Source organism: Schistocerca nitens, chromosome 9, assembly GCF_023898315.1.
Source record: "Schistocerca nitens isolate TAMUIC-IGC-003100 chromosome 9, iqSchNite1.1, whole genome shotgun sequence".
In the NCBI taxonomy this organism is placed as follows: domain Eukaryota; kingdom Metazoa; phylum Arthropoda; class Insecta; order Orthoptera; family Acrididae; genus Schistocerca; species Schistocerca nitens.
Window position 1 is genome coordinate 91,023,703 of NC_064622.1, and position 126,103 is coordinate 91,149,805.

The following is a 126,103-nucleotide window of genomic DNA, read 5'->3' on the forward strand; positions in this document are numbered from 1 at the left end:
CCATCTGAGCTCAGATGGTAGAGCACTTGCCCGCGAAAGGCAAATGACTCGAGTTCGAGTCTCGGTCGGGCACACAGTTTTAATCTGCCAGGAAGTTTCATATCAGCGCACACTCCGCTGCAGAGCGAATATCTCATTCTGATGACGCGATCGTCTGCATAAGCAGTGCAGCTGAAGGCATGGTCACAGGTAGACATCCCAGAGAGGCGTTGACGGAGGCCGCAGAGCAACGATTCCGTGGCGAAAGCATACAAGAGTGCAGAGAGCCGGAAGCCTTGATGCACTAATCGACAGATCGAGATGGGAGGAATGAGATGGCCATTGTAGAGTACATGAGACATAGCTTCACCAAAGAGACGCATTACGACGTCGACGATAAAATCAGGGCATCCCATATTGCGACATCATAGCAGATTCCCGAAGAGTAGAATTCCTGAGTTCGTCGCTGCCCTTCCGCAATCAGTCAAGGCCTTTCGGAGGGCAGGCTTTTGCCCAGAGCACCCACCAAGACACGGCAGACTGATAGGCATCACGGTGTCGACGACAAGCAGTACAGGTGTTCTCGATGAAGCGCCGGTCGTCAGATGAAGTAATGTGTATCGTGCTCAGTTTCCATGGTCCATGGCCACGCCACACGTTTCGGCGGTAGAGACTGATGGCGCAGACACATGCGTCATGGTCAGAGAACGCAACGGTCCGGACTCCAGCAGCCTGTACCCCACTGACAGTATTGAGAGAGATGTAAACACGATCCAGGCTCCTGCAAAAATGGCTAGTGAAAAGCGCAAATACCGGACGATCTCCATGAATATGCTCCCAAGGATCGACAAGGCTCAGGTGCTGTTGTGGCTAGCGCCGCGCACGGAGAGTGACGTGGTAGTTGGTCTTTGGACACCTGGGTGCAGTTGAAATCGCCTCCTATGATCAAAGCACCTTTGGTGAACCAGGAACAAAGGGGCTACTGCCTCTGAGAAGACAGTGGAACATTCACGGCGGCCACCCGAACCACATGGCGCATAGACGTTGATGATGCTGACGCCACTAAACGTGAGAGCTATACGTCTGGCATCAGGTAGAGAGGCAATTGCATCAGCGTGGATACCGTCTCGTAAGAGGATCGATACCTCCTACCTGGAAATTAGAAATTAGTGGTAAGAAGCTAAGGGACCAAACTGAACAGGTCTTCGGTCCCCAAGCTTACACAATACTTAATCTAACTTAAACCAAGCTTTGACGTGAAGTCACTATTTACGTATGTGCCAGTAGATGACACTATTCACATTCTTCAGGAGTACGTCCTGCCAGACATATGCGACCTGGTTGAGTTGTATCTGGCTTCAACGAACTTCAAATGACAAGGAAAATACTACGAGCAGACAGACGGCGTACCATTGTTGTTTCCTCCATCTCCGCTGGCAGCAAACACCTTCGCCGGGTTTGGGTGCAGCCTGTCTTCTGCAGTGGTCGCAGGATCCAGGACTTGTTAGGCTCCACTAAAGCCATGGTGAATGCATTACACACTGCAGGCGTATACAAGGTGGAATAGGAATGTGGAGTGGCATACATCGGCGAGACTGGCAGGCCAATAGCAACGCGCATTTGGGCACACTAGCGCTATATTCGTCTAGGGCAACACAACAAATCCGCAGTGGCAGAGCATCAGCAAGATTGTGGAAAAGAAATAAAATTCAGCGAAGCCTGTGTGTTGGCCAAGCAGCCAGTTATGACGAAACGCAAAATCAGAGGGGCCATCGAAGTACTTAAACACCTTAAGAACATGAACAGAGAGGATGGACTTAGGCTTGCCCCGTCTTGGCTGCCAACAATCAGAGCCCAAAAGACTGCACTGTCAACACGAGATACGAGCACTGCCGGGGAGTAACTGCCGCCGCGCGGCCGACGTCCAGCCTTTGGTAAAGAGAAGCCAACTTCTCATTCGACGGTGACCACCTATCGTGGCACATAACACAAGAGCCAATAGACAACAGAGGTTACGCTCTCCCTCCACCGCAATAACCTTCCCTCTCCTTCTTCCTTAAGGCAGCTGCAACCGTGGCCGAAACGTTGGCTTTTCTCCAGCAGCAGCGGTTTTGTACATTATGACGAGATACCATACCCAGAAAACTTTTATGTCGACTAACTCTGGCCGCGGAAGCCTACCCAGTTATATCAACTGAATCTAACTTACGCTAAGGGCAACACACACACACCCATGCCCGAGGGAGGACTAGAACCCACGACAGGGAGAGCAGTGCAAACTGTGACAAGGCGCCTCAAACCGCGCGGTTACCCCGCACAGCTCCCTTACCTGTAGGGGAAGCATGAGAGACGTGTGCTGTAAAACCAAGGATAGCACGGAAAGTTGCAACGTGCAGCTCCTAAAGGAGAGCAACGTCAACGACCGCGGCATACAGCATGTCATGGAGTAAAGCCAGTTTGTGACTTACGCGAATGGTACTGACACTGACGGTGGCAATATAATGAGTTAGGAAAACTGCCATCACCAGGAGGATGGGCGATTCAAACACTGGGGATGCACAAGGAATTCCCTTTTAGGCACCTGTGGGGGGGGGGGGGGGGGGGCACATCACTGTGACAGGGAGGGAGCTGACCCCACCAAAGGGGGTTCATCGCTCTGCACACCTCCAGAATGTCGGTCAGCTTCGACGTCGTCTGCCCAGGAGACAGTGGAGTCACCGGGCCGGTTCAGTGGAAAACTGTAAGAAGAACGCCCACAGGCAGAGTCAGACACGGAGATAACAGCATTAGTCGCAGGCGGGAGAAGGTCGGTGTCCGGATGTGGACACTGTCTGGAGATGGAGGCGGGGAGAGACGTCCCATCTTCAGGTGTCAGGGCGTCAGATCACAACCCACCATTAGTAACAGGGTCGCTACCTAGTGCAGACAGCCCATGGAGGCAGTCATCAGAAGGGGTACGGCGTTGTCTCTTCCGTTTCGTCGGCGACCATTGCTCCCTAACATGCTGTTCCGTGTCGGATGGCGGGCGGCTGTAGAGGTAACACAGTGGACGCCGCAGGAAGAGCGCCTGAGCCAGTCTACGTCACAGGCATTCAGAAGGGACATGGCCTTCCCTCCCGTGGGGCGGCGAGTGGAACATTTTTCTGTTGATGCCGTTCTCAACACGGGCTCTCTAACTACAATGTTGGCAACCAGAAAGCGATCAGCAAAAACGTGATGCCTGTAATTAAAGTTCACTGTGCCCACTCTGATGGAGAAATAAAGTTATTGATCATTGAAGCTCATTAGGCTGAGGATCTAGGATGATGTATGGGATTCATAGAAAACGCAGTTTATTATAACAATTTTCACTATATGATTACGTAGGCTTTCCCGGCGTAATAAGTCTTGAAAGTCTCTTCGGGTTTGCTGCCGGATCCTAATATCAACTTGACTCGATATTTCGGCGATCCAACTGGTCGCCATCTTCAGGAAAGTCAATTTTCACTATATTCTGAAAACAGTGAAGCGTAAAGTTTCACACAAATATTTACCCAAGCAATGCTACTATCAGCTATTGTACTATCAGAGCTGTTCAGAGTCTATTGCACGGATCCTATTACCCCTAGATAACAAAAATGTTCAATAATCGTTATCGATGTTAATGTTCAAAGTGAATGCTCGCCAAAATTTGATGTTAATACTCATTAATTGCCATGCTAGTAATGGTAGAAGATCTGTCCCGCGGCGACACGTGAAAACACGACATACACAAACTGAGAATAAATCACTGAAATTGTTCCGCAATTAACACTTTACCACAATGCGAACTCTTTGTTACGTGCATACCGAGTTACATAATACGGCATCCAAGGCTGTTCCTTGCAAGTGCACAGACGCGACGCGGCTTCCGACATGGAGTGAGCGCTGATACGAATCTACACTCCTGGAAATTGAAATAAGATCACCGTGAATTCATAGTCCCAGGAAGGGGAAACTTTATTGACACATTCCTGGGGTCAGATACATCACATGATCACACTGACAGAACCACAGGCACATAGACACAGGCAACAGAGCATGCACAATGTCGGCACTAGTACAGTGTATATCCACCTTTCGCAGCAATGCAGGCTGCTATTCTCTCATGGAGACGATCGTAGAGATGCTGGATGTAGTCCTGTGGAACGGCTTGCCATGCCATTTCCACCTGGCGCCTCAGTTGGACCAGCGTTCGTGCTGGACGTGCAGACCGCGTGAGACGACGCTTCATCCAGTCCCAAACATGCTCAATGGGGGACAGATCCGGAGATCTTGCTGGCCAGGGTAGTTGACTTACACCTTCTAGAGCACGTTGGGTGGCACGGGATACATGCGGACGTGCATTGTCCTGTTGGAACAGCAAGTTCCCTTGCCGGTCTAGGAATGGTAGAACGATGGGTTCGATGACGGTTTGGATGTACCGTGCACTATTCAGTGTCCCCTCGACGATCACCAGTGGTGTACGGCCAGTGTAGGAGATCGCTCCCCACACCATGATGCCGGGTGTTGGCCCTGTGTGCCTCGGTCGTATGCAGTCCTGATTGTGGCGCTCACCTGCACGGCGCCAAACACGCATACGACCATCATTGGCACCAAGGCAGAAGCGACTCTCATCGCTGAAGACGACACGTCTCCATTCGTCCCTCCATTCACGCCTGTCGCGACACCACTGGAGGGGGGCTGCACGATGTTGGGGCGTGAGCGGAAGACGGCCTAACGGTGTGCGGGACCGTAGCCCAGCTTCATGGAGACGGTTGCGAATGGTCCTCGCCGATACCCCAGGAGCAACAGTGTCCCTAATATGCTGGGAAGTGGCGGTGCGGTCCCCTACGGCACTGCGTAGGATCCTACGGTCTTGGCGTGCATCCGTGCGTCGCTGCGGTCCGGTCCCAGGTCGACGGGCACGTGCACCTTCCGCCGACCACTGGCGACAACATCGATGTACTGTGGAGACCTCACGCCCCACGTGTTGAGCAATTCGGCGGTACGTCCACCCGGCCTCCCGCATGCCCACTATACGCCCTCGCTCAAAGTCCGTCAACTGCACATACGGTTCATGTCCACGCTGTCGCGGCATGCTACCAGTGTTAAAGACTGCGATGGAGCTCCGTATGCCACGGCAAACTGGCTGACACTGACGGCGGCGGTGCACAAATGCTGCGCAGCTAGCGCCATTCGACGGCCAACACCGCGGTTCCTGGTGTGTCCGCTGTGCCGTGCGTGTGATCATTGCTTGTACAGCCCTCTCGCAGTGTCCGGAGCAAGTATGGTGGGTCTGACACTCCGGTGTCAATGTGTTCTTTTTTCCATTTCCAGGAGTGTAGAAGAGAACTGGGGCCTGGCCTTAGCTCGCAGCGCTCTTATTTATACAGCCGCGGTGCGGACCGCCGAAGGCGCAGCCGACAACATTTGCCTTCCTGACTAGCCACTGGGCTAGCAGAACACCACTTGAAGTTACTAAATAATTAATTGCTTCATTTGCTTAAAGCCGATGAAGTTCTCAATTTAACTGTGCAATCAGCACACAGGTAAGTATCTGCAATAAAATTCTGGTACGGCCAGATTAAATACTTTTGACGAGAGAAATATTTTAGTTCCACTGCACGCAATAGATGATCTCTGATCTTGCCCTTTGGAGAGACGCTACAGCTATAGTTTTATAGCTACCTTTTGGAAACTTCTCACATCTTTGTTACCTAAATCTAAACATCCTAGCTTTATCTAATCACTTACTTAATCTATCTTTTAGGACACAAAAACAGAAAATCATCAATTTCTACCAAAATGTTACTTTGTGAGATCCAGCATACTGTTTCCATTGAATTACGATGAAAAAGGAATCCGAATATAAATTTTGAAGTTTCTAGCTCGTTTTTGTTGTGCTGATGATTTTTACGTAAAACGTCCAAATTTAGAAAACTGTTGAAGTTACTAGACTGAAACTTAACACATTGTCATTTTAGAATCACTCCTGACATGCTATTAACTTTTCAGATCATTTACTTTACTTTTAAGGTATTGCGCACCATTCGTGACGTCATAGCTAGTTAGAGCGGACTAGCCTGGCACACAATGGAAAGCATATGAATTCTATATGGCCTGAGTAGGCTGCTTCCCTACACGCCCACAATCTGAACAGGTGTACAGCTGGCCATCGTATATGACGACAGCCCTGGCGCTGACAATAACCAAGTAGGAAGGCGCGTGTTTCTGTGGATCTGTTTTTATCTGACGGACATCATTGAGGACACGATATACTTCGAACGTCTTCCACGTTTCAGCAACGTGACTGACGACGTTGCTGTAAGTTTTAAAGACGGTCACCACAGCGTCCGACGGTACCTCAAACTTGAGTTCGAAAACCCGCAACTTTCGGAGGCCAAAACCAGGGTGATCAAGTACGACAGTCCGGCAGAGTATCGGAACTTGAAATAGAGTGGTGCCGCACGACGTCGGCACCCACAGCTCGTTATTCGCCATCTTTATGTACACAGTAGTGTTGAGGATCGAAAAATGAATTTCGAGAATGTCTTGTGGGAGACGCATTTCATCCCGTATAAAACATTCTACCTCATTCGCCTCCAGTCGTTCGTGATCCAAAGGAAAAGTTAGTTTAATAGTGACTTGGCGGTAAGAAAACACCATGGTGGTCGATGAAGTCGGACTCTGATACAGCCCGCTACGCGGAAGCAAAGAAACGCGCGCTCACTCGCAAACAGCAAAACAGGCGACACGCGAAGAAGACATGCAGGCCTCGCCTCAGTCAGAGGCCGACTGCAGTCCAACACCGTGACCAATAATCCACGACGCCTTGGTCATGCTACTTCACTCATTGTTGCACTTGTTGAGCTTGGACCGTTCGGTGTTTCTATTTTCCTGTTTTCATACTTGATCTGTCCACTGGGCTGTCTTACCATTAAATCTGAGGGGGGGGTGCTGTGGGGAGGTTACCATTTTAGTCGAAGAGCAACTCATAACAGTGCTACAGTGCTAGTGGTGTTAATTCAAACCAGAGCAATGGCAACGATAAAAAAAGCAAACATTGCATTATATCTACAACAACAGTTGCCGAAGTTGGATTTCCGGCAGACAGGAACCCAAGGAATTTCGCAGAATGAGAAAGCAGTAGCAAATGAAATATTAGCGTCAGTGGATTGTGCGATGTCGTATACGCTCGGCCGTGCGGAGAGTTTACGTAAGTAGTAGAGTGATGATGATACATGCTTAACAAGTGGAAGTGATACTGAAACAGGCGTCGAGCCATGTAGTTCATCATCCTTGTCTGTCAACGAAGCGCAGTAAAGGACAATCGTCGTCCAAGGTGCGGGTAGTAAACATAATTATGTACATGGAAGATCATCCGCAGCGTAGTTAAAACAACAGTGATGCACAGATTTCGAATAAGTCCGCAGCAAGTGCGCAAGAAAAACGGCGGATATTCATGGGAGGACAAGGCGCCGCGTTTCAAGGATGCTCGATACAATTTACAAGATATATTTGATACTGACCACCTAAGTTATGCACTTCAGATTGCGAGTGACACAGATTACCGTGGTTTAGAGGTAAGCAGTGGATACATAACTTCAAACAATGCTACAGAACTGGAGGACGTAACATAACGAAATTTCAAGCAAAGTGCCAACTTGACGATGCACAGCAAACAGCGGTTGGTTCAAATGGCTCTGAGCAATATGGGACTCAACTGCTGTGGTCATCAGTCCCCTAGAACTTAGAACGACTTAAACCTAACTAACCTAAGGACAGCACACACATCCATGCCCGAGGCAGGATTCGAACCTGCGACCGTAGCAGTCGCACGGTTCCGGACTGCGCGCCTAGAACCGCGAGACCACCGCGGCCGGCAACAGCGGAATCGGCTCGAAAATTTGTTGATATAAAGTTACTCCACCGTTCAGTAAGGAATTTGTTTTCAACTCTGACCAGTCGGGATCTGAAGAGTAAAGACATACGAAATAAACACTGAAATTTAGAGGCACCGAGAGAGTTGTATCAAGAACAACCAACGCTAATGCCTTAATGCATTCGTATAAAACTGTGCGGACTGTTAATCTGGATTATAAATTGGCTGGAAAGTTATTTATTGGTCTGCGAGAATTCTGAAGTGCTCCGTCCCCTACGGTTCTTTCTCGTGTGCGTGATCTTGCAAAGGCAATAGGGAATATTTACGTCACAGAATGGGAAAATGGACGTGAAAGAACTGTAACTGTGTTGTTAGCACTGCTTTTGACCAACAACTGCTTTTCCTTGATACCTGGTCTACGTTTGAAAATCGTACTCCCTTAGAGCAAACTATCCCTCCTGGAAAGTGTGTGACATTGCAATGCATACCACCTGGAAATACGGACAAATTTTGCCTCTCGATGTTTCTATGTAGGTTTGATGCAAGGAAAGTAGAAAGTTAGAAGATGAGTTTTCTGTCGCGCTATTGAAAGAACGTCTTGTGGTAAGTAAACGAAGCAAAGTTGCTGAAGTGAGTTTTCGGAGGCCGTTTTAATGGAAGCAAAAATGATAAAACACCTTATATTTTGGATTCGAGTCTTTTTTCGTTATGCAGTTATTCTCGAACGACTGCAGGGAAACTATTGGTTAAAAACACTTGATGATTTCCGGTTGTAAGTCTCACATCACAGCCTGATGAAGAGGTCTTTTCATTATTGGTCATATTTATTACGAGACTTCAAACTCGAGTAACTCATTTCTTTTTTTCCGGATATCTGCAGTGAATTGAGAGTGCGAACTGCGACTATTAACCTGAGGAAAGCAGAAAATGGCAGTCTGAAATTGTGGTCACATTTCGAAAGACTTGTAACGTGGAATCTGCATCGATCCCCGTATCGTTGAGAGGTGAATGCTGGGTTAGAAGGCAGAGTGTTAAAAAATAGATCAGACCAGGATTCGGTACTGCAACCTTTCGGTTCTTAGTAAAACGTTCTACCAGTAACCCAACAACGCAGATGCCATCTCAAGTCACTGCTTCTCTCTCGACTTATAGACGCTGTAACTTTAATTCATAGTAATTCACACAATCTATATGAAATTTTTTATAAATTATATTCAAAAACCTTCCTCGTAGGTCAGTGTATCTACCAGTGAAAACCGGATCAAAATCCGTGGAGTAGTTCTTTAGATTAGCCTGCACTTACAGAAAGATGCTAAAAAACGACTTCAGTTTATATATAGAGAGGTAAACTATTCGCAAAATAATTCTTCATAATACATTTTGAAACTTGCCCACTTCGTTTGGCACCCCTCTATCTCTGTGGGAGACATACGACGGTGGGAGCAGGCTCGCGCACACTACTCGTCGCACACCCGTTTTCTAAATTTACCGAATCAAAATTTCCTGAGCAGCGTCACCTTTCTACCAGAGTCTATGAACGCTCCTTTGGCACCTCTGTTAGACTTTAGAATCCGCTGCATCGACGTGTTACGAATTCGTTTCGCGTCTGCTGTCATACCCACTTGACAAGGGATCCAAACGCTGAAACAGTACTAGAGCTTGCAGCCGCGCGCATTGTTTGTTGTGGCTCCCGTTATGGGATCACTGCACTTCCTCAGAATACTTCCGATAACTACACGCCTTGCATTCGTCGTCACGACTATTAATCTTAGTGTGTCCAAGGAGAAATGGTCACTATTCAGGGATATGACAGTAAGGATTATTCGAAGCAAAGAAGTCTAAAATATGGTATAAAATGCTTACCATAACAGCTATGAGCACTTTTACATCTTCGATACAGTGAAACAAATCATTTACACTGCAAGCTACTTGCCATTCACACTTAGACATGGTAGTATGCACCAAAACAAGAAAAAAGAAACTATCCAGTTAACATGGGCTCTGAAACGTCTACCTTAAGAGCTATGAGTACACAATCAGAATATACATCTACATCTACATGACTACTCTGCAATCCACAATTAAGTGTCTGGCAGAGAATTCATCGAACCACGTTCAAACTACTTCGCTACCGTTCCAGACACGAACAGCAAGCAGGAATAACGAACCCTTAAATATTTCTGTGAGAGCTCTGATTTCTATTTTATTTGATGACGAGGGAAGATATTAGTGCTTAACGTCCCGTCGACAACGAGGTCATTGGAGACAAGTACAATCTCGGATTAGCGAAGGTTGGAGAAGGAAAGCGGCCGTGCCCTTTCGAAGGAACCATCCAGGCATTTGCCATAAGAGGTTTAGTGAAATCTAGGACAGCCTAAAGCATGATCGCCGGACATAGGTTTGAACCGTCGTCCTCCAGAATAAGAGCGCAGTGTGCTAATACTGTGCTACTATCCCGCTCGATTCTTATTTTATTATGACGATCATTCCCCCCTAAGTAGATGGAATCCAACAAAATATTTTCACTCTCTGAGGAGGAAGTTGCTGATTCAGATTTCATGATACCATCTTACCACAACGAGAAACGCCTTTGTTTTAATGATTGCTACCCCAGTACACGTATCATATCCGTAGCGCTCTCACGATTGTTCAAAACGATCTGTCGTTCTTTGCAATTTTTCGGCGTCCGCCGTCGATTCTGTCTAACGCGGATGTCACACCGCACAGCAATACTCCAGAGGAGGGCGTACAAGCGCAGTGTAGTCAGTCTCTTGGGTAGACGTATTGGATTTTCTGTGTTCTGCCAATAATCGCAGTCTTTGATTTGCTTTACCCACAACATTATCTACGTGATGGTTCCAACATACGTTATTCGTAATTTTAATCCTTGAGTATTTTGTTAAATTTGCGACCTTTATATTTTTATATTTTATCGTATAACAGAAATTTAGCGGATACCTTTTGGTACTCATGAGGATTACTTCACACTTTTCATTATTTAGATTCAATTGTCACTTTCCGCCCCATACTGATACCTTGCAATTTGCTTTGATAATCTAATTACTTTATAAGACGATAAATGGCAGCACCATTTGCAAACAATCTATGGGTACTACTCAGACTATCTACTAAATCGTTTATGTAGATCAGGAACAGCAGAGGGCCTATAACAAACCCTTGGCGCACGCCACATATTACTTCTCTTTTACTCGATGACTTCCCTCCATTTACCCCGGACTGTGACCTGTATGACAGGAAACCATGTATCCATTCGCACAACTGGAGCGATAGTCCATAGGCAAGCAGTTTGATTAGACGTCGCTTGTGAGATACGGTGTTAAGAGCATTCTGGAATTATAAAAATATAGTGTCAATTTGACATCTCCTGCCAATAGCACTCACTACTTCGTGAGAATAAAGAGCTAATTCTGTTTCACAAGCAAACCAACTTAAACGAGCAAACCCAATTCAGTTATTCACCTCTTTTAAATGAGATCACAACCCCAGTCCATCGGAGTTAAAAGTATCTTAGATGATGCAAAACTTTAGCCCGGTCATTGTAATACAATTGGTGAATGTGTAATAATGGATAAAATTAGTTAAAAAGTGTACATTAAGCCAAGAATCGATACCTAAGAAGTTAAGATTATCTTTTCCTTGTCATCGTATTTATCAATCTACGAGGGGCGTTCAGAAAGTAAGCTCCGATCGGTCGCGAAATGGAAACGACTATGAAAATCCGATAAAGCTTTGCACAGATGTGTTGGGTAGTGTATCTAGTATAACCCCAGTTAGCATCACGTCGCTCTTCTCATTTCTGAGCTCGCGGTGAGTGCGTAAAGATGTCTAGAAAATAGTGTCTGCCGCCAAGTACGAGGGCCTGATGAGAAATTTCGCCTGAAGCTATGCAGCTAACATTACATAACTGTCGTGCTGTTTCTTCTTCAAGACAATTCTCAGCCGCATTCTGCAGGGGCAATGAAGATGCTCCTGCATCGTTTTCAAATGGAAATGTGAGATTACCCACAATACAGTCCGCAATTGTCTCCCCCTGAGTTTCATCTCTGGTCACATGAACCGCTGTCTTTGAAGACAACGTTTTGACACAGACAACGAGGTGTAGGCCAGCGTGGAGAATTGGCGGAAAGCACTGGCGGCTGCCTTCTATGATGAGGCTATTGAAAAGTTGGTACAACGCTATGACAAAAGTCTAAGTCAGAACGGCGACTACGTAGAGAAGTAGCTGAAAGGTGTAGCTAACTGTTACAAGTAAAACATTTCTGATGTTCACTGTGGTTTCAATTTGGCAATCAATCGGAGCTTACTTTCTGAACAGGCCTCGTATTATCATCTTTGGGAATCAGTAATGTACTTGAAAATGGGCTTATAACCCGAAACCTAGTTTGTGCAATAACATTAATAATAAATTGTGAGACAAGGCTAAAAACAGTCTTTGTTTAGTTCATTTCACGAGAACTATATTTTCTGCATCCATGTTGGCTGTTTGTAAATAAATCATTTTCTTCTAAATAGCTTAATGTTCGAACACAGTGTAAACGTTCCAAAATCCTACTGCAAACCGACGTCAGCGATATGTGCAACTTTCCAGTCTCTGGGTACGGAACTTCCTACAAGCGAGCGGTTGTATGTGATCGCTAAGTATGGAGCTGTTGTATCAGCATCCTCTGAAAGGAACCTGACTAGTATACAATCTGGATCGGAAGCCTTGCCTCTCTTAAGTGATTTAAGCTGGTTTGTTGTACAGAAGATACTTACTTCTAAGTTAATCTTGTTGGCAGTTGTTCTTGATTCGAGTTATGAAACATTTACTTCGTCTTCTTTGGTGAAGGAATTTCGGAAAAAACACATTTAATAACTCTGCTTTAGTGACACCGCCAAGTATCAGCGCCGTTGTTATCGCACAGTGAAGGTATTGATCGTGTCTTTCCGATGGTGTACTTCACATACGACTAAAATCTCTTTGGATTTTCTGCCAGATTTCGAAACAGAGTTACGTTGTGGAAAGTAATAAAGGCATCTCGCGTTGAATTCGCACTACATTTCGAACTTTAGTAAAATTTCACCAATCTCGAGGATTTTGCGTTCTTTTAAATTTGGCATCCTTTCTTCGTTGCCTCTGCAACAGTGTTCTGACTTGTTTTGTACACCGTGGAAGATCAGTACCATTTCTTATTAATTCATATGGTGTAAGCCTATCAATATCCGTCGATACGATTTCCAGGCTGAAAACGTAAGCGTATGCCAGATTTGGTTTATCTGGTCTATGCTTACATATTTAGCCTGGAAGGCGTGGAGACTATCCTTAGGAAGGCCTCAAGCGAACTTTTATCTTCTTTTTTAAATATACGTATTTTGCATTTATTATTGGTGGGCTTGGTTGTTATGGTATTTACTTTCTCCACAACAGCCCTCTGGCTACTAATCCCTGTATCCGTCATGATGCTTCCTATTTGCGCAGGATTATTTGTTGCTAAGTATTTTTTCGCAACCCATTTACACTTCGAGTAGACTCCTGAACTGATTGTTAAATATAATTTCTGAGAACATATTCAGAATGATGTCGGACGACGTTTTATGCCTACCTCCGCTTTAAACATGTATTTTTGCCAATATATCGATGGAAGATTGAAGTCACCACCAACTGTACCTATATGAGAGGGTACCTATTTGAAATGAGGCTGAAGTTAGAGATTTTTCTCACATTAGCGAAGATGAACAAGTGCACATAGCTCTTAAGACGTGCATTTTAGGGACCATGTTTACCAGACAACGTGTTCTTGTTTTGATCCATACTACCTCCTCCAAAAATATGGAAAGCAAAGAGATTGCGCTAGAAGAGATATGCTTCAGAGTATCGAAGTTGAAGAACTGCTCATAGTTCTTAAGGAATGCATTTGACAGACCATACTTTCTACACTTCTATGTTCTGAATGATCGTTCCAGTCATATCCTCAAATACTGACCATTCTTCTTGGAACACCCTGTATAAAATATATGACGTTCTCTGAGTTTTGGCCACTTACCATGTGACCAGATATTTTCTCCTGTATATATTGCGCTTATACAGAAATTGCAGACAGCAGTTATTTAATGTACAAACAGGAAATACTCTTCCAGTCGTTCTGCACTTCCTGAGGAAAGCCATGCGAAGGGGTTTTCGCGAGGACAACAGCTCGTCGGCGAACACTCCAGCAATTTGAATGTGGTGCTTACTAATCTGATAAATCCTTTCTGTAGATTTAAAACATTACTAGAGATTCTACTATGGTAGTTTCGATGTTACTACATAGTATAACACACTGAGTTCCATCACTCACAAATCTATCGAGCCCGTCGCATACCTGTGACGACAATGCTGAGGAGTGTATCTTATCCGTCAATCTACAATGTGGTACAGATTTTGGAAATCTGTGTTGACGGAACGCTTCAGTTCATTTTCACGTACCGTTTGTTAATAAACCAAGTCCAGATACCAATAAATGACTTTTCTGGTAGCCATATTTACTCTTTGAGAGAAGGTAATTTTCTAACAGAAACATCACATTCTTCCAACTTCTCAGATATGCTCTAGGATCCAGTAACAGACGAAATTTTCCGATTTGCGTCTATATTCTGCCTGAAAAAGGCACTAGTAGCTTGTAATTCTTTTCTAGACCTGTCAACATCATTTCGAACCTGCATTTTTGTTCCAGACTGAGGATAATGCGTAAAACGGAAAATGTAATGGGTTACAGAATGGAAATATGCTAAACATGTTTGTTCCTCTAGTGCCGGACGAGAAGCCAGCTTACGGCCCGCTGTACCCTAATAAGATGATGAGCATTCACTTAACTGGTAAGGAAGTGGACTGCACCAAATCGCCCACAGTGTTTAAGGACGACTGCAACTACTGTGTTTGCGGGGAGACTAGGAATTCAGCCCTGTGTACGGCCTGGAACTGCCAAGCCTCCGAAACAGGTGAGTACAATCCCGTATTTTATGTTAAATGTAAACTATGCCCAATATCCAGATCACAAAACTTACGCATCTGATCCTCACGGTTTTAATGTAATCACTCACCGGGAGGCGCTGCAATGTCTTCTGCGTTGTATACGATTCTCCACAAGAAACAATCTATTTTCGAACCCCTTAAAGGCAATGTGTGTGGAATACATAACGGCAATACATTTTTATTTAAGGTTCCTCATACCCGACGTGAAAGGTAAGGCGAGTGTCTTGTCTGCTACACCTGGGCCACCATGAGCACAAGTTTTGTTCACGAAAATTGGGACAAGGAGGGAGGGTGAGAATTTAACGAGCGGTTCGACAGCGCTGTCATCAAAGATGGAAAACAAGCTCACATTATTAAACGTTGAAGAACGAACTCGGTCGTGGCCTTTTCAAAGGAAACATCCCGGCATTTGCCTGGAGCGACTTACGGAAATCATGGATATTCTAACCTGGTTGGCCGGACGGAGATTTGAACCGTCGTCCTTCCGAATGCGAGTCCAGCGTTCTGACTACTGCTCCACCTCACTCGACACGAAAACAAACACGCTGAACTAACTTCATTGGCGATTCTTAAGGATGCACGCAGAAAATCCGTTAGAACTTCGTCGAAGCCTCGATGGGTTCAAAGACACTTAACACGAAAAGAGAGCTCTCAATTTTTTCCATTTCCTCCAAGAAACAATGTCGTCAAAGCACAGTTAAACTAGTAAACAAACTTTGGAACATTCGTCTTGACAACTTGAAATTATATGTCTTGTCAGGAATCGGACATAACGTACTAAAATACGCTTCAAGTTCAGGTAGTGCACTTATCACCAGAATTTTAAATTTTAAATTGGTTGTCTCCTTGCCATTTTATCTAGAACAAAGTATTTTCTTCTACATTATCGACAGAATCACACTCAGAATTTAAATTGATGAATATCACTGAAGTTTTGTAATTCCACTCTTTGCTTTTTCACTTTTATTGTCACTCTTAACCACAGGAGTAACGTTTAAACACTTTTTTTTACTACGAATCATACCATTTACGACAGGTTTCTCATGCACACTGAGATAACAGAAACCACGGGATACCCGCTAATATAAAAAATGGTTCAAATGGCTCTGAGCACTATGGTACTTAACTTCTGAGGTCATCAGTCCCCTAGAACTTAGAACTACTTAAACCTAACTAACCTAAGGAGATCACACACATCGATGCCCGAGGCAGGATTCGAACCTGCGACCGTAGCGGTCGCGCGGTTCTAGAACTGTAGCGCTAATATCATATAGGACCTCCTTTTGGCTGGCGTGGTGCAGCTACACGACGTGGTATGGACTCAACAAGTGGATGGAAGTCCCTGCAGAAATACTGAACCATGGTGCCTCTACAGCCATCCGTAAATGCGAAAGTATTGCCGGTCCAGGATTTTGTCCACCATATGATCTCTTGATTATGTGGCCCTGTGACAAGGCACTCGGTCATCCGTAAAAAATCTACCGTTGTTTGGGAACATGGAGAACATGAATGGCTGCAGATGGACTCAAAGTAGCCAAACATAACCATTTTCAGCCAATAATAGGTTCAGTTGGGCCAGAGCACCCAGTCCATTCCATGAAAACACAGCCTACAGCATTACGAAGCCAGTAGCTGCTTCTGTGGTGTCTTGTTGACATTTTGATTACGTAGCTTCGTGGAGTTTGCACCACATTCGAATCCTAGCATCAGCTCTTACTAACAGAAACACGGGGTGATCTGACAAGGCCGCGGTTTTCCAGTCGTGGGGAATCCAACTGGTATGATCACGAGTCCAGGAAGGCGCTGCAGGCGATGTGGTGCTGTTAGGAAAGGCACTCGGGTCGGTGCGTCTGCTGCCATAGTCCATTAACGCCATACTTCGCCGCAGTGTCCTAACGGATACGTTCGTCGTACGTCCCACACTGATTTCTGCGGTATTTCACGCAGTGTTGCTTGTTTGTTAGTACTGACACGTTTATGCAAACACCCCTGTTCTCGGTGAAGGCAGTCGGCCACTGCTTTGTCCGTGGTGAGACGTACTGCCTGAAATTTAATATTCTCGGCACACTCTTGGCACTATGGATCTCGGAATACTGTAACTCCATGACGATTTACGAAATGGAATCACCCATGCTTCTAGCTCCAACTACGATTTCGCACTCAAAGTCAGTTGATTCCCGTCGAGGGGCCATTATCGAACGGAAACCTTTCCACATGAATAGCCTAAGTACAAATGGCATCTCTGCCAATGTACTTTCCCTTTTATACCATGCGTACACAACGCTACCGCCATCTGTATATGTGCACATCGCTATTCCAATATTCTGATCACCTCCGTGTAGATTTAATGTCCCGGTGCCTTCAAACAGCATAGCACTATCTTGTAAGTACTCATAAAAGAACTGTAAATATGCAGAATATCTTATGCGTCGTTGTAACATCTGTACTGTTACCAACGATTTGCCAACTACTGTTAGCTGTAAGATTCCAGTCCATTTAATTCATTTCACATTATGTAAGTGTATTCCTTATTGTATGGAACACCATGGTTCTGAACTGACTCAGTTTCCCTAATTATACACTACTGGCCATTAAAATTGCTACACCACGAAGCTGACGCACTACAGACGCGACAGTTAACAGACAGAAAGAAGATACTGTAATATGCAGAATGATTAGCTTTTCAGAGTATTCACAGAAGGTTGGCTCCGATGGCGACACCTACAACGTGCTGACATAAGGAAAGTTTCCAATCGATTTTCATACACACACAGCAGTTGACCGGCGTTGCCTGGTGAAACGTTGTTGTGATGCCTCGCGTAACGAGGAGAAATGCGTTCCATCACGTTTCCGACTTTGATAAAGGTCGGATTGTAGCCTATCGCGATTGCGCTTTATCGTATCGCGACATTGCTGCTCGCGTTGGTCTAGATCCAATGACTGTTCGCAGAATATGGACTCGGTGGGTTCAGGACGTTAATACGGAACGCCGTGCTGAATCCCAACGGCCTCGTATCACTGGCAGTCGAGATGACAGGCATCTTATCCGCATGGCTGTAACGGATCGTGCAGCCACGTCTTGAGCCCTGAGTCAACAGATGGGGACGTTTGCAAGACAACAACCATCTGCACGAACAGTTCGACGACGTTTTGCAGCAGCATGGACTATTAGCTCGGAGACCATGCCTGCGGTTACCCTTGACGCTGCGATGGTGTACTCAACGACGAACCTGGGAGCACGGACGGCAAAACGTCATTTGTCGGATGAATCCAGATTCCGTTTACAGCATCATGATGGTCACATACGTGTTTGGCGACATCGCGGTGAACGCACATTGGAAGCGTGTATTCGTCATTGCCATACTTTCATATCACCCGGCGTGATGGTATGGGGTGCCATTGGTTACACGTTTCGGTCATCTCTTGTTCGCATTGACGGCTCTTTGAACAGTGGACGTTACATTTCAGATGTGTTACGACCCGTGGCTCTAACCTTCGTTCGATCCCTGCGAAACCCTACGTTTCAGCAGGATAATCCACGACCGCATGTTGCAGGTCCTGTACGGGCCTTTCTGGATACAGAAAGTGCTCGACTGCTGTCCTGGCCAGCACGTTCTCCAGATCTCTCACCAATTCAAAACATCTGGTCAATGGTGGCCGAGTAACTGGCTCGTCACAATAGGCCAATCACTACTCTTGATGAACTGTGCTATCGTGTTGAAGCTGCATGGGCAGCTGTACGTGTACACGCCATCCAGGGTCTGTTTAACTCAATGGCCAGGCGTATCAAGGCCGTTATTACGGCCAGAGGTGGTTGTTCTGGGTCGTATTTCTCAGGATCTATGCAGCGAAATTGCGTGACAATGTAATCACGTGTCAGTTCTAGTATTATATATTTGTCCAATGAATACCCGTCTATCATCTGCATTTCTTCTTGGTGTAGCAGTTTTAATGGGCAGTAGTGTACTATTCCCAACAACTCAGTAGAACCTCTCATCGTACTTTGCAAAAATAGACATATTGTCTTATGGGATAACAGCAATCAGTGAATTTATAATGTTACTTAAAATCCGTCTTGATTGTATCTGAAGATGGTTCTGAATGAACCGAAACCGGTCATATGAATAAAAAAAATTACAATCAATACGGATTTTAAGTAACAATATCTCATCGTACTGTTAGAAAATCATTGGTGTAGAAATCAGTGACAAAATAAAGTCAGAATCAGGCGTGGAGGCATGCTGACACACACTAATAGTCAATGCCACAGGTCACCACCTGGTGTATGGTGGAACACATTTCCCTTTTTCACAAGTTCACTCCATTGGAAATCAACGTTTTTGATATTTATGGCAGTGATAACATTTCATTTTGTTGTATCTTCGTAGATTTTTCCCCTACTTCCTCGATAAATTTCATGCCAGCGAAATTAATTCTGTCAAAACGGGCGTAGCACCAGCCACGTTGGAGCTAAAGATTGACTGCTTAGTTGTTGTCCCTAAGCAGCTGGCGGTCGCTGTGACTATTGCCAAGCAGCTGGTATCTGCTGTGAATGGATGCATTGGGAGAGCTAGTGAGAATTTTTTATCAGAGACACTTTTAGCAGTATCCTTTCCTCTGAGCCCTGTCGCCCTAGATGAAATACGGTATCTATCAGCATTCGTCCGCCTGTGAGTGATGTGTCTGTGGTACAGCTGGGAACTCCATTCAGGGGAAACAGGGAGCACATAACCAACAAGTTCAAAGCGCTGTCTGCTACCGAAACTGAAACTAAGGCAGTGGGCTCATTTCACCTACTGGGAAACTTGCTGTGTCCCTTGTCAAGTGCAGAATGGCAGTAAAGGACAAGGGCCTGTAAGCAATTTAAAAGTACGTCGGTTAATGGTGTCCCCAAAGGAAACGACAGAAATGAATGGGAAGGAACACCAGATGAACTGTATGTATGTCACGGGGGGCTCATTCATCGTGCCGAAGAGGCCGTTCCAGCATGCTCTGAGGGAACAGGGTGCAACCAGCCGTAGATTGTGACACATCTAATAACGAACGACGTCTGTCGTCTGGGCTCTAATGTCATACTTGTATCATTCCCAGCGGCTGGCAGAGAAAGCTGGAAAGAACAGCTCAGCTAACGGAGGTTGAACGAAGTCGTAATACGACAACTGGTCTATTAGATCCGAAATACGTTTTTTCGACGATGACACGTCACAGACAGGTGAGACAAAAAATGGTTCAAATGGCTCTGAGCACTATGGGACTTAACTTCTGAGGTCATCAGTCCCCTAGAACTTAGACCTACTTAAACTTAACTAACGTAAGGACATCACACACATCCATGCCCGAAGCAGGAATCAAACCTTCGACCGTAGCGGTCGCGCGGTTCCAGACTGTAGCGCCTAGAACCGCTCCGCCACCCCGGCTGGCCAGGTGAGAGATATTTTGACATTTCGGCGTGCGCTTGAGTATGGCTACAAGTCGAAATCATGATTGTGTAAAATAAACGAACAATTAACAATCAAATGGTGGAAAGTTCTTTGAAAAGAATGAGTCATTTGATGTACGTCCATTGTGCATGCTTTTGTATCAATGCGGCCAGAGGAAAAACCAGGTGCTTAATCAATTAATGTTATATTTCTAGAGATAATGAAGAGTTTTTGTTGTTTTATTGAAATTTGGTTTCGTGAATTCAGAAAATCTTTCATAATTTACTTTCAGTAATGCTGCTGGGCGAATCAAGGATTAACGTGGCATTTGTGGACAGGGACTTTCAGATTATCACACGATAATTATTAAGCATATTTCGCGCGTAGAGTTGTGCTTTGTGCGTCAGTTCTGATTCTCATGCGTCACTTGTGAGCCACCGTAGTGAACAGAAAATGTTGAACTGCGCCACACAAATTTCGGCCATGATAAAAAAAAAATTCGTTCGTTCTTTCGGTTCTTTTACCATAATTGTGAAGCGATTTAGGTTTTAAACGATTTTTCAAAGTCTGAGGATTTACGTGAATTAATTTCGAAGTTATTTGTGTGTGAAATTTTTGGTCGTACAGCAACTCCGCGTGTCGTGTTTCATGAACATTCGTGGAATATTATGGCGAGCACTTACTTTTGAGGAAGACCACTAAACGACTCCATGTAGTAACTCGTGAACAGCAGAGGGCCAGTGACTGTTTAAAATGTGTTATTTGTTCAGGCTAGACCTACATAGTTTTATCAGCATTTCGGTGAAGACTTCTAGTAAAACACTCACAAGCTTTCAACGATAATAGTTTGGGCAGTAAATACAGACTTGCTAGACATTTAAAAGTTTTTCGGAGGCAATAAAGCCTAATTAATTGAACATTAAACATTTAACACAGTTTCTTACAATTCCGAACGCTCAATATTTTCTTAAAGTCTTACAGATACCTCCTCCAGGACTGAGTTATGTGGCCTCTGTTTTCTCAATGGACTTCAAAAAGACTGATGCCGTGGGTGGACTAAAATGTCTACACCGAAAGTAACAACGCAGAATTTTAGACCAAACTGTAATCTAAAGTGCCCGTAGGAGGCTAGAGGCAAGAAATTCCTTCCCCCCTCACCCCCTTCCCCCCTCCCCTCCTGCTCCCCCCCCCCACACACACACAATTTGATGAATACCAGTCATCGAAGATTAATTGGTATATGACTGTTTTGCTGAATTTATCTCACGTTTTGCACAGTGTTTGTAATCATGCTCTTCAGTGTCACCACATATCATACCGACTATGTAATATAACGTTTCTCTCCTCCTTTCATCTACTTGTAAACTTGTGTGGCTATAGCAATTAACCGAGGAAAGAGCGTAGAGTACTCACTACGTTCTCTTCAAAGCATATAGAAGTTAGAATAGATTCTGACTCCTCGATCCCACCATAAACTGACAAGGCAGGCTCGACCTACTGTGACCAAGCTGTTGGCCGATGTTATCGGCTACGTCTGGTGACTGTCGTCCGTGCAGCTGTAAACACTGCCTAAGGTGTGAATGTGGCATGCCGTACGTTCAACAGAGAGTGTAGCAGTAAACTACATGACCAAGAGGCATTGACGATGTACCCACATGCATGAAACAATCACATACACTGAGTCGTATGGCATTAAGTAAAGTACTATTACACTACTGACCATTAAAATTGCTACACCAAGAGGAAATGCAGATGATAAACGGATATTCATTGGACAAATATATTATACTAGAAATGACACGTGATTACATTTTCAAGCAATTTGCGTGCATAGATCCTGAGAAATCAGTACCCAGAACAACCACCTCTTACTGTAATAACGGCCTTGATACGCCTGGGCATGAGTTTCTGTCATGTTGTTCCGACATGAGCGTTAGGGACGAGGAGAGATATGAGGGACAGTGTACATTTATAAGGCAGTAGATGAGACAGAGTGTATGAAAATCTCTGCGTTTGTCTGCACGCAGCCAGGTCAATTTTGCATATGCCGGTGAAATGTGATCAAAAAGTCGAACGTCACAGATATATCGGACGCAGGCATTCATGACTAGTTCTAGACGTCGAGAATTTTCCTGAGAGAGGCCTTGTAGGATAATGTCGCTGTAGTCAATGATTGGGAGTATAAGCGTTTGTACTAATTTCTTTTTCAGATCGGAAGGGGAGAGTTTTTTATATTTTTGTAGGACATGAAGGGATGCTGATGCTTTTTTGCACACTGCAGTTACGTCCTCTGTCCAATATTACGTAACGTGCTGTGAGTACTGTATTTAAGGAGTCGATCTGAGTTGATTTCTGTCTTTTAAAGTAGATTCGGGACCACCAGTGCACATTTACGTTCATTCATTTATGTCTGACAACATTTATGTTTGTCAAAATTCTCGATTCAAAACTGCCGCGGAGATATTTTTGCTAAGATGGCGGCAGACAGACGATAGTCAATTTGTCTATTCTTATTCTCAGTTTATTTTATATCAAGTTAATATATTTGGATAAAAGTCTCTTGTCCTCTATTCTTTACCGTTTAAAGTTATGCTCAATGAAAATGTTTCATATTTTTTATACCAGCTACTAGTAAACTCGGCTGTAAGTTACTAGCGCTAATGGCTGCGCTCCTAATTGCGGAGCTGCAAATTAACAATAAAAACATTAATTAGATTGGATTACAATTGAAATAATACAAATCCACATCTAGACAATAGCGACTCTATTTTTCAAATAATAATTAACAATACATATAGTTACAGGTTTTCTCTTTACAGACCTCACACGTCTGACGTCCGAACAGTTCATCCGTTAGCACACGAAGAACAACTGAACCACAATAGTCACAGAAAACAAAAAAAAAAAAAAGATTATAATTGTCGTTGTCCATGAGTGTAGTTCTCTGATAATAGTTTTAATTCATACAGAAATTAAATTATTACAGAAATAATGAAATAATTATCGCCATTTTTACACGACGCAGTCTTTTTTATACGTAGTATTGATAATATTTGTTGAAGTTTGTAGGCTTAGTTTATTTTAACATCTTGTGGCTAGAACATAGTGTCGTCGATATTACACTCCTCAGCTCAGCTTAGTAGTTGCAATCTACGTCCTGAATTACATTTGGATGTATTCAACTCTTTGTCTTCCCCTAGAGTTTTTCCCATCTACAGCTTCCTCGGTCCCATGGAAATCATTACTTGATGTTTTCACAAATCTCCTATCATCCTGTCCCTTCTCCTTGTCGGTGTTTTCCACATATTCCTTTCCTCTACGTTTCTCTGCAGAAACTCCTCATTCCTTACCTTATCAGTCCACCTAATTTTCAACATTCGTCATCTCAAATGCTTCGATTCTCTTCCGTACCGTTTTTCCCACAGTTCACGTTTCACTACTCTACAATGTTGTGTTCCAACGTACATTCTTACAAATTTCTTTCTCAAATGAAGGCCTATGTTTGATACTAATATACTACTCTTTGCTAGGAATGCCTTTTTTGCCATTGATAGTCTGGTTTTGATATCCTCCTTGCTCTAAAAAATGGTTCAAATGGCTCTGAGCACTATGCGACTTAACTTCTGAGGTCATCAGTCGCCTAGAACTTAGAACTAATTAAACCTAACTTACCTAAGGACATCACACACATCCATACCCGAGGCAGGATTCGAACCTGCGACCGTAGCGGTAGCTCGGTTCCAGACTGTAGCGCCTAGAACCGCACGGCCACTTCGGCCGGCCTCCTAGCTCTGTCCACCACTGCTTATTTTGCTTTCTACTTAACAGAATTCCGTAACTTCATCTACTTTGTGACCACCAATCCTGATGTTAAGTTTCCCACTGTTCTCATTTCTGCTACTTCTCATTGATTTCGTCTTTCTTCGATTTATTCTCACTCCATATTCTGTTAGACTGATCACTTCATTTGGGAGATAATCAAATTCTTTTCCACTTTCACTCAGGATAGCAATGTCACCAGGGAATCGTGTAGCTGATATCCTTTCACCTCGAATTTTAATTCGACTCCTGAAACTTTCTTTTATTTCCACCATTGCTTCTTCGATGTACAGATTGAAAAGTACAGAAGAAAGACTGCATACCTGTCTTGCATCCTTTTCGATCCGAGCACTTCGTTCTTGGTCGACCAGTCTTATTATTCCCTCTTGGCAAGTGTACATATTCTATTACTACCCGTCTCTCCCCATAGCTTACCCCTACATTTTTCAGAATTTCGAACATCTTCCATCATTTGACGTTGTCGAACGCCTTTTCCAGGTCGACAAAAGGGGAGTCTTGATTTTTCTTTAGTCATGCTTCCATTATCAACCGAAACGTCAGAACTGCTTCTCTGGTGCCTTTATCTTTCCTATAGCCAAACTAATCGTCATCTAACACATCTCCAATTTTCTTTTCCATTCTCCTGTAGATTGTTGTTGTCAGCACCTTTTATGCATAGGTATTAAGCTGATTGTCCGATAATTCTCGAACTTGTCAACTCTTGCTGTCTCGGGATCTGTGTGGGTGATATTTTTCCGAAAGTCAGACGGTATGTCGTTAGTCTCATACATTCTACACACCAACGTGAATAGTCGCTTTGTTGCCACTTCCCCTAATGATTTTAGAAATTCTGATGGAATATTATCCATACCTTCTGCCTCATTTGAGCTTCAGTTCTCTGAAGCTCTCTTGTACTCTAATTCGAATACTGAATCCCCTATCTCTTCTAAATCACTCCTGTTTTTTTTCCCGTCACACTAGAGAAATCTTCCCCATCACAGGGGCCTTCAATGTGCTCTTTCCACCCATCCCGTCTTTCTACTGCATTTGCACCCTTTATGTTACCACCTTTGCTTTTAATTACACTGAAGGCTATTTTGACTTCCCTGTATACTGAGTCTGTCCTTTCAGCAATCAATATCATTACGATTTCTTCACATTTTTCATGTAGCCATTTCGTCTTAGCTTCCCTGCGCATCCTCTTAAATTAATTCTTCAGCGACTTGTATGTCTGTATTTCTGTATTTCCCTGAACATATTTGTATTTTCTTGTTTCATTCATCAACTGAAACATTTGTTCTGTTACCCATGGTTTCTTCGAAGTTACCTTCTTTGCCCCTACATTTTTCTTTCCAACTTCTGTGATTGCCCATTTTAGAGATGTTCATTCATCTTCAACTGTACTGCCTACTGAGCTATTCCTCATTGCTGTTTCTTAGAGAACTTCGAGCATATCTTATTACTCCTTAGCAGTTCCTAAGTGCTTCTGTATGCCACTTCTTTGCGTATTGATTCTTCCAGGATAGTCTCTAAATCTTCACTCTGCTCTTCATCACTACTGCATTGTGATCTGAGCTTATATCAGCTTCTGAGTTCGCCTTACAATCCAGTATCTGATTTCGGAATCTCTGCCTGGCCATGATGTAATGTAACTGAAATCTTCCTTTATCACCCGGCCTTTTCCAAGTGTACCTCCTTCTCTTGTGAGCCTTGAACAGAGTATTCGCTATTGCTAGCTGAAATTTTTTACGGAACTTAATTAGTCTTTCTCCTCTCTCTTTCCTTCACCCAAGCCAATATTCTCCTGTAACCTTTTCTTCTACTCCTTCCCGTAAAAGTGCATTCCAGTCACCCATGACTATTAGAGTTTCATCTCCCATTACGTACTGTATCAACCTTTCAAAATCCTCATATATTTTCTCAATCTCTTCATCAGCTTGCGACGTCGCCATGTATAACCGAACTATCGTGGTCAGTGTTGGTTTGCTGTCGATTCTGATAAGAACAACCCTAACACCGAACTGCTCTCAGTAACACACTCTTTGTGCTACCTTATTATTCATAACGAATCCGACTGCTGTTACACCATTTTCTGCTGTTGTTGATATTGCCCTATCTCATCTAACGAGAACTCCTTGTCTTCTTTCCATTTCACTTCATTGATCCATGCTATATTTAGACTGAGCCTTTGCATTTCTCTTTTCAGATTTTCTAGTTTCCCTACCATGTTGCAAGCTTCCGACATTCCGTGCACTCACGCGTAGAACCTTATTCTGTCCTTGATTCTTCAATGATTTCCCATGGTCAGCATCCCCTTGGCAGGCTCCTCCCAAAGATCCGAATGGGGGACTATTCTGGAATCTTTTACCAATGGAGGGATCCTCATGACACTTTTTCAGCTACAGGCACATGTCCTGTGGAAACACATTATGTGTCTTTAATGCAGTGGTTCCCATTACCTTCTGCATCCTAATCCTGCTGATCATTGCTGGTTCTTCCTTCTCTAGTGGCAGTTTCCCACAACAAAGGCAACAAAGTGCCCTGAACTCCCCCGACCTCTTCGACAAGGCTATTGTCAGAATGAGGGTGACTTCTTATGGCGGAAGTCTTCGGCCGCCAGTGCTGATTATTAATCAAAATGTAGGCAGTGATGGGGTTCGACGGCGGGACCAATGATATTTTGAATATTAATCAAAGATGCTGTCCCTGTTCTTATTTTTTATTTCTTTGTTTATTTATTTTTGCATTTTGTTCGTTCCCATCGTGATATTTGGTCGTAGCGGACATCACATGACATCTGTTGAAGTTTGTTGTTGATCCCTTCACTTAGTATTTTATTACAGAGACCACCCAACTGAGCACGCTTTTCGTTGTTTTGGTTGTTTTTTTTTCCATTTTGTTTGTAATGGGGCTTTTTTAGGTTAGAGGACCCCTCCGTCTGGAGCAAACACGATTTGCCTGTTAAATCAGCAACAGCGACCTCAGACAATCTTGGTCCTCGCATATCAAAGATAGAAAAGATTAATATGATTTTACTAAACTGCAGGAGCATTCAAGGAAAGGTTCCAAAATTAATATCGCTCATTGAAAGTTATAATGCACAGATAGTATTGGGAACAGAAAGCTGGTTGAGGCCAGACGTCAATGACAACGAAATTTTAAGTTCAGACTGGAATGTTTATCGTAAGGATAGGTTAATCGCCAATGTTTTCGGCGTGTTTATTGCAGTAAAAAATTCGATAAAATCTAGCGAGGTTTTCACGGGTTCAGAATGTGAATTAATCTGCATGAACTGAGTATCAAAAACGGTTCAAATGGCTCTGAGCACTATGGGACTTAACATCTGTGGTCATCAGTCCCGTAGAACTTAGAGCTACTTAAACCTAACTAACCTAAGGACATCACACACATCCATGCCCGAGGCAGGATTCGAACCTGCGACCGTGGCAGTCGTGCGGTTCCGGACTGAAGTGCCTAGAACCGCTCGGCCACCGCAGCCGGCAACTGAGTACTAAAGAACGATCTAAAACGGTGATCGGATGCTCTTATAGACCACCTGGGTCAGGATCTTTAGTTGTAGAGCGCTTCAGACAAAGCTAGCAGAATAACATTAGTAATTTTCCTGATCATGCCGTTGTAATAGGGGGTGACTTCAACTTGCCAGGTATAGATTGGCAGTGTTATGCCACCAAAGCTTGTGCCAGAGACAGGGAATCGTGTGGCATTGTTCTGGATGTCTTGTCCGAAAATTACCTTGAGCAGATAGAGAACCAACTCGTGGGGGTAACGTATTAGACCTCTTGGCAACAAACAGACCTGAACTTACCGAATCAGTTAACGTAGAGGAATGTCTCATTGATCATAAGGGTGTGATAGCACCTATGACGACGTGACCTACAAGGAATGTTAAGAAAGATAGGAAGATATATTTGCTCAGCAAGGGTGACAGGATATCATAGCAGTCAGCTGCAAGTCTTCGGTGATGAGGACGAAGATGCGGAGAACAAATGGAAAACATTTAAAGGCATCGTTCAAAATGCCCTAGATAAGTATGTTCTGAGTAAGGTTTTAAGGGATGTCAAAGATCCACCTAGGTTTAATAGCCTTTTTAGAAAAGCGCTACGTAAACAAAGAGCACTTCATCTCAGGTTCAAGAGAAAACCAAGCTGACAAACAAAAGCTGAACGAAGCGAATATGAGCATGAGAGCAATGAGAGAAGCGTTCAGTGATGTCGAAAGTAAGATGTTGTCAACCGACGTGAATAAAAACCCTAAGAGATTTTGGTCGTATATAAAATCAGTAAATGGGTCAAACTCATCTATTCATTCTCTCAGCGAGCACGCCGGCATCCGAAACGGAAGATAACAGAGAGAAGGCCGAAATACTGAATTCAGCCTTCTCAAGTTGGTTCACAGAGGAAGATCGTAACACTGTCCCTTCATTCAATCGTCGTGGGGACGTCGAAATGGTAGATATTGAGTTAACCGATGGCAGAATTGAACTTCAGCTACAGTCGTTTACTAGTGGAACGGCTTCAGGTGCAGATGAGGTACCTGTAAGATTCTATACAGATTTTGCGAAAGAAGTTGCTTCCCTTTTAGCAGTAATTTATCGTAGATCGCTTGAGCAACGAAAGGTACTCATGACTTGGAAAAAGCGCAGGTCATTTCCGTTTTTAAGAATGGCCGTAAGACAGATCCACTTAACTGTAGACCTATATCGTCGACGTCAATCTGTTGCAGAATTACGGAGCAAGTTTTATGCTCAAGATTTATGACGTTCCTGGAAAATGAACATCTCCTCTATGAAAAACAATATGGATACCGCAAACAGAGATCCTGCGAAACTCAGCTCCCTCTGTTCCTCCACGAGAAATTTAGAGCTCAGTGGACAACGGCGCTCGGACTGATACCGTATTCCTTGATTTCAGTAAGACATTTGACGCCGTCCCACATTGCCGTTTAATGAAAATAGAAAACGTCGGATGCTCTTTAAGGCTATGCGCAGATGATGCAGTTGTTTATACCAAAGTAGCAGCGCCAGAAGATAGTAAGAATTTGCAGAGCGACCTGCAGAGAATTGATAAATGGTGCAGAGTCTGGCAGTTGACCCTGAACGTAAATAAATGCACCATATTGGGCATACATAGGAAAAGAAATCCACTACTGTACAGCTACGCTATTGATGAGAAACAGCTGGAGACAGCGTCTGCCGTAAAATATCTACGCGTAACTATCCAGAACGACCATAAGTGGAATGACCATATAAAACAGATAGTGGAAAAAGCAGACACAAGACTCAGTTTCATCAGAAGAATCTTAAGGAAATGTAACTCATCCGTGAAAGAAGTCGCTTATAATTCGCTTGTTCGCCCGATTCTTGGGTATTGTTCATCATCTGGGATCCCTAATAGGTTGGACTGATAGAGAAATTCCAACGAAGAGCGGAGCGTTTCGTCACGGTATCGTTTAGCTGGCGAGAGAGCGTTACGGAGATACTAAACAAACTCCACTGGCAGACGTTTCCACTTACATGTGGTAATTTATTTACTGTTATTGTATGAATGTGTTATCATCAGTTCTGGCCTTGGAATATTGTTGATAAGTGTATGTTATATTATTTAAAATATTTCTTGATGTTGCATTGCATGCGTTCTTGAAGGTCCGCTGGTGATGCATTTATCGTGCCTCCGCCCTCAGTAAACTTATCAGTATACCTCACATACTGTATATACATCTTTCCACAATACTATATGTATATGGCTATACGTTATCAAGTTGTCAACTGAAGAATGTATTCGTATGAACTCCAAACTGAAATGCTTGGTGTGTGTGTATGTGTGTGTGTGTGAGGTTGGGTGGATGTGTGTGAGTGAGGAGGTGTACTGAATCCGCAAAGTGATCTTTCCTTTCTGTTGCTGATAGTGAATTTTTCGCTCATTTTTATACAGTTGGCGAAACTGCACAGCGAGTGAAACGTGCAATACAGTTGGCAGGGCTGTGTCGACCGAATTCGACGTTCAAGAGGGGCTGCAACACATGTCTCTGCAATGCGGAAGGCAGTGCTGCCACCTGCACACGCAAAAACTGCGAAGCTGTCGGGAAAACAGGTAAGCTCCCTGTGCTTACATATTACTACTAAAAAGCTTGTAGCCAGTAAACAAATAAAATAAAATCTTCTTTTTTTTAAATTCAGCTGCGTGAGTGAGATGAAAATAATACTGTGTTCCATAAACGTTAAGACTAATCATTTACACTTATGATATAAACTGACTCGTTCCACTGGACTTCAAATGATGTACGGAGCATTTAACTAACTAGCTGTGTACATGTAAGCTCAGCCACAGCAGATTTTGAGTGGCATAAGGCTTCACACGGCGCCTCAGATGTTTTCCTCTACTAGCCTTTTTAACTTTCTGCCCGCATGGTGGATTGGACGGACGTTAACAAGGAGGTCGGATGGAATTCCAGTCGTGTAGTGAGTACCACGGAGCGAGTGACCCCTCCAGTACTGTGAGTGGGACGGGCTAGAATGGTCCACTAGCTGTGCACTGACGCAAATTAGGCGGGTTAACTGTGTATTTGATTCGGGCCAGCCTCCAAGACGATACAAAATTCCCTTGACGAATATAGTTAACGTGTGCATAGGAAACAGAAAGTTTTTCTGAACCTTTGATGCATAGAACCTGAGATAAATCGGACGTGTCACATCAGTGCGAGACGACATCTAAGAAGTAACATATTGAAAGGGTACAGTACCGCCCAACATTGAGAATAGGTACGAAATTCTTGTCAGAACAACACATTTTTTGTGTAAAAGTAACTCAATAATTTCAATTAATACAGCGAAGCCGGATACCAGTGTGGGAAAGAATGACAATTTATTTATTTAATTGATCACATGTGCACTTCCTCAAAATAAATCCCTACATCCCGTTTGGTGAGATCTGTGTGGTGTAAATGAATGAATGTATGGTCGTCTGCTAACCACAGATAGTGAATCGATATGAGCATCTTTGAGTCGATCCTTTGGGTACCTTTGGTGAGACCAAAGAGATGGAAGTTACCAGAGCTTTTGAGCGTTTGAAATGTGGCCGACCAATAAGGTACCAAGGTGCTTCTCCCACTTCGAGAGAGGTGCGAGAGAACGAAAAGACGGCCATGTTTCAGACTCGGCACTCTGGCGCTGAACCTTCTGCTGTGAAGACCTGTTTTTTGTTGTGCTCCGTAATGAAAGCGTGGAGGCATGGTATGGATGTGGAATACTTAAGAGTAGTTAGAACTAATCATTTCTCTTTCCTAGGATCTTTTGTGGGGAAAATTACAAAGTGAGGCAGGTAATTTTAAAGGGATTATAGTAAACCAACGGTCACAAAGGGACCACGTGTAGTTATAAGTTGAGATACTAGCGTGGGTACAATAAGCTGAAATATTTAAGAATTAATATCGTGTGTACCATAAGCTGAAATATTTGAGAATTAATAGCGTGTGTACAATAAGCTGATATATTTAAGAATTGCGTGTGTATCATAAATTGAAGTATTTAAGAAATATCATCCCGTGTGACGCTGAATTTAAACTCTGAGAGAAAATCAAGGTGAGTCGGCCGTTTTTCCAGCAACGCCACTTGGCTTGCATTGCACAGGAAGACGAGCGTTTATCTCCAGAGTTCACAGTAGGAAACTGGAATTACAAATTGGGGCAGTGTCGAGTGAAACTGGGTTAAATATTGATTGAAGTGGGAAAACGGAAAATGATGAAGTTGTAACGGTTTTTGTGTATTATTTCAGATTGTTGTATTGGGTATGTCTTGTAATTTGAATATGTGTGTTTTGCATGGGAGTAGCAAGGTAGTTTCGGAAGATTTTGTGGGTATGCCTGTTCCTTCTGCATCGCTCGATCTGGAGGAATGCTTCTGGAGAATGATTGTGAGGGGCGAAGTGTGAGGTATAATAAAAGATCCACCATCCGATCCAGGGAGTGCACAGTTGTGGTAGATAGATTACGAGACCGTAGTATGGAAATTCTCTTATGATATTGTCGTAGGTTGTAGAATTTGTGTGCTAATGAATAAATCAAATAGTGAAAAGAAAGAGATTAGTGGCCTATTTCATTAAATTGTATGTTATCATAATGTCCCGAATTTGTATAAAGGCCGTTAAATCAAAGACAAAAAGTAAGTGTGGTATTGCCAGTGCGTAGTGTGCAGACAGAGTTCTATAGTCAGATGCGTGTTTCCGTTGCGTATTATTCATGCAGGAGGATAATTTGTAACAAAATCGTAAGATACGAGAATTCATGTTGCTAATCCACTCGCTTGGCAAACCACCCATCTTGCAGGCCTGACTGCTTGATGCCACAGTATGAGAAAGGCAAGTGGGTGCCTCTCATAATTTCGACCCTGCCAGGATAATTGTATTGGTTAGGATTAATTTGTTGCCAGGATCTCATTTTTTGTCACGATAATTTTTTGCTGGCAGGATCTCATAATTTCGACCCTGCCAGGATTCCTTTTGTTAGGATATATAATTTGATGCTAGGATTATTTATTGGTCAGGATATTTAATTTTGTTGCCAGGATTCCGTTTTTGTCACGCTAATTTTGTTGCCAGGATTCCTTTTGTTAGGATATTTAATTTGATGCCAGGATTATTTATTGGTCAGGATATTTAATTTTGTTGCCAGGATTCCGTTTTTGTCACGATAATTTTGTTGCCAGGATCATTTTTGTTAGGATATTTTGTTGTTAGGGTTTGCTGTTAAATTTTTTTTATTTTTTGATGGAATATATTGTGATAGCGCTAAGAAGTAAAGTTTTTTTTGTTTGCAATTTCTTTCTGGATTGGTGAGGATCTTTTATTTTATTTTATGTAATTAATTGCAGTATCGCACAAGGCTAGAAGATCGTTTCATAATTTTTTTGCGTAATGTCCGTAGTAACTAGGTCGCAGGCTAAAAGTATAGTCACCATGGAGAATAACGATTCTGGCGTGAATGTAGCAGTGCAGCGGGAAGTAGGTGTTGACCGTGAGTTAATGAGAGGGGACGGCAGGCACTCCGAAGAGGCTGTATTGTTCAGTGGACCTCTGCAAGGGGAGCCTTTGTGCAGTGGGCTTTGTTCACTATCCGGGGCCTTTCCGAACGACGCGGGCGAGCAGGGACTCGGTCAGGTAGAGAGTGAAAGTGCAGCTACCCTTAGCGAAGCTACGGTTTCTCGGGCGAACGAGGTGAGCGCGTCGACAGTAGCAAATAACGATGTGATACGGCAGTTTTTTGAAGCGATGAAGAAAGGATTTGATGCAACTAATGAAAAATTTGAAGCAACTAACGAAAGGTTAGAAGCAATGAGTAGGGAGACTAAGAAAGGATTGGAAGCAAATAACGAAAGATTAGAAGCAATCAATAGAGATAATAAGGAGAGAGATAGGGAGACTAAGGAGAGATTGGAAACAATGGATAGGGGAAATAAAGAGGCAATGAGGAAGCTCCACACAGTTATCGATGAGCGTCTGTCCACAGTTAATAATCGGTTAGATGAGGGGGAGAAGAATCTGGGTGCGTTGAAGGAAGTATGTGACGCAGTGAAAGAAAAAGATAATAACTTAGAGGTACAAGTATTTGCAATAGAGAGTGATGCTACTGAACGTAGGGACGTTTTGCCGGATGAGCGAATCGAAGAGGTAGTGGTCAGAATGAATATGATTAGTGCAGATGCAGAAAAGATCAGTACAAGAGGCGAGACAGGTTCTGACAGTACGCAGCGAGAGGTTTGTGCCGGTCAGGAGGAGATACAGCCACCATTACAGTTTAAAGAGGCACAATTAGAAATAAGTAGGAAACATAGTGAGCTAGCACAGTTGCAATTAGCGTGCAGTAGCGAAGGTGACGCACCACCAGGTAGATTGCCGAGGGAGAGTGAGATAAACTCAGAAAGCGAAAATAGGCAGAAGGAGAAAGGCGAATTCACAGAGTCAGAAGAACGGTTTTGTCGGATAAAACAGGTGGCAGACTCAACTGGGTATAGTCCAAGGCTGTCTCAATTTCAGGACGCATTACTTTCATCGAGGGGATTGCTCCGCAAAACGAAGTTTGTGTGTAACCATTTGAGGGACGAGGCTAGAGCGAAAATGCAGGAAGTTATTAAAGACTGTAGTAGCTACAAGATGTTTTGTGACAAATTTTTAAATGAATTCTGGTCGCAAAGTAAGCAGGACCAGGTTACGCAAAGCATATTGATAATGCCAAATCGTAACGAATGTGGTATAAGGGATTCAGTGTCGTGTTGTCAGAAAATGCTGAGACGAAACAGGTATTTGGATGTGACATACGAACCAGCGGAGTTCATTAGAATCCATATAACGAAGTTGCCAGTGAAATTGCGCAGAGGTATAGCGATAGCAGGCAGAGGCGTAGACGATTCCGCGTCATTTCAACACTTGGGTAATGAGAGCGATATCGTGAACGGAGACAGGTCAGATAGTGTCGAGGGCGGAAAGTATCAGAATGACAGGAGAGCATGGAATCCAGGCATTTCATTCTTGTCGTAATGGATTGAAGAATAGGAGAAACTAATCCAACATATCAGCCCTTAATATCTTGCTCTTAAAACACATGCAGCCGGCACTGAAAATTGTCTATGTAGCAGACAAACTCAACTAATATGTAGGGAATGCAAATACCATACTTCTGATCAGAGAATAAAACGGCAGTAATGGAATCTGTTAGGCTGGTATCTCAGTAAAATTTGCAAATTTTTTATTTCGAACAGTAAAGTAAAAGAGCGGTTTCTTCAAAGAATCCAGTTGCTAAAATGTTATGTAATAATGCCAAGGAGTCCAGTTGAATTAGTGTGATTTGACTATTGTAGATACTAAACACGTAATGTAAGAGGTAAACATTGTGATCGAAGTTTTTAGATGCCATCTGATCTATATTATGTCATTGTCGTGGTGACAGTTATAATGAAGTGCTGTGTATGGTTGTTCGGAATCTGGTGTTAGTGAGAGAGGCCACTTGCACCTAAGTTTCCAACACTTGGGTTGCCCAATTCTCCCAGCTTGTATATTCTCTGCACACATTTAATTTTCGTGTAAGCACATATTCCTAACTAGGAAATTTTTTACTGTGTATAGTGGACCATTCAGAGTGAGGCGGATTGTACATGAAAATGCTGTACTGATTGAGACGATCAAAGGAAAACAATCTCGTGGGCTTCATCACATTTCTAACATCAAATTATGGAAAAGTTAAGGATAGATCTAAGGTAGGAAATTTATGGTAGATAGTCAGTGTGTTTATTTGTGGTGTGTAACGTTGTGCAGGGTCAAATCGAACGTAAGAATTTTCAGGCGGGATGTCAGGAAGTATGACGGAATAGACTGGTCAAATGAGTCATGAACAAGAGTCGACAGAGTGGTGTATGTACGTGTTTTTTGTCGTATGAATAAGGATCAAGCAGAAACGACGTGATGATTAATGAGTGAATAAAGATAGTAGATAGAGAAGCGACGTGATAAATAGTAGTGGATAAAGGTGAATTTTTGAAGAGAGAATCGACGTGAAGCAGTGTGAATGATGAAGGGAGATTCGACGTGATGAAGCAGCGGTAAAATAAAGGTGAGTAGAATTGAATAATGTGGAGATGTCTTAGATGTATGTTACAGAGAGGCCTGTGTATGCTGCAATAGAGATTGATGCCAATGGCGAAGGAAGACCAGGAAATGATGGAGTAATGGACGGACGGAGAGCCGAAATACGAATGAAGAGATGAGGACAACTGCACAATGTGAAAGGACGTAAAGGGAGTATGAGACCCAGATGGTGAACGTTGTGGAATACTGACGTAAGATGTAATGTAGGTGTAGATCTAATTCTTAGCATAACAATTGCGATTTGAGAAAAATAATATTTTTTGTTGTTGTTGAAGCCTCGTACCAGTATAACTAATCAAAACGGTACCAAGAATGTGTACAGCTATTTTTTGCAGGATGAATAATTTGTGTATTTTTGTTCTTAGATGAAATATCGCGATTCTAAGTTGATATTTAGCATAAAGTAAATGCAGAGGTAAGCCGATGGAGAGAGGTGCCAGAGTGAAAGGACGAATTCGGAGACTGGAATGCTATCTCTGAAACAGCTTCATGTGTTATGTGGTTGAGTATAAGGGAGCAAAGGTATGGTATGTTGTAGTGAGTGTGGTGGTGATAAGGTTAGCTGACTTCTAAACCTATTCTGTTAGTGTGTTAATGGATTGAATGAGAGGAAAAATGTGATGTCTGGTGAGTGAGAGTCGTAGAGTAGTGTGATCAATGCGCACACTCCTGTAAAGGGGATGCTACCGATCCATAACTAAAACATTATTGTGTTTTATTGTTTGTTGGGATGAACCTGGATGTCAGGTCAGGATCTGTCATACGTGTCCTAGAAACATTGCTATATATAATGAAATGTAAAATATGTGAAGAGATACTGATTTCAGTCTGTCACAAGCACAAGGGTGCAGTATATGTTGTAGATTTAGAGTCATCAGTTCCTAAAATGTTTATTGTGTTAGGATGTTAAAGTAGTTAATATTTAATAACCAGTGGTAGGTAATTGTGAGCTATGTAGATTATTCTTATTTTTTTGTTAGAACACTTTCAAGGGGTAATAATTTCAGTGTGTCACAAGCACAAAAGTTCAATGTATATTGTAGTTTTAGGATAAAGTTTCTAATATTTTCACTGTGTTAGGATGTTAGAGTAGCCTACTATTTTGAATTGTAATTATGAGTTGTATAGATTGTTTCTTATTCATTTTGTTCTTTATTTTACACCTTCATGTTTTGTATGAGGGACGACAGGTACAATGAATAGCGCGAGTGTGGGCTATCTATAGAAAAAGGATAGATAAATGTATGTTGTCTAAGTAGAAAACTAGGGTGTATAATTTTATGTTCTTTTTAGAACAAAGATTCTTTTGTTACCAATGTAGCTAATAGATAATACATGTAATCAATGAGTATTTAAATGCTGTATATCCTTTTGTCTGTAATGTTGCGAGATGCACGGAAGATCTGGCTAATTGGGTGTCGTAACGCCCATACCGCTAACGGGCCGAGCTGACGTCACCATGGCGACAGGCGACACAGCCGCGGCACTCCCCACTCCATTGTCGGACGAGGTGCGCTCCACGCGCCCGCTACAGCAGGTCAACGGCCTGGGGCGACACGCACGCATCACTGGCCATTCATGAGTTCCGCCACCCTTACGACTGGGGAAGGTATCCCGCGGAGGCAACAGCGGGTGGTTTCTTCTGCTCAACGGCGCGCGCAGCGACGCTACTGCTGAATGGACGGGGCGCGACAGAGCCCGGCGAGCATTTTTTACCTGCAGCTATTAACTTGTACTGGACTGTGGAGCCGTGAAACAAGATGACTGCGACTTTCCATAATGTGGAAAGTGAAGGCCTGGTGTTTCCACGTTGTGAGTGGTGGAAAAGATTTTGTCTGTAGCAGACAGGACGATTGTTTTGTTTTGTTTTGACCACTGAATGGTGGGATCGATAAACTTTTGACAATGACTTGTTAAGTGTGCTTTGTGAATGGCATGTGGGACACTTGGTATACTTAGAGGACAGTTGTCGTTTGGTGAACAATTAGAGTGGGACATTGACATTTGCGTCTGTAGTAGGAGACATTTCTTGGATTGGCGCGGGAATAAGTGCTGTTTGTTGAAACTTACGACTTTTAATTACACCATGAACTGAAAGGACAGAACCGTGGGTAATAGTAGTTGTAGGGCCATTTTTTTTTTTTTTGGACGAACAGATTCGTGTGGATGGTACTCTGAGAGTGACTATGACATTTGTGTTTAATGAGGGATACAGTTTACTGTTCAGTGCGTGTTCAAAATGCCGAATTGAGTGACTCAAAGACTTTCGTCCGGGTAACCATGGGAGAGCTTTGACACCGAGACAGTGGTTCTAGGAAAACTATCAGCAACTTTTTGACCCCAAGAAAATCACAGAATGAAATGTTTCCGTGTGACTCGCAAGATAGGGAATAATGTATTTGTAATTGTGTAAATGTTTTTTTTATGTTTCATTTCTCAAGGGACAGCAAGTGTAATTGTATTTTATTAATATTTGTGTTTAGAATAGTTAGTGTTTGTTTTTTGTCTGTTCTGGGTTATCAAGTTCACGTAGCATGTTTATTAGAATATTTGGTACAATGATGCTTTAATTATTAGCCAGTGGCGTAATACTAACGTAGCGGCTCTTGTAGCATTGATCAGTAAGGTTGTCACAGGGGAGAAGAATTTGCATTGCACAACAAATATCGGAATTAACTGATGTATTTTGATGTCGTGCATAGTAATAATCTTGTTGGTGTTTTGACTGAAGCCACTTATTTTTATTATCACAGTGGTGATATTTCACATTAAAGTGTAACGAAGGCTAGTCGAAATGCAAGTTCTTGTCGTCTATATGTGTGACAACAGAGAAATGAACAGTAGAGTAAGATAAGAGAGCTACTGGTGGATTCAAGCACTTATTGATAAACTATTTATTGCGAGTATTGATCAAAGTTGATGGACTGACTAGCTCAGCAGCAGGTATTTGTACTGATGGATATAGGATAAGGTTAAACTCACTGTCGAGTAGCTGTGGCAATTGTTTAGGTGATGATAGTTAATGAGGTGTGACATGATGTCTTAGACGAACTATATTACGTAACCAGTATGTAACTTGTGGTATATTTCATTGTTTTCCTTCTCAGTTATTTCGCTGTAGGTTTGAGGTATATTTTACAGTAATGGTATGGAGCCTGACATTCTACGTGGAACTAGTGTACGAATTTTTTTTCTTTTGTTGATTTTGTTTTGTATTTAGACTTTGCTGTGTAAGGGTTTTTACAGCGCAATTTATGAATGTCAGATTACTTGCTCTGTGTTTGGACGGTGAGCCATTTAAAATTTCATGAGTAACGAAGATCCCAGTAACTAAGGCAAAATTTTATCTCAATATTATTTTTTCATTTCTATGATGTGATGTTTTATTTGTCATGTGGATTGTTATATATTTGTATGTGTACGTTACTCAGGATTGTGGAGAGTACAATATAATTTGGTCGTCTATTTGAGGTCACCAGGGGCTAAGGTCTCCTCCTGGTTATTTTGATGAATTGCTACGTTTGTTTTAATACAGTTTTCTTAAAAAAAAAATGTTCGGAACTACCCTCGCATTGCAAGGATAGTACCGTGCCATTTTTTTCTGCATGGGTAGCCGGTGATGAAAGGGTACAGTACCGCCCAACATTGAGAATAGGTACGAAATTCTTGTCAGAACAACACATTTTTTGTGTAAAAGTAACTCAATAATTTCAATTAATACAGCGAAGCCGGATACCAGTGTGGGAAAGAATGACAATTTATTTATTTAATTGATCACATGTGCACTTCCTCAAAATAAATCCCTACATCCCGTTTGGTGAGATCTGTGTGGTGTAAATGAATGAATGTATGGTCGTCTGCTAACCACAGATAGTGAATCGATATGAGCATCTTTGAGTCGATCCTTTGGGTACCTTTGGTGAGACCAAAGAGATGGAAGTTACCAGAGCTTTTGAGCGTTTGAAATGTGGCCGACCAATAAGGTAGCAAGGTGCTTCTCCCACTTCGAGAGAGGTGCGAGAGAACGAAAAGACGGCCATGTTTCAGACTCGGCACTCTGGCGCTGAACCTTCTGCTGTGAAGACCTGTTTTTTGTTGTGCTCCGTAATGAAAGCGTGGAGGCATGGTATGGATGTGGAATACTTAAGAGTAGTTAGAACTAATCATTTCTCTTTCCTAGGATCTTTTGTGGGGAAAATTACAAAGTGAGGCAGGTAATTTTAAAGGGATTATAGTAAACCAACGGTCACAAAGGGACCACGTGTAGTTATAAGTTGAGATACTAGCGTGGGTACAATAAGCTGAAATATTTAAGAATTAATATCGTGTGTACCATAAGCTGAAATATTTGAGAATTAATAGCGTGTGTACAATAAGCTGATATATTTAAGAATTGCGTGTGTATCATAAATTGAAGTATTTAAGAAATATCATCCCGTGTGACGCTGAATTTAAACTCTGAGAGAAAATCAAGGTGAGTCGGCCGTTTTTCCAGCAACGCCACTTGGCTTGCATTGCACAGGAAGACGAGCGTTTATCTCCAGAGTTCACAGTAGGAAACTGGAATTACAAATTGGGGCAGTGTCGAGTGAAACTGGGTTAAATATTGATTGAAGTGGGAAAACGGAAAATGATGAAGTTGTAACGGTTTTTGTGTATTATTTCAGATTGTTGTATTGGGTATGTCTTGTAATTTGAATATGTGTGTTTTGCATGGGAGTAGCAAGGTAGTTTCGGAAGATTTTGTGGGTATGCCTGTTCCTTCTGCATCGCTCGATCTGGAGGAATGCTTCTGGAGAATGATTGTGAGAGGCGAAGTGTGAGGTATAATAAAAGATCCACCATCCGATCCAGGGAGTGCACAGTTGTGGTAGATAGATTACGAGACCGTAGTATGGAAATTCTCTTATGATATTGTCGTAGGTTGTAGAATTTGTGTGCTAATGAATAAATCAAATAGTGAAAAGAAAGAGATTAGTGGCCTATTTCATTAAATTGTATGTTATCATAATGTCCCGAATTTGTATAAAGGCCGTTAAATCAAAGACAAAAAGTAAGTGTGGTATTGCCAGTGCGTAGTGTGCAGACAGAGTTCTATAGTCAGATGCGTGTTTCCGTTGCGTATTATTCATGCAGGAGGATAATTTGTAACAAAATCGTAAGATACGAGAATTCATGTTGCTAATCCACTCGCTTGGCAAACCACCCATCTTGCAGGCCTGACTGCTTGATGCCACAGTATGAGAAAGGCAAGTGGGTGCCTCTCAATATTGGTATTTAAAAAGTTACACTTTTTAGATTTGAAACAATGTGGTAGACTTGGCTCAAGAAAGTTTTATTCCTGTATATAGTGCTGATTTACGAGCGTATTGTGTAGGAATTTATGTAGGTCCGTTGAAAATTTAAGACTCTATTTACTTTTAGTTTAAAGAAAATTTGGCGACATGATTCACTGAACCGAACGATTTAAACCGATATCAGGGAAGTAACAGTTAATGGACAGTACGCAGTTGCAGTTTGCACATTTCCACGGAAATGATGTGACTCTTAGAATATATTCTTATAAACATCCAGTACCTAGAAGAAGCATACAGAAAATGACGTTATAAAATCCAGTTGCAATATATTAAGAAGCTGTATCTATATTGACGAAGTTTCAACGGTATAATGTCGACACATGAATTCCAAAATTATCTTTGTTTGAAATACACTAATATACAGTTTAATTTCTGTGAGAACACTTCGCTCTTAAAGGAACAAAAGCGACGGACGTGAAGGTAATTTCCTGATACCCCAATGAAGTGTGATAGGACAGTTGCTGTTGACAATATGTATAAGCGATATACACTCCTGGAAATTGAAATAAGAACATCGTGAATTCATTGTCCCAGGAAGGGTAAACTTTATTGACACATTCCTGGGGTCAGATACATCACACGATCACACTGACAGAACCACAGGCACATAGACACAGGCAACAGAGCATGCACAATGTCGGCACTAGTACAGTGTATATCCACCTTTTCGCAGCAATGCAGGCTGCTATTCTCCCATGGAGACGATCGTAGAGATGCTGGATGTAGTCCTGTGGAACGGCTTGCCATGCCATTTCCACCTGGCGCCTCAGTTGGACCAGCGTTCGTGCTGGACGTGCAGACCGCGTGAGACGACGCTTCATCCAGTCCCAAACATGCTCAATCGGGGACAGATCCGGAGATCTTGCTGGCCAGGGTAGTTGACTTACACCTTCTAGAGCACATTGGGTGGCACGGGATACATGCGGACGTGCATTGTCCTGTTGGAACAGCAAGATCCCTTGCCGGTCTAGGAATGGTAGAACGATGGGTTCGATGACGGTTTGGATGTACCGTGCACTATTCAGTGTCCCCTCGACGATCACCAGTGGTGTACAGCCAGTGTAGGAGATCGCTCCCCACACCATGATGCCGGGTGTTGGCCCTGTGTGCCTCGGTCGTATGCGGTCCTGATTGTGGCGCTCACCTGCACGGCGCCAAACACGCATACGACCATCATTGGCACCAAGGCAGAAGCGACTCTCATCGCTGAAGACGACACGTCTCCATTCGTCCCTCCATTCACGCCTGTCGCGACACCACTGGAGGCGGGCTGCACGATGTTGGGGCGTGAGCGGAAGACGGCCTAACGGTGTGCGGGACCGTAGCCCAGCTTCATGGAGACGGTTGCGAACGGTCCTCGCCGATACCCCAGGAGCAACAGTGTCCCTAATTTGCTGGGAAGTGGCGGTGCGGTCCCCTACGGCACTGCGTAGGATCCTACGGTCTTGGCGTGCATCCGTGCGACGCTGCGGTCCGGTCCCAGGTCGACGGGCACGTGCACCTTCCGCCGACCACTGGCGACAACATCGATGTACTGTGGAGACCTCACGCCCCACGTGTTGAGCAATTCGGCGGTACGTCCACCCGGCCTCCCGCATGCCCACTATACGCCCTCGCTCAAAGTCCGTCAACTGCACATACGGTTCACGTCCACGCTGTCGCGGCATGCTACCAGTGTTAAAGACTGCGATGGAGCTCCGTATGCCACGGCAAACTGGCTGACACTGACGGCGGCGGTGCACAAATGCTGCGCAGCTAGCGCCATTCGACGGCCAACACCGCGGTTCCTGGTGTGTCCGCTGTGCCGTGCGTGTGATCATTGCTTGTACAGCCCTCTTGCAGTGTCCGGAGCAAGTATGGTGGGTCTGACACACCGGTGTCAATGTGTTCTTTTTTCCATTTCCAGGAGTGTAGTATAAAGCGTCGGATGCTCTCTAAGGCTGTTCGCAGATGATGCGGTTGTCTGTAACAAAGGAGCAAAACGTGAAGATAGTAACGATTTACAGAATCACTTCCAGAGAATTGATGAATGGTGCAAGCTCTGGCAGTTGACCCTTAATGTAAATAAATGTAACATATTGCGCATACATAGAAAAATTAAATAATGTAATTTTGCTTAGTTGTTAAGTTAAAGTGATAGACAAAGGAAGTGTGATACTAACGTTTGCCTGATTTTGGTGCAGCTGGAGACCCGACATCAGTCAACTGCACGCCGAATTCAACGTTCATGTACGGATGCAACATATGTTCTTGCGGTGAAAATGGAAATGTGGTTGCCTGCACCCGCTCAGCCTGCTCCAGACGCGGCTCTCGCAGTGAGTTTCGTATCTCTACGTTTATCTTTTATGTATAATCACAGCTCATGGCGGCCCCGTTTCTCCCTTCTTAGAATGAAACATTGCGGAGATAAAGTGGTCGTAGCTAAGGATCTCGGGGAACATAGCGCCTTCAGCAACAACTTAATATTGTTAACTGAAATTAGCTGGCCGCTGTGGAAGAGCGGTTCTAGGCGTTTCTGTCTGGAACCACGCGACCGCAACTGTCGCAGGTTCGAATCCTGCCTCGGGCATCGATGTGTGTGATGCCCTTAGCTTAGTCAGGTTTAAGTAGTTCTAAGTTCTAGGGGATTGATGACCTCAGATGTTAAGTCCCATAGTGCTCAGAGCCATTTCAACCATTTTTTGAGGCTTGAACAGAGTATTCGCTATTACTAGCTGAAATTTATTGCTGAACTCAATTACTCATTCTCCTCTCTCTTTCCTTGGTTTAAGCCCATGTTCTCCTGTTACCTTTTCCTCTACTCCTTCCCCTACAACTGCATTCCAGTCACCCGTGATTATTATATTTTCATCACCCTTTACGTACTGTATTACCCTTCTCAAACCCACGTATATTTTCTCAATCTCTGCATCAGCTTGCGTAGTCTCCATGTATATCCGGACCATCGGGGTCAGTGTTGGTTTGCTATCGATTCTAATAAGAACAACAATATCACCGAACTGGTCTAACACACAATCTGTGCTACCTTCTTATTAATAACAAATCCGACTGCTGTTATACCATTTCCTGCTCTTGTTGATATCACCCTATACTTATCTAACGAGTACTCCTTGTCTTCTTTCCATTTCACTTCATTGATCCCTGCTATTTTTAGATTGAGCCTTTGCATTTCTCTTTTCAGATTTTCTAGTTTCCCTACCATGTTCAAGCTTCCGACCCGTTATTCTTTCCTTGATTCTTCCATCTTTTTTCATGGTCACTACCCCATTAGCAGGCTCCTCACAAAGATCCGGATACGCGACTATTTCGGAATCTTTTATCAGTGGAGAGAACCTCATGACACTTTCTGTTACAAACACGTGTTCTGTGGTTATACTTTATGTGTCTTTAATGCAGTGGTTTCCATTACCTTCTGTATCCTGATGCTGCTGACCATTACTGGTTCTTCCTTCTTTAGTGGCAGTTTCATACCGCTAGGGCAACAGAGTGCTCCGAACTTGTGTGTGTTCCTCCTCCCTCTTTGACAACGCTGCTGTCAAATGAGGGTGACTTCTTATGCCGGTAGTATTCGGACGCCTTTGCTGATCATTAATCACGATGCAGGCAGTGATGGGTTTCTAACCTGGGAACGATTCCATTTTGAATATAATCAAAGATGCTATCCCTGTTTGTATTTTTTAATTATATACTTATTTATTTTTCATTTTGTTCGTTCCTGTTCCTTGCATTTGGTCGTAGCGGACGTCACATGACATCCGTTGAAGTTTTCCTTTCCCTTCACTCAGTATTTTATTACAGAGACCACCAAGCTCTCTTGTACACACTTTTTTTCTATTTTTCTTTTTGCACTTTGTTCCTAGTGGTACTTTTTAAGGTTAGACAAAGCCTCCCTTGGGAGCAAACACCATTTGCCTGTTATATCAGCAACAGTGACCTCAGACACTCTTTGTCCTCACAGATCAGAGATACAGAAGAATAATATGATTTCAGTAAACTGCAGGAGCATCCAAGGAAAGGTCCCAGAATTAATATCGCTTATTGAAGGTCATAATGCACAGACAGTAATGAAACAGAAAGCTGGTTGAAGCCCGACGTGTCTGACAACGAATTCCTAAGTTCAGACTCGAATGTTTATCGTAAAGATAGGTTAGTTGCCAGATGATGCTTTTATAGACCACCTGGACCAGGATCTGTAGTTGCAGAACGCTTCAGACGGAACTTGCAGAATATCATTAGAAATTTTCCTTATCACGCCGTTGTATTAGGGGGTGACTTCAACTTGCCAGATATAGATTGAGAGCGTTATGCCACCAAAACTGGTGAAACAGACGGGGAATAGTGTGGCATTGTTCTGGATGTCTTGTCCGAAAATTACCTTGAACAGATAGAGAACCAACTTGTGAGGGTAACGTATTAGACCTCCTGGAAACAAACAGACTTGAACTTATCGAATCAGTAAACGTAGAGGAAGGTATCAGTGATCATAAGGCTGTGACAGCACCTATGACGAAGCATCCTACACGGACTGTTAAGGAAGGCAGGAAGATATATTTGCTCAGCAAGGGTCACATACAAATATCAGAATATCTCAGCGGTCAGCTGCAAGTATTCGGTGATGAGGCCGAAGATGTGGAGAACAAATGGAAAAAATTCGAAGGCATCTTTCGATACGCCCTAGACAAGTATGTTCTGAGTAAGGTTTTAACGGATGGGAAAGACCCACCTTGGTTTAATGGACGTGTTAGAAAAGCGCTACATAAACAAAGAGCACTTCATCTCAGGTTCAAGAGAAAACCCAGCTGAAACAAAAGCTGAACGATGCGAAAATGAGTATGAGAGCAATGAGAGAAACGTTCAATGATGTCGAAAGTAAGAAGTTGTCAACCGACCTGATTAAAAACCCCTAGAGATTTTGGTCATATGCGGAATCAGTGAGTGTACCAAAATCTACTATTCATTGTCTCAGCGAGCAAGCCGACACCGAATCGGAAGATAACAGAGAGAAGGCCGAAATAATGAATTCAGTCTTCTGAAGTTGGTTCACCGCGGAAGATCGTAATACTGTCCCTCCTTTCAGTCGTCGTGCGAACATCGAAATGGCAGATACTGAGATAACAGATATTGGAACTGAACTGCAGCTACAGTCGCCTTGTAGTAGAACGGCTTCAGGACCAGATGAGGTACCTATAAAATTCTAAAAGGATTATGCGAAAGAAGTTGCTTCCTTCTACCACTAATTTATCCGCTTGAGCAACGAAAGGCACCTTATGACTGGGAAAATGCGCAAGTCATTTCCGTTTTTAAGAGTGGCCGTATGACTGATCCACACAATTATAGACCTATCTCGTCGCCGTCAATCTGTTTCAGAATTAGGGAACATGTTTTATGCTCAAAATTTATGACGTTCCGGGAAAATGAACATCTCCTCTATAGAAATCAACATGGATTCCGCAAACGGAGATGATGCAAAACTCAGCTCACTCTGTTTCTCCATGAGATCCACAGCGCAGTGGACATCGGCGCTCAGGCTGATGCCGTGTTCCTTGATTTCAGTAAGGCATTTGACACCGTCCCACATTGCCGTTTAATGAAAAAAATACTAGCTTACGGAGTATCGGAGCAGACCTGAAATTGGATTCAAGACTTTCTTGCAGATAGAACTCAACACGTCGATCTTGACGGAACTAAATCAACAGATGTAAATGTAATATTCGGAGTACCACAGGGAAGTATGATAGGACCGTTCCTGTTCACACACACACACACACACACACACACACACACACACACACACACACACACACACACACACATATATATATATATATATATATATATATATATATATATATATATATGATCTAGTAGAAAGCATCGGAATTTCTTCAAGGCTATTCGCAGATGATGCAGTTGTTTATACCAAAGCAGAAGCGCAAGAAAATAGTTATAATTTCCAGAGCGACCTGCAGAGAGTTGATGAATTGTGCAGACTCTGGCGGTTGACGTAAATATATGTACCATATTGAGCCTACATAGGAAAAGAAATCCACTACTGTACAGCTACACTATTGATGACAAACAGCTGGAGACCGCGTCTGCCGTAAAATACCTACGCGTAACTATGCAGAGAGACCTTAAATGGAATGACCTTATTAAATAGATAGTGGGAATATCAGACACTAGACACCAACTCATCAGAAGAATTTGAAGGAAATTTAACTGATCCGTGAAGGAAGTGGCTTATACTTTGCTTGTTCGCGCGATTCTTAAGTATTGTTCATCGTCTGGGATCCCTATCAGGTAGAACTGATAGTGGAGATGGAGAAGATCCAACGAAGAGCGGCGCGTTTCGTCACGAGATCGTTTAACTGGCGAGGGAGCGTTACGGAGATACTAAACAAACTCCACTGGCAGACGTTACAAGAGAGACGTTGTGCATCACGGAGAGATTTACTATTGAAATTTCGGGACAGAGATTTTCAGAAGGAGTCAGACAACATATTACTTCCCCCCGATACACATCATGCCTATTGACCACGAGGAGAAAATTCGAGAAATTTGACCCAATACCGAGGCTTACCGAAAATCATTCTTCCCAAGCACTGATCGCGTGTGGAACAGTGTTGGAGGAATCATACAGTGGTGTAGATAGTACCCTCCGCCACACACCATTACGTGGCTTGCGGATTATGATGTATATGTAATTGTTCGTTGTATTTGGTCGTAGCGGACGCCAGATGACATTCTTTGTTGATCCCTTCACCTAGTTCAAATGGTTCAAATGGATCTGAGCACTGTGGGACTTAACATCTATGGTCATCAGTCCACTAGAATTTAGAACTACTTAAACCTAACTAACCTAAGGACAGCACACAACACTCAATCATCACGAGGCAGAGAAAATCCCTGACCCCGCCGGGAATCAAACCCGGGAACCCGGGCGTGGGAAGCGAGAACGCTACCGGACGACCACGAGCTGCGGACCCTTCACCTAGTTCTTTTATTACAGAGACAAGCCAGCACTCTGACCGAACACGCTGAGCCACCGTGCCTGCATTCCCCTGAACCACGGTTTCATCGTCTCAACAAGTCTTACAAATCGGGTACTTCAATGACAGCTCCGAGTCAGACGCCCTTCAGCGTGGATTCCACTGATCGCAAACCAACGCGACCACGGTGCTCTCAAGCGGGAGCTGTTTGAAGAGCGAGGTGGAGGTCTGTTGTGTTTTCTGATGAATGCGGTTCTGACTTGGTGCCAGTGATGGCTGAGTTGGTTAGAAGTGGACCAGTACGGTGCCTGCAGCCAACCTGTCTGCATGCTAGATGCACTGGCCTTGCACCTGGGGTCATAGTGTGGAGTGATTCGTATGAATGCAGGAGCACTCTGTTTGTTATCCCACGCAGCCTGACTGTAAATTTAAACGTCAGTCTGGTGACTCGACCTGCTGTGTTGCCAATCATGAACAGCTTGCCAAGGGGTGCTTTCCAACAGGGTAGCGCTCGCCAACTTCTCGCTGTTGTAACCCTACGTGCTCTGCAAGGCGTCGACGTGTTGCCTTTAGCCTACTCGATCACCACATCTGTCGGCCGCCGAACACATTTTGGACATCATCGGACGGTAACATCAGCGTCATCTTCAAAAAGCAATTGCCGTCGCTGTATTGACCGACCAAGTGCAGTGGGCATAGAACTCCATCCCTCAGTCTGATGCCCAGCATCTGTGCAACTCAATGCATGCACGTCTGTATTCTTGCATTCAACATTCTGGTGCCAACACCCGCTTTTAATGTACCAGTATTTCATGTTTGCAATTTTTTATGTCGAACTTACGTTATCAAGTAATCTTGCAGTATTAATTACCTACATATGTTACCTAGACAATTGTATCCCCGAAATTTCATTAGTGTACATTAATTACTTTTTGGTCTTGTGATTGTACATCCACATTTTCACTTATATGTGATAATTTATATACTGCTATTGTATGAATGTCTTATCATCAGTTCTGTCTTTGTCATATTGTTGATAAGTGTATGTTATATTATTGAAAATACTTCTTGATGTTGCATTGCATGCGTTGTTGCAGGTCCGCTGGTGATGCTGTAATCGTACCTCCACCCTCAATAAACGTATCTGCATACCTCACATACTGTATATACAGCTATCCACAATACTATATGTAGATGCTTATACTTTATCAAGTCGTCAACTGCAGAATGTGTTCATATGAACTTCAAACTGAAATTCTTGGTTTGTGTGTGTATGTGTGCGTGTGTGTGTGTGTCTGTGTGTGTGAGTGAGGAGGTGTACTCATCCCGCAAAGTGTTCTTTCCTTATTGTTACTGATAGTGAATTCTTCGGTCATTTTAATACAGCTGGCGAAACTGCACAACGAGTGAAACGTGCAATAAAGTTGTCAGGGCTGTGTCGACCGAATTCGACGTTCAAGAGGGGCTGCAACACATGTCTCTGCAATGCGGAAGGCAGTGTTGCCACCTGCACACCTAAAAACTGCGAAGCTGTCAGGACAACAAGTAAGCTCGCTGTGCTTAGATATTTCTACCCAAAAAGTGGTATCCAGTAAGCAAATTAAATAAAATCTTCTCTTTTCAATTTCAGTGTCAACAGTGGGATTAAAGTAAAACTGTGTTCCATTAACGTTAAACTATTCGTTTATGCTTATGATATAAACTGACTCGTTCCACTGGACTTCAAATGATGTACGGAGCATTTAACTAACTAGCTGTATACATGCAAGCTCAGCCACAGATGATGTTCAGTAGCATAAGACTTCACATGGCGCCTCAGATGTTTTCCTCTCCTAGCCTTTTTAACACTCTGCCCACATGGTGGATTGGACGGACGTTAACAAGGAGGTCGGATGGAATTCCACCCGTGTAGTGAGTATCACGGAGCGAGCGACCCCTGGAGTACTGTGAGTGGGACGGTCTAGAAGGATCCACTAGCTGTTCACTGACGCAAATAGGGCGTGTTAAATGTGTATTTGATTCGGGCCAGCCCCCAAGACGAAACTAAATTCCCTTGACGAATACACTCAACGTGTGAATAGGAAACAGAAAATATTTCTGAACCTTTGATGCATAGAACCTGAGATAAATCTGCCGTGTCATATCATTGCAAAACGACATCTGAGAAGTAACATATTGGTATTTAAAAACGTTCCGCCTTTTTGATTTGAATCAATTTAAAAGACTTGGCTCAAGAAAGTTTTATTCCCGATTTACGAGCGTATTGTGTAGGAATTTATGTACGTCAGTTGAAAAATTAAGACTCTATTTACTTTTAGTTTAAAGAAAATTTGGTGACATGATTCACTGAGCCGAACGATTTAAACCGATATCAGGGAGGTAACAGTTAATGGACAGTACGCAGTTGCAGTTTGCACATTTCCACGGAATTGAAGTGACTCTTAGAATATATTGTTATTAACATCCAGCGCATAGAGAAGCATACAGAAAATGACGTTATAAAATACAGTTGCAAGATATTAGGAAGCTGTATCGATATTGACGAAGTTTCAACATAATAATATCGACATATGTATTCCAAAATTATCTTTGTTTGAAATACACTAATCTACAATTTCATTTCTGTGAGAACACTTCGCCTTAAACGAACAAAATCCACAGAAGTAAAGGTAATTTCCTGATACCCCAAGGAAGTGTGATAGGACGGTTGTTGTTCAAGAGAAAACCCAGCTGACAAACAAATGCTGAACGAAGCGAAAAGGAGTATGAGAGCAATGAGAGAAACGTTCAATGATGTCGAAAGTAAGAAGTTGTGAACCGACCTGATTAAAAACCCTAAGAGATTTTGGTCATATGTAAAATCAGTAAATGGGCCATTCTCTCAGCGAGATGGCCGACACCGAATCGGAAGATAACAGAGAGAAGGCCGAAATACTGAATTCAGTCTTCCGAAGTTGGTTCACCGCGGAAGATCGTAACACTGTCCCTTCATTCAATCGTCGTGGGAAAGTCGAAATGGCAGATACTGAGATAACCGATATCGTACTCTGAAAAGCAGCTACAGTCGCCTTGTAGTAGAACGGCTTCAGGACCAGATGAGGTACCTATAAGACTCTATAAGGATTATGCGAAAGAAGTTGTTCCCTTCTATCAGTAATTTATCGTAGATCGCTTGAGCAACGAAAGTTACTCATGACTTGGAAAAAGCGCAGGTATTTTCCGTTTTTTAGAGTGGCCGTAAGAGAGATCCAGTAACTATAGACCTATATCGTCGACGTCAATCTGTTGAAGAATTACGGAGCATGTTGTATGCTCAAGATTTATGACGTTCCTGGAAAATGAACATCTCCTCTATGAAAAACAACATGGATACCGCAAACAGAGATCCTGCGAAACTCAGCCCGCTCTGTTCCTCCATGAGATCCAGAGCTCAGTGGACAACGGCGCTCAGGTTGATACCGTGTTCCTTGATTTCAGTAAGACATTTGACGCCGTCCCGCATTGCCGTTTAATGAAAAAAATGCGAGCTTACGGAGTATCGGAACAGACCTGCGATTGGATTCAAGACTTTCTTGCAGATATAACTAAACACGTCGCTCTTAACGGAACTAAATCGACACATGTAAAGGTAATATCCGGAGTACCACAAGGGAAGTGTGATAGGATCGTTCCTGTTCACAATATATATAAATTATCTAGTAGAAAGCGTCAGATGCTCTTTAAGGCTATTCGCGGATGATGCAGTTGTTTAAACCAATATAGCAGCGCCAAAAGATAGTAAGAATTTGCAGAGCGAACTGCAGAGAATTGATGAATGGTGCAGACTCTGGCAGTTGACCCTGAACGTATATAAATGTACCATATTGGGCATACATTGGAAAAGATATCCACTACTGTACAGCTACACAATTGATGACAAACAGCTGGAGACCGCGTCTGCCGTAAAATATCTACGCGCAACTACCTAGAGAGACCTTAAGTGGAATGACCTTACAAAATAGATAGTGGGAATATCAGACACAAGACACCAACTCATCAGAAGAATTTTAAGGAAATTTAACTGATCCGCGAAGGGAGTGGCTTATAATTCTCTTGTTCGCGCGATTCTTAAGTATTTTTCATCATCTGGGATCCCTATCAGGTAGAACTGATAGTGGAGATAGAGAAGATCCAACGAAGAGCGGCGCGTTTCGTCACGAGATCGTTTATCTGGCGAGGGAGCGTTACGGAGATACTAAACAAACTCCACTGGCAGACGTTACAAGAGAGACGTTGTGCATCACGGAGAGATTTACTATTGAAATTTCGGGACAGAGATTTTCAGAAGGAGCCAGACAACATATTACTTCCCCCCGATACACGTCACGCGTATTGACCACGAGGAGAAAATTCGAGAAATTTGACCCAATACCGAGGCTTACCGAAAATCATTCTCCCACACACTGGTCGCGTGTGAACAGTGTTGGAGGAATCATACAGTGGTGTAGATAGTACCCTCCGCCACACACCATTACGTGGCTTGCGGATTATGATGTATATGTAATTGTTCGTTGTATTTGGTCGTAGCGGACGCCAGATGACATTCGTTGTTGATCCCTTCACCCAGTTCTTTGATTACAGAGACCAGCCAGCGCTCTGACTGAAGACGCTGAGCTACCGTGCCTGCATTCCCCTAAACCACGGTTTCATCGTCTCAACAAGTCTTACAAATCGGGTACTTCAATGACAGCTCCGAGTCAGACGCCCTTCAGCGTGGATTCCACTGATCCCAAACCAACGCGACCACGGTGCTGTCAAGCGGTAGCTGTTTTAAGAGCGAGGTGGAGGTCTGTTGTGTATTCTGATGAAATCCGGTTCTGACTTGGTGCCAGTGATGGCTGTGAGTTGGTTAGAAGTGGACCAGTACAGTGCCTGCTGCCAACCTGTCTGAATGCTAGACGCACTGGCCTTGCACCTGGGGTCATAGTGTGGAGTGAGATTCGTATGAAGGCAGGAACACTCTGGTTGTTATTCGTCGCACCCTGACAGACAATTTAAACGTCAGTCTGGTGACTCGACCTGCTGTGTTGCCAATCATGAACAGCTTGCCAAGGGGTGCTTTCCAACAGGGTAGCGCTCGCCAACTCATCGCTGTTCTTACCCTGCGCCGGCCGAAGTGGCCGTGCGGTTCTAGGCGCTGCAGTGTGGAATCGCGAGACCGCTACGGTCGCAGGTTCGAATCCTGCCTCGGGCATGGATGTGTGTGATGTCCTTAGGTTAGTTAGGTTTAATTAGTTCTAAGTTCTAGGGGACTAATGACCTCAGAAGTTGAGTCCCATAGTGCTCAGAGCCATTTGAACCATTTTTTTCTTACCCTGCGTGCTCTGCAAGGCGTCGACGTGCTGCCTTTAGCCTACTCGATCATCATATCTGTCGCCCGCCGAACTAAAATAGGGCATGATCGGACGGTAACACCACCGTCATCTTAAAAAAGCAATAGCCGTCGCTGTATTGAGCGACCAAGTGCAGTGGGCACATAACTCCATCCCTCAGTCTGATGCCCAGCATCTGTACAATGCGTGCACGTCTCTATGCTTGCATTCAACTTTCTGGCGCTTACACCCGTTATTAATGTACCAGCATTTCATATTTGCAATTTTTTATCTGGTATCTACATGATTTTGTGATCTTGCAGTATTAATTACCTGCATATGTTACCTAGACAAATGTATTTCTGAAATTTCATTACTGTACGTTCATTACTTTTTGGTGTTGTGATGGTATATCCACATTTTCACTTATATGTGGTAATTTATTTACTGTTATTGTATGAATATGTTATCATCAGTTCTGGCCTTGGCACCTTGTTGATAAGTGTATGTTATGTTTTTTAAAATAATTTTTGATGTTGCATTGCATGCGTTCTTGCAGGTCCGCTAGTGATGCATTTATCGTGCCTCCACCCTCAATAAACTTATCAGTATACCTCACATAATGTATATACATCTTTCCACAATACCTTATGTATAAGTCTATACTTTATCAAGTCGTCAACTGCAGAATGTGTTCATATGACCTCCAAACTGAAGAACTTGGTGTGTGTGTGTGCGTGTGCGTGTGTGCGTGTGTGTGTGTGTGTGTGTGTGTGTGTGTGTGTGTGTGTGTGTACGTGTGCGTGGGCGTGAATGTGCGTGAGTGAGGGTGTGTGCTGAAACCGCAAAGTGTTCTTTCCTTTCTGTTGCTAATAGTGAATTTTTCGGTCATTTTAATTTAGTTGGCGAAACTGTACGTGTGAAACGTACAGTACAGTTGGCAGGGCTGTGTCGACCGAATTCGACGTTCAAGAGGAGCTGCAACACATGTCTCTGCAATGCTTTTGGCAGTGCTGCCACCTGCACACGCCAAAACTGCGAAGCTGTCGGGAGAACAGGTATACTCCCCGTGCTTACATATTTCTACCGAAAAACTGGTAGCCAGTAAACAAATAAAATAAAATCTTTTTTTTTTAAATTCAGTTGCGTGAGTGGGATTAGAATAATACTGTGTTCCATTAACGTCAAGACTAAAAATTTTACTTATAATACCAACTTAATCGTTCCACTTCACTTAAAATGAAGTACGGAGCACGTAACTAACTAGTAGTTGCATACATGTAAGACCAGCCACAGCCGACGTTCAGTAGCATAAGGCTTCACACGGCGCCTCAGATGTTTTCCTCACCTAGCCTTTTCAACTCTCTGCCCACATGGTGGGCTGGAAGGACGTTAACAAGGAGGTAGGGTGGAATCCCGCCCGTGTACTTCGTACCACGGAGCGAGCGACCCCTCTAGTACTGTGAGTGGGACGGGCTACAAGTATCTACTAGCTGTGCACTGACGCAAATATGGCGTGTTAACTGTGTATCTGATTCGCGCCAGCCCCCGAAAACGAAACTAAATTCCCTAGGCGAATATAGTTAACGAGTGCATAGGAAACAGAAAATTTTTCTGAACCTTTGATGCATAGAACCTGAGATAAATCGTGCGTGTCATATCAGTGCAAGACGACATCTGAGAAGTGACATATTGGTATTTAAATACGTTACCCTTTTTTGAGTTGAAAAAAAAATTGGTAGATTTGGCTGAAGAAACTTTTATTCCTGAATATAGTGATGATTTACAAGCGTATTGTATAGGAATTTATGTATGTCCGTTGTTAAGTTAAGGCTCTATTTACTTTTAGTTTAAAGAAAATTTGGCGACATGATTCACTGAGCCGAGCGAATTAAACCGATATCAGGGAGGTAACAGTTAACCGACAGTACGCAGTTGCAGTTTGCACATTTTCACAGAGATGAACTGACAGACTCGTGGAGATAACATATTAGACCTTCTGGTGACAAACAGACCCGAACTATTTGAAACAGTTAACGCAGAACAGGGAATCAGCGATCATAAAGCGGTTACAGCATCGATGATTTCAGCCGTAATTAGAAATATTAAAAAAGGTAGGAAGATTTTTCTGTCTAGCAAAAGTGACAAAAAGCAGATTTCAGAGTACTTGATGGCTCAACACAATAGTTTTGTCTCAAGTAGAGATAGTGTTGAGGATCAGTGGACACAGTTCAAAACCATCGTACAATATGAGTTAGATGAGTATGTGCCAAGTAACATCGTAAGAGATGGAAAAGAGCCACCGTGGTACAACAACCGAGTTATAAAACTGCTGCGGAAGCAAAGGGAACTTCACAGCAAACATAAGCATAGCCAAAGCCTTGCAGACAAGCAAAAATTACGTGAAGCGAAATATAGTGTGAGGAGGGTTATGCGAGAGGCATTCAATGAATTCGAAAGTAAAGTTCTATGTACTGACTTGGCAGAAAATCCTAAGAAATTTCGGTCTTATGTCAAAGCGGTAGGTGGATCGAAACAAAATGTCCAGACACTCTGTGACCAAAATGGTACTGAAACAGAGGATCACAGACTTTTCTAGATTGTCGCACAGATGACAAAATGGTAGATATCGAAATAGACGACAGAGGGATAGAGAAACAATTAAAATCGCTCAAAAGAGGAAAGGCCGCTCGACCTGATGGGATACCAGTTCGATTTTACGCAGAGTACGCGAACGAACGTGCCCCCCTTCTTGCAGCGGTGTACCGTAGGTCTTTAGAAGAGCGTAGCGTTCCAAAGGATTGGAAAAGGGCAGTGGTCATCCCCGTTGTCAGGAAGGGACGTCGAACAGATGTGCAGAACATTAGACCTATATCTCTAACGTCTATGAGATGTAGAATTTTGGAACACGTATTATGTTCGAGTATAATGACTTTTCTGGAGACTAGAAATCTACTCTGTAGGAATCAGCACAGGTTTCGAAAAAGACGATCGTGTGAAACCCAGCTCGCGCTATTAGTCCACGATACTCAGAGGGCCATAGACACGGGATCCCAGGTAGATGCCGTGTTTCTTGACTTCCGCAATGCGTTTGATACACTCCCCCACAGTCGTTTAATGAACAAAGTAAGAGCATATGGACTATCAGACCAATTGTGTGATTGGATTGAAGAGTTCCTTGATAACAGAACGCAGCATGTCATTCTCAATGGAGAGAAGTCTTCCGAAGTAAAAGTGATTTCAGGTGTGCCGCAGGGGAGTGTCGTAGGACCGTTGCTGTTCACAATATACATAAATGACCTTGTGGATGACATCGGAAGTTCACTGAGGCTTTTTGCGGAAGATGCTGATGTATATCGGGAGATTGTAACAATGGAAAATTGTACTGAAATGCAGGAGGATCTGCAGCGAATTGACGCATGGTGCAGGGAATGGCAATTGAATCTCAATATAGACAAGTGTAATGTGGTGCGAATACATAGAAAGTAAGATCCATTACCATTTAGCTACAATATAGCAGGTCAGCAACTGGAAGCAGTTAATTCCATAAATTATCTGGGAGTACGCATTAGGAGTGATTTAAAATGGAATGATCATATAAAGTTGATCGTCGGTAAAGCAGATGCCAGACTGAGATTCATTGGAAGAATCATAGGGAAATGCAGTCCGAAAACAAAGGAAGTAGGTTACAGTACACTTGTTCGCCCACTGCTTGAATACTGCTCACCAGTGTGGGATTCGTAACAGATAGGGTTGATAGAAGAGATAGAGAAGATCCAACGGAGAGCAGCGCGCTTCGTTGCAGGATCGTTTAGTAATCGCGAAAGCGTTACGGAGATGATAGATAAACTCCAGTGGAAGACTCTTTATGAGAGACGCTCAGTAACTCGGTACGGGATTTTGTTGAAGTTTCGAGAACATACCTTCACCGAGGAGTCAAGCAGTATATTGCTCCCTCCTACACATATCTCGCGAGGAGACCATGAGGATAAAATCAGAAAGATTAGAGCCCGCACAGAGGCATACCGACAATCCTTCTTTCCACGAACAATAGGAGAGGGAATAGAAGGGAGAACTGATAGAGGTACTCAAGGTACCCTCCGCCTCACACCGTCAGGTGGCTTGCGGAATATGGATGCAGATGTATATATTCTTATTGACAACAAGTAGCTAGAAGAAGCATACAGAAAATGACGTTGTAAAATCCAGTTGCCAGATATTAGGAAGCTGTATCGTTATTGACGAAGTTTTAACTTTATAATATCGACACATGAATTCCAAAATTATCTTTGCTTGAATACACTCATATATAGTTTCATTTCTGTGAGAACACTTCGCTCTTAAAGGAACAAAATCGACAGACATAAAGGTAATTTCCCGATACCCCAAGGAAGTGTGATAGGACATTTCCTGTTTACAGTATGTATAAGCGATATAGCAGGAAGCGTTGGATGCTCTCTAAGGCTGTTCGCAGATGATGCAGTTGTCTGTAACAAAGGAGCAAAACGTGAAGATAGTAACGATTTACAGAATGACCTCCAGAGAATTGATGAATGGTGCAGGCTCTGGCAGTTGACCCTTAATGTAAATAAATGTAACAATTGCGCATGAGTAGCAAAATTAAATAACGTAATTCTGTTCAGTTGTTAAGTTAAAGTGATAGACAAAGGAACTGTGATGCTCACGTTGTGCCTCTTTTTTGTGCAGCTGGAGACCCGACATCAATTTACTGCGCGCCTAATACAACGTTCATGTACGGATGCAACATATGTTACTGCGGTGGAAATGGAACTGTGGTTGCCTGCACCCGCGCAAACTGTTCCAGACGTGGCCCTCCCAGTGAGTTTCGTATCTCTACGTTTATCTTTTATGTATACTCACAGCTCATGGCGTCCCCGTTTCTCCCTTCTTAGAATGAAACATTGCGGAGATAAAGTGGTCGTAGCTAAGGATCTCGGGGAACATAGCGCCTTCAGCAACAACTTAATATTGTTAACTGAAAAGAGCTGGCCGCTGTGGAAGAGCGGTTCTAGGCGCTTCAGTCTGGAACCGCGCGACCGCTACGGTCGAAGGTTCGAATCCTGCCTAGGGCATGGATTTGTGTGATGTCCTTAGGTTAGTTAGGTTTAAGTAGTTCTAAGTTCTAGGAGACTGATGACCTCAGATTTTAAGTCCCATAGTGCTCAGAGCCATTTGAACCATTTCTTGTACGTGCACCAATCATAATCCCACCCCACACCATCAAACCACGACCTACATACAGGTCCCTTTCAAGAAGATTAAGTGGTTGGTATCTGGTTCCTGGTTCACGCCAGGTGAAAACTTGGCGAGGATCACTGTCCAGACTATACCTGGACTCGTCCGTGAACATAACCTGGGACCACTGTTCCAACGACCATGTACTCTGTTCTTGACACCAGGCTTTACGGGCTCTCCTGTGACCAGGGGTCAGTGGAACGCACCTTGCAGGTCTCCGGGCGGATAAACCATGTCTGTTCAGTCGTCTGTAGAGTGTGCAGTGTGTCTGGAGACAACTGTTCCAATGGCTGCAGTAAGGTCCCGAGCAAGGCTACCTGCAGTACCCCGTGGCCGTCTGCGGGCACTGATGGTGAGATATCGGTCTTCTTGTGGTGTTGTTCACTGTGGACGTCCCGCACTGTGGCGCCTGGACACGTTTCCTGTCTGCTGGAATCGTTGCCATTATCTTGAGATCACACTGTGTGGCACACAGAGGGCCCGTGCTACGACTGCTGTGTTTGACCAGCCTTCAGTCGCCCTAGTATTCTACCCCTCATAACGTCATCAATATGTGTTCTTCAAGCCATTTAAACACGCAATCACCATTAGCACGTCTGAAAACGTCTGCACACTTACTCGCTGCACCGTACTCTGACATGCACCAACACACCTCTGCGTACGTGGACTGCTGCCAGCGTCATCGTGCGACGACCGCAGATCAAATGCACCGCATGGTCATACTCTGAGGTGATTTAAACCCGCATGCCGTCCACCAGAGCGTTGTTTAACCATGTATCAGCATTATCATTATCCTTAATTTATGAGCATGAGTGTGAGTAAGCGACACAACCAACTATCGAGTCATTTTATCGCACTTATAGTCCACTTAGTCCCATAAAAAAAGAAAACAAAAACGGTCAATCTGCATTCCAATCACTGCGTGGTTCTTGGCTATAAGCAGGATCAACTGTAATGCTTCCGAAGATACTCAACGCGGATCTCTTCTTTGTCATTCGGGTTTCGTTAGAGTAGCCAGTGGCCAGGCAGTAATCTGCTTTGGCTCCAAAACTTGTTCAATGCCGCGTATACTAATTTTGTGCCTGGTTGCTGTGCGCAAGTTATCAGAAAATCAATTTTAGCCTTCCTGCAGTATTACTGGGTGGCTGCACTACACCCTGTCCTTTACATGTGGTTCAAATGGCTCTGAGCACTATGGGACTTAACATCTGAGGTCATCAGTCCCCTAGAACATAGAACTACTTAAACCTAACTAACCTAAGGACACCACACACATCCATGCCCGAGGCAGGATTCGAACCTGCGACCGTTGCGGTCGCGCTGTTCCAGACTGAAGCGCCTAGAACCGCTCGGCCACTCCGGCCGGCTGTCTTTTGCATAACGGTCTCATGAACGGAATATAAGCTATGTTACACTATGTTACAAGACAGGTCTCTGAAGGTATCCGGACATCCTGAGTGTTACCAAAAGTATTCTGACAGTATGTTTTTTTAAAAAAAGAGACCTACGAGATATATTAGAAAAATCTTTCTGTATTCCCATCCTGACTGCAGGTCTGGAGGACCACGGCCTTTCACTATTGTAAGAAACTGAAACCCCTACAGCCGTCCTCATGATGTCATTTATTGCGTAGCTACCAGTTTCTGTGCATCAGTGCACCAGCTTCAGGCCATAGTTGGTGCTGACCCCTTCGGGATCAACTGAGGCCTGAAGGTGATGCATTGAAGCGCCGAAACTGGAAGCTACACAATAAATAAGATGATAAGGACGGCTGCACGCGTTTCCTTCTTAGCATGTTAGAACCAAAGTCTGTAATTAACGAAAATATGCGGAAGTTTCTGTGTGCATGTGATGGATGTGTCTTTGATCTCATGGCATCCCCCTTGCCACAGATAAACCCGTCTAGTCCTCAAATCTTACTCGACACGTATTTGTTGCTGTAGATGTACGTGTAAGTGTCTCATGCTACTCGTTTTAACTTCCAGAGTAAGACCTGTCGGATGCCCAGCGTCGTCTACTCAACATACCGGCAATGTGGAACAGAGCTATGGCAACGGGAACACTGCAGATGGAGATTAGTACATGATTTTTATCTGTTCAACAATTTACGCCGTATACTTCTGTAACAAAAATAAATTACTACTGACACAAAAGACTTCCAGGTTCTCATTTCAGGCCTCACATTCCCAACCCGTATGTCACTGCATTTGTCATCTCCCTCTCTTATCCTCTCTCGTCTTTGTTGTTGTTTTGTATGTGTGTGATTGTGTTTCAGTGTGTCCGTCCGTCCGTCCGTCCGTCCGTCCGTGTGTGTGTGTGTGTGTGTGTGTGTGTGTGTGTGTGTGTGTGCGCGCGTGCGTGCATGTGTGTGTCTGTGTGTCTGTGTGTGTACACATGAGAGATGAGGGAGGGAAGGGGGGAGAGAGGGAAATAGAAAGATCTTGTATGGCGGTATAGCTGACAGTAGCATTGGTAGTAGCATTAGGAGTAGGCAGAATATTTAAAACTGGTGTGGGTAACTCAGGTATGACATCAACGAATGTTGGTAGGAGTATTTTTACATCTGAAAGACGTCTATTCAAATTTCGCGCTTGTCGAATAAGAGTGACGCTGGTGGCGTTACTGTGAGGACACAGTACACGCTGTAACTGTCGTAAGCGTTAGTTACATTTGAAATGTTGATGATACTCAAGAACACCTTTAAAGTGACGAAGACGGCGTTATCAGCACCTCGATGAGTTTGAACAAGGTCGTGCGAAAAGACTTGATAGGAATGTAACCACAGCACAGGATTGCTGGCAGTGGTTGTCCGGAGAATGTACGGTCGCAAGAAGACAGGGCTCTGGACGGCCACGTGGTACTACCGAGAGGGATGTTCATCGTGATCGGCTTATAGCTCTGGCGCATCATATTGCATCTGCAGCAGAAATCTGAGCAGCATTTGGCACCATAGTGACACAACGAACCCTTCCAAATCAGTTACACCACAGACTTCAGATAAACATTTGATACACAGTCAAAAGGCATTACAGAAATGAAATATACCCATTCACCCCATATCCTGAGGTCAGAGATGTCTAATATCCTAATCATTTACAATGTACTGGTGTATGAACTGTTCTCTGCTCAGTGATTTACCCCTGCTCTATCACCCGTCTGGTCTCAATCCACAAACACATATATTCCCAAATTCTCAGTGAACAAGGAAATCACATGTGTAATCTGTCTTATTATCTAAGTTCCGCCAATTTATGTATTATTTTCTATGACATGAAAACAAATACAGGCATTAATAAACGCGCAGAGAAATATATATCTCACAATCAAGGCAGTTCTATTGATGTATACAAAAAGACAAAAGATATTACGTAATGATATTACAGAAAGGTATCCTATCGCTCCCTCCGCAAGGGTCCCAGGGGAGACAAATTTACAATCAAAAATGTCACACGAATTGAGAACATGGCACTAATGCACACGCACAATCTGTGACTGGTAGGACTGAAGAACAGCAATTTGCGCTGGAGTGGAATCACCTCTCACTCAGCACGTGACGTGGCAGAAGTGGCAGCAGACATCTCTGGCGTTCCCTCTCGTCTGAAGGTAGCATCTAGCGACTGGGCAGCAACTGCCATCTTGGGCAGCTTATGGACCACAGCTGGACCATTGGCCTCATTCTGGTCAGGCAGCAATTAGCCTTCAGCGACTATCGTGGCGGAATTGCATTTGGCATCAACATGCCCCCTGGCCTAGAAATCCATTCATCATCCACTGGGGCTGCATGATGTAGGCGTATCAAATGGTTCAAATGGCTCTGAGCACTATGGGACTCAATCGCTGTGGTCATCAGTCCCCTAGAACTTAGAACTACTTGAACCTGACTAACCTAAGGACATCACACACACCCATGCCCGAGGCAGGATTCGAACCTGCGACCGTAGCGGTCGTGCGGTTCCAGACTGTAGCGCCTTTAACCGCTCGGCCACTCCGGCCGGCTATTACATCGATATAATCCACTTACACGAAAGAAAAAAATTATGGATACGAATTTTTCTTTACTTAATATCTTTATTTATTTTATTACTAAGGACACAAATCCAAAAATAAATTTAATGACTGCAGGGCCCTGTTAATGTTGTATAGACGTAAATTATGTGGTGTGAGATGTCTTTGTTAGTGTGTGCACGAGTTTTTGTTAGTTTTTGGTTAGTTCTACTCCTATCATGCACTCTAATTTTACGCTGGTGCTATCTGTATACCTCCACCAAACGTGCAGACTTCTCCTAATACTAAATATTTACTTATTGTACTACCCTACGACTTTGCTAACACTACTGAAGCGAATTTTCATGCATTTTATTCCTTGTATACAACTCTTTTATTTTTTTTTTTATGTCCGCCGGAGTTGTCTGCTGACGCTTAAGTGGCCAGGAAGTGAGTCTGCTCACTCAAGTGCTGGCGATTTATCTGAAACCTTTGTAGTGGTCTTTATGATTATGCACACGTCATTTTGCATAGTACAAGGATGCCTCCTGCCTCCTCTGTCAGGATCGCTGCTGCTGGAATGAAAGAAAAGCTTACTAAAATGTAAATATATACATACATAATTTTTTTTTTCTAATTCAAGTTTCTTCCGTGGTGCATAATTTCGTTTCTCCTTCCTATTTCCGGGTCTGGGGTTCGCCACTTTACCATGACTTGCACTTGTTCGTGATAATTCCCAATATACAGTATTTCACCGACGGCGCCACATGGTGCTAGCAAAATTCCACTACGAGACAGGCTACATCGCACAACAGGCGATGGCTCATATCACACCGAGTCTTAGCGTCGACACGCGCACAAAGCGTTCACCGCTAACACCATACGAAACATACCCGAAAATCGAGACGCACATGCTCTATGACACGATTTACCATCTAAACACCACGAAAAACATAAAGTGACGTACATCCATTCCTTCGGCAGTGTACAAGAAAACACGGAAAGTAAACAGAAACAACTTCATCGACCGTGGTGACAATTATGAGGACTCTTATACGAGAATGCTACGACAGAATACAATGCTCAGTTGCGGAAATCGGACAACAATGTGAGGTCCAAAGAAATAACAGCAGTACTTCGTTGTTTGGAGTACTCGGTATTGAAAAGTGCCTGGTTTGGTATGGCACAAAAAGTGCCAATTGGTGATGACTAGACCGCGGATTTTATGTAAAAATCTATTTTGTTCCTGAGTACCTATTTGCATAAAAATTTGTACTTATGCGTTTCATGAATATTTACACTTCAATAGCGTCAATTCTATAGGACCTAAAAAAGCCTATTTCGACGTCAGTGCCTATTTTTGCCTATTTCGGCTTTAATATCCTAAAAAGTGCCTATTTCATCATATAAGACAGTGGCTCCAAGTTTTTCCACACTATACGACAGATGGAAAAAACAATATTTTCTGCCCAGCGTGCAGCAAAGTGGCTAGTTGATATGCGCTCATGCTTCGTATTTGCGTAACACTTCGGTCTTTGTTTATTTTTTTATATCACTATCCCTGTTAGTACCAAATACTCTTTATAGGTGTTTTATTATTCATATATAAAAAATAAATCACGGATCTTTAGGTTAAAACCTATTTTTTTCCTAAGCTCCAATCTGCATATAAGTTGGTACTTATGCGTTTCATGACTAACTGAATTGAATACCGTTAGTCCTATAGGACCTAAAATTGCGTATTTCGACGTTGACGCGTAATTTTGCCTATTTCAGCATCAACATCCTAAAAAGTACCTATTTCGTTAATCTGACATAGAGTTCTTGTGTTTTCAAAGATTAGAAAAAGGAAGTAAACTTAGGGCTTTACGTCTCGTCGAAGGCGAAGGTCGTTAGAGACTGTTTACAATTCCTTTGCTTGCCTTACTACCAACAGCACTAGGCACGGTTGAATGGTCATCCATCCAAGTAAGCGCCGAGCGCGACAGAGCTTAACTTCGGTGAGCGAATTTGAACCAGTCAAAGATTTGAGTTACACATTAGGATCGAACGTGGGTGTACTAAATGTTATGTAAATAAGTTATACACAACTGCAACCAGTCACTTTTTTTCAATAATAATGCTTTATTACATGAACCGGTTTTCGAACCTTTTCAGATTCATCTTAAGATGGTTTGGGGAGGTTCCGGGAAGTTACATAATTACTGGTAGTACCCAGCATTATGCTACTACCAGTAATGATGTAACTTCCCGGATCCTCCCCAAACCATCTGAAGATGAACCTGAATAGGTTCGAAAACCGGTTCATGTAATAAAGCATTATTATTGAAAAAAAGTGACTGGTTGCAGTTATGTATAACTTATTTACATTCAATATACAGTCACGGTTCTAAAATATCAGTAATGGATAAGCATAACTAAATGTTATATTTGAAAATATTTCGTTTGTAGGATTCTGGCCAGCTGTGTATTTTCGCAAAGAAACGGTTTCATGAACCTTAAACTCAGCACGGATTAAAAAATCACAACGTTAATCGTAGACGCCCTCTACATCTAACTTATTGCCCTTCGCGCATTTTCTCGCTGCTGTCTACAGGCAGTCCTATCAAACTACTCTGTTTCGTGAAAGGTATTATACGTGAATTTTCCGGTTCGAAAAATAGTTTGCCAGTAGTGAAATGTTTTCTTCTGAAGCACCGGTAGATTCCATTCGCTTGTTCAGAAGGGGCGGCCATCTGTCAGGTGCCATATGTCCAGCAACGACTACGGTACTTCCCCTACCGCTCCCATGCACCGCAGTAAAAGGGAAAAAAAACAGGTCATCGTTCACTTTTTCCCAGCGAAAACAAATCAGTACATTGTGTAGCGACCGACGTGTTGAAATGTTACTGACGTTTTAAGTGCAAAATAAATTCTAGTTTCTGTGTGAGAATACTACGCCATGCCGAAATCAGCTAGTTCAAAGTCTACTCATGTAAGGCAGTGGCTGCAAGATTTTCCGCATTATACAACAGATGGGAAAATTATTTTCTGCCAAGAGTTTAGTTGATGTTTTTCTTAGACTTCTTATTTTCCTGTCACTTAGGATTCTTTTTTATCGCTATCCTTTAGTAACACGAAATACTCTTTATATACGAATCTAAACTGCATTTCCCTTTTCTCTCGTATTAGGTTTCGAGTGTTAAGAAATCTCACTTAGCATGCAGATGGAATCGCACATAAAGCTAATGTTGAACGAAAGTCAAAATTGAAGCAAACTCTTTTAACCAATAAATCTGGTGAATCCTCAAAAAAAAAAAAAAAAAAAACCAAGTTCTGCAGTGATTTGTGTCATGCACTTGTGGCAGCAAACATCCCCTTTCGGAAACTAGAAAACCCTATTTTCAGAGCTTTTCTTAAGACGTACTGCCATCAGTTTATTCCTGCAGAGTCAACTTTACGTAAGAGTTATGTGGATTCAGCTTACATTGCTGCATTGCACAGAATCCGAGAAGATATTGGAGAATCTTGTATATGGATTTCTGTGGATGAAACTACTGACAGTCTTGGCCGTTACATTGCAAACCTGCTTATTGGCAAGCTAGATCCAGATGCTCCATCCAGGGCTCATTTGATTTACTCAAAACAGCTTGCAAAAACTAACCAACAAACAATAGCACGGTTTGTGAACAATGGGCTTAAGGTGCTATACCCAAACGAAGTGGATGAGAATAAGGTGCTTCTGGCCGTCACTGATGCTGCTGCATATATGATAACAGCGTTTCAACTATTAAAAGTATTCTACCCATTGATGCTGGACGTAACTTGTGTAGTGCATCAGATCAACCGTATAGCAGAGCAAGTAAGGCTACAATTTCCTAAAGTAAATAAAGTAATATCTATGGCGAAGAAAATTTTTGTTAAGGCACCATGAAGAATACAGGCATTCAAAGAACAGCTTCCAGATGTCCCATTGCCACCAGAGCCTGTTGTCACCCGCTGGGGCAAGTGGCTGATAGCAGCAGAATGCTATAGTACGCATCTCTCAGCTCTCCAGAAGGTGGTTGAAAATATAGCGGAGGATGCTGCATCCGTAACTGCAGCAGTGGAGTTACTCAAAGATTCTTCTTTAAAACGAGACTTAACTTACATTAGGGCCCACTCCACATTTATACATTTATGGCAAGAATAATTTCACAATTAGAAGGCTCAGGGAAACCTATTTACGACAATATTTCTTTGCTTGAAGAAGTCAAAATAAAAATTAATGAAGCGCCAGGTGAAGTAGGGGGAAAAATGTACGGGCAAAAATGCAAACGGTTTTGCTGAAGAACACTTGCCTCAAGGAGTTGTGTGCAGCTGCCGACATACTTAGTGGAAAATCCAGCACTCCTGACTGCAGCATTCCTGTCCAACATGTGCCGAAAATGAAGTACGCCCCTGTCACATCTGTTGATGTAGAACGTTCTTTTTCAGCGTATTAATTGATTCTGACTGACAAGCGGCACAGTTTTTCACTAGGAAACCTAGAAAAGATTTTGGTTATTTATTTTGAAGCCAACTATGGTCAGAATATGTGAAACTACGAATGTACTAATTAAACCATTGCCACATCATTTTTACGGAGATCTTTATCTTGCAGGAACTCAAAAATATTTGGAGTTATGTTCAACATTAATGTTGTAGATTGCTGTGCTTTGTACCTGTGTAAATATTCATTCTCCTTGTTTTAATGACTAATAAGATGTTCATACTGTCAACACTGTGTATTTTAATTTATTTTTATTTTATGCATCATTTTTATTAGAGCCTATTTTAGGTTTTATATAGCCTAAATGACTACTGAAGGAGCCTATTTTAGGTGCCTAAAACACAATTTTTTACGACCTAAAAATCCGTGGTCTAGTGATGACACATAACTGGCAACGGAAATTCAATACAATCTCTCTCCTGCCAGCGAATGTTGGCTTGAAGATGTCACAAATACGCAACTCATTTGAACACGTTCAACAAGGACTCATGCTGAAAACTAATGTAAATGACAAACAAACAAAATAACACCGAAATAGAAAAAATGGAAAATTACGTTAAGCAACACAATATCAATATTAAATTACGTGAAACAGTTCATCCATGGAGACTATTTACATACTGCACCCTCTCTTCCCGTTGCAGTTCTCTTGTATCTTAGTACTCTAACAGGTTAATATCGCTCTTTCCGATAGTTTCTGCGCCATTGTTTCTAGCTGAGTCCGCAGCGGCTGTTTATTAATTCCTGTTAGAGTTTTTCTCTGCGTGACCCCTGCGATGGGTTAGGTGGCCTCAATTCAATTCCACATATTCGATACTTTCGTAATTCCACTGTCCTTGACCGTTCTATGTCCAGTTATTGCTTTGCTGTTGCTCTCTAGAATGCTGCTGATCTTGGTTCAAGTTCTGTTGCTCTCTCCAGTTTCCGTTTCGTCGGTAGTTGTTGTTGTTGTTATGATTATAATTTACTCGTATTCTTCTATTTTCCCATGGTGGTTGGTTATTCCCATCGAGTTATGAATTTTGGTTTCGATTCGATCGATGTTTTTCTCCATTTCGTCCATAGTCATTCCTCTCTGATAAATCTGGCCAGTTACGGTCGTAATTTCTACTTCTTTCTCGCGAGTTGTGAATTTCGTTCACGTACTCAAGTTCGCACAGCGCACCCTTGAAAGCTTCGATTCAATCGCTGCATCTACCGATGAGAGTTCGCACAGCGCACCCTTGAAAGCTTCGATTCAATCGCTGCATCTACCGATGAGCAGTTGTTGGTAACGTTAAGGTAATTTAATGTAGTAGTGCCTTATAATTTCCTTCGGTCTGTACGGTTCATCCAACAATCGGTTCTTCTTGACCAGGGTTTCGAAAAATTTGACAGGACTGCGGAATCCTGACGCTTCTAAGTCGTTTCCTAACATGATCTCCTATTTTATCTTATCCTGTGTGTGTTGCGACCAATATGTGCGAAGGTGTGCGTCCTTGAATTCCTGGTAGGAGCGGCAACTCTCCGCAACTCCACGCATATGTTCTGCAATCGACCTTTCTAAGAACTCACAGATAAACTGGAGCTTGTACTTCAGTGGCCAAGATTCTGGTAGCACGTGATCGTATTGTGCTGTCCAGGTCTGTAGATGTGTTGCGTTGTTTGCCTCCTTGCAGACGTGAAAATTTTGGATGGTCTAGAAAAATTTTTTGTGGAAAGATTCGACGTATCCACCGTACGAATTTTCCCTCTCGTTTACAACGCGTGATTCCATGTATCCGTGCCCCAACGATCCTCATGCACCGTTATATCCCCTCGTGTTGTCAGATTCACGTAATAACGATTCTGACCTCCGTAGACGTGTACAATTGCTTTCCGGCTGTGTCTCTAACATGCTGTGTGTTCCGCCGCAGCAGGTGCCTATTCCTGCTGCATTCGCCAATGTGCAGAGGGTGTGTCCTCATCAGCGGTTCAGAGAGTCGCAAAACATTTTCTTCACTTCTGTGATGCTCTCGATGGCGCTCTACCGGACGAGTTTGTGTTTGCAATTGCGCGACCCGCTCATGTCCTGCCGTACCTCCTTAGCCAACACGTTATGTTGTGCGGCGACTCGGGTCTGCGGCTCTTTAACTTAAGATATTTCGGCCTGTTTGATGTCTGTCTGTTCAATTCGCTTCGCGGGCTCACTCATTTTTTCCTGCGTTTCTTGAACTATTTTTTTGCCTTGGTTTTGGAGAGTTGCAAGTGCCTTTTGTGTCTTACACACATTACTTCTTGCCAGTTTAACTTGTTCTTTGGCCACTGATGCGCCCTTTCATGCTACTTGCGCTACCAATCGTGATCGCACTGCTTCGGCATCGCGCTCCGCCTGGTCCGCGTCCTCACGCGTTTCTACGGTTGTTTCCTTGACATTCCCTAGCTCTTCTTGGATTCCTGCGATCTCTTTCTTGACTCCATCTATATCGTGTGCGACCGTTCTTATGACTAATTTGTGTTCTTTCCTCCTCTTGCCTCCGTATCCTTTTCTCTACCTCTTGTCTGTTCCTTTCTGCCTCTTGCCTCTTCCTTTCTGTCTCTTGCATGAATTGCATGCGAGCCTCCAACTGAGATTCACCGCTAAAACCTCCAGGACTGGATGAACGAGTTTCTTTTGTTCTGTGACGTTTCGTTGGTGATTCTCGTCTGCCAGTCTCACTGATGGTGCTTCTCGTACCAGCAGCGCCTAAATTTTGTTCTGCTGCGATCTCCCGTTCACTTTCGTCACCTGACTCAGACATGCCGTCATTCTCTGCAGGCTCTACGTTCGACCTTTCTGCCCGGTCTGCAGTTGCTTATACCTGAGAATCCCGTGCAATATCTGCCTGGTCACCGCTAATAATCTGACGTGGATCCGTGGTTAACAAAACACAGTTACTTCCGCTACTCTGTAGCAGATGTGCCTTGCTTCTTGTAAGCATTCACTCTAATTCTGACCCAAACGAATTTAAACACTACACATTCCTATGCCACACAGATACTAACCTTAATTACGCTCCAGTGAGCTACTGATTCCTATTTCCTGACATCGAATTCAAATAACAGCACTCTTATCTATGCTCACAAACGAATCTCAATCTGTCCTAACAAATCAGCACAACGCCGATCGCCGTCAGAAACAAACAATCAAGTGACACAGAATTCACAACCAAAACATGAAAATTCACACATACAATAATTAAACAGTAGTACTACGTCGAGGCGCCAACAACGCGAATCTATTCTACCCAGTGCACCACATTAAACATGGGGAATAGAAACTTCACTATGCAACACTCTCTAAGATCTGACGGTCACAGAAAGAGGCATTAATTCAAAATTCTGCGCAAGGGGCGAAGAAATGAATGACTACGCTGGGCAACACGATTTGACGATCACAGAGGGTGCCACGAATCCGAGATCCTAGCAGGGGACGCCATAATGAAAGTTAACGTTGTGGGGGCTATATAGATGACTGAGAATGAAACAAAATTTGCTAGAGTTTTAACAACATTTATTTGTCAAAAGAAACAAAAACAGACATAAATTATGCTAAACAAATTATTGATTGAATACCGTAAACAACCAAGAGTTGGTTTAAGAGTACCATGGATAGGGATCCAGGGTGGCAGAAGTGATTCAAGTACTTTGGCAATAAAAATGTGGATAATGCAGTCTGAACTGATCTGACGCTGAGAAGACTTTGATTGGTTAAATCTACTGTGGTTTCACTACATAGGTGCAGCTGAGAGCAAGTGGCGATTGAGATTTGTACGCCATAACAATGCCGGAGCTGCAGTAAGTTACCCTGTTTGCTTCCTGCGGCGATGTAACTTGCAACTGGCGAGATGTGTGCGGTGGAGGCGAGACATGAGGCGGCACCTGTGAATCGATCGCGGCAGCGAAAGAAATACAAAAATCTCACGGTCTAGCGATCAGGCAGATGGATCGCAATTTACTCTCTACCAGAGCCTCGAAATCACGGTAGATTTCAGTGTGTGTCACACCCATTCACTGGTCGTACCAAGGACCAATTTGGCTCACTTATACGACAGAGCGCACAAGGACACCAAACGTCAAGACTGGTGAACCAAAAAAGATTAAGTTTGCCCTCGGCAAACGAGTAGTCTGAGACGTTTGAAGTCATACTGTCGGTACAGTAAGAGCTTCTCCACAGGCCTCCCAGCGTAAACTACTCGCAAGTGAAGTCAGTCTCAGGATAGGTCCCAAGCTCCAACCACACATGCCAGAGCATCGGCCAGAAGTCTCCTTACCACACCAAAGCCGAGCCCTCGAGTGCCTCGTACCTACACCTAAAAAAAATCCTTTCTTCCACAAAGTGCACGATCGACACCGCCTTCAGGCCGTCTTGAGCCAATCACTGGGCTCTAGAGGCGCTAAATCTCCCCTCCCACACGACAGCACAAACTCATGTCAAACCAGGGTAAGAGTTAATAAATCTGCGTCCCTGAAAAAAACAAAAAGAAGAAACTGCCAGTTACTGGCTGTTTAATGTTTTCGCATAGGGAGGAGATGATTTTCTCCGATGTCACGTCACTTCCCAATGCAACAAGCGAACAGATACAGTCTTAAAGATCTGATCTAAATTTCCTGTGCCTTGGGACTCGTTAGTCCTAGCTATGAGGTGTAATAAAGATTCTATATTAAAACGTTTCTCAGACACAGGAATTTTTTATACTACCGAGGGGGCCGATGGAAGCTGTTTCACAGTCCTACTTTCAGTATCGGCAAACACGAAAACTTGTGAATTTTTATTACGCTTTGCTCTGCACACAATGCCTGGTTTACAACTCCACTGTGTAGACTATGGGTCTCCAAACTACGGCCCGCGGGCTGAAACCAACCCGCGAAGGCCGGCAAACCGGCCCGCGTTAGCTGGCCGGACATCTCCGGCATCCGGCCCGCCAAATATTTGAGGTGGTACCTGTACTGTCTCTTCGAATTCAAACTTCGAATTGTCCCACACTTCGTCGTCTCACCTTCTAGTACAGAGCATAAAACACATAAAAGACTCGTTAGACACTCGCAACATAGACACAATCACGCAACAGAACTATTAAATATATGCTCTGGCTCTGTTACTCGCTACAAGACTACGTAACTAAACTTATTGTTGCGCCGCTTGAAATAACAATGCGTTGACATACTCTACCTCTGTTACGTCTTGTAGTAATAGTGTTGCTAACAATGATTTTGAGATTTCGTTAACTTTGCACGACGCTTTCGTGAAGAATGTGCAGTGACATACTTTTTTGTCGGTGAAATTCGCCAGAATAAAATACGCCAGAATTTCGATCAGGTACGTCCACCAATCAAAATTATGTAAGTAAATAAAAATCGTTGTTCGTTTCAGTGCTAGCTATTCCCACAACCTTAGTTTTTTGCGATTTCATCTTTCGTTTAGCCTTAAATCACGGTGATCATGGAGTGCTAGGGTGCTATAATCCCACTAGGTAGATCTTGGCCCTTATGACTTCGTGGAGGAGTAAATGTGGCCCGCGGACTAAAAAGTTTGGAGACCCCTGGTGTAGACACGTTAATTCGGTCCGTCGCCCCCACCCCAAGCGTCGACTGGCGCCAATGCATGTATCGCAGCATTGTTCTGCTGGAGACCTGCCTCCATGAGGGGCTGCTCTGTCTGCCCTGGACGGCTGTGGGCCTGTCCGGCAAGATTTACTGATGGATGGGCTCGCCTCCAATTGCTTCTAACATGCCGTTTCTACGAGCTAAGAACCATTAAATACCTCATGCTTTTAGCGTCCTACCAGGCTCCGTCAACGTTTGCTCAGATCGTTAACGTTCTAGAGTCTCGCTCAAGGTTCGTCTGGTTGTAACAAAACTTTTAATACTTTTCCGTATACGAAAAATAGGTGAGAGAGTAGCTTGTCCTCTCTCAATTTTAAGAAGACTCTTTACATTGGCTATAGTGTAGCCTTCTATGGGGGTGAAACGTGGATAATAAATGGGTCTGACAAGAGGAGAATAGAAACTCTTGAAATACGGTACAACAGAAGAATGTCGCAGACTGGATTGAATAGAATAACAAATGAGGATGCGGTGAAAGGAATTGATTAGAAAAGAAATTGATGTCGTAATTTGACTAAAATTAGGGGTTGGTTGATTGGACACATCTAGAGCCATCAATGAATTGTTAGTTTGGTGTTAGAAGGAAGTGTTGGGGTAAATACTCTAGAGACGTAACATGACTTGAATAGAGTAAGCAGCTTCAAATTGATGTAGGTAGCATTAGTTATGCAGCAATGAAGAGGCTTGCACATGATAGCCTACCATGGAGAGCTCTATGAAACGAGTCTTCAGACAAAGATTACAGAGCAGAAGGGTCAATATGAGGTTATCTGATGTAGTTCACCAGCTAGCAACGTACGTAATTTTTTTTCCATTTGCAGTAAAAAGTATTGGTGTTCAAATATAGTGGAACTGTACCAAAGGATAGTAAATAAATGTATAAGAATCTAGTTATGTTCTAAAATATAGGCACACAGTGCACTAATGATTACAATCATATAAGGAATAATGTTGTTTTTGAGACATTAAATTAGTTGCAATTGCAGTTATACAACACTAGATGCGAATAAAGGCAAACTACATGGTTAGTAACATGTTCCAGTGATTTGCTATTTCCTGAAAGTGAACAAACATTTTCAGTAATTATGGACTACATGTGCTCAATAAAGTGACAAAGAGAATTGTTATTGAGTCTAGACTGATGTTTTGCTTAGTAAGAAAGAAGAATATAACAAACATAAGAACATTTTTTTGAAATGTGCATGATACACAGTAGTGTGCACTGGTAGAGTAAAATACTGAAAAGTAGACTTTATTTCCTTTACTTACATGTCTGTCGTCTTAGATAAGGATTACTATATCATTTACAGCAGATTCTATGTGTAAGATCTTGTTTCTCCCCAATGTACTAGTTTTCAGAGGAAACCACAATTTGTAAGTCTCATAAAGTATTTTGATGAATGCATGAATGAAATGTAACCTATTATTTGATTAAAATGTAACATTATTTTTAATACATGCTTGTGCAGTCAATTGTCATTGGACAAATATTGGTTGATAATCACCAACTCAATGGTACTGTTGCAGATATATAAAAATAAAGTTAAGTACTTATCAGTATAGAATAATTTCTGCAAGTCCAATTTACATTAATTCTGATGTATTATTTATTCATAGTTGGTGTAGAATTTTGTATTTTTCGTGTCTTACTTGCTTTACAAAAGCTTTAAATGAATGAAGCGTCTGGTTTCTTCATAAAGCCTTTAAGGGACACATTTTCTTTCACATATCTGTCTTTATTTTATTTCTTGTGTCAATGTGCATTCTGAGTTAACAGTTTTGCCATCTAAATCTGACATATATTTTGATGCTTCTGTAACACTACCACATGAGTCTAAGGCATCTAAAAGCTTATTTCCATCCACAAAACTGTTAAAATTTGAGGGATAAATTATCCAAATTCTACAGATTAGACGAAGCGAAACACGGTTTTAGTATATAGAAATAATATTTTCTAAGATACATTACACTTGACATTACGATCTCCTGCACTTATTATTCGTACACTAAGACTAAATGGCTCTCGATACCATTTTATGCCATTCATTTGTAGTTCCAAAACTATTTGGTTGTTATGAAGACATGTATGTATACTTCAAAATGTTTATTGGAATATGTAAAACCTTCTACAAAGTTAAAACACTTGGGCTGTAAATTAGAAAAGAAAATTTAATTATTATTGCCAGCTGTATGTGATACAAAAGTTTTGTGGCTTTTAATTTTACTTGAAATCAATAGTTCTGATGAAGACATTGGAATAAAAAATGCGGAATTTGACTTTAAGTAATTGCCATTGATACTAAAAGACATTTAAAAATATAAAAGTTTACATGGGTTGAACGATCAGTAATGCCAACATAAGCCACAGAAGCTAAGTCTTCTAGACATCCCATTTTACATTGTCAAAGAGTACTGGCACTATATTTTTTGGTTATTAATTACTGATAATTGTGGAAACCAAATTTCATACGTTTTTACTGCTTATATCTTAGCTCATCTCTTATTTTCTCTTGTGCCAGGACGTCAACATCAACAAATTGTCATGTAAACTCTGTCAATACGAAAATAAACTAGTCACTTATAATTTGTGATAGTATTCAAATTATAAAATGTTTGTAAATGTGGCTGTAAAATCATATATATCAAACTTGTTATATCAATTGGAAAAACTCTGACCATCTGAATGCTATCAAGCTACAAGTATTGTGTATAACTTTTTTTCTGTTCCTAAATTGGAGGTGTATTGGGTACAAGAATTATATATCTCTTTTTATTTCGATAATTCTGCATCACACAATGAGTATAACAAGCCAGTTCTTGAACAAGAAGTCAAAAGAAACAAAAAATTCCATAACATTTTTGTAAGACAAATATTGCTGAAAACTTAACATAGAATGGTTTCGAAATCGAACTAATGTTATGCAGGCTGGCTGGCAGAAACACTTAAATATGCTTCTCATGTGATGCAAATGGCTACTGAAAAGAGAGTAAATCAAGGCACATGGGACTGTGTTGTTCAAGAATTAACAAAGTGAGGTGTTTCAAATGTTATAACCTTTTGCCTTACTTCGGAAATAATTCTTTTCCAGAAGCCGCAAATTGCAAAATTAATTACATTGTACTTTTTAAGTGAATCAGAATTGAACTTTTCGTAAATTTTACGTTTCACTATGATGATTAAAAATATTATCTTAACAAATCACTAATAAGGCAAAACATCACATACGCTTTACAAGTTCGTGTTGCCTTAGTAGACTCATTTAAAGTTACACATATCTGTTAACAGTGCGTCGTCTTGTCTAGTTAGCATCCCAATAGCCAGCCTTGATGTGAAAACATCAAAAAACTTTGAAAAATAATAAAGAATGTATTATCACCAGCAGTGACAAGCAATAATACCAAGTCTTTTTGTAAAATTAAGACTATAACTTTAACTAGAGGCTAACAGAGTCTGCACATGGTTAATAGAAGCCATTGATTTGTAGTTTCTCTCGCTTTGTCTGGATAGAATCACCCTGCATCTTTAGTAGGTTCCAGGTGGACAGGCCTTCCTTGTGCATCCTCCAGACTTGCCGTCTTGTAGGCAGAAACAGGTGTTACACTTCTCCTTGTACGTTGTCCCAGGAGTACACGGAATGTCTGAAACGAAGGGAGGAGAAAAGGTTACTAGCAGCAAGAATAACAGGAAAGAAATATACAGGTGTCGTTCAGACACTTTTCCCCAGCAGATACTCTACGTCTCCTGGCTGTCTTTTAATATTGTTTGGAAGTAAATTTGGAAAGATATTTGAAAATGTTTAATATTTCTACACACAGACTCCTATTGTGACTGTTAACTTGGAACTTGGAAAATCGAATAGAGGTAATGCAGGACTAGGTTTAATAATGAATAAAAAAATAGGTGTGCGGGTAAGCTACTACAAACAGCATAGTGAACGCATTATTGTGGCCAAGATAGACACGAAGCCCATGCCTACTACAGTAGTACAAGTTTATATGCCAACTAGCTCTGCAGATGATGAAGAAATTGATGAAATGTATGATGAGATAAAAGAAATTATTCAGATAGTGAAGGGAGACGAAAATTTAATAGTCATGGGTGACTGGAATTCGAATGTAGGAAAAGGGAGAGAAGGAAACATAGCAGGTGAATATGGATTGGGGGTAAGAAATGAAAGAGGAAGGCGTCTGGTAGAATTTTGCACAGAGCATAACTTAATCATAGCTAACACTTGGTTCAAGAATCATAAAAGGAGGTTGTATACATGGAAGAATTCCGGAGTTACTAAAAGGTATCACATAGATTATATAATGGTAACACAGAGATTTAGGAACCAGGTTTTAAATTGTAAGACATTTCCAGGGGCAGATGTGGACTCTGACCACAATCTATTGGCTATGAACTGCAGATTAAAATTGAAGAAACTGCAAAAAGGTGGCAGTTTAAGGAGATTGGACCTGGATAAACTGACTAAACCAGAGGTTGTACAGAGTTTCAGGGAGAGCATAAGGGGACAATTAACAGCAATGGGGGAATGAAGTACAGTAGAAGAAGAATGGGTACTCTGAAGGATGAAGTAGTGAAGGCAGCAGAGAATCAAATAGGTAAAAAGACGAGCGCTTGTAGAAATCCTTGGGTAACAGAAGAAATATTGAATTTAATTGATGAAGGGAGAAAATATAAAAATGCAGTCAATGAAGCAGGCAAAAAGGAATACAAACGTCTCCAAAATGATATCGACAGGAAGTGCAAAACGGCTAAGCAGGGATGGCTAGAGGACAAGGATGTAGAGGCTTATCTCACTAGGGGTAAGATAGATACTGCCTACAGGAAAATTAAAGAGACCTTTGGAGAAAAGAGAACCACTTGTATGAATATCAAGAGCTCAGATGGAAACCCAGTTCTAACCAAAGAAGGGAAAGCAGAAAGATGGAAGGAGTATATAGAGAGTCTATACTAGGGCGATGTACTTGAGGACAATATTATGGAAATGGAAGAGGATGTAGATGAAGATGAAATGGGAGATACGATACTACGTGAAGAGTTTGACAGAGCACTGAAAGACCTGACTCGAAACAAGGCCCTGGGAGTAGACAACATTCCATTAGAACTACTGACGGCCTTGGGAGAGCCAGTCATGACAAAACTCTACCATCTGGTGAGCAAGATGTATGAGACAGGTGAAATACCCTCTGACTTCAAGAAGAATGTAATAATTCCAATCCCAGAAAAAGCAGGTGTTGACAGATGTGAAAATTACCGAACTATCAGTTTAATAAGTCACAGCTGCAAAATACTAACACGAATTATTTACAGACGAATGGAAAAACTGGTAGAAGCTGACCTCGGGGAAGATCAGTTTGGATTGCGTAGAAATATTAGAACACCTGAGGCAATACTGACCTTATCTTAGAATAAAGATTAAGGAAAGGCAAACGTACGTTTCTAGCATTTGTAGACTTAGAGTAAGCATTTGACAATGTTGACTGGAATACTCTTTTTCAAATTCTAAAAGTGGCAGGGGTAAAATACAGGGAGCGAAAGGATATTTACAATTTGTACAGAAACCAGATGGTAGTTATAAGAGTCGAGGGGCATGAAAGGGAAGCAGTGGTTGGGAAGGGAGTGAGACAGGGTTGTAGCCTCTCCCCAATGTTATTCAAGCTGTATATTGAGCAAGCAGTAAAGAAAACGAAAGAAAAATTCAGAGTAGGTATTAAAATCCATGGAGAAGAAATAAAAACCTTAAGGTTCGCCGATGACATTGTAATTCTGTCAGAGACAGCAAAGGACTTGGAAGAGCAGTTCAACGGAATGGACAGTGTCTTGAAAGGAGGATGTAAGATGAATATAAACAAAAGCAAAACGAGGAGAATAGAATGTAGTCGAATTAAGTCAGGTGATGCTGAGGGAATTAGATTAGGAATTGGGACACTTAAAGTAGTAAAGGAGTTTTGCTATTTAGGGAGCAAAATAACTGATGATGGTCGAAGTAGAGAAGATATAAAATGTAGACTGGCAATGGGAAGGAAAGCGTTTCTGAAGAAGAGAAATTACTTAACATCGAGTATAGATTTAAATGTCAGGAAGTCGTTTCTGAAAGTATTCGTATGGAGTGTAGCCATGTATGGAAGTGAAACATGGACGATAAATGGTTTGGACAGGAAGAGAATAGAAGTTTCAAAATGTGGTGCTACAGAAGAATGCTGAAGATTAGATGGGTAGATCACATAACTAATGAGGAGGTATTGAATAGAATTGGGGAGAAGAGGAGTTTGTGGCACAACTTGACTACACGAAGGGACCGGTTGGTAGGGCATGTTCTGAGGCTCCAAGGGATCACAAATTTAGCATTGGAGAGCAGCGTGGAGGGTAAGAATCGTAGAGGGAGAACAAGAGATGAATACAATAAGCAGATTCAGAAGGCTGTAGGTTGCAGTAGGTACTGGGAGATGAAGAAACTTGCACAGGATAGGGTAGCATGGAGAGCTGCATCAAACCCGTGTCAGGAATGAAGACCACCACAACAACAACAACAACTTGGAACTTACTCAGCATCTACAAATACGTACTTCCTGTCTTGCCTGGTCTCTTCTAACCTGTGAATTCAATTTTGGGAAAAAAGTGATGTACTGTACGTTAGCAATTTTACTAGCAGATGTGATGATTTTTATCTTGTTTAGACCATCACTGGTAATCTTTAGCTCAAATATCAGGGGGCTGTAAGTGAGTTCTCTGTACATGTAGCCACATATTGTAATAAGAAAAGCGGAGATATTGATTATTGCAACTTAAGATGCCTTATTTCTCTTGGTTGACATGTGTGCATTTTTAGGAAGTACGAGTCTGGTCAATTCTGTGAATAATTTTTTTTTCATTTAGTTTTATGACACTGTGGATACTCTCTTACATCTGAGCTCATTCCTAAAACTTATTCGAAATTTTATTCTATACTCTGTTATACTTACTTATGCAGCTTGTCACCATCAATCTTTCTCACTCTATGTAACCATACCATACCCCCATTCAGGTTAGTAGCGTAGTAGCTGATTACGAAAAAAATTCAGCATACTGTCTCTTTTAAAACTGCATCTGTGGAATGTGCCATTAATGTGTCTGAAATACCAAGTTTGTCTCCAAAAACTAATTATTTAGGAAACATTTAATACATCGTTCGCATAGATTGAATTTGTCCAACACCCTTGTTTACTTCAAACACCGTTTGAATGCAGGTGATTGACGGCAACAAACGAGACGTGAAACGGCGGTGATAAACTTTTGATTGGTTAAGAAAATAGCATCAGTCTCGGGAATAGGCCATGTGATTGTAAGAGACTGCTCTCGTACTTGAGAGGTGGTGTTCAGCTCACTATCTATCAATATATACACTCCTGGAAATGGAAAAAAGAACACATTGACACCGGTGTGTCAGACCCACCATACTTGCTCCGGACACTGCGAGAGGGCTGTACAAGCAATGATCACACGCACGGCACAGCGGACACACCAGGAACCGCGGTGTTGGCCGTCGAATGGCGCTAGCTGCGCAGCATTTGTGCACCGCCGTCGTCAGTGTCAGCCAGTTTGCCGTGGCATACGGAGCTCCATCGCAGTCTTTAACACTGGTAGCATGCCGCGACAGCGTGGACGTGAACCGTATGTGCAGTTGACGGACTTTGAGCGAGGGCGTATAGTGGGCATGCGGGAGGCCGGGTGGACGTACCGCCGAATTGCTCAACACGTGGTGCGTGAGGTCTCCACAGTACATCGATGTTGTCGCCAGTGGTCGGCGGAAGGTGCACGTGCCCGTCGACCTGGGACCGGACCGCAGCGACGCACGGATGCACGCCAAGACCGTAGGATCCTACGCAGTGCCGTAGGGGACCGCACCGCCACTTCCAAGCAAATTAGGGACACTGTTGCTCCTGGGGTATCGGCGAGGACCATTCGCAACCGTCTCCATGAAGCTGGGCTACGGTCCCGCACACCGTTAGGCCGTCTTCCGCTCACGCCCCAACATCGTGCAGCCCGCCTCCAGTGGTGTCGCGACAGGCGTGAATGGAGGGACGAATGGAGACGTGTCGTCTTCAGCGATGAGAGTCGCTTCTGCCTTGGTGCCAATGATGGTCGTATGCGTGTTTGGCGCCGTGCAGGTGAGCGCCACAATCAGGACTGCATACGACCGAGGCACACAGGGCCAACACCCGGCATCATGGTGTGGGGAGCGATCTCCTACACTGGCCGTACACCACTGGTGATCGTCGAGGGGACACTGAATAGTGCACGGTACATCCAAACCGTCATCGAACCCATCGTTCTACAATTCCTAGACCGGCAAGGGAACTTGCTGTTCCAACAGGACAATGCACGTCCGCATGTATCCCGTGCCACCCAACGTGCTCTAGAAGGTGTAAGTCAACTACCCTGGCCAGCAAGATCTCCGGCTCTGTCCCCCATTGAGCATGTTTGGGACTGGATGAAGCGTCGTCTCACGCGGTCTGCACGTCCAGCACGAACGCTGGTCCAACTGATGCGCCAGGTGGATATGGCATGGCAAGCCGTTCCAAAGGACTACATCCAGCATCTCTACGATCGTCTCCATGGGAGAATAGCAGCCTGCATTGCAGCGAAAGGTGGATATACACTGTACTAGTGCCGACATTGTGCATGCTCTGTTGCCTGTGTCTATGTGCCTGTGGTTCTGTCAGTGTGATCATGTGATGTATCTGACCCCAGGAATGGGTCAATAAAGTTTCCCTTTCCTGGGACAATGAATTCACGGTGTTCTTATTTCAATTTCCAGGAGTGTATTTTGATATTCAGGAGTTTCCCTAAACAGCTTAGGGTGAATGCTGGAATTGTTCCATTCAAAAAGATATGATGAATTCAATTTCCCAATCCTGCTGTTCGAGATTGTTTCTTGTCCCTAACGATTTCGTCATTGGTTGGAGATAAAACAATAATCTTCTTTTACTCTATAAGAGGGTGATTATGCGTCTTGGACTCAATCCTCAATATCTAGCGTAATGTCTTCATCATGTATTGGGCACTGGTCCCCTAAATGCAATGGACTTCTTGTCCTTGGCTGATGTGATGAAATTACTTGTTGTCCTGTCAACTGGACTTCATGACCGTCTCTTAGCGTTCTTTTTTCGATGTCGAGACTCAATCACAATTTGAAAATAGGTGTGTAATAACACAAGGAGGTATCACGTAACTATCCTTCAAACAGCCTTGCTACGGCAGAAAAAGACATGAGGCCTTCAGATGTAAAATTCTTTATCGACTTACCTATTTATGTACAGAATTTAATAGAAAATAAACGTAACTTCAGATACACGCCGAAGTCGTATCTTATTGCTTAAACAACTCCTGGTAATAGTAATGGTTCTTTATTTACGTGACCATTACGGCACTCCAACCACAGTTCTCGATACCAGTAATATCGTACTACTTTTCTGGGAAGTAACAGACATTTTTTTGTGACAATATTCACATTTGGTTTTATTAATGTATAGGTACTCCGATGTATCCATATATTACAGTGGTATGGTTCTTGTGTGTATTCATTTTTGTGAAACTGTCATAACCTTTGACTTACTTGTAACCGTTTTGGTGCGAATGCGCACAGAGCAGTCTTTGTTTCACTTTGCAGAAGTTAAATTGTTATTTCGCTTTGTAAAAGCTCTCTCACACAATAAGAAATTCATATAACAATACCACCACTTGCAAAGTAGGTTAGAAATCAGATTAATAATGTTGCTCACGCAGCATATTTCACTCAACCCTATTCAAGGCATCTGTTCTTATCCAAAATTAAATGCTGGGGACTCAGCAAAAGACTATAGTCACAAAAAGTGAAGTAGCAAATATTACATTTCATTAACCTACCATGCCTCATCTGCAACACAGACATTATAAAAGTAACACTTGGTGGTATTTAATTTGAGAAACACTATAGACGACTACAGATGTAACTGGGCAAAATAGTAAGTAAATAAGTAAATTATAAAAATCGAACGAATGGTTTCTTATAGACTGATCAAATGAAATTGAGCAATACAGAGATCACGAACATAGAGCTAGGCGAAGTCTATGGAAATGTAGCCTTTGTGATGGAACAAACAGACTGCCTTTCGGTACAGAAGAAGAAGAAGAAGAAGAAGAAGAAAAAGAAGAAGTAGAACAAGAAGAAAAGGGGGACGACGACGTGGTGGAAGTGGTGCAGTGGCGACTCACCCCTCGTGGAACGCGACAGACAGGTTTTACTCGTGCAGGCAGCCACTGTGCCATCCGCACTGCAGGAGCACGTGTTGCAGTCATGGCTGAAGGTCGTGTTGGGAGTGCAGCGCTGTTCAGTGGGCTGCTTCTCTGCAATTGCCGTTTCAGGACCTAGAAAAGTGACCACAATCAGCAGCAGCATATACTGGACGAGGTATTCCAGCTTGTTAACTTACTCTTCCGTGAGCTTCAGCCTTTCGAAGAGTACAAAAAATTGTTTGTGCGACACACTAACATTAACACGAATGTTGTACCTAGCTACACCAGTTTATCTTGCATCATAGTCTTCACTTAAACAAGTGAAGACTATGATGCAAGATGAACTGGTGTAGCTAGGTACAGCATTCGGGTTAATGTTAGTGTGTCGCACAAACTCCAGTCTTGGGCTGTACTGAAGTTTCTCGCCATCGTTACTTTAAGTATAAGAGTATCTTAAGTATAACTGCGAAACGCTATTGAATGTGAAATTCATTAAGTGTGTGAAATTAGTTAGTTCTGTCCGTGGAATCTGAAAATTGCAGGAAATGAAATCTGTGATAACAGACAGACCTGTATTCTGGGAAACTTCTTGTGTCTCTCTTTCCTCAGTTCGATCCTCCTGGTAGCAGAGGTCTACCGCTGATTGCCATCCATTTGTTAATTGTGATGTAACTGTATCAACTCATCAACAAATCATTATGAGGAAGTGGCGGAAGTGGAAGTTGGAGAACGGGCCGTGAGCAATGCTCAAGTCCTCCGTTGGGGGAGCAATTACCTGCAAAACGCAAAGGTCACGTGTTCGAGTCCTGGTCCGAAACACAGTTTTAATCTGCTAGGAAATTTCAAATACAGATCGTGCTCATCCAAGCGAGTCCTATACAAAACGTAGTGGCGATTTCGAGTAACGATAACTGAGGTGGGTAGGGAGCAAGCGCCCATTAATATTCATGATGACTACTGTGGAAGCTAGGGGAGATGCGGCAGTTTATCTTCGTGCTCACAGTACCAGTCCTGGATGATGTGTGCTGTGTGAACAGGTGCTTTGTTTTATTGCAGCACAGCGTCACCACTGGAGAACAAAGATGGTACCATGGGGTGGACCTGACTCGCCATACTGGTCGTGTAGTCCATGTCGGTAACGAAAGTTTGCATAGTAATAATGGGGCCCACGGCACAGCGTCATATGGTTACCCAAATCGTCACCGAACCTTCTCCATATCGCGCTCTTGGGATCTAAACTTGGCCAGAAGTTGAAACACCGTGAAACAAGACTCATTCAGCCGAATGACTTCCGTCAATTGATCCATAGACCAGGTCTCATGGTTTCACTAATGCGTTTTCGTGTTGTGGGTATTAGAATTATTCTACATCCACATCTACATGGATATTCTGCTAATCACATTTAAGTGCCTGGCAGAGGTTTCATCGAACCACCTTCATAATTCTGTATTATTCCAATCTCATATAGCCTGCGGAAAGAACCAATATCTATATCTTCCCGTACGAGCCCTGATTTCCCTTATTTTATCATGCTGATTATTTTTCCCTACGTAGCTCGGCATCAACAAAATATTTTAGCATTCGGAGGAGAAAGTTGGTGATTGGAATTTCGTGAGAAGATTTCACCGTAACGAAAAACCCCTTTGTTTTGACGATGTCCACCCCAAATCCTGTATCATTTCAGTGACACTCTCTCCAATTTTTCGCAATAATACGAAACGTGCTGCCCTTCTTTGATCTTTTTCGATGTACTCCGTCTGTCCTATCTGGTAAGAATCGCACACCGCACAACAGTATTCTAAAAGAGGACGGACAAGCGTAGTGTAGGCAGTCTCCTTAGCAGATCTGTTTTTCTAAGTGTCCTGCAAATAAAACGCAGTCTTTGGTTAGCATTCCCTATAACAGTTTCTATGTGTTCATTCCAATTTGAGTTGTTCGTAATTGTAATTCCTAGGTGTTTAGTTGAATTTGAACCTGAGTGTGGTTTTAGAATTACAGCTCGCCAGCAGCTCCCAGATTATGGACATCTTTCCATTTCGTCTTGGTACCGACAGATTTCGCGATTGCGATATTCAGTTCTGCAGTGGCCTCTGCCACTTTATTCCTTTTACTTTTCGTCACAATCCTCTTCAATGACCGTCTGTCACAATGACTCACCAGATACTTTCGTCCACATTATGACTAAGTGGGTGATGTTGACGGGTCTGTGGGTGAAAGACCTGGCACTAGTTGAATAAATATTAAATAAATAACTTTCCCATGTTTATCTGTTGCACAACAGACAGCTGTAGGACGTAACATTGAAGCTTGCGAGGGAATACGCAAGCAAGTGCTCTGGTAAAAATATCACGTTTGTTCAAGAACAACTGAACAAACTAATGAAGTAAACAACTAATAAATTGGTGATTGTTACTGTTGTTTATAACACTCTCGGCTGAATTACAAAGTCACTTTGCAGCTGCGTTTTGGAGACCCCAGAACGATTTATCATTAATTATTTGTTATGGAAAGGTCAGAAGAATCTTTCAATCGCGACATTCACGCAGTTATACACACATGATTGAAATTCAGGGCAAATATAAGAATGAAGAAGAACTTCACCAGTGTGTAGGTGGTTGGCAAACGGTCGTTCCCTTGTCTTGAGTGCACGAAGCAAGTGAACAAGAACTCACCCATAACAAGAGACTGTGAATAGTCGCACCATAGAAGAAGTTCTGAAACTAATTTGGAAGTTTTAGCCCGAGAATCAGCAACTGCGATACGTAGCGATTCTCACAATCACCGAACACGTGGTCGTCAGAAAGAAAAATTCTGCATAAAACGAGTGGTAAAATTCAGAATTGCTAAGCAAGTTGGACACGATATAATACTGTGAGATACGATCTGCGAACTTATGGTTCTCAGATACGTACTGAACACGTGGTGAGGCAACTAAGACTCGTAGAAATTAGATGACGAAGTGAAGTCTAAATTAGCCAAGTTTCGGAAATCTGTTCAATTATACTATACTTGTGAGATCAACAACGAACAGAACTCAGGAGATACATCACGAGTCCACATGGCTGTACAGAGGTAGAGGAGAACAATGGTTTGCATGCGTGACTAAATGCAACTGCTCATGACGTTCCGAAATTAGCAAGAGTAATTCAGTGTACTCCTCAACTAGCGAAGAGCGATGAGAGCAAGACGTTAATTTTGACTTGAGCTGAAATCTACAAAAATAAGATAATGAATCGACTACGAATAGGCACACTTGCACTTAGTCGGTGTCGTTCGTCTCGCATCTCCCCCAACACAGCCGAGCGAACCATTTTGGAACCCACACATTTCGTTCTTCCGGAAGTGCCCAGAGAGCTCCCAACTGCGTGGTGCCAACTTGAACAAGAGATTCGTCCAAGGCGAACAGAAACCACTTTACTACCTGGAACGTGCTTTAAAGGGTTGGTTATTCTGCCACAGTAGCAGACTACATTTTCTCCCACAGATCTACGAGGGTCACTCAAAAAGAAACGAACACTATTTTTGTAAAAATACAGTTTTCATTCTGCATGTGTGAAAGTTTTACAAAGTGTAGATACATCCTTCCCGTTTGTTTTCAAACTTAGTTCAACCTGTTCCCGTGAGTGGCGCCGTCAGAGCATGTCTTCAAGATGGCTGCTACACTTGACGTTCGTCAGAAGCAACGTGCTGTCATAGAATTCCCGTGCTGTGAAAACGAGACAGTGGGAAACATCCAGGTGTATGGAGATGCTGCTGTCGATCGCAGTACAGTTAGTCGGTGGGCAAGCAGGTTACGCGATGAAAGCAGGCATGGCAATATTGAGGATTGTCCTGGCAGCGGCAGGCCTCGTACTACACACACTCCAGACAATGTGCAGAGAGTTTACGAATTGGTGACTGCTGACAGGCGCATCACATTGAATGAATTGTCACGCTACGTTGGGGTAGGGGAAGGAAGTGTTTGCAGAATACTGAAAGTGTTGGTGTTAAAAAAGATTTGTACCAGGTGGATTCCCAGGATGTTGACAGTTTCTCACAAAGAAACAAGAAAAACGCTCTGCAGCGAACTTTTGGATCAATATGAGAATGGTGGAGATGAATTTCTTGGGAGAATTGTGACAGGTGATGAAACATGGCTCCATCATTTTTCACCAGAGACGAAGAGGCGATCTACGAAATGGCAACATGCAAATTCACCAAAAAAAAATTGTAAGCCACACCTTCTGCTGGAAAAGTTACGGCTATGGTGTTTTTCGATTCCGAATGACTCTTGCTTGTGGACATCATACCAAGTGGAACCACCATAAATTCTGATGCATATGTGACGACACTGAAGAAACTTCAAGGTCGAATGAGCCGTGTTCGGCCACATCGGTAAAAGCAGGATGTTTTGCTGTTGCACGACAGTGCACGGCCACATGTCAGTCAAAAAACCGTGGAAGCGATCACAAAATTCGGATGGGCAACACTGAAACACCCGCCTTACAGTCCTGACCTGGCTCCATGTGAGTATCATTTCTGTGAGAAACAGAAAGACTCTCTTCGTGGAACAATGTTTGAAGATGATGACCCCCTTGTGCACGCTGCCAAACAGTGGCTCCAACAGGTTGGTCCAGAATTTTACCGTGCAGGTATACTGGCGCTGGTTCCAAGATGGAGTAAGGCAGTTGAGAGGGATGGAAATTATGTGGACAAATGAAAATATTATTCCTAATGAATGTATCTACACACTGTAAAACTTTCAGACAAAAGATGATACTGAAATTTACCTCTCATTCACACTTTTCTTTCATCGGGTGAAAGGAGGAAAGGATGTATATACTGAAACACTGTACTTAGATGTATTGAATATGCATGTGGGCTCCGATAATTACCAAAAATCGTTGTAAAATGTGTGATGAAATGAAGGTAATATACGTCTCTTTTTTATGTAGTTTACAGTTTGCGCCCAGAACTGAGGTGCTAGAGGTGGGCACATTGAATTAGATGGTAAACAAAATGATGAAGTGACTCATGTAGAGACCCTTCAATGTTTTCCCGCTTTCCGTATACGCGGTGTACATCTTCGATAAGGTGTCTCTTGGAACAGCAAACACGTCGGCTCCCTTACCTATAGAAACATCCAACATACGAGAACCAACCATTTTCCCACGTTAGAATTCACTTTACTCCGACATGATGCACTCACAACGACACTGAATACTGGCCTGACCGCGAGACACACTTGCAACATATTTGGGACATTCTTAGGTACCGTTTGTGGTCATATACAACAGCGCAAACTGCAGTCACGGCTAGCATGTGCATTCATGTTCAAGCATGTGTCCCACGCAGTGTTTCAATATTTTTGTCCATCTCCTGTATGGAGCAAGCGGAATATAGGAATATCTGAATAACATACATCATGAGCGTTGTGTCATGTGTAAACCATATCACACAGAAGCAATGTGAAGAAACTGAAATTATATCGCACCATAGTAAAGTGCTGGGTGCAGCGAAATGATAAATGTGAAACCGTTTGCTGGGTCCTCATTTCATCAACCGACGTCCTCCCCTTACCAACTGACGAGGCGATGTGACGCAGCGCTGAGTTATAAATAAATTATAGCTAATGTATCATAATCACTGTTGAGTTATATATAGAAATGAAATCTTAATCCTTTCCCGAGACACCTACTTTCTGAAGAAACAAAAAACTTTTTTTTTGTAGTTAATCCTTTCTGATCCTCTGGCTGTAACTGTGTACATTTACTTTTACTAAAATGTAGACTTTCACGGCCGGAAATATCATGTCCATTATAATTATCTGGGCTGTTATGCCGTGGTCGGTTGATGAATTCTGTGTCGATTCCCAACGTTTCGTCTCCGACTGCGGGAGACATCGTCAAGGGGGTCCGTAGCTCGATGGAAGGTCCAACACACACACTGGCTCGCTACTGACTGTCAGTAGCGAGCCAGTGGGTGTGTTGGACCTTCCATCGAGCTACGGACCCCCTTGACGATGTCTCCCGCAGTCGGAGACGAAACGTTGGGAATCGACACAGAATTCATCAACCGACCACGGCATAACAGCCCGGATAATTATAATGGACATGACATTTACTTTTACTGTGTCTTAGTTGCAACAGAATTACTTTTCGCAATTGGAAACCTGACGTACACCTTAGTGAATTAATAAAACATTCTCGGGTTTAAAGCCGAGTCAAGTGGTTAACTGCCCACGAGCTTCCGGCTGTCCACGAGCTTCCGTCTCCTACCTCCCGAACTTTACAGAAGCTCTCCTGCGAACCTTGCAGAACTAGCACTCCTGAAAGAAAGGATATTGCGGAGACATTGCTTAGCCACAGCCTGGGCAGGGTGTTTCCAGAATGATATTTTCACTCTGCAGCGGAGTGTGCGCTGATGTGAAACTGGGTACTGGCAGAAGTAAAGCTGTGAGGACGGGCCGTGAGTCGTGGTGGGGTAGCTCAGCTGGTAGAGCACTTGCCCGTGAAAGGTAAAGGTCCCGAGTTCGAGTCTCGGTCCGGCACACAGTTTTAATCTTCCAGAAAGTTTCACATCAGCCCACACTCCGCTGCAGTGTGAAAATCTCGTTCTGTAAACATCCCCCAGGCTGTGCCAAAGCCATGTCTCTGCAATATCCTTTTTTTCAGGAGTGCTAGTTCTGCAAGGTTCACAGGAGAGCTTCTGTAAAGTTTGGAAGGTAGGAGACGAGGTACTGGCAGAAGTAAAGATGAGAGGACGGGGCGTGAGTCGTGCTTGGGTAGCTCAGATGGTAGAGCACTTGCCAGCAAAAGGCAAAGGTCCCTAGTTCGAGACTCGATCCGGCACACAGTTTTAATCTGCCAGGAAGTGAACACACTGATATTTGACTGTTTTATTGTATATTTAAGTACAACCGAGGTTTGGCCTTTTACACCTACATCTACACGGATACTCTGAAAATACATGTAAGTGCCTGGCAGAGGGTTCATCGAACCACCTTCACGAACAAGCGTAGTGTAGACTGTCTCCTTAGTAGATCTGTTACATTTTCTAAGTGTCCTGCCAATAAAACGCAGTCTTTATGCCATTTTCAAGCATGTGATTTTATGTTTTTATTTATTTATTTATTTATTTACTCCAATGTCAGGGAACGTGTTAGTATATGAAATTACAACATAAAAGTAATAACAGATAAAAATAAAATTTTTATGAACCCGAAAAAGTCAAGCCTTAAGTATAAGTTAACACAATCAACAATACAACAAGAATTAGCTTAATTTTTCAAGGAACTCCTCGACAGAATAGAAGCAGTGACCCATGAGGAAACTCTTCTGATTCGATTTGAAAGCGTATTTACTATTACTAAGATTCTTGAATTCGAGTGGTAGATTATTGAAAATGGATGCAGCAGTATACTGCAAACCTTCATGCACAAGAGTTAAGAAAGTACGATCCAAATGTAGGTTTGATTCCTGCCAAGTATTAACTGAGTGAAAGCTGCTTATTCTTGGGGATAAGCTACATTGTTAAGAAGAAATGACAGTAAGGAATATATATAATGAGAGGCCAATGTCAAAATTCCCAGACTTGTAAACAGGGGTCGACAAGAGGTTCGTGAACTTGCTCACTTATTACCTGAAACACCTGCTTCTCAGCCAAAAATATCCTTTCGGAATGGGAAGAGTTACCCCAAAATATAATACCATACGACATAAGCGAATGAAAGTAGACTAATTTTCGTGTCAAACGTTGACTCACTTCAGATACCATTCGTATAGGAAAAATGGCGGCATTAAGTCTTTGAACAAGATCCTGAAAGTGGGCTTTCCCTTACAGTTTACTATCTATCTGAAAACATATAAATCTGAACAGTTTCACTAATCGTATGCCCATATTGTGAAATTAAAATGTCACAGTTAATGGAATTGTGTATTAGAAACTGTAAAAACGGAGTCTTACTGTGGTTTAGCGTTAGTGTATTATCTACAAGCCATGAACTTAGGTCATGAACTGCTCTATTTGAAACCAAGCGAATGTGGCACACAACTTCCCTTACTACCAAGCTAGTGTCATAAGGAAACAGAAATATTTTAGAGTTTGTAACACCATAGATCTAATGCTCTACTCATCTATTTTTTTTCATTTAATATTGCATCGTTAAGAACCTGTAAATGTTTTTGATTGAATAGATAACACAAAATTGTATACTCTTTTCTTTGTTAAAACTTTGATGTCGTAGTTTGTTTCAATACAAAGTAGTGTATCTGTACTGTAAATACTTTGTCCCATTTGGAGGAAACAAAACTTACTGTATATAATTGCAATTCTGTGTGAATAATTTTTTGTAGAAGTGTCAATATGTGAAAATGTTCTGTTTTATTTAATGTGTTTGTTTGCTGTTATGTAAACTGCTGACCTTCACTTAGGGCTCTTAAGTATTCTGTGTATAAGAGGTGTAGTGGTTCCCCTCGGGAACGGAACTGTGTAGCGCGCGCAAATTGTGGTTGGCCTAGGTGGACAAGGTGGAACTGATAGTCAGTCGAGGACGAGCAAGCAGTCGGGGACGAGCCACTGATCGGAGATGAGCTACCAAACTGTGCACTGCAATGCAAAGTGTGCATATTGTGCTGATTCCGAGAGAGGCTTTTCTTGCTTCTTTCTAAGGCCTCGGATGGATGGATAATTAGCTGGAACTATTCTGGAATTTGTATCTGTCGTCGCCACCAAGAAATAACAGAGTCCAGCAATTCAGTCTGCGAATCCACCTACCAACATGCAGTTGCCACCACGTTGCGCAATCACTGTAAAGCAATACTATAATGATGTACAGTGAAGGATCAGCTTAATGGATGTGTTATTGTGCTCAAATATAAGGTAAATTTTATCTGAATTTATGTACCTACCTTGATTTTTCTCCTCATCATAACACCTCTCAGGGTCCTCTCCGTTTGAACTAAAGTGATTACCGAGTGTCCTTACTGAAAGTATATTAAAACCCAGTTTTCTAATTGATGTCCTTTGAACATAGTAAAGAGAAAGTTAAAGTTAATGTGGCAAGAGAGTGAGTTAAAATTAATGATACTTGCTAAAATAATTTTCTAGTAAAACTGCTTATTAATGTGTTGTTGCCAACTTCAAATTAAAATCTCTCAAAACTGAGGCTTATAGAGTTTTGCTTAGTAAATGATCACATTACTGCCTGTTGTTAATCTCAGAAAGTGGGTCAGTATCTTACATTAATGTTAATTTTATGTCTCACGGTAGTAAAAGTAGAAAACTGCATAGTAGGAAATTATATGCTCATGATTACTAAGTGTTTGTCTCTCTTGTGTGCATATTAACAGTATAAAGACCACTCAGTTTGTGTAAGCCCTGAAAGTGATAGTGTTTTTCAGTACGTGTTATAATTTTGTAAATAGTTTTAGTGCTGCTCCAGTTGTTAGCTTCAATCTTAAAACATATGTGTGTCAGAGTTCATTGCACTCGCGTGTGGCCAAGTCTAGGTTGTGTTTGTCCGTTATAGTTACTTGTACCTACTTTCTTAAACGAGAATGTTAATCATTCTCTTGCCTAGTTAGGCTGGCGGCCGTTTTCTTTATCCATTGAACAGTGCAGATACCAAAATTTTGTTTGGTACTGTTCAAATATTTACGTAATTCTGACTTTCATTTCCTATAAGCCATTTCCGTTAGGTACAACACGGTCAACTTAACAAAATTCCTCCCAGAGGGTAACACTGCTCTGCTGCTTTGTACCATAATTACTTTTACAAAATAGTTTTATGTTACAACCTGTTTCTAGCATTAAGGTTAGGGTGCAGTAGTAACAGCGGACAGGAGTGTTATAAGTTACCTGCAATACTAGAGGGCATATCATTTATATAAATAAGGAACAGAAGTGGATCCAACATCGATCCCTGAGCCACTCCACACTTGACTGTACATCACTCAGATCCCACATCACAGCCATTCTCACCACTATCACTTTTGTTGTCTGTTGCTAAAGTAAGAGGTGAACCTGTTGTGTACTGCTCCCCATATTCTTTGTGATCAACACAATCAGACGCCTTAGTCAAATAAAAAAAAAATGTGCCTAGCGTTCGGAACCTTTTGTTTAACCCATCCAATACCTCACAGAGAAAAGAGAATATATCATCTTCAGTTGTTAAACAACTTCTAAAGCCGAAACATACATTTGATAGCATACCATGTGATATAAAATGATCAATTAAACTTACATATCCTTTTCAATAACTTTAGCAAACGTTGATGGCATAAAAATAGGTATTAAATTGTCTACATTATCGCTTCCTCCCTTTTTATAAAGAGGCTTTACTACTGAGTACTTTAATCGTTTAGGGAACTGACCATTTGTAAAGAAAAAACATATATTGCAGGACACTTAACATCATGCTCAAACAACATGTTAAGTGTACTGCAATATACGTCAAAGAGATAAAATCAAATGGCATAAAAGGTCGAAATCTCGGTTGTACTTAAACAAAACAGTCAAATGGCAGTGCGTTCGCAAAAAAAATATTGTATGACTCACTCAGCAACATCGAAAACTGTTAACTCAATATTTTTCTTGTTATGGTTGAAATGTCTCTAGAGTAATCGACAATTAGGGACCACTGTTTACTTCTGAAACAAACATTTTTTTACGAATAGAGGCTATGTCACTATTTATTAAAATTTTAGTTTTTATTTACAACCCATAAATATGGACCCAGAATACACGAAATTAGAAACCATATTTCCCGAAAATAAAAATTACACGATTTAATTATTTGTCCAGCTATTACAGAATGAGAAAATTTTTGTAAAATTTTTTCAGTGTTAGTATTTAAACATTCTCTGCTAATAGCGTAGCACATATTCAAAATTTAAAGACTGCTGATTTACTGGTAATCTTCAGTTTAAAAACGGTACCTGATGATGAGGCACTTTCACTTAATACTGGTACTTGGTGTTTCGAAAGTTGGTTTTCTAGGGGCAATTGGCACGTTTTCAAAGCTCTACCAGTCTAGGTTTTCTCATTTCGGTAATGTTCTCCTGTGGGTCAAAAAACTTTTGACTATTTGTGTCTTCTTATTGCACACGTTCGATACCAGTATATTTGAGAAATATTCTAAGACTGAACATAAAAGTGACTCGTAAACAAACTCCTTTGTAAATAGACTGTATTTTCCTATAATCCTGTTAATGAAACGAAGTCTTCCACCTTCTTTTCCGACGATTCAGCCCTCGTGATCATTTCATTTCATAACCTTACGAATTGTAACTTTTTTATGCGATGTGAGTAGTTGAACAAGTAAGTCAGAAATCATTTCAAGTTCAGAATGACTGCTACTGCAGACTTTCAGACTGTATTTAATTATACACAACTGCATCATCTGCGAAAAGTGTAAGGTTGCTATTTACACTCTTTGCAAGTACTTAAAAAACAACACAAATAGCAAGTGTCCCAGAGCTCTTATCTGAGACACACTTGAAGATTTACTTCGGTGGATAACGTGCTGCGGCATGCCTTACCAGAAATATTCAGCCCGGTCACAACTTTTGTTAATAAACTTTGCTCTGTTACCGAGCCGAATACTTTTCGGATGTCGGGAAATACCATCTACCAAATTTCCTTGATCTAAAGTTTTTAAGGTGTTATATTAGAAAAGCGAAACTTGCTTTATCGGATTCCATACCTGTTATTATGGAGAAGATAATTCTCTATGAGACAGCTCATTGCGTTTGAGTTCAGAATATGTTCTAGTTTTCTACATCAGCTGGACGACAATGAAGTTGAACGGAAGTTTGTGGATCACTTCTGTTAGTCACCTATTAGATAGGTGTGACATTTGCCTTATTCCTACCACTGGGCACTGTTCTTTGTCCAAGGGATCTGCCATTATTTATTTATTCGAATAACCATTTTGGGAGTACGGTAAATCAGCCCTTGGATTTATTTCTTTGTGTTTAATTTTCGTTGTTCCCACACTTTCTTCCTCTTCCGAAAGTGTCGATTCTTTTCCTCACTAGTCAGTTTTCTTCCACTGGTAAACTTCTTTCTTCCTGAAATCCTGCCTTCTGTGTTGCTTCTCTAAAAATTATTCTGTTATTTATCATGTCCATTCTAAGTGTTTCTCATAACTTTGTCAAATTCAGTGAACCATGAGGGTTCAGATTTCTAGCTCTTTGGTTAGTTGAAGAGCGGCCTGGTTAGTCTGCTTTATCCCTTCGGTGTATGTTTCCATAAAACCGTAATATTGTTTTCCTCATTACATCGTTTAGATATTCCATTTTCAAATAAAGCTGTCTGTTTAATATTAATTCGTATTCAGTATTATAATTACTTTTTGGTCCCAGTACTTTCCCAGTACATCTTCTTTAAACTTTTCTTAGTTCTTCAAGATCCCAAAATCGTGTTAGTTTAAGTCTTTCTGCTGCGTACAGTGCTTCAGGTTTCACCACACTCTGATGTTGTCTTAGGTTTGTGTTTCAGGGCAAAGTTCTTTTGTTTGTTTTTTGTCATGCGGAACACCCTTCCCATTTTATGTACTCTGTTTTCTATTGCTACAATTTCTTTTGTCCCTTATCAGTTCTTCCAAGTCTTTAAAATAGTTTGTTTTAGATATTGTGTTGCTGTGAACTTTAATAATTGGGTTGGGACATTATTAATATTTGTCATTAAATGTGACTTTGGAGTATTATTTTTTGTCCTGTTTTGTCTTCTTCTTTCTGTAGTTCTGTGACTGTTTCTTCAGCACTGCCCACTGAGGCAGTAAACTCCATATGGTCTGCAAAAGCTAGACAATCCATGGTGATTTTATTTGATTTTCTTCCTAGTTGAACACCCCTCGTACTGATGGCTTTCCTCTACTTTCTCACTACCTGCTCTTCTGCGCAGCTGAAAATCAGAGCTGACAAACCATCTCCTTGTCTTACCCCCGGCATTATTTCAAAATATTTGGACAGTTCCCCCTTAAATTTTACTTTCGACGTTATGTTTCTTAAAGTTAATTTCGTTATCTGTTGCTTTTATCGAGTCCAAATTACTTTATAGTGTTGATTAAAGCATTTCTATCAATTGAGTAATAGGCCCATTTAAAAGCTACAGAAGTATCATGTGTTTGAAGTTTCTGCGTTTTCCCTTTTTATTACGTTCTTTAAAATCGGCATTTATTCTGCACAAGACCTATTCTACCAAAATTCTACTAGATGTTCTCCTAGTTATGGAGTGAGTATTCCTTCAGCTCTCTTCAAATGTCCCGTGAACAAGCTCTTGTACATAACTAGCAAGAGGGACATTCCTCTATAATTGTTAGTATCTGTTATCTGTTCCTTTTTCATTCTTATGTCCATTCTGAAGCTAAGTTTGCTGTTCTCCTAACTTCACTAATGATTTTTGCTAGATGTAGAATAATGCTGTCACAACAGTGTTTCCATAATTCAGCAACTACATTACCTTCAATAATTTATCCACGTTACTGGTTGTGAAGATCTGTGGCCGTGGATTATATTATTTTAAGAAATACATAAACCAAGCAATTTTTTTGTAGTTGTATGCAAGCCAATACGCGTTTCGTGCTTTTACCCACCTTCAGTTAGCGTAATACATATTTGTATTTTCAGTAAGCACATCGTTAAAGCTTCGACACAAAACTAGATGGTACAGCGGCCTTGTGCAAAATAGCACTTTCATTTAGCTACTACATTACGCGAAGTATAGTAGCTAAACAAACCTGTCGTTTTACGTAGAGAATCTGTAGCATCTAATCTGCTGTAGCTTCTTTTCTTACTTCCTGAAGATTCGAATATGTATTATGAAAGCCGTGAAAGCACATTGGCTAAAATAAAATATACAAAAAGTGGCTGGTTGCTATAACTGCCGGCCGGAGTGGCCGAGCGGTTCTAGGCGCTACAGTCTGGAACCGCACTACCGCTACGGTCGCAGGTTCGAATCCTGCCTCGGGCATGAATGTGTGTGATGTCCTTAGGTTAGTTAGGTTTAAGTAGTACTAAGTTCTAGGGGACTGATGACCTCAGCAGTTAAGTCCCATAGTGCTCAGAGCCATTTGAACCATTTTTTTGCTATAACTCTTAAAATAATATATTTTCTTCTCTTTACGCGCTGTTACTTTAAAGTTGTTTTATGATTTCTCTGACATCGTCCGAGGTTGATAGCTTTGAGTTTTGTTGTACGTTGATTTGCTATCAAAATTAAATTCTTGTTTTGGTGGATCGCATTTCTGTAGTTCTCTGAAGTACCCCACTGATATTATATGCAGTATTCTTTTCTTTTTGCTCTGTAAACTGTAAACTCGAAGGTTTATATATCGGTTTGTGAATGTTTTACAAAAGTCTTTTGCGTTGTTCTGCTTAAAATCAGACTCATCTAACGTTACTTGATCTCTTATCTATTATAATCCGATTTCTTTGAGACCTTCTGAGGCACGTTTTCTGGCTTCTATAGAATTTTCCCTCTTTTCATCATTTTTATTTGCATTCCAAATATTCCAAGCTCGTTGTCTCCTTATAATTAACTCGTCAAAATCAACATTCCACCAGGAATGTTTTCATTTCTTTTAAAGGGGGAATAGGTTCTTCTGTAGCCTGAATAATGCATTTTTGAAGTTGTTTCCAAGATTTAGATATTCCTTTTTACAAAAGCATTTTGAATTAATTTTTGATATTTTACTTCTTTTTTGCGTTGATATTCGTTCTTTTTCTCACTATTGGTCTAACCTTGAATTTAACGATAGGTAGGTAGTGGTCTGAATGTACATCGGTACTCGTAACAACTTTTACATTTGGTACTACCACTGAAGAGTCTGCTTACAGCCACAAATCGGATATGTTGAAGCTCATGTACCTTTTTTCTGGGAAGTTTTCTGAATGCAGCTTTTAGCACTATGTCATGCTGTCTCAAAAGATTTGAAACTCTTTCTGTATTTGCGTTGGATCTTTTTTGAGTCGGGTATTTTCGCACTGTGGATCTGTAATGACGTCCTTCGTACGTTTGTAAATTAAAGTCCCCAAGCAGCGTTACTGTGTTTTTCGATGTATTCTATTTTAGGGTGTTGGACACATTTTGCCAAACACTTTTCATTTGCTATTTCTGAGTTCACCTCATTTGAGAGTTCCTGTATGTTTAAAATAGCATAAGTTTTGCTTTATGATTTAAATGTTAGCATGGAAATTCTTTAATTAACTGATTTAAATTCTGTTATCGCGTTTAAAATGTTTTTGTTGACAGTGATACCTTCACCAGATTGGGTACATTCTACATAACTCTTTTCCTGGTTTCCCTCAAATATCCTGAATCTTTCTAAATAGATAGGATGTTCATCAGCAGTTCTTGTTTCTTGCAGTGGTGTTATGATTAATTGTTTTTCTTTAAAGAGTTTATTTCCTCTTTTCAAGTGTTTTCACACAGAGCTAAAGACCTCCAGAATTCTTAAGCCTACTTTTCATTTCCTTGGAAATGGAAGATACGTTACTTCCTGGGCTAAAATCTCTTTCAAAGTGCATGTCCAATGCTGCTAATTGGTTGAGTTAGGAGAGCCAGTCCCCTAAAGGTACTACTCGAGGTTCTTAGCCCAGAGGAAAACGTTTCTTTCCCCACGATAGACGTACAGACTTTAATCACTTAGCCGCTTGTTGCAAGTGAGAAGCAATGTGGAACCTTTTTTTAGTTGTTTCCTCCGTCCTCTTCCTTCCTCCTCACTTTCATGAGAAGGCCCCAGACTAGGGACCGCTATAGGTGTTGTATATTATGATTATCACGGTAGTTAAACCATAGGAATCCCATCGGACCGTAAAACATTTTTTCATTTTAAAACAGTGCAGCGGTTTCTCTACGCAATTAAGTTTAATATCTGTAGCACTCATCCATACAGTAATGCGAGAAGTATATTGGGACAGTACTTCTTTATCTTCCTTCGTCGAGGATTATTTGATAATCGAGTTCAGTATTTCTGCTTTTGCTTTGCTACCTAGAATTCATTTACCGTGTATTCCACGGGTGTCTGGACACTTGCTTTGGTACCACTGATGGCTTTTGAACAGAACCAGATATTATTTGGCTTTTCTTACAGATTTTTCTATAAGATTCTACTACTGTAGTCATTATAGCTTTGTGCATTGCCCCCTTGACAGCCAAATGTGTTGCATTCGGCATGTCTATATCTATGGCCCTAAGCTCTGTTTTATCTCTGTTGTTAAAATGTCGCTGTTTCTCTCATAGTTTCTCTACAGTGATTGTGTCAGGGCGGTCCTTCCATAAAGTACTGTTCTTCTGGATAAAGAACTTGAATTCGTCTTAGAGAAGTAACAGGACTGGCTTAATATCTCACTTACTAAATGTGTAAATCATCATACTTATTTTAGTTGGCCTTTGTTCCTTTGCAGTCACTGTTGCTACAACTGACTCATGATTATTGATACGAGATAGGAAGTCCTCAAAGAGATAATTGTTTGCAATTAGGTCGAATATATCTCCATAGTGGGTGGGGATCCACACTACTTGATCTACATAGTTATCAGAAAAGCCATTAATAATGTTGCAAAAGATACCTTGTCACGCTTAACACTTCCAAATCTGTAAATTTTCAAATTTGGTTTTTGGGTGATTAATATCTCTCCAGGCGATGGCAGTACTATCGGGGAACATTCCTAATGGTGAACTCATGTGTACTTCTAACGTTTTCCGTTACATGTAGTGGGTGACTCAGATAATCAATAGGATATCCCATTATACGTTTATGCCACCCCTGCTGATGAGTCTTGCCGAAACGATGTCGCATTCAGCATATGTTTCCATCTCGGTGGAATGTTCAGATGTGTGTGAATGCCTAAGGGACCAAACTGCTCACGTCATCGGTACCTGGACTTACACTCTATTTAAACTAACTTATGCTAAGAACAGCACACACACCCATTCCCGAGGGAGGACTCGAACCTCCGGCGAGAGGGGCCGCGCAATCTGCATCTCGGTGGATTTGAGTCTCTTACCTATTGTCACAAAGACACAAGCAGCATATCCCTTTAGAGTATCCTTACGGTGTACACCTACATTTACCCCTAAAATCTCACTGGTGTCAATTTCTGATTTAACCAAGCTATTTGTACACAGAAATATACAAGGATCAGCCAGAATATTATGACCACCTACCTAATAGCCGGTATGTCGATCTTTGGCACCGATAACAGCGACGAAGCGTCATGGTATGTAAGTAATGAGGCATTGGTATCTCGCTGGAGGGTGTATGCTCCACATCTGCAGCCACAAGTCACCTAATTCCGGTAAATTCACGGGAGGCGGTCGATGAGCTCTGACGCCACGTTCAGTCACATTCCAGGTGCGTTCGATCTGGTTCAGATCTGGCGAGGTGGGGGGAGAGGGGCAGCACATCAATTGGAACTCGCCACTGTGTTCCTCGAACCACTCCATATCAATCCTGGCCTTGTGACATGGCACATTATCTCGTTGGAAAATACCATTGCTGTCGGGAAACACGGTCGTCATGAAGGGTGCGCGTTGTCTGTAACAAGTGTATCATACTCTTTGGGCTTCATGGTGTCTTACACGATTCCACACAAGGCATGGATGCTCACGTGAATGTTCCCCAGAGTATAATGGAGTTGCCACCAGCTTGTCTCCGTCCGCAGTACAGGTGCCAAGGAGCTGTTGCCCTGGAATACGACGGATTCGCGCTCTCCCATCACCATTACGAACGAGGTATCCGTAATCATCATGGGTAGTCGGCTGCTGAGACCGATCAGGTGTGTTCAGACACACTTGTACTGTGCCCAGAATTAAAGTCTGATGTTAGTTCCGACACAGTTCGCCGCCTGTCGTATTTTACCAGTCTGACCAGCCTTCAACATCCAACATCTGTAATGACAGGTGGCCACCCACACCCGCAACGTCTGGACGTGGCTCCGTTTTGGTTTCGCCACGTGTTGAAGACACCCGCCAGAGAACTCCTAGAACTCCCGACAAGTGGTTCTGGCTGATCAGCGTATGAGCTCCGCTGCTTATTAGGTCTGTTTCAAACTCTGAGACATCACTGCGAAGGCTTCGGTAGTTGCGTAATAGGATTTTAATTGTTTCATCTGTGATGACTATTTCTTGAATATTACCCTCCTATTTCGGTGTGTGCGGCATGTTTCATCATTTGGAATTGATGGTGAGTCTTCCGGGCCACATAAACCTTGCCTGCACTCCACACACATACAGCCACCTGCGTTGCAGTCTCTGAGTGTTACTGCACCACAGATCCATTTATAGGGAACCCTACAGTTCTCGGTTCTATGTCGTAGTTTGAATTGGCTACAGCATGGTTTAGAAATGTTATCTCTGGTTCAAGGCTACTGCTTCACTCAGAACCAGAGGGCACCGATAGGGTCTGCGGACAGAGCTACAGACTGTGAGCTTCGTAAGAACTCCGTGACCAAAGCTTGTCTTCTCAATTATCTCTACCAGTTGCTGGATTGATATAATTATGACTCCCAACACCAGACGACAAACATCATTCGTTACAACGTGCAACACAGTCTGTAGTCGGTTACACCTTGTTTCCTCAATGGCAGCCGGGACTGCATCTAGAACATGTTGAATGATCCTACACGTCTACATAGAGAATGCACAAGGTGGCTCTCCCCAATCAATTGCTGTCTCTTCCCCAAAAAATTAATATTGTTCGCCAAATTTCCAAACTGCCGGATTAACAGTCTTCTTACAACTGTATTTACCGCTCTTTGACACCGGACAGTAGGTGAAGCGCGTTTCACTGACTCAATTTGAATTTCGGTGGAAGAAACGTTGTCGCACTTGTTGGTTAGGGAAATGTGTGTAATATCCTTTGTCCTGCTTGATCCCCGTGTCCCCTGTACAGAACCTGTAGACCTATTACTGACATGGCACTCACAGTTTAGTGGACAAACCGGGTATCATGGATGAATGGCAAAAAAAGGCCAGATCACTCTTGCTTATAGTATTAAATCTGCTAACGGCCGGCCGCTGTGGCCAAACGGATCTAGGTGCTTCAGACCGGAACCGCGCTGCTGCTACGATCACAGGTTGGAATCCTACCTCGGGCATGGATGTGTGTGATGTCCTTAGGTTAGTTAGGTTTAAGTAGTTCTAAGTTCTAGGGGACTGATGACCTCAGATGCTAAGTCCCATAGTGCTCAGAGCCATTTGAACCATCTGCTAACGGATGCCTAGAATTACAATCCAGTATCCCAAACCTTGTATGGAGCCTAGAGTATATTCTAGATTCAATCACTGACATTCCAGAAATACAGGTAGAAAAGATTCTTTCAAAACTCAATAAGGATTTAGGAAACAATGTTTGTATTAAATACAATATCTTGCAAGCAGTAGTTGCAAGTGAGCATACTGACACCATTGTAAAATGGCACCAGATTCGACATTAGGTTGAAGCTGCAATAACTACTACAGCGGAAAAATATGTGGGCAGCATTTCCAGGGCGGAGTTTATGTCACTGACTTGAGCCAGTTTCAGTAACTGAGCAGCTACAAGAGTGTCGAGGAAACCTGCACAGTTTCCTTCGTTAGTATCGAGTACGAATGCCTAAAGTTTTACCTGTGAAATAATTGTGAAGTCTGTGATAATCAGACCAGAAAAAGAAGAAAAACATCGCAGTTATGTTCGTTTTGGACAATTTGTGGAATGGTGTAACGAAGATACTGGAAAAAACACGTGAATAAAAATGCTATTTTCACAGTAATAATTGTTATACTAATGGGTAATATGAATTTGAATTGGATTCCAACCAAAATAAGTTTTGGAAGATATAGCGAATATTTCAGGCCGTTTATGTACTGGAATAATGTTACATATCCCTGTGGATCTCGTCACTACAAAAATCGACAGTGGAGAAAGGAAAAGCTGTAAAAGCGTATAATATGCCGGATAAGGAAAATTAAATAAATTTTGAACAGAAAGATATGCAGCTGCATGACTATCAATATCCTAGATTTCAAGCAAGTACCAAGCAAAGTAAGGAAGGCTGAAAGATGGAAGGTATATATATAAGAGATACACAAAGAAAAGTAGAGTTTAAGGTGTGGTTATGGGATTGTAAGTGGAACTGGATGAAGAGGCATATGATACTGCATGACGTGCTTTGCAGAGAATGGAAAGACCTGAGCGAGAACAAGACGCATGTAGTAGACGATATTTACTCAAAATCATTTAAATCTTTTGGAGAACCAACCACAACACAGCTACCGTATTTGGCATGAAAGCTACACGAGACACTCGTAATATCTGACTCCAAGAAGAATGTAATAAATCCAATCCCGAAACGGATGTAGGTGCTGAAAGACATGAATATTAGACAGGTACTAATTTAATGAATCACGTTTTGCGAAAGTCTAATGCAAATTATTTACAGAACCAAATAAAATGTTGTAGAAGCCGACATCGGTGCAGATTAGAATAAGTGATCTAAGGGTGAACAAAACTGCTACTACCACCACTCCTAATAGGTTCCTGGTACGCAGGAAAACGGGATGCAATAATGTTACTGCTATTCTCTAGAAGGGAGACTGAAGGGAGGCAAACCTATATTTACGTGGTTTGTAGATTTAGAGAAAGCTTCTGACTGTTTCTACTCGAATACACTTTTCTAAATCCTAAAGATACCAGAGATAAAATAAAGGGACTGAAGGGTTACGTACAGCTTATAAAGAAGCCAAACAACGATCATAAAAATTATATAATTTAAAAGTAAGTTCATAGATGTGTACAACTTACCGTTTAAAACTACTACTGTACTCTGCTACATATTGTACACAGTAAAAACTATTGCTGTTACTGTTCCGACAATTTATATCCTCCATAGATGAGTATCAGTTAACCTTCTCCTCGTTGGTACACCTTATACTCACCCCCCCCCCACCTCCCCACCCCCCACCCCCACCCCCGTGACTGAGTATATGCGACCATGTGACTGGCTTCAGTTGTGATCCGTTCCTTGATTTTGTGGTCATACTTACTTCGTTTTTCAAGTGCACAGTTTTACATGTCTGAACACCGAAAGAAAATGGCCTATATTTGTCCCACTGTCAACTCTTATCAACATCGGATTGAAGTTGTTTTACAGATTCGGCAAAACACTGAAGAACAAGTAATATTTCGCGGCCTTCTCTCCCACACAGACAATATAAAATATTTGTTTAACTATGAAAACAAGCAGTTCCCATTGAGCAATAGAGAGGTCTATAAAATCATTTGCAAAAAATGTTGCTCACATTGTATGGGAAAACAGGTAGATCAGTTGTGCAGCAAGCTTCAAGAATGCTATAAGAGCTGGAAACTGCAGAAAACAGACTCCATCTTTGCTCTGTATGGTCTGGAAACCAGATGAGCTTGTGCAGTATAAGTGAAAATACAGCACTCTGGGTATGACGGGCATAAATTGTCAGTGCTTGAAATAATGCACATCAAGAAATACCTCTAATACCATCGTGGGTACCAAGAGGGTAAGCAAACAGACTCTCTTAATCTCCACTTAACTAACGCTTCTAAACCTCACTGATTATCGAATGGAGCGATGTAAAGTTGAGTCGTACCACGAGGGTTATTCCGTATGTCATGACAAGTACGGTATGTCCTGCAAACGTGTCAGATCACCGTAATCGCAGTAGATGCATTCGAAATCTCGTGACAGACAGTACCGAAATCAACCGACAGGAATGAAACAGCAAGCAAGGGTGGCTCGGTACAAGCGCTTGAAACGTTCCGAGTGAGATTAGCAATGCTACAAGATGGATCCTCTTTTATCCACGCCACCTACCAGAACTCAGTCCATGCGACTTCGATTTCATTTCGCAGCTGAGGAAACAACTGCGCGAGAGGCGTTTTGCAAACGAGGCGAATGTCCTCACGGCATTTCGTCGACAGGTGACACACATCGCTGGCAGTGCCAATACCATTGAACGCCTGTCTATCGTTTCAGCCTTTACCGTTACCTCCTCTATTTTAACCCTATTTTATATTGACACTGAGATACAAAATGCCGTACTGGTTCAATGCACGTTGTAGAATTCTCAGGTAGTTGCATTACTGAAAGATATGCCACAGTCGCCATGTCTCATGGAATCAGCCTAATATAAATCGATGGGACAAACATTTATTTATTTTAGTGCCCTATGACTTATGAATGTATTATTTTATAAATTTAGTATTAGCAATTAATTTCTTGTCGGTTTTATATTTTTTGCTGTCATCTATTCTCGGTGATGATGACTAATTTTTCCTTCTAGGCGTTCTGCCGAACCGTCGTTTGTACTTTATGAATAGTATTTCAAGCACTTACCAAGTTGCCAGTGCTAAGATGGAACGGCTTCAAGGGAGAACAAGTGGCACTGGAAAATCTACGGAAGGACAAGTAAACTGTAGTTCCGGCAGGAGAAAAGGGCAACTCTACGACCTAATGTCACGTGCGGATTGTAATAATAAGATTTTCGAGCTTTTGAATGATTTTGGATACACACACACACACACAAAAGATGCTGATCCAACAACGTTTTCAATCAGGACACATAGGAATTACTGATATTTACATGCTAGTGTGCATTGATATAGATGAATGGGGATATTTAAAATTTGTGCCAGACCAGGATTCGAACACAGGGCTCCTCTTCGGGAAGTACATGCTCTGACCGCTAAGCCGTCCGGACACAAGGGTCAACGCCCCTGCACGGACTACCCTAGCAGGTCTGCAGTCAGATCCGAATTCTCAACATTTCCACACACTACTGACGTAGTGCCCCTATCCATTATCGTCCTTACGGTGTTTCGCCGATTCCCGTACTAGCTTGAGCGTGGTGTGCACCTGCACTGAAGGGATCATTGGCCAACCTCGCCTTAATTATGTACGAGGTGCATTCAAGTTCTAAGGCCTCTGATTTCTTTCCTCCGGACTGGAAAGAGATAGAAACATGCGCCTCGTTTTAAAATGAGGCCGCGTTCATTGTCAATATGTCCCAGAGATGGCAGCACCGTACGGCAGATGGAATTTTACCGCCAGCGGCGAGAATGAGAACTGTTTTAAATACTTAAAATGGCGGCTTTTTCCTTACTTGAACAGTGTGCAATCATTCGTTTTCTGAATTTACATGGTGTGGAACCAATTGAAATTCATCGACAGTTGAAGGAGACATGTGGTGATGGAGTTATGGATGTGTCGAAAGTGCGTTCGTGGGTGCGACAGTTTAATGAAGGCAGAACATCATGTGACAACAAACCAAAACAACCTCGGGCCCGCACAAGCCGGTCCGACGACATGATCGACAAAGTGGAGAGAATTTTTTTGGGGGATCGCCGCCCAATGACCGTTCAACAGATCGCCTCCAGAGTTGGCATTTCTGTGGGTTCTGCGCAGACAATCCTGCATGACGACCTGAAAATGCGAAAAGTGTCATCCAGGTGGGTGCCACGAATGCTGACGGACGACCACATGGCTGCCTGTGTGGCATGTTGCCAAGCAATGTTGACGCGCAACGACAGCATGGTTCAAATGGCTCTGAGTACTATGGGACTCAACTGCTGAGGTCATAAGTCCCCTAGAACTTAGAACTACTTAAACCTAGCTAACCTAAGGACAACACACACATCCATGCCCAAGGCAGGATTCGAACTTGCGACTGTAGCGGTCGCGTGGTTCCAGACTGTAGCGCCAGAACCGCTCGGCCACCAGCGGCCGGCAACGACAGCATTATTGGGACTTTCTTTTCGTCGGTTGTGACAATGGATCAGATGTGGATGCCATTTTTCAATCCAGAAACAAAGCGCCAGTCAGCTCAATGGAAGCACACAGATTCACCGCCACCAAAATATTTCGGGTACCGCCAGTGCTGAAAAAATGATGGTGTCCATGTTCTGGGACAGCGAGGGCATAATCCTTACCCATTGTGTTCCAACAGGGCACTATGGTAGCAGGTGCATCCTACGAAAATGTTTTGAAGAACAAATTCCTTCCTGCACTGCAACAAAAACGTCCAGGAAGGGCTGCGCGTGTGCTGTTTCACCAAGACAACGCACCCGCACATCGAGCTAACGTTACGCAACAGTTTCTTCGTGATAACAACTTTAAAGTGATTCCTCATGCTCCCTACTCACCTGACCTGGCTCCTAGTGACTTTTGGCTTTTTCCAACAATGAAAGACACTCTCCGTGGCCGCACATTCACCAGCCATGCTGCTATTGCCTCAGCGTTTTTCCAATGGTCAAAACAGACTCCTAAAGAAGCCTTCGCCGCTGCCATGGAATCATGGCGTCAGCGTTGTGAAAAATGTGTACGTCTGCAGGGCGATAACGTCGAGAAATAACGCCAGTTTCATCGATTTCGGGCGAGTAGTTAATAAAAAACAAAAATCGGAGGCCTTAGAACTTGAATGCACCTCGTATGTGGCGTCGGACATGTCTGGAAGAACAGACATCAGATACAGAAGTTTTTTGATGTTTGGTAGTGGGGGAGAGCGTGGAGATAAAAACTGAAGATGGAGTCCAAGGTTGGATTACAGCAAGCAGTTTAAAGTGATTGTATCCTGCAGTAGTTATACAGAGATGAAGAGGCATGCACAGAATCGACCAGTATGGCGAGGTGCGTGAGACCGGTCTTCAGACAGGAGACTGCAAAAACTTACGTGTCGCGCAGAGCAGTACACAACTTAATAATACAGGAGTCTTACCTTCCTCACATCGGGCCAGTGACGCTAGCGCCACGAAAAGTACAGCGAATGCGGCGGCTCTGGACATCCTAATGGCGGCGTCTCCAGCTGAGCGTTTTCTGGTGGTACAGGAAGAGCAGACGCGTCTTTTTAAACGTCTGATGTCTCCCACCTGCGCGACCTTGGTGGCTCCTCTGTCGTGAGGCGCAACCGCGGAGGTCAAGTGCACGTGCAACCAACAGGTGCCCTGTGGTCGTTTACCGCAGTTCCGAGGAAAGGCATTTGCACGTCAAACTAGGTAACCGCAGATGGTGGCTGCTCTCCAGAGAGGGAAACACATTGCTTCGTGAGCTGCTGCTTGGGAGATGGATTGCCTACGAGCTCCGACACTTCACAGAAGACAATGGGTCACAGCTAAGATTTACATCTACGTATACGCGCCGAAAGCTGTTGCACGGTACATAGCGAAAGGTACCTAGTTTCAATATTAGCCATGTGCTGTCCAGTCCCAATTTCACATTGAACCAGCGAAATACTACTCTCTGTGTGCCACTGTAGTGTCCTCCCTAACCTCTCTCACCGAATGCTCGTCGTTTTCATGCAGGTGACCCTGAGGTGAAGGAAGTCATGGGACAGCGATATGCACATATAGAGATGGCGGTAGTATCGCGTACACAACGTATAAAAGGGCAGTACACTGGCGAAGCTGTCATTTGTAACCAGGTGAGGGTGGGTTGTTTGGGGGAAGAGACCAAACAGCGAGGTTATCGGTCTCATCGGATTAGGGAAGGATGGGGAAGGAAGTCGGTCGTGCCCTTTCAAAGGAACCATCCCAGCATTTGCCTGGAGCGATTTAGGGAAATCACGGAAAACCTAAATCAGGATGGCCGGACGCGGGATTGAACCGTCGTCCTCCCGAATGCGAGTCCATTGTGCTACCACTGCGCCACCTCGCTCGGTGTAACCCGGTGATACGTGTGAAAGTGTTTCCGGCATGTTTATGACCGCACGACTGGAATTAACACACTCTGAATTCGGAAAGGTCATTCCTTTCGGAAATCGTTAGAGAATTAAGTATCCTGAGATCCACAGTGTTAAGAGTGTGCCGAGAATACCAAACTTCATGACCTCTCACCATGGAGAACGCAGTGTCCGACAGCCTTCACAGCGGCGTTTGCGTAGTGTTGTCAGTGCTAACAGACAAGCAACACCGCGTGAAATGACCGCAGAAATCTGGCGTTAATGGGCTATGGCAGCAGACGACGTATGCGAATGTCTTCGCTAACAGCACGATATCACCTACAGCACCTCTCCTGACCTCGTGACCAAATCGTTTGGACCCTAGAATACTGGAAAACCGTGGCCTGGTCAGATGAGTCCTGCTTTCAGCTGGTAAGAGCCGACAGTAGGGTCAGAGTATAGCGCAGGCCCCACGAACCCATGGACCCAAGTTGTCAACAAGGCATTGTGCATGCCCGCAATGGCGTGGGCTGTGTTTATATGCTATAGAATGTGTCCTCTGGTACAACCAAACCGATTATGGACTTGAAATTGTTATATTCGGCTACTTGGAGACCAATTTTTACGGATGACAATGTGCCATGTCAGAGGGCCACAGCTGTTCGCGCTTGATTTGAAGAATATTCTTGACAATTGGGTACAGACATCGATCCCATCGAACGTTTATGGGACATAATCGAGAGAAGAGTTCGTGCACAAAATCCTGGACCGGCAACTCTTTCGCTATTCAGGACGACTATAAAGACGGCACTGCTGAATATTTCTGCAGGGGACTTCTAATGACTTGTTAAGTCCATGCCACACTGAGCTGTTCCACTAAGCCTTAATAGAGGAGGTTCGACACGTTTTTAGGAGGTATTCTACGGATTTGGTCCCCTCAATCTACACGACGCTGGTCTCAGAACGGATGCACAGTGTTCATTGAACACTGATTCCTTACATTTTCCCTACTAAAATTCTACATCAATATCTACATCCATACTCCGCAAGCCACCTGACGGTGTGTGGCGGAGGGTACCTTGAGTACCTCTATCGGTTCTCCCTTCTATTCCAGTCAGGGGACTGAAGATTTTAGTATTTGACATAAATTTCAGTTTGAAACCTTTACCAACTGATAAGGAAATTGTGTCTTAATCGGCCGAGGGACAGAGTGATTACAAAAAGCAAAAAACTGACGTAATTGCAAATTAACAATATTTGGATTTTTTTCCTATACTTGCATCGTGAAAAATTACTTCTAGTCACATTTTATGAGTCTAGGTCAATGGGAAGTGCCCTATACTTTTTGATGAGTAGAAACAATGTAAATAAAAGGTTTTCGTAAAAGCCTTATTGATGTCAAAAAAATGATTCAAATGGCTCTGAGCACTATGGGACTTAATATCTATGGTCATAAGTCCCCTAGAACTTAGAACTACTTAAACCTAACTAACCTAAGGACAGCACACAACACCCAGTCATCACGAGGCAGAGAAAATCCCTGACCCCGCCGGGAATCGAACCCGGAAACCCGGGCGTGGGAAGCAAGAACGCTACCGCACGACCACGAGCTGCGGACTTTTGATGTCATAAAGGGTCTTTATGTAAGTACAAAAACAGTCGTAAGTTCAGATTCGAAAATGTCAGATGATGTACGAATGGCGTGTTGGACAAGGATACAGCTCCCCCTTTATTTAGTTTATATGTTAACTACCTTGCCATGAAATGGAAAGATCGAATACAGTTAGGAATAAAACAAGATCTACCACATCATTAAATAGTCTATTCTACGCTGATTATACAAGAAACAGTAAATAATTTACGAAGAGAAATATGAAGTTTGAGCCCAAATGCGATATATTACAACTTTCAAAGGACAGAATCAAGTCAGATCGAAAATGGGGAGATTTTACAGGGAGTATCCCACTTCCATTATCTAGGTTGTGATATTAGTTTTAACTGCGGCAAAGAAGTTGAGAAGAAGGTTAATGAATACCAAGCTGACTGCGGAATACCTAGTACAACTTTAGGGAGAAACACACGTGAAATTCTATAAAGTTATGGCTGTACCTACTCTTCTATATAGCTCTGAATTATGGACTCTAACAAAAAAGAGCGAAATCACTTTTGCAGGCAGTAGAGATGAAGCTCATGAGATATGTAAGATGGTGTGATAAAACTAACTAAAATAAGGAATGAAACGATTAGGTTAGATTTAAAAATCTTTTCTAATAGTAACAAGACAGAAAAGAAGAGACTGAAATGGAAGGAATGACAGGAAACAGGTTGCCAAAAATAAATAAATAAATAAATTTTCGGCCGACTGAAAAGAGAGAACTAGGCAAGTGGATGATGGAGACTGGAACAGGTGACTACAGCACCTAATCCTTCGAAAGTGATGATTATGATGATGAAGGGTTTGCGAGTATCGAAATATTGACCATAAATGAACTTAACAGAAAATGCTGGCAAAATATTCTCTTCCTGTTAACTGAAAAGAGAACACCGCTCGTGGTGGTGGAAGTTACCTTTCTCAGGTAACGATTACTGGATGACAGCGAATCAGTGTCCTCTCTGGAAGTTTAGATCTGTGTAGGCATTCACGTCTATTCAGTGCATACCAGTGTCTTGCGTTAGCATTATGGATAATTTATATGTGTATTCCGGGTAGTGTTACCACACTTTGTGAAAAACAGACATCCCCGGATACGTCTGCACACTGCGTCGCCAATGATTCATATGGGGAGCTTTGAAAGTGGCGTTCTATGGTTGTGAAACACCTATAGCTGCATTTTTGTTATGTAGTGGGGTAGAGAGAACGAGGAATCGCCTGGTCGTTCTTCTGTTTGCAGAACTATGACAGAGGGAACAGTTTGAGCAGAATCTAGAGATCTACCTTCTCTCTGCTTCCCCTCACTCTCTCTGACCATCTACTCCTGTCCCCTCTGTCCAACTGCTCCCTCTTGCTCCGTCTCTGTCTACCTCCTCCACATCCCTGCGAGTCCATCTCCTGCTGCCCCCCCCCCCCCTATCTCGTCCTCAACCCCTCTACCTCCTCCTCCTCACCCTCTGTCCTTCTCCTACTCCCTCTCTTGGTTGGTCTTCCCCATCTCCTCCTCCTCGTTTTCTCTGCCCATTTGCCCCCTCCCCTCTCTGTCCATCTGATTTCCCCCCATATCTGTATCCATACCTTCTAACCCCCTCTCTGTCTCTGTGTCTCTTTCTCTCCTCTTCTCTCGCCATGTTTATCACCCCACACCAATCCGGTATTACTGGTTCTTACGTAGCCAGTATTTCTTTCCAGATACTAAGTAATATGTGTATTGAGTTCAGTAGAAATCGATCCTAGATTTTAGGAGGAGCTGTCTGCACGTGGCTTTGCCACTTATGCAAATGTTGTATTTCAAATATATACAGGTTAATTCTCATCAACGTTTAAAGACCCCCATGCGACATAGATGGTATTAAGACAAGTAATTCAATATAAGACACAAGTGGCCGCAAATGTAGAGAAATATCCCAACAGTGGATGACAGAAGCTGAACACGTGTCGATCCAAGTCTCCTTGGTAGCAGTCAGTTCTACACGTCGCTTCCGCTAGGTTACTGTTCTCGTAAATGTAAGCCGATTCATCGTAGTGTTGTATTACTAATACCGCGAACATTAGGATGTACCACATCGGATAATGCGATGTGCAGCACTGTTCCTTACAGGCGTGGGTAGGGTCGACAAGCCCGATCGTTGCACGTGCGGCAGTTACGTCATCTGGTGACGTCATATATCCAACATTTGTCATCCGCTTTTGGGGTATTTCCCGTCATTTGCGGCCGCATTAGTCTTGTATTAAATTACTTGTCTCAGCGTCATCTGCAGCGCTTCAGGGGCTGTTACACTTTAACAAGAATCACACTGTATACTATAATTCAAACTTATGTACACATACCTCATTTGTATCTCCAGCGAATTTCGTCTTGCAATTTCGTTTTCACGCAGATCAATGTCCATGACGTCATACTACATGAACTACGTGACGTACAATGATATAGTTTGGTTGGTACATTTAGTGGCATATGAGGGCACCGTCTGCGGAATGTGTTGAAACACATGTAGTAAGTCTAAACGTCGTCCATGATGAGGCACTTTGTCACGCGTCTCAGTTTTTGTGACGTCGTATCTCCTGAACTGTCTTACAATGATATAATTTTTCAGGTACATTCGCCGGATAATGTGGATAGTGTATACCAAATGTGTTGCGAATAGAGTTAGTACCAAATAAGTAATAAATTTAAATCCTGTGTTTAACTGCGGCAGTTTTTCACACATCTCTGTGTTTATGCCATCATATTTCCCGAACCATGTGTCCTACAATGAATTTTGCATGTAAATTCAGTCTTGTAAGTCAATAATGTGTGAGAAATGTGTTCCAAACAGAGTTAACAGTAAATAAGTAATAAATTACTTCATGCCTGGTGAGGCAGTTTACTGCTTCTACAGCGCGGAGTAGTAAGTGATAAACGTAAACAACAAGCGATAAACGTTTCCCCTCTCGTTATTTTTTGAGACCTGTCAGCGATAAAAAGTTTCACGAGGGTTTGAAATTATGTGCAAAGTTTGTTGCAAGTCACTAAGTGCTCTAACAGTCAAATACTGGATGACTAAAAACTGGGTATTCACACGTCTTGGACTACACTTCTACTTCACGCCAATCCCTTTGATTGGTAGGTGGTTCTTACCTCCACAACGATTCTTTCCCGACAGCATATAATACGTGTAACCAGTTTGGTTGATCGGTCCAGTGGTTTAGGAGGAGGTGTAGAATATACACACATTCTGAATAACTATATGGTTTATGATGTGAATTGTTTTCTGATCTACAAATATTGCATATAAAAACAAAACTGTATTATTCCAAATTAAATCCACTCAGGATGCATTAATGCGTAGGGCAAAACGCGTCAAGAACTTACAAACATACAGACTGGGGCAAGAAATAAGCGTTTAAATTTATAATATGCATATTCATACAATTGCTGGGGATGACGGCACGGAAACAAACCTGTTAGATTCTAACTAGTTTTTGCATATGAATCACTCGAATAGAACCAATCCTTCTGGATAATACAGGTGACCTTTAATAATATCTTCGTGTACACTGTTATTACTTTGTCCCTGCTCATTAAAATCAGTTTCTCAGTACTTAGTAGTTGAGTAACTACTGTTGCAGTCAACAATTCATAAAAGTTAAAATTGGAAGTTTGAAAATACTTACCAGGATTGCCGCTGTATAAAAGCCGCTCTGCTGTCATACTGTTTCACTCTCCATTCTCCATAGCATATTTTCAGGAAAACTGTTTCCCCCTATTTTCACAATCGTGAATGAGCTGAAATTATGTGTTTGTAGTGACTACTACGACTATGTGCAATGATTGACGTATATGCGTCAGAAGGCAGGATGGTTGTACTAATACTCTTCAGTGAATGAATGCCATTCTTTCCTCTCCACTCACTGTGATTTAGCTACTTTGTGTGATCGTATTTTGTTTCTATGTAGCGTCGTTTTACATATGTGATGTATTATCTCTGTCTGTTGTGCGTAGTTTAGTATTACAGTGTTTTCAAAGGTGATTCTAAATTAATTCTTATACATTGGAAGGGAATAATATCATATTTCCTTTTTTACAATTATGTAATGTACTCCCAAACTTATTAATACTCTTGGATTTAATTAATCGTATTTCCGTTACGGAAATCTGTTGCTCTACTTAGCGGTGAGATTTACTGTCTACCCTGCCGAATTGATTTTGATGAAATGCTAGCAGCGGTCACAGCTCGTTGTACGTTAAATTCAGGGTGTTGTTAGCAGTTCAAAGTAATTTATTATGATTTGAAGATGTATTTTGTAGCCTCATTCTGTGCTATACAATCAAGTAATTTTACAGAGCTCTGTAAAACAATGGTTTTCGCTTGGGTTGAGGTTGGTTATGTGTGGTTGCGTGTGTAGAGCACGTTTGCGTGACAAGTACAAAAACAAGCGGTGGTCATTAAATTTAAAGTTAGTGAGTAGAATGGGGACGTGATCAGCGCTGTGGACTTTCAGAAAAATGCTGTTGTTTAGTGGTGTACTTGCAGTTTAGAAATAATTGGAAATGCCGCAGTTGGTGCTTAATGGAGATACGTTTGAAGACAATGGTATAACATATTTACGTGAATCTACATGTTATCTTTCGTCCGAATCTTACCACGTGGTTCCACCATTACTGCACACTATCCGTCTACGTATTTGTAGGATCATTCGCAAATGTGCAAAACAACACAACACAGGGCACATTTTAGCTCAATGTAAAATAAATGGGTCTTTTTCGAACTTGTGTGACAAGCCATTATTGTGAGCGTCGTAATCCACTGGCGTGTTCAGTGAGTCTATCAATTAACGGAACGCGTCTTGTTAAAACCTGTGATGTGTCTCCTCGAGACAGGATTGAGACAGGATTGAGACAGGAGAAGTGACTTGTCAAGAATGTGAAACTGTAGGTGAACAAGGCGGCTTCCCTAGGGGTCAGACATGCGCTGGATTAATAACCGCCCCAAAGGCATAATTGCCCTATACGATCAGCTATGACAGAACAACGTAAGAGTCAGTAGATGCCACTTGAGGAAGTTTGTGACTCAGTGGGACACACAGTTATGAATAAATCACTAAACCAAACATTATTCATGGGTCAAGGTGTGTATTGTGGAGTGTGTTTCTTCTAACATCTGAAGAGAGAAATTTGCTAATATGTCATTCGATGTGCTCGACGAGAATTCAGACCTGATCAATTTGACGAAAGGATACACTCACAGGGAATTCGCTGACCGGCGGGAGAGAAGACAATCACGTTTCTAAAATGATACTCCTCACTACTAACCGTCATATGAGACACGTTGTAATGATTTTTTCGTTTGTTTGGCTGTGCATCTGTGTGTATACTTGTGCTGTTAATAATACATCGTAAACTCACATAAAGCTACACACAACATATTCACTACAACTTTTTATCACGGCCGAGCCTTATTTTTGGTATTGTTAAGGCTTTCTATATTCAACTGCACGATGAATAAATAACTTTGGAATGCCTGTATATACGTAAAATAAATCAGGAACAACTCGGTGTGAAGTACGTTTAGAAATCTCTCAGTGTTCTCACTGAACGTCTTTCCACATGAATAATAATTTATGCTTTCGTGGATTCGCGTGGAGAAACACCTTTTCAATGTACACGTATTATTAATTCAAAGCTGAAAACCTTCTTAGCTGCGAAAATCTCGTCACTTCAACAAAAGATGGCCACGAAGCGGTGACAGCAAGAATCTTCTACTATCGATGCGACTCTCTGCAAAATGAATGAAACAAACTTAACTTTAGTATGTTTACTCGAGAATCAATTGTAAGCCCTCACCATTTCGCTTTACGCCGCTTAATATTACATTAATTTGAAGAGGGATCTGTCGTCTTGCAAACGGCGTCCAACAACACAAATTTCAACTCGCGCTGTACCGCACGTTATTAATCTCTGAAAAAAGGTAGAATTAAATTTTCACGCATGTAGGGACGCTACCGCTACTGGAATAAGTTGTTTGGTTATGGATAACAGCGTATATTTACCAGAAATACGTTACAAGATGCATGCGTCTCCATCCACGTCTTTCTCATATCAAGATCCGATACATAGTAAAATAATTATGAAAATCGGTTTCTGTTGTTTTGATTGTTCTCCAAACATCGATATTGTAATGGTACTTTGACTACCGAGCCTCCGCCAATACAAAGATATAATTTACGATCGCGCACGCAGAAGAGCGCTGCGCCAGCGACCGATTTATATAAATAATTTTGTTCGTCTTTTTACTTTTTGCGTAGGTTTTTGTTTTTAACAACTAATTGATGACACACTCTCTCTCTTGTCTTCATACGAAAGAAGTGTATTTTTCGGCGATGTGTTGAATGTGCTTTAGGGTGGAAATTAAAATTATATTACAATGCTTGGTTGTTTCAATAGTGATTCGAAGTGGTTATCGCCAAATTTGTAAATTGATCATGACAGTGACAACTTGAAAAAGTTTTCAACAGACGGAGAAAAGTGAAAGACGGGTCGTCCTACAAGAGAAATTAGGGGGACAGCCATGAAGACAATATTGTAATTAATACTGCGTATCTAACAAGATTGTAAGGTAAATTTCAATTAGTTTCTGATGCTATTTCCGTACAGTCGCTTTTTGTAGTGTTGCCGACCTGGTCTGCCATGCACGGTCAAATTACAGCACGATCTCAATCAATAATACGAAGTCCGCCTTATCCGTAACTGAAACCACCAAAATTCCAAACACAATCAGATTTTCTATTTTATATTTTTCACGGCAGAACCCCGAGGATAAGGAAACACTACAATATCCTGCCATATCGATATGGTTTTTCATAGATATCACAGTGACATAACACATACTCTTTCGCATAATGCCAGAGGTTCGGTCTAGTGCTGGCTGCATACACATACACACAAATTCCGCTACCTATTGTAAGTAGGCTGTTTAGGTTTTTTTATTGGTAACGCCACCTCTGTATGAAAATCACTGGCTGTGCTGTGTGCAGTCTGTGACTGCTTTGCATTGTTGTAATACTCGCCATTGTAGTGTTAGGCAGCTGGCTGTGAACAGCGCGTAGCGTTGCGCAGTTGGAGGTGAGAACCCAGCAGTGGTGGATGTGGGGAGAGAGATGGCGGAGTTTTGTAATTTGTCATGAACTGCTATATATATGATGATAGCAAGGTAAATACATTGTTTGTTCTCTATTAATATCTGTCATTTGCTAACTATCCCTATCAGTAGTTAGTGCCTTCCATAGTTTGTATCTTTTATTTAGCTGGCAGTAGTGGCGCTCGCTGTATTGCAGTAGCTTGAGCAGCGAAGATTTTTGTGAGGTAAGTGATTTGTGACAGGTATAGTTTAATGTTAGTCAGGGCCATTATTTTGTAGGGAATCTTGAAAGTCAGATTGCGTTGCGCTAAAAATATAGTGTGTCAGGTTAAGCACAGTCGAGTATAATTGTACAAAGGGGACGTTTCATATGTCGACCCATAGCCTAGGATACCTCACTGGAATCTTCTGATTTTTTCTTGTAGTTTGTGTAATTAGTGTAGATTTTGTTTATTGCTAGCGCGTAATTGTAGAGAAAATCTCCTTTGTAGTTGCAGTCTTTCATTGCTGTACAGTAAAACAGGTGTGGCACGCATGTAGATTTGCACCAAGTATTTCGCAGCTGCAATTAACTAGATATTATTTTCAGTGTTATGTTAATGTGTTCTCTTATTTTTGCTCTTCAAATTGTGCTTTTCTGTGTTGTCGTGTGAAATACTGTGACAATAATGGCGTGTGAAAAACGTAATACTAGGCTCCAAACTAAATTGAGAAATGACAGTGAAGACGAAAGCAGTGTGTTAGTGCCGAAGAGTAATGAATTAACTAATGTTCAAAGTAGTTCAATGGCTCTGAGCACTATGGGACTCAACTGCTGAGGTCATTAGTCCCCTAGAACTTAGAACTAGTTAAACCTAACTAACCTAAGGACATCACAAACATCCATGCCCGAGGCAGGATTCGAACCTGCGACCGTAGCGGTCTTGCGGTTCCAGACTGCAGCGCCTTAACCGCACGGCCACTTTGGCCGGCTTCAAAGTAGTAATTTGGTAATTGTGCATAGGGAAATGGAGCGGGCGGCAAACAATGGTGTAGACAGTGAAACAATTAGAGAACAGGGAAGCATTATCGATCGATCGGTCGGCAACAGCTCGCCTCAGGAATCCGAAATGACAGGAAACAATCTCGCAAATATTGTAGACTCAGGTTTTGGGTCCTCACCGTTTTCTCAAATGAGTCAAGACACATTTTCTGCTTGTCAAAATGTGAATGTTGCCGGTGCAACTTCACTGCCGAATAGCACTGAGGAACATGTTTCAGACACCAGTGCACTGTTATTACAATTAATGCAACAAATGGGACAAAAGCTTCGAAAGTTAGACATAATGGAACAAAATCTTCAAAAGTTAGACACAGTGGAACAAAATCTTAAAAAGTTAGACACAATGGAACAACACCAGAGACAAACACAGCAACAGTTAGACGCAATGGAACAAAATCTTCAAAAGTTAGACACCACACTTGAACAAACACGTGAAGATTTAACTACTGAGTTACATAACATTGAATCGAAATGTCAAAAAGTCTGCAATGACGTAAAAACACAAATTTGTGAGCATTTTCAACCTATTTTTTCGCGGCATGAAAATACATTACAGAATCACAAAGCAGCCATAAAAGAACTGCAAACCATTGTTCATGAAAATCATGAGACCTTGTCGGCTAAAATTGACTCAGTTGCATCTACCGATTCGGTTACGCAACTTGCAAAAACTCAAGAAAACTTAAAGGACACAGTAGATTCGATTTCAACACAAATGGACACTCTGAAACTTGGTTCAGAAAAACACACTGAGGAAATGTGTTCACTATCGGAGAAAGTAGCCGAACTTTCGGATCAGTTCACTAACTTATCTACGAAGGTAGATGATAATCTGAACGACACAAAACCGGTAGTCTTTAATGAGACAGAAGAGTGCGAACAAATTAGGAAACTGAAACAAAATCTGAATCAAATTAATACGCAACACCAAAGAGAAATCCGCGAAGTACAAGATCAGCTGACACAGGTAATACAAGAATTACGTATTTCAGAGGACACTCGCGCCCCAATACGGGAAGAGGGACATAGAAATACGGATCAACCACAAAATAATAACACAGGACACTTCGGAAATTATGAAAGAAATTGGCAAGGTGCACCGAATTTTGAGATGGAACCGCCGACACGACGTAACAATGACCGATATGCTACTCGCCGACACGATGATTTTGACTATAAGCTGTTCATTACTACACGTAAATTCAAAACGTTTAAGAATTCTGCCAACGACATTCATCCACAAGCGTGGCTCCATCAATTCTCTCATTGTTTTCCTCCCAACTGGTCATTGGAGCACAGGTTAGAATTTATGTGTGGCTACTTAGAGAATGAACCAGCTGTAAGAATGCGATCGGTCATTCACGATTGCCACAGTGAAGGAGAATTTTACCATGCCTTCCTCTCAGCATATTGGTCTCAAGCTACACAAGACCGAGTAAAACATAGCATCATGATGATGAAACACTTTGAACAATCTGAATTTTCCAGTCTTGTCAAATATTTTGAAGACATGTTGCATAAGAATCAACATCTTTCAAACCCATACCGCCGTTCAGAACTCATCCACATTTGCTTAATGAAATTGCCTGAACATTTAAGAAATATTATTTTGGCAGGACGTTGCAAAGACGACATTGAAGCTTTTCAGGGACTGTTACAAGAACTGGAAATTGACACAGAGAGTCGCCGGATCCGAAAACAGGAAAACAATCACTACAGGTCACATACGTCACAATTCCGTGACGACAGAAATAATAACTGGACACGACAAGGCTATTCTCACAACACAAATCGTGACCAAAACAGACACCACCCTTATGACAACCGCTGGCACAATAATAGATACAGAGAAAGATCGCATCTCCGTAGTAATGAATATGACAGAAATAACCATAGAAACAGACAATATGGGAATCAGTATTATTATCAAGGGAGACAGAATAATTTCAGACGCAACAGTTCAGCGCGCAGTTACGATTCAGGGAGAAATTCTCCACCACGTGACGGACAAGGAAGAAACTACGGAACCTACCGACATGACGACAGACGATATATTCGTAACGACAGACCTGAATTGCATCAGAACTGGCGGGATTTAAACAGGGCAGGGCCTTCTCGTCAGAGTGAATTTGTAGAAGTTAGGTCTCCTAATCCCAATAACGGCGCGCGCCAACAAAGAGACAGACAATGACTCACACAGCAGGCAGCCGCGTGCGCCCGCTGGCTCCGAGAAAAATAACATAAGACGCTAGCCTTGAAAAGATTTAGCATTCCTTACCGATGTATAAAACACGACAATTGCTTTTCAGCTGAAAGTCTGCGTACTAGGAAGAGTAAAGGTTTACACCACATTTCACATGTAAAACCGTTTATTGACAGATGATCTGCTTTTTAACTTAGTCTTTGCCATAAAATTTTTCACTTTACATTACTAGTATGCTTTGTCAGACTTAAGAAACTGTTAACATGCAACAATGTTTGAAGTTCAACATCCAGTCTAGAACCTAGGGAACATTTTTAAACATAAATTACGAATGGATTGTTGTAGTGAACAGACGACACAGTGTTGTATTTGTACATTCTTGCTTGTTAGCTGCACGATTACGTAACGACTGTCAGGCTTAAATACTTAGGACACATACTGGTACTGCTAATGAGATTTTAATGCAACATTTTGGTTTAGTTGAAAATACATTCTGGGTTTAAAGTACTTTCTGTGAGATACCAGATGACACAGTTTTTCACAAGTCAAGAGTCCCTAACTTCTATCCATTATTCATATACATATAAACACGTAATCACATTCCTTATATAGCATCAGCTTATTGATCATAAACATACCTCAACAGCATAATACACATCGTCGTCGTAAAAATAACATCATAATACCTCAGTCAACTCTCAAAATCGTCGTAGCTTCCTCCAATAATTTCAAAACCTAAAAAAATTCTCTGCTCATGTCAAAAGTGTCATCCGCCTCAAACGCACTTCAAAAATCATGATCCCATACCAAATACATCACTCAAAGTTCTCATAGTATCACAATGGTTCCAAAAAAATATGAACAGTTCACAAAGTACAGACAAAATACAATTTCATAAGTGTGAAATTACCCAACTGTGAAATTGCGTAAACATGTGTCACTGATGTAGTAAAAAAAAAATGTTTATCTCTCAGTTAAATGATCAGATAGCTGTGTAATTTGTGTGTTAGAGAAATATGGTACCGATGTGTAAAGTTGTATAAGCAAATACCATATTAGCTAGGGTTCCTTGTGGTTGCCACACACATGGTACACAAAGTAAGCGTGTACCCCCCTGAGGATAAATGTAATTATACCCTCAGGTGTTACAAATTACAGGAATGGAATGAAATGTATCACGGAAAACTTTCTTTGTAATTCAAAAACCTTTAAAAATAAATGTTTTAAGTATAAAATTAATCACTCAAATACGTGTCCTATAGCGCTAAATGTGCGTCTTGCTGTAAGATAATTCTGCGGAAGTGTCGTAATTATCGTCCTCCGAAAGCTCAGTTCTGCAGAAGTCAATGTACTTACCTGATGATAAGCAAAAGTGAAATGCTTTGCTTATAGATATCGTAGTTATTACGCTTATTGTTGTGATGAAGAAAGTACTGTGCTGTGACGGATTGTTGTGCCACGGAAAAGGCTGTCTCATTGTAGCTATACCACAAAAGTTAAATACTAAAACATGTTTCTTTCCAGAAGAATTCAGAAAAATTGTGCAGATATAAAACAGATACACCGCAAAAGCAACAATGTAAATTGTGTCACACATTAGTAGCGTCGTGATAAAATCGTGTAGCTGTCACATAAACCTCTGAAATTTTTATATGAGACTGTCACTGTAGCGGAAACTGCTGTCGTAAATATTTCCGTAAGACAGTTAAGTGACCACCTGCACGTGCGTCGTGGGCACACAGCTGTGTCAGACACCTGGAGAACAAGCCATTAGGGTGTGCCTTTCCCGAAGCACAGGTAGAAAAAAAAAAAAAAAAGGGGAGGCCATTATCCTCGCTATTGACATTTCCTTGTTGAAAGCATACTGTGGAGCCCGTAATTTATGATATTTACTGAAATGCCTAATGAAATGACGAGAAATATTTTTACATCTGCACACCTGATTACGACAAGCGTCTTTCTACGAGAGTTGTGAGAATTTCTACTAACTTATGAAATGTCACATGACTATTGAATGATATTTTTATGCTTTGCCTTTCATAGTTGCTTATTTCATTTGATATCTAGTTTCCAGCTGTGTTGCAGCATGGGTTTTATAAAAAAAAAATTCATTTGCTAATGTGAACACTTTCTGTCAACAGATCTATTAAATAATTATTTTATGACCCACATTCTTCGAAAAAGGAGCTCTTGGAATGGAAAGAACAATAAGAAGGGACTAATAACAGGAAATGCATACATAATTTTCTTTTCAACTACTTGGTAATTTTTTTTTCGTAGAGTAAGTTTTTTGTGATGCATCACTCTAGTGTTAAGATGTGACGTAAGTTTTAAACATGGCCATTTTTACTGTAATATTTTTTCTGCTTGAGCTATGTCATGTTTAGGTATAAGTTGCTGCTGTTTGCCAGGCATAGTGTTATTGAATTTGACTTTGTATTATTCTGTTAAGCCAGTTTTACTAATGATTTATTTTTATTGTTTGCTGCACATTGCCTTAGATTAGTTGTAATATTACAATTGCTTTGCTAATTTCTTAATGCTGCTTGCTTCGCAAATCTGCGTTTTTTTTCATTGCTGTTTATATTAATTGTTTTATGTGATGCTGCATTGCCTCGTCCCTTGGTATATATATCTGAGCTCAGTAGATTTAAGTTAGCTTAAGAGGGGGTAGACTATATAAGAAACTAACTATGATGAATTGGAAGCAATGCATTAACAAGGTATATGAAAAAGATTTGGGACAAATGAGTATTGTACAATGAGAAATAATTATTTTGGGAGAAATATGAATAGAATACAGGAAGGAGGTTTAGATAGGACCTTTTGGAAATAATGAAGAACGCAGGGAGTTCTCCGAGAAGTAAAGAAAGTTTTGTTTGCAAAATACTGCAGTAAAACAAACCCTGTCCTTTCCTTTTGTGTTATCCCTCTATGTGTTTGTGTATCCTTGTGTATTTGTTTTCTTCCTGTCTCTGTGTAGTTTCATAGAATTTTTTTTCTAATACTATTCACTATGATGAAGAATACTGTTATCCTCAAATATAATTGGTATTAATAATATGTTATTTAACTTGTAAATATGCTTAGATATTATTTATTCTGTTTTGTTTTAATGCTCATGTGTGAAGCTGATGTTTCAATAATTATTCTGATCTTTTATGTATTTACTTATGTCATAATTCCTGTAACATTAATGTATATGTTTATTTCTATTGTGTTGTAAAGCCTGTACTACAAATGTTATCTGTATTGTTATGTTCTTTAATGATGTATTTTGTATCTTTGTAATTGTACTCTCATGTTATAAAATTGTAATTGACAGCAGTTCATCAAATTAAGTAACTTGTAAGTTCCATTTCACTGCACACGTTTCTGTTGGTCATACTATATGGACAATATGTGACAAGTAGGGACTGTTAGTGTTTGCACATGTGTTAATAATTCAGCAAGGGACTGGACAACAGCATTGGTGGTTCTAAGGACAATTCCAAAAACTTTGTGAGTGCACAAGTGGTGGTTTATGGACTTGCTATATTAGCCGCAAGACTCTTCAATGGTGATTGTGCACCTGCACAGTCACAACAGATGGCTGCTGGCCATCTCTACAAGGACTACAGTGGGTCTGCATCCTTGATGACCCACCAGTACCATTATCTCTACAAGGACTACAGTGGGTCTACCTCTTTGATGATCCATCAATACCATTATTTCCACAAGGACTGCAGTGGGTTTGCGCCTCTGGTGGCCCACCAATACCATAATCTCTACCAGGACTACAGTGGGTCTGCTCTGTGATATTCAAAACTTCGACTGACTCCGCTGTGGGTTTGCTCTGTTGTGGCCCATTACCTGTCAGCATGTCAAGAGTCAGCACTGTCTTTCCGTTGGAAGGACAACGCTACTTCTTCAAGACTGCATGGAAATCCACTACTTCTGTGTGCATTTTATTTTACTGCTCAGACTTTGAGAAAAACACTGCAATGTGATGAATGATCAGGACTGTCTTTATGGACTGTGAGAAAATTTTAGCTTTTGACCAACATTGTATCAATAAGTGTGTGCATTTGATTTCTTTGTTATTGTAATTACGATTATGAAAAATTTTAACAAATATGTATTGCCCAGTGCCCAACACAATTTGTACAATTTTTTGTGGGGAGCATGGGGGCTATGTAAGTAGGCTGTTTAGGTTTTTTTATTGGTAACGCCACCTCTGTATGAAAATCACTGGCTGTGCTGTGTGCAGTCTGTGACTGCTTTGCATTGTTGTAATACTCGCCATTGTAGTGTTAGGCAGCTGGCTGTGAACAGCGCGTAGCGTTGCGCAGTTGGAGGTGAGCCCCCAGCAGTGGTGGATGTGGGGAGAGAGATGGCGGAGTTTTGAAATTTGTCATGAACTGCTATATATATGATGATATCAAGGTAAATACATTGTTTGTTCTCTATTAATATCTTTCATTTGCTAACTATTCCTATCAGTAGTTAGTGCCTTCCATAGTTTGTATCTTTTATTTAGCTGGCAGTAGTGGCGCTCGCTGTATTGCAGTAGCTTGAGCAGCGAAGATTTTTGTGAGGTAAGTGATTTGTGACAGGTATGGTTTAATGTTAGTCAGGGCCATCCTTTTGTAGGGAATCTTGAAAGTCAGATTGCGTTGCGCTAAAAATATAGTGTGTCAGGTTAAGCACAGTCGAGTATAAATGGTTTAAAGGGGAAGTTTCACTATCAACTATCACAAAATGGTTCAAATGGCTCTGAGCACTATGGGACTCAACTGCTGTGGTCATAAGTCCCCTAGAACTTAGAACTACTTAAACCTAACTAACCTAAGGACATCACACACATCCATGCCCGAGGCAGGATTCGAACCTGCGACCGTAGCAGTCGCACGGTTCCGGACTGCGCGCCTAGAACCGCGAGACCACCGCGGCCGGCAACTATCACACACACCCTGTCCGCACAGCTCACAACCTGATCTCCACCTGATAATGGTATGCGGTAATGTCCGCCTATCAAAATCCTTAATTGATTAACACCACGAGAAGTGACCCTCTGAAAATTACGAACACAATGAGTACTTTGATGTTGCTGAAATGATTGACGGATGCTAATGGTTTCGGAATAAGTTTTGCAAAATGTAGCCACAATTAATTTAGCTCCCTTCGGGAATAAGGTGGTTCCATACACTATGTAACTGCTGGAAAAGTTGTGTATTCACATTCCTGCAGCTGGCACATGACCCGTTGTTGGTTCGGTATTTGAATAAAATGACAGCGTATGTGCCAATCAAATTAGTTTTTGTATATAGTTTCTCTCCCGTCGAGCAACGGCCATTGTTGATGGCGGCGCGTATTCTTCTGTCG

General features: G+C 42.1%; 1 protein-coding gene across 1 annotated transcript; it reads left to right on the forward strand.

The window, feature by feature from the left end:
• The first annotated feature begins 14,634 nt into the window (after positions 1 to 14,634).
• On the forward strand, positions 14,635 to 60,789 carry LOC126204031 (pacifastin-like protease inhibitor cvp4). The gene is made up of 5 exons (XM_049938457.1): positions 14,635 to 14,839; positions 49,496 to 49,654; positions 54,363 to 54,518; positions 58,168 to 58,299; positions 60,702 to 60,789. Exons 1-5 carry the CDS (start codon positions 14,635 to 14,637, stop codon positions 60,704 to 60,706), a joined length of 657 nt encoding a protein of 218 aa, XP_049794414.1. The 3' UTR covers positions 60,707 to 60,789.
• The last annotated feature ends 65,314 nt before the right edge of the window (positions 60,790 to 126,103 follow it).

Bases quoted from the DNA above. Each gene is read 5' to 3' on its own strand.
- LOC126204031 (XM_049938457.1), top strand. From the start codon at position 14,635: ATGTTTGTTCCTCTAGTGCCGGACGAGAAGCCAGCTTACGGCCCGCTG. The intron at 49,655-54,362 runs GTAAGCTCGCTG...ATTTTAATTTAG, and splicing joins CGAAGCTGTCAGGACAACAA to TTGGCGAAACTGTACGTGTG. The intron at 54,519-58,167 runs GTATACTCCCCG...TTTTTTGTGCAG, and splicing joins CGAAGCTGTCGGGAGAACAG to CTGGAGACCCGACATCAATT.